Source organism: Mizuhopecten yessoensis, unplaced genomic scaffold (assembly GCF_002113885.1).
Source record: "Mizuhopecten yessoensis strain PY_sf001 unplaced genomic scaffold, ASM211388v2 scaffold10331, whole genome shotgun sequence".
Classification (NCBI taxonomy): Eukaryota; Metazoa; Mollusca; class Bivalvia; order Pectinida; family Pectinidae; genus Mizuhopecten; species Mizuhopecten yessoensis.
This window is the reverse complement of record NW_018408493.1, coordinates 894,312-1,038,490: the sequence shown is the minus strand read 5'-3', so window position 1 is coordinate 1,038,490 and position 144,179 is coordinate 894,312. Positions and strand designations below refer to the sequence as shown.

The following is a 144,179-nucleotide window of genomic DNA, read 5'->3' as shown; positions in this document are numbered from 1 at the left end:
CCAGATTTTGTCGAGACTTTCCAAATCATAACCTGAAAAAAGAGGAAACAATTTAATATACATATATACAATGAAACACTGTGAAAACCCGCGGAATCGGAATTTAGAAACGAAAAGACAGCATCAGAATCTACGAAGACACACAAACAAAGACCTTCATCAAAATACTTTTTTAAATCCTGACTAAATGTTCATATTTAGAATTTAAAATATATTCGATTTTATCGTAATCAAAATTGTTATTAAATTAAGCAGAATTTCTAACAGATGTGACGATGCAACTTAGAGAAATCCAGCTTTAACCAAAAAAGAAACAAGCATCACATGACAGATGCATCATTTATTGTGTATCATGTGACAACACATAACAACGTGACGCATCGTTTATTGTGTATCCCGGGGTCTCACCTCGTTGTCGCTCCGTCGACTGCAGTCAAACCGCACCTCTGCAGTAATTTTCGCACTGATAATTGTCACTATATAAAATACCAAAATAGAACGTTTAGTAACACAAAATAGTATAGATATTAGAAAAGTGTTGTAAACCGTTATCTATTAGCAGTAACACTTCAAAAGTAATGTTACTAAAACATTTTCCTCTATTTTTTTTCCAATCCGTCTATATGAATGGAGTTTTTTGCATATGAGACTTATAAGGGTACATGTACATCCAAATATTTGTCACGTGATGTAGATAAATATGACCAACAAATTCTGAAGAACGTTTTCTGCTCCGTGTGAGGATGGATCGCAATCTCAACTTGTTTTGTCTTTTATGCTTTATTAAACTGCAGAAATTCCTTTAAAGCACATGTTGAGAATTATGGTAAAACAGAAAACAGGCATAAAAGCATCAATGGTTTATATAAGCATACAACCATCAATGGTAGACATAAGCATCAAGCACCAATGGTAGACATCAGCATAAAATCATTAATGGTAGACAAAAGCATAAAGCATTAACGGAGGACAAAAGCATAAAGCCCCAATAGTAGACATAATCATAAAAGCATAAAGCATAAAGCATCAATGGTAGACATAAGCATAAAGCACCAATAGTAGACATAATCATAAAAACATTAATGGTATACATAAGCACAAACGCATCAATGGTAGGCAAAAGCATAAAGCATCAACGGAAGACATAAGCATACAACATCAATGGTAGACATAAGCAGAAAGCATCAATGGTAGACATAATCAGCCAGGCATCAATGGTAGACATAAGCATACATCATCAATGGTAGACATAAGCATAAACGCATCAATGGTAGACATAAGCATAAAAGCATTAATGGTAGACAAAAGCATAAAGCATTAACGGAAGACATAAGCATAAAGCACCAATAGTAGACATAATCATAAAAGCATTAATGGTAGACATAAGCATAAATGCATCAATGGTAGACAAAAGCATAAAGCATTAACGGAAAACATAAGCATAAAGCACCAATAGTAGACTTAATCATAAAAGCATTAACGGTAGACAAAAGCATAGACGCATCAATGGTCGACATAAGCATACACGCATCAATGGTAGACATAATCATAAAGTATCAATGGTAGACATAATCATAAAAGCATCAATGGTAGACATAAGCATAAACGGTAGACAAAAGCATGAAGCATAAAGCATCAATTGTAGACATAAGCATACCGGATCAATGAGAGACATAAGCATACCGCATCAATGGTAGACATAAGCGTAATGCATCAATGGTAGACATAAGCATAAAATCATTAATGGTAGACAAAATCATAAAGCATTAACGGAGGACAAAAGCATAAAGCCCCAATAGTAGACATAATCATAAAAGCATAAAGCATAAAGTATAAAGCACCAATAGTAGACATAATCATAAAAGTATTAATGGTAGACATAAGCACAAACGCATCAATGGTAGACAAAAGCATAAAGCATCAACGGAAGACATAAGCAGCCAAGCATCAATGGTAGACATAAGCATACAGCATCAATGGTAGACATAAGCATAAATGCATTAATGGTAGACATAAGCATAAAAAGCATTAATGGTAGACAAAACCATAAAGCATTAACGGAAGGCATAAGCATAAAGCACCAATAGTAGACATAATCATAACAGCATCAATGGTAGACATAAGCATAAACGTATCAATGGTAGACAAAAGCATACAAGCATCAATGGTAGACATAATCATCAATGGGAGACATAAGCATACCTCATCAATAGGAGACATAAGCATACCTCATCAATGGTAGACATAATCATACCACATCAATGGTAGACATAAGCATACCACATCAATGGTAGACATGAGCAAAAACGCATTAGTGGTAGACATAAGCATAAACAGTAGACAAAAGCATGAAGCATAAAGCATCAATGGGAGACATAAGCATACCGGATCAATGGGAGACATAAGCATACCGCATCAATGGTAGACATAAGCATACCGCATCAATGGTAGACATAAGCATACCGCATCAATGGTAGACATAAGCATAAAAGCATCAATGGTAGACATTAACATTAAAGCATCAATGGAAGACATAAGCATGAAAGCATATAAAAAAATGACTTAGTGTTCCGAATCACATGTAGAATATAGCGAAAAGGACATCGACGAACATTTCAAACCTATATATCCGTCATCAATATTGTTGTATTGATTACTCATTATTTTATATTTTCTTAATTTACAATATACGCAAGTGTTCAGTTGGCACAGTGGATAGCGCAATCGCCTTTTTACCAAAACGGCCAAGGTTATAGTTCCCGATCAGACGTGTAAAGGTATGGAGTCGCCTGTCCAACCACGTCGGTTTTCTCTGGGTACTCCGGTTTCCTCCCACATTAAAACCCACTGCGGGCTACCCTCCATACCAACACAAGTGGTTAATATAAGTTCATATAACTTGTTTCATGATCGTTATAAAAGAACTAAAGTTATTATTACAATTGTAGTGGAACTGGACTGGATCGATCGTCGGCGACCAGGTAGCTCAATTGGTAGATTGTCCGTCTAGAGTTCGGAGGGTCACGGGTTCGAACCCCGGACTGATCGTGCATATTTCCTCTCCTGTTACAGTGATGCCTATGCCAAACCCTTGTATGCTTGTTAAAGGGCTACCCGAACCTGGGTTGTAAATAGTTGTGTTTTCGGGAGCGAAGAGTTAGAAAAAGGAGGGAGGAATGTAACGGAACTAGACTGGGTCGATCGTCGGCGACCAGGTAGCTCAATTGGTAGATTGTCCGTCTAGAGTTCGGAAGGTCCAGGGTTCGAACCCCGGTCTGGTCGTGCATTTTTCTCTCCTGTTACACAATATTCTTCTAAAACCTGGACTGTATTAAAAAAAAACCTACTGAGTCATGCCTTATTTTGAGTTACAAGGTGAGATCGATGAATACATATTACATCTATAAGGAAACTTACCATCACTGTTGTCTATTGTCGCCATCGCTATCGTCCATGTCATAACCGTCACGAGGACGAAATAACTATATTAATAAAATAAACCTTCATAATATCATAATCTAAAAAACAGCAACATACACCATTTTACAGAATTGTTTGCAAAAAGATATTAGATGATGTATATCGATTAAGGGCATTAATTATATGCATATAAAGAATACCCAACCAAAAAAGTATTCAAAAAAGTTCCCCCCCCCCCCCCAACAACAACAACAACAACCAAAAATCACCAGCCCTCGAACCCGCAACCCAGTGCTGGGGGGGCTAGTGATAGCAGAATGTCAGACACAATAACCACTTGGCCACTGCGGACCCTGTTCATATTTACGCTCTACTGGTCTTCAGTGACGTTTAACAAAAGGAACAAGAACGGCTTAGGTGTTTTAGATGTATTATGAGAAGGTTTTAAAACGAAATCAGCTCACTCGCAAGAGATGTTCACAAATCCGTAAAATGGTAACGCTACATCCGCAGGAAGCAAATACCCAAGTACACGTTAGATAAAGAGATACTATTCNGGCCCCTGTTCATATATACGCTCAACTGGTCTTCAGTGACGTTTAAGAAAAGGAACAAGAACGGCTTAGATGTTTTAGATGTATTATGAGCAGGTTTTAAAACGAAATCAGCTCTCTCGCAAGAGATGTTCAGAAATCCGTAAAATGGTAACGCTACATTAGCATATAAAGTTTTCTCCTTATTCCGCAGGGAGCAAATACCCAAGTACACGTTAGATAAAGAGATACTGTTAATATATATTTACATAGTTTTGCATATGAAATATTTCAAAAACAAAAGGAGCAAACATTTTTTGAATAGGTTATATAGATACATTATGAGAAGGTTTAAAACAAAATCAGGTTACTCTCATTTTTTTTCTCTGAATCAATCGTAACGTTACATCAACATATTATGCTTTCTCCGTATTTTGCAGGGGCAAATACTCAAGTACACATAAGATAAAGAGAGAATATCAATACATACAATGACAGAGTTTAGCACATGAATTCATAATCCTTCGTTATACGAGATTATACGGTTACCTTCCCAACATGTCTGCTTGTTAAATCCGCCCTTTTCTTTGTTTGATATATTCTACATCACACAAAATGTCAACAAATTGTATGACTCACATCGTTGCAATGTAGCAATAACTTTCCTCATCTGAAATCTACACACTATATATATCTGTCTGATGTACCCTCTGTGTGACATACAAGGACTTTGTGTATAGAGACGGAAACAGGATGTAGTGAAGGGGTTGGGGAAACGACACTTAAGGCAAACACATTTTGGGTTTAAATATATACATCAGTCCATACAGAAACCATCATGTGTAGTATGTACTTCGATTAAATAGTATACTAAGAAAACACTTTGTTCAGCCCTAAAATGGTTATATCTACATTAAATGTTGGTATTCTGGTTAAAGTAGGCACACTTATTGCGAGTTGTCTCCCCTCCAACACAGGAAAAGTTAACCAGAACGTTTACCCGTCGTATGTTCGCGTGTGAAAATCTAACTTTCGGTAATATCATACATTTGTAGATGTAGATCTTAATGCATTTCAGAAAACATGAAGTTATCACCGTCTTTATAAATCAACGAGAAACGTCCCCCCACCCCCCCAACCAGTTTCTTTATATTTTTTTTTTCCATTTATTTATTTGTTTTCGGAATCGGGCATTTCATTCCTATAGCTGTAGTTCACATTTAAGTCTGGTATGGATATTAGTTCGTGTTTTTAAGCGCTTAACCCGTTATACAGTTTAACAGTGTTTAAATAAGCAGTTTCCACAAGAAAAGATCACTTATATAAGTGGATAAGGTGTTTAAGTCTGCAAACATTTTGAGTTTTAACATTATTAGGTGTCCCCCATGACTCCGAAGTAATTTTAATTTTTAAAGTCATTCATTATACATTCAAATGCATACAGTCGTTTTGGTCACATATGCACTGCAGACCTTTATTCCGTTTTTGCGGTTTGCAGAGTTATCTTCTCTTGGGAGCAGGTATTGATTGTTACGTCATTGGTTTGTGGGAGAAAATTAAGTCGTTTTCTCAAAATGACGTTACTCTCACAAACCAATGACGTAACAATAAATACCTGCTCCCAAGAGAAGATAACTCTGCAATACGCAAAGACCGAATAACGGTATACATATACAACAGAGAAAGTCCCACGCGGTCATAGTTAAATGAGTAAAATATGATTACTTTTTTTAATGGTCCTAAATGTAAAACCAGATTTGTGTTAATATACTCAATATAACGATAACTGAAAACCACTTTAACTTTATGTGAATTAATTCCATCAACTATATCGGCAGGTTTTATTCGATAACACTCGAATAAGCCATTAAAAGGATACTTTCTTAATATTGACAGTTGTAATTGATGTTACTACTGAGATTTATCTGGTTTTAATTAAAGCGAATGAGTCTCCTCGTGAAATGAAGCTTTTGCAAAAAAAAAAAAAAATTAACAGTAGACATTTTGGCAAACGTTATGACATGTTTCATTAAGAACAATTCAAAACAAAGTTTGAATCTTTTTCATAAGTAGATAAAAGCCACATACTCATGTTAAAATCTCACTTAATGTCCTCCATTCAAAGCAACCGGTAGTAAATATACGTCACAAATGCATATCAAAGTGTTTTTGTTGGGCCTTGTTCAGGAGACATAAGTAGGGACTTCACTTAAGCAGTATACTGGCTCTTAAAAATTACTGCCAGCGTACTACAAACATATCATTATTCGTCACTGACAAATCTTATAGTGCACCGGAAGTTTATCCGTATATACTGTTGTCGGATTACAAGTCACTTTGTACATATATAAGCATTTCGATCACGTGATGTAGACAACTCCTAGTCTACGAGACTGTTGACATCTGCGCACCGCTCGAAATAAATAAATGAATTAATAAAATACATTGTAAATAAACAAACTCTTTATAAACAATCAATTACCGACATCATCACTATCTCCAGATAACATTTAATTTGGAATAAATTGTGTTATAAAATAATAAAAAAAACTAGAAATATGTCAAAATGACATGAAAGTCACCCCATCTCCTGTATGATTATTATTTTCAGTATAATAAATCATTGACCAAGCTACAACTGACATATTTCCACCTGTCAATCAAAATGGTCTAACAATGACTAGTTATGCATACAAACTGTTTAGGTAACCATGCCAACCTACTAGGATATAAAAAGAAAGCATGGTGTTGATTTACTTGAAGAAAATGTTCCATGTCTTATGACCATAAAACACAAACACTACAAATATTTTTTTTATTTATTTTTTATTATTTCTGTGACATTCCCTGGCCTTCTGCATCCCAATTTCAAGGCCTTCCTCATTCAAACATGCCAAAGTGCCAGGATGAGATATTTCATCTGTTAAAATGAAAAAAAAATATATAACAAAACTGAACATGCATATTGGACCAAATCATTTTCACCAAAACTAAAGGCTGAAAATTAAGGAATTTCCAATCCCTATCACTAGTTTGTACTGGTATTGTATTGGTGGTTATTTAACTCCATAGTATCAATTGGTAATTCTCAGTAAAAATAATTTGTTGGTAAAACTGTCAATATCGTCTAGTCATTGGTTTCCGCGCGTTATATATTTCCGCGCAGCCATTTTATCAAGCTATATCTCATTAGGTTGGGTCATCGTCTGTAAACTGACACAAAAATTACCGGAAGTTCGTCCGGAAGACATAAGAATTAATCACTGATTAAAAAACACGCATAAATATGCAGTTTTGCTTAATACACTTTTTATCTTGCCCAAAATGAATCCATACCTGAAACAAGTCCACTGACATGAAGTTTAGAAATTAAACCAACTAATTGTAGTGACTTACAGTGTATTACTGCAGCTGTTAAAGTACTTCCTTCCATTTTAGTTTGTGTATTCTGGAAATGATAAAATATCAGTTTTCTTACAATGTTTAATTGGGATATTTAGTGTGATCATGGTTTATTAAAGCATGTATAGACTATAGGGGTGTAACAATGTATCGGAAAACCAGTATATCGCAATACACAGGCCATATCGTACATGTATCTATCACAATGCGAAGCCGATAATAAAATATTGCTGAATCGCAACATGTTCTAACAGTCAAATAATTATGCTAATAACCATAATCCAGGCTATTACTAGCATACAATTCAATACAAATGTATCACACAAAGGATCTCAGATTTAATGAAAGCATTTTGACACCCATTAAGCCCAATTATCAGAAAAAAACCCATTTTTCCTATGAAATTATATTGCGACACTATCGCAATATTTTCCTTCTGTATTGTAATATATTCTGGTTAGCTCAACCAACAGGGGCTTGTATAGACTTATATGATAAAATTAGCTAGAAATACCTATATATATACGTATTTCTAGCTAATATGTATCATATAAGTCTATACAAGTCCCTGTGCTCAACCCGTATTGTTACACCTACGGAACATGTACCTTCAACCTGCAGGGGGAAATGGAGAAACTAAAGAGAAATGTTTGATGTTACAGATAGAACGATCAGTGATCTTAGGAAATATTATGAAAGGAGCCATGATTTGCAGAAAGAGCTGCAAATACCGCAATACTCTCAATTTTGTTTACATCCTTAAATTAGACTGGATCTTTGTTGGTTAATTTCATAGAAAAGAAATATGAACATGCACAACAGTGCTGTTAAACACATTTGTCCTTACGTTTTGACAGGACACTGACAGGAATATTATTGGCAATAGCGATATACATAAATATGACAATGCCGTGTCCTGCCGGTACAGTATCGCCACGTGGTGACCACGAAGAACTGTACCGGCAAAACATGGTATTGTTTTGTCGGTACCTCGTGGTCACCGCTGCCACCATCGAGCGCTTTTATTATAAATTCTGAATATGGCAATGAACTACTTACCTTACATGACCATCCACTCTTCCGGTTTTCCATTTCAAGTTCTGCCGTTAAGTGTTATGTCGTAAAGTGTTCCAAAGTTGTAAACGTTATCATACGGGATATGAATGTTGATGAAATATTTGTTTGAATGGTGGCGCATTTATTTATAACATATCACCCTTTGAAATTATAATCTGACGGCTGAAAATGGTATGTAAATTAAAAAACCTTAAGCAATTTCCATAAATGTCGTTAACTTTTTACTATGGACGAACTTGATTCAGGCGTGCCGGTTACCGCTGGGAAGGCGGCACCTACCTACTGATTACGTATGTCCCTTAAGTACCGCATGTTCGGCGCCTGCCGTTCGATTAGAAGTTACGCCGGACTGCAGAGAAATGCAAAGCGATACAAAATGTTATTTTAGTCCGCCAAATTGCACGTATGCTTGAATGTAGTGTGCCGGCGGCAAGCACAAACCCGGCATGTCAAATCAAGTTTGCCCTTTTGCTAGGTGACGTTTTCTTGTGTCACTGCGTGAATAGATGATAAAAGAAAAGAGACGTTATTGAGCTTTTCTACCTGAACTTTTTATTACAAAATTTATATTGGTTTAAAAAGAAATTTTACCAATATAGTCGTTGGTCAGACATAAAAATCTCAATCAATCAATAGCAATATATAATATAACAGTCTACCCCTTCGGGAACCTCAAAGGTGACTGATTCATATTCTGAACATATTCAGTTTGAAATTCGGAGCGCGTTTTGGTTGTATGTTAGATCTATTCCTAAATCGATATCTGAGTTATCCAAAAGCTTGTAATTAGCGACAGAAGCAAACGAAAGCCGAAAACAGTGATCGGCAACAGAGGTCAAAATCTGGGACTGAAACCAAAATGAATAGTCCCCGCTGGGGATCCCCCAGGGGTGACTAAAAACCATCAGCCATAATTTTGTGGCAGACATCGATATAGGCACAGATATCCACGTTTATAAATTTATAAATCTCTCCGATTCTTTTCGATTCATCGGATCCGCGAAAACCACAAAGAACAATTATACACAAGGAAAGATCCCTGTCATTCATTAACGGTACCATAAGAAATATAACATACACATGTTGTATTACAATGCGTGGAGAAAAATGACCTGTTTATCTTGGTCAAGGCGGTACCATTTAACACTAATTTACGGAGCCTTTTTTAGAATATTACAAAAATAAACAATCTTTTATAATCCTTTGTACACGTAAGATGGAATAGAACATCGTATATGTGGAAAGCAACGACGAATTTGTATAAAATCGAAAGTACATGCCAAAAAACCCCTAACTTGTACATAAGAGACTCTAAAATAAAAACAAACAACCAAAATGAAACTCAGGAGGGGTATGGCATTTACACACAAATTCAGTTCTATCAAATCAAGAAAAAGTTGGGTTTGGTGTTTTACGTCCGATTAACCGCTAAGGTAATTTATGTATGTGCCAGGTTTTAGTGATGGAGGGAACCCGGAGTTCCCGGAGAAAAACCATCGACCTACGGCCAATACCAGGCGACTCCCCCACGTAGGCTTTGAACCCGCGACCCAGTGGTGGAGGGCTAGTGGAAGCAGAAAGTCAGACGCCTTTACCACTTGGCCATCGCTGCCCCATCAAGGAAACATGTCAGCCACCACCAACGGACTAATTCGAATCAGGGTAGGACACAAAAAAAAAACCCCGGCATCCCAAAACACCTGAGGGAGGAGGAGGAGGAGGAAGGGGAGGGGGATTCTTGACTGACTTACCCAAGGCTGCCTAAGCCGATCTGTGCCGAGGATGGAGATATCTCCTTTCCGTATACCTCCAAGAGAGGATGTTTTTATCCCCCATTTTGTCAAAACCAAACTTCATGTACACTCTCTTAAAACAATGAAACACGTGTTCGTTATGTGATTCAAAGACCATACTTTTATAGAGTTTTAAATTATTCATATGTGTAAATGTATTTAGCTATGAAGAAGAAAAATCACCTTACTTGGCATATAAACTTCAGTGCGTAACACATGTGTATAACTTCTGATTTAGTACGCACTTATGTTTCGTGGTTGTTTTTCTCAAAGTGAAGCACAGAAAACCTGGAGTGGATACCTCAGTCCAGTAGGGAAGGACATATGTGTCGTGTGAGCTAGCTTAGTAACTGTTCTGTCAGAGAATTTAAGCTACTTGCTTCGCTGTTCAGGCAAAACATTGGATTTTCAACTGCCGTGTTTTGGTATATAAAGTTATCTCCCCTTAATTTCGTTTTGTCTATAATTTACCGCAATTGTGCCATGTAGCTTAGTTTGTTAGAGTGACAGTTAAACAATCACAGTTACGGGGTTGGAACCATGGTTATACACGTACGGAAGCAAGTTTTATGAGTAAACGGACCTTGTTTTAAAGCTGATTACAAGTCGATTGACGAAGAACTATCAAGTTTGGACATGGCATGAATGGAGAAGATGAATGCGGTTGAGGCATGGAATCGTTTTGTTGAAACAATATCAAAAGTAACAGACAATCATATACCGGTGAACAAAGTGTAACCACGTCGTAACAGTAAACACCCTCTCAATCGAGAGGCGGTTCAGGCATTAAGGGGAAAACGGAGCAAGTGGAAAAACTATGTGCATTGCAAATCCAGGGGGAAATATTCATAAATATAAGCAAGCTCGTACACTGTAACAAATTTTGTCAGGAAATCTGTTTTCCTCAAGGAAAATGACAAAGCACAGAACATTAAATAAACAACCATAACCAGCTTTGGAGGTACACTCGTTCTAAGACGACGACAAAAGCGGCAGTGTCCAATGTCTATAATAGCGCGGGTGTCCTTACTATCAATGACCAATAAAAGGGTGATGCTCATACCAGGGAAAAGGAAGAAGAGTTACCTTCCTTACCTAGTGAACACTTGGAGCAGAAATTATCTGACACGCGAATTACAGATGAGGAAATCTAGTCTGCAGTTAAAGCGATGGACGGTTCTAAATCATCGGGTCCGGACAGTAAGTGCAGGAACTATGAAAACCATTGAACATCATTTACAATAAATCATTGTCAGAAGGATTTTACCCTAAGACTGGAAAAAAATGAACATCACCCCAATCTACAAAAGAGGTAGGAAGTAGGATTGTAGTAACTATAGACTGATCAGTCTGACATTAGTTTTCGCAAAAGCACTACAGAGAATCATTAGGAACAGAGTAGCAGATCACATGTTAAGAAATAAACTATTTTCGGACCACCAGTATGGCTTCAGGAGTGAAATATCATGTAATCTTCAACTGCTCGAGATCATGGTAAGTTGGTCTGAATAAAGCCAATGAGGTTGATGGCGTGTATATGGACTTTATTAAAGCGTTCGATACAGTTCCTCACAGGAGGCTCATGGAAAAGGTTGAAGGGTATGGAATTAATTGACATGTAGGAAATTGGGTACAGGACTTTCAGCACAACATGTGCATCAAAATCAATCCCAGTAACGAGTGGAGTTCCCCAGGGAAGCGTTTTGGGACCGGTTTTGTTCCGAATATAGCAATGATTTTCCGGGTGCGACTAGAAACATAGCAAAACTGTTTGCGGATGATGCAAAAATCTATGGTTAAATAACATCCCCTGAGTGTATCGATTCCATGCAGGAGGATCTCGACATCATTAGTCAGTGTATAGAGACATGGCAAATGAAACTGACCAAAGACAAATGTAAATATATGAATATCAAGCTTAGCAATACGGAATCATATCAAGGTTATACTTTAACTGACGACAACAGTACTTCATTAATTCAGAAAGTGATACGCGACAAGGACTTTGAAATAGATTTCGATAACAACTTGAAATGCACTGACCATGTCAATGCATAAGCAAAGAAGGCTAACAGAATGGTGGGTCTAATATTTAAATATTTCATATACATGGACGAGGAAATCGCATATCTCTACAAGTCTCTAGTAATACCCCACTTGGAGTACTGCACATCAGTTTGGTTTCCTATGTACAAAAAGGACCGTGAGACACTGGAAAATATGCAGCGTCGTGCTACAAGGTTGTTGCCTCATCTAAAACACGTAAGCTACGAGGAACGTTTGAGGAAATTAGAAATTCCATCATAAGAATACGAACGGGAAAGAGCGGACATGGTACATTAATTGTATAAACCTGTACAAAATTTGTAACGGTCTGGTGGATGCCAATATAGACAAATTTCGCGGCTGGACATAACATGCACAACAGTAGAGGACGCAGTAGAAGACTCTACAAAAAACCTTTTAGAACAAAACTAGGAGGAAACGGGTTTTCAAGCCGTGAGACTAAATTCTGAAAAATCTAACAACTCAATTTGTAAACGTTGTCGTTGAGATCTTTTAAATCAAGACTAAACCGTGCATGGAAGGAACACCCAGGCAAAGTCAGTATCGCATGCTTCAGAGCGGGACGTACAGACCGGGAGTGTGTACCAGTCACACCAGTAGATGCGTCAATAGTAGTCGTAGACTATTGGTATGACGTCGACAACGGTGAGTTAATGGTGAGTTAAGGAAGAAGCACATAGCTTAGAAGCCTATTACGGGAATGGTGGTTGAGTCACAAGTAACATACTGTTACAGGAGGAAACACAGGGGCATCATTAGAAAAAAAACATATCTTTGCAACAAACACAAACAGGTATAGTACGAAGCCAATGTACCTACTTCTACCACGGACTACCGTGCTTCGTCAAATTTACTTTCTGAGAAAGCGCAACACGAATAAATAGTGAAAAAGTTCGTGAGAAAGTTAACGAATGAATGGAAGAATGAGTGAATGGAATGATGTTTAAGTATGTTGAAATTGATGTTTTATGTTTTATATTTACATTCTTACAACGGGATATTATGTCAAGATACTTATTTTTTTCATCCAATCAAAGCCACCTATATATATAGCTAGGGCTATATTGGAATTTTTGATAGCGAGGAGCTGGAGTGACGGTGAGCGAAGGGAGGGTAAAAACATAGGTAGGCCTGATATAAAATAAAAAACAAACTTGTAATGAACAATATAAAAATAGAAATGATAATGTGTCACTGGGGGTTTAGTCCGTCGGGGAGGCTCCATTGAAACTGAGGGGTATTTGGGGGTGAATAAACAACCCAAGCTCGATGTCTTGATAACGAACCAGTGGTTTCATTGTAGGTAAATCTTACCATGCAACGATACAAACATACAATACTTTACTACGCATACACAAAACGCTATCGATACATATATAACAGATACGAGTACAATCTGACAATTAGCACATAGCTGTTAAATACGTACGTTTAACCGGGGATTATATAATAACAAAAAAAGAATTGGAAATAGGACACTATTTCCTTATCTATTAGTTACAATATGGATTGCAATTTACCTTTACACATATATTATATTATTAGTGTATGTCCCTTTGGCATTTACTGTTGACATTACTCATAAATGGCGAAAACTATTCACGGACGTACACTTTGACGGGACATTCAAAAGGATATATACATATTGGGATTATTATGACTTATAATGAAATAATCACCAATCCCCTGTGTGTGGCAGAACGCTTTACAATATGTCCAGCTCATGTATTAGTCTTTACACATATTCAAATCTGTAAACATAAACGATACAAATAATAAGATATGGAATATAAACAAATCGTACCAGCTGGTGTAATGGCGGTCACTCAGGTAAACCCAGCGTACGCACACATACATGTTTTATTTAAAATAATATAAAATACCGTACAAATAATATCAGATACTGCTCGCGGGAAATACCGCACGCCGGACAGGAGAAAGGACAAATAGAAAAGATCGACAGGTTAGTTTGTAAATCGAGATCTCGAGTTTATACCTCATTTATATTCTTGTCAGTCGTCTTTGTCGTCGCTCTCTCATCTACCTAAAGTCATACAAAGGTATCATATAATAGATATATACTGACGTCACACTACTGGCCTCTATACCGGACATATTATTATAAAACAATTATTATACAACATTAAAACTAAATTTGATAAAATTCACTCCTGCCACATTCTCTTCCTGACCAAAGAATATCGTCCTCGATATGAACATAGTGAGCGTGTCACTGGGGGTTTAGTCCGTCGGGGAGGTGATACAGGCTGATCAAACCCGGAAATATTACTGATCGGAAGAAGTAGGTTCCGGTGTAAAGTTCGCACTTTTCCCTCGCCATCTCCTTCTTCACTGTGTATGCTGGTATCTCGGCGTTGGGTTTTCCAGTCACAATGTAGGGTTCTTCCTCCCACTTGTTGGCCAACTTATGCCTGCCATCGAAGGCAACAACCTTCACCAGCACACGATCTCCGATAACGATAGTAGTTCCTCGATCTTTAGTGTCATAGTTCTTTTTCTGTTTTGACTGGGCTTTATATATATTGGCTGAAGCTAGTTCATACGCTTTCTTCAAACGCTGTAGTAGATCTCCGACGTAGGCAGTCAAAGATGTCTCCTTATGGCAGAAATCAAGCCCGAAAGCAAGATCTACAGGTAACCGCGGGATCCTTCCGAACATCAAAAAATTAAGGAGACTGTCCAGTTGACTTGTGTCGGGTGCAGTTATATGCATGGAGAAGCGATGAAATGTGTGCCTTCAAATCCTTCTTCTGATCCTGTTCGAGCGTCCTGAGCATGCTGATCAAGGTACGGTTAAACCGTTCACAAAGTCCATTTCCCATGGGGTGGTAGGGCGTAGTGTGAGACTTCGCGACACCAGTAACCTTGCACAACTCATTAAGCAACTGGCTCTCGAAATTGGGTCGTCTGTCGGAATGAATCCTTTTGGGTAACCCATAGTGGACGACGAAATGATTGAAGAAGGTATCTGCTGTCGTCTTAGCAGTGGTATTCCTCGTGGGAATGGCCAAAGCGTATTTCGTGAAGTGGTCTGTGATCACGAGCACATCGTTGTATCCTCCCTGGGATGTTTCAAGACACAGGAAATCCATACAGACAAGTTCCAATGGTTGGTATGAACTGATGTTTACATGCGGTGCAAAACTGTTGGTTGGAGATTTTCCTAGCACACAGCGTCGACAAACTTGCATCCAGTCCTCCGTATCACGCATCTTTCCAATCCAAAAACCTATCCTGTAGTAAGGATAATGTCTTGTCTCGTCCAAGGTGACCCATCTTGTCATGAACCAACGACAGCCATGTTGGAATCTGGGAATGAGGTAAAAACAGCGGTTTCCTTTCCTCTCCTTCTACTGATCTGCATCTGTAGAGTACATCACCTTCGAGCTTCAACTTCTCAAAATTACTTCTCCAAGCTGAATGAATCCTGGAAAATGGAATATCATCCTTCCGTGGTTCCCTTCCCTTACCCACGGTATCCAAAAGGAAATTTCTGGGTCATTCTGCTGCTCCTCAGCAACCATCTGGATGTCTGTCATGATCGGTTCATCTTCCAATGGTTGTAAAACATCGGCGGACATCGAAACACTCTCAACACATGGTGTTTGCACTCGAAAGTTGAGAGCCTTTATGACAACACTGGGAATAAATTGCTCGTCTGGCTTCTTCAATGAAGGGTGGCGTGACATCCCGTCAGCATCCTCGTTATGACTACCTGGTCGATAGATGATGTCAACGTCATACGCCGCAAGAGCCGCTACCCATCTCTGTGATGTGGCATCAAGTTTCGTCGATGATATAACGTAAGTCACAGGATTAATGTTCGTCACTGCAGTGAACCTCTGGCCAAACAGGTAATCCTTAAACTTGTCCGTCACTGTCCATTTGAGCACCAGGAACTCAAGTTTATGCGCAGGATATCGCTGTTCGGACTTTGACAATCCTCTACTGGCATAAGCAATTACTTTCTTCACACCGCTGTCGTCTTGGTAAAGCACAGCACTAAGTCCTAGTAGTGACGCATCTGTCTGAAGACTAAATGTTTGGTCGAAATCTAGATAACCGGGAACAGGAGGTTCTGTTTGACATTTCTTCAAATACTCAAATGCAGCTTCCTGCTCCTCTCCCCAAACCCATTGGCAACCTTCCGATTTCACTTTTCTTAGCTCCCTTCTTAGGTTTCCTGGTGGTAGGCATCAAAATTGTTTAAGGACGGGCAATGCGTGAGAAATCCTTAATGAATCGGCGATAATATCCCACGAATCCCAAGAACCGTCTAACGTCCTCCGGAGTCTGTGGGCGTGGCAAATTCGCTACCTTCTCAATCTTTGCTGGGTCTGGTTCTATACCGTCCTCCGAAACAACGTGCCCAACATACTTAACCTTTCTCTTGAATAAGTTGCATTTCTGAGGAGAGAGCTTCATTCCATGAACCTTCAATCTCTGGAAAACATTGTCGAAGCGTTCTAAATGCTCCTCATATGTCCGGGAGAAAACTATCATATCGTCGATATAGACGTAGCATATCCTGGTTTGTAGATCAGACAGACACTCCTCCATGAGACGCTGGTACGTGGCAGCCGCGTTGGCAAGTCCAAACGGCATCCTGGTGTATTCATAAAACCCTAGCGATCCCACGGTGAATGCTGTCCGTCCTTATGCTGATCAAATAATTCTACTTGGTGGTAACCAGACTTCATATCCACCACGGAAAAGAATCTGTTCCCAGCTAAGGAATCCGGGATCTCGTCAACTCTAGGAAGTGCATACGCATCCTTTACTGCCCGTTGATTGAGTTGGCGGTAGTCTACACTTAGTCGAAGAGACCCATTCTTCTTACGCACCAACACCACATTCGACATCCATGGAGAATGGGATCGCTGTATCACTCCAGCTGTCAAGAGCGGATGAAGATGGTTCCTCACTTATTCTAACATGGATGGTGGTATCCGTCTATGGCGCTGCTTGAAGGGAATATCTTCGATCAATTCGATGCGATGTTTCACTTAGTTGGTCCTTCCTAAATCAATGTCTATGGCGGCGAATATTGGTCTGAACTTCTCAAGAAGCTAGCGGCCACGTGACAACTCATCCGCTGTAAGTCCCTCTGTATGTATCTCAACCTTGTCTAGGATGTCTTCGTTTTCATCAGCTTTCGTCTCAAGCTGAGAGATATCCTCCACGGAAACAGGTTGAAGCTCACACAGGATAGCCCTAGGTTGAATTGTCACAGTTCTTGTCGACATGTTGCTGATATGCACCAATATCAATAATTCATTATTTGGAGGTCTGTATGGAACAATGGACGAAGTCAAATCAAGATCTGGAGGAATCGAAGACTTTTCTGTGGGCTGAATTAACGCACAAACTTGTGGATAGTTGATCTTCTTGCTGAGACTTCCTTCAAGCACAACATCAGAGTTTGGCTTTATGGTCACATGTGTCAATGGCACATCTAACAATAGCTAACTGGTTGTTTCGTCTGGACAGTTCCCTCTCTCTGACGAGTATGCATCTAAATGCAAGATAGATGGACGTTGTCAATTTGGCACACTGTGAAAATGTTGATCCAAACCGTTGCTCTGTCCTATTATCCATGAGAACACCAAGGATATTGGTTCCTAATAATATTGGTACATGGGCATTATATGGCGTTGATGGAACTATGAGAAATAAACACTTCTCTATACAGGTATCTTTCTTATCCACGCCAGTCTCTCAAAAATCAATTATCACTTCCACAATACCCTCATATGGCAAAGACGTCCCACCTGCACATTCAATGTTCAAAGTATCCTGAACATATCTAATTTCCAAATGGCTGAGATATTCATCATAGAATGCACGGCTGATAGTAGAGACTGTAGAACCACTGTCCACTAATGCTGGTGTTCGAATTCCACTGTAGAACCACTGTCCACTGATGCTGGTGTTCTAATTCCACAGGTGTTCGCTGCTTAGGGCTAGTCCTCTCGACACCTAACGTCCGCCCTTCGACGCAGGCTTGTTGGAGTTTAAAGGTTTCTTGACACCCACCTTGGCTCTGCATCCAATTTCAATGTGACCTTCTCTTCCACATCTAAAGCATACAGGTTCAGCATCATCTGCAGTATCATGATGTACCGAAACGTCATCTTGCTGAGGCTGGAAGTTCTGGTAACGCGATTCTGATTGCGATTTCCACCACGCTGTCTATTACTTCCACGGTCAAAATTCTGGTTGCCCTGCTTCCCTCTATAACTCTGGTTTCCATACTGCTGTTGATTCTTCAATGACTGCATGTCAGTGGACAGCTGCTGGATCATGTCTCTCAACTGTGTCATCTCTGATTCTGAGCTGGCGGGTACGTTAGTAGCTGACTTCACGGGCTCTGGCGTCTTCTTGCTACTGTCTGGCTGTCTACTCCGGCGGTCTCCTCGACTCTACGTATTGAGCTGGCGGGTACGTTAGTAGCTGACTTCACGGGCTCTGGCGTATTCTTGCCACTGTCTGGCTGTCTACTCTACTGCGGTCTTCCTCGACTCTACGTATTGCCACTCGAAGATGATCAAAGTCATGGATGGATTCAAATAAATGCCCAGTAGGGTCTTTCAGGCTCGGAAGCAACCCAGTCCAGGACATAGTTCTCAGCATGGAATCCACTTTTGTGCTCTGCACCTCTCCAGCTTCTCCAGCCTTGGCTAACAAGTCCTCCAGCCTACAACTCCACGTTGATGCATCATCATCAGACTCCTGCTTCGAGCTGTAGAACTTAGCCAAGATCATCTCTGACTGCTGCACATCTCCATAAACACTGTCCATCTTCTCCAGGATAACATCAACCGAAGCATCTGGTCCAAGTCTTGCCCATGCTCGAAGAGCATCACCTCTCAAGGAACTCCTGATGGCCTGTCCAACAGTCTGTGTTGATTAACCTTGCCGAGCAATAAACTTAACTTCACTTCTCCAAATATCATAGCTTACATCCTTCATGTTGTCTCCTGAAAAATTTGACAACTTTGGGAAATGATGTTTAAAATCAGCCATGGAAGGTAGTGGCGGTGTCTCCTTCCTTTCCTCCCCCTGACCAACATGTCCTCCCATGAATGCCTTGAAGTCGTCCAAGGTATCAATCTTTGGTTTCAGGTTCATTTCCTAGAAACATTCCAACAACTTCTTTGCTTCCGGTTCCGAGAGTTCTGCTATGATGACTTGTAATCAAGGACACCATATAATATTTTTCTTTTTTTTTAAAATCCGGATAAGTCCACAGTTTCCTTGGTGATATAATTCACAAAGTCCTATGTTCACGTGTGTTATTAAAGCACAAAATAAACAAAAAATATATAACGCCTGAAATAAAGTCTTAAAACTGAATATGATATATTAAAATATTATTGTATCACATAATGATCAATTTACACCCCCCTGTGTATGTATACTTACCAAATACTTACCAAAGATGAGTTCTGCCAAATATCAGGTACTATCACCTCTACACAGTACGAAATAAGTAAAGCTATATATAAGACTAGGTCAGTAAGTGTGACAATATCTAAATTCTAAATGATTCCCAAATTCTAAATTATTCCCAAATACTTAAAAAAATAAAACTAATTAACTAAGTAATTCCCTGTCTGAAAAAACAACAACACATTTGTACTTACTCACATACCTGAAATGCTAATGGTTAATCAGTAAAGAGTGAATATGACTGAAATGTGAAAAGGTGAACGCAAGAATCTCTAACAGATATACCATATACTACTAAATGAAAAAATAAAAATAAATTGAATTAAATAAATCAAGGAGAAAGTTAAAAGAAGAAAACAACCACCAAAAATATCTAAGTTATTTATGTACTAGACCAGTGAGCAGTTACCTGGGCAAAACAATACAAGTACGTGCACTTATATAAAAAATCCCAATACACAAAGCAAACAATTCAAAGGCAAATAGAGCAACACAAAAAACAAACACAAATTACAATAAGCAAATTAGAATCAACATAATGCAAAAAATCAATAATGCAACAATATTTAATCAAATGAAAATAAATAGCTATAAAGCAACACAATACACAGTTGACAGTCACTAAACACAGTCACTATACAACACAGCAAAGCTTGGCAAGACGTCTTCTGTAATGTTCCGTTGGTAATCTAATTTATATAGCTTAATGGATATCTAGATATGAGTCTCTTCTATAACGTACAATATCTAGATGAGCAAAGCACTGTCTAATAAATGTCTTTCAGGGGCTTAACGTGAAACACAGTGCTTTCCAAAAGGTAAGTTCATCGAATCATGGGCGCAGACATCTTGGAAAATAATCTTGATCATATCAGCGTTTTAGTCAAACGTATTATGGACGTAATATATCTGTGTCTTGCAGACGCTTAAAATTACACACGCATAGAACGCACCCGTTAGATGTACGTGTACCTGTCACTGTAGCTAATGTCACCTGGTCTTGGTTGGCTGACTACGATTACACACAAAGCAAAGCCTGCATAGCTTGAAACATGGCACGTACGACAAGCATTGGCATCACAGTTTAAACTGGCACAAACAAATGCTGGACTGTTCTCACGGGTTCTCACTGGAGGCTCCATTGAAACCGAGGGGTATTTGGGGGTGAATACACAACCCAAGCTCGACGTTTTGATAACGAACCAGTGGTTTTATTGTTCATCACGCTAAGTAAATTATAAGAAAAAATATCTAAGTTTGTAAGGATGTGTGTAAATTGTGTCTCGTGCTGTATCATGTATATTCAGGCCTTAATTGAAAAAAAAAAAATGAATAAAAAATGAATAAAAAATAAATAAAAAATAATAATATCAATACATATTTCAATTAAGTAAATCCTTGCAAAAAATAAAAAAAAATAATACCTTTTTGTATTGCACCATTATCCATGTGCTTGGAAACATGTAGAATAAAAACATTTAAAAAAAACCGCATGAATCAACTGTATAGTCCTGGTATATAAATAACCATATTTATTATTGTTTCAGATCGATTGATTCTCTTTATCATATATATTTAATTAAGAAATAGAAGTTTAATTTATCACGTTCTTTGACTATTCTTGCTTCAACGATATCCATACTGGACACTTGAGATTGTTTGATGTTAAGTATTAGGTACAGCTGCTGGTAGTGATGTGTTTATGTAGCACCAGAGTAGAAAACACTTCAGCGTGGCAAAGGAACCGTCTGGTACGATATGGATATAAACAGTAACTAAATAACACTATTGTTATTTTACCGACTTTGGCCTTTTAATTTGCCTGACGTAACATTCAATATCCTGTTAGCACATACTTATAGTAACGTACACAGTTAAAAGAGTAAAGGGAAATAAATAAATTATGGATTATTTTGAGGGCTGGATATTATTTACTGAGGCCTTAAAGCTATTTTCCGGCCCACAGTTGCATTGTGACAATGCATTTCTCCCATTGACCGAGAAAGAAAGGTTTGCAATATGCACTTTGTGCATTGGATGTATTCATGTTGGTAGGACTTTCGTTCTTTGAATATGTCACTGTACTCAAATCGTGACAGTACCCGAAACGAGACGGTTGTGGGGAAAACAGCCCAAGAAACTATCATGCAATGCGAAGAAGTAGATTTATGTATACAGTTTTCATTTGATAATACTTTTATGACAAGTATATAAGCTTTATTGGCTGCTGATTATCGTTACATGGACAATTTAAAGGTAAGAATAGTCACTTAAACGAAACCTTCCTGATTTACGTGCCGTGCGACGCTATTTATTTCTATATCATTTTCAAAAGTCTATTATATCGAAACTAATGCATATTTTGAGAAAATATTTAACAAGAAACCTCTTTGACTAAAAAGTTTCAACTATGCATACATTTCTGCTGATACTGATCGTTTATCACCAAATATCAGCCAAAATGCCGAAGTGTCCCTTTCAGGGTACAGTAACGCCGGTTCAAGGGACTACGTAAACCTGATAGTATTTCGCGTTCTATTTATAATTGAAATGAAAAGTGGATAGAATCTATTTATGAAAAATGATCAAAAAGTTTTGGAACTGGTGGTGGTATTAAGGTCATAGGAGTGTATTGATAAACGGAAATAGGAAGTACATCCCTAGCTGAAAATCCAATGTAGGGAGACAATATCAAAGTTTCCGCACATTCTAATGTTTGATGTTAAACTGATGAATATTGTATGTTTATTATTGACAGAACAGTGTGTTCTCTCGATATTAAAGTATCGCAAAGCAATCCAGGCATTAATTCAGTTTTTCTTTTTATCAATGAGTCACATGTGTCCATTTTTCTGTACTTCAGGAAACCGGCTACCTATTTCACTACTCTGAAGTTTTTCAAGAAAGATAACTCTTACATGCAATTACTATGTGTATATGGTTTTATTATAAAATGTCAATTTTAATCGTTTATAGATAATTAATGTTAAACAATTTCAGCATTTATTAAATTGATATACATTAATGCAATACTAATCTATGTCAGTATCGTTTTTATTGACATTATTTTTCAAAATTCACTACTTTTTACATAAATTTCCATTGAAAATCCTTAAAATTCTGACAACCAATATTTATTTTTGTGGCAGAACATTTTCTTTACTTCAAAGCAATGAAACTACAAAATTTGAAGAAATTCTACTGAGAAATGGTGATACAATCCTATTACCTTAAAAGCATTGATATATATGTAAAAAGAGTCCCTATTTGGGTACAGTGATATTATATGTTTTAATGCAACACCATACAATGAAGCAGACGACACCATAACAAAACAAACAATGAAGGTGAATATTGAATCTTCGACAGATACCATAATTCCTGTAACCTATTGAATATTTATAAAAAAAAATCGATGCAATTTTTATCAAGCCTTCTTCTATATTATAGTGCATTTAATATATGTAACACGTACACTTAATTTCGACATTGACACGAATTAGATTTTATAGCAAAAGGGTGCGTACTGTTCATTATTAAACAATTTATTTTTCTTCCATCTTCAAGTATAAGTCACTAAAACGTGATGTTTATTTATAAAATGATATCAAAAATGATAAAAAAATAGTTATAATGTTTTCATTGACAAATATTCATTTTGCATGTGTGGTTTGTTTTTCAGTGAATATTTATCAAAAGATATAAAAAAGTTCATCATACTTTCTTTATTTTTATTTGATATTTAATATTGATAACATTTTTTTTCAAGTCATGAAAATTGTAGTATGTTTTCCGGCGAAGATTTATCAAAAGCTATATTCATAACAAAGAACGGTTTCTAAAGGACAGTAACATTTTTGTCAATTATACCGCGATCCTTATAAAACAACATTCTACACTGTTGCTAGGGGTCTTTTGGAATCAATATTCTTAGTTGATGGTTCTTAACTTACCTTACTGGTTTAAAGGTTGTATTCAACAATAAGCATGAACAATAGCTTAAAGTACACTATTAATCAGGTAAGTAGTTTATCTTTTTATTTAAAGGGACACTTGTGGAGTAATTAAAAAGACATAATGCGCTGAACAACAAAACAAACGGTATCTTGTTGAGTATTGCGGGGCCAAAGAGTGTATCTTTCTTTAACTTTAAATAATGACCAGAACCAAGATTAATTTGATAGAGCAAAGGTTAACCCATCTGGAAATTGTAAACATGTACTTAACCATTATCTTATTTCTGATTTATGTCCCAAGGTAGATAGACATCTAGCATTTTGTGCAATTGTTGAATGCATAATGCCCTATCTTTTGCAAGTCATAATGCAGAGCGCGATTTGATATCATGAATCACGGTTTTGTTGTTTTAGTTTTTTTTTTAGTATTATTACAACATATATAACTAAAGATTTCGACCTACCTACTTGTTTTATATAAACGCGGTGCATTTCAAGATATAGGGAGTTGATTTACAGTTTTGGCACCTTTAAAGGCCAGTCTGGTAATTCACATTTCCAAATCACCTATTCAATTACATTAAAGAATACTTTTGTAACTGTTTTATTTATTTCAGGTAGAAAATCTGATACTGCTTTAAATATATCTGTTTCCAATTAAATGATCCGTAACGAACTTACCATACAACCATTCAGCCAATCATAAGAAACATTTATTGTATTTGTAAGTAAGACTATTTAAACGTAACGAACTGGGCGGTAGAGTTATCGAGTTCATGTGAGTTCTTAATTGTGAACTGCAGAAAAACAAATTTCATATATAAAAACTCTTTTATGTAAGGAATAATGGATCGGCGCAACTGAAAACGGGAAGGTCCACAAAAACAAGACACGTTAACTCATTTACAGCATTCAGAGGATAAAAGGTAAGTGTTATCATTTCTATAGCAATGCAATGGTTTCTTAAAGTAATATATGCACTTTTTTTCCGATGCATTAGTGGAACTTACCATTGCCTATGCAACCCCCCCCCCCCCCCCCCCCCCCACAGTTTTAAGGATTATATACAGTTTTCTTTTGGTATTGGTTAAGTTAATATTTCTTGTATATTACCAGTAGCAGGGTCGAATAAAGGGTCTGGTTTACACTAAATAACATTGCTTTAGTGAAATGAACCACACTTGTACATTTCGCTATTATTATCCGTCGTGTATGCAAAACAGCTTTAGAAAGTATGTACGAAAACCTTACCTTAGTGATTATTAAAGCGTATTTGTTTCAGTTTTTATCATATGGAACCTTTTTCTAGATCATGTTAAAATCTAAAAATCTGATGTGCAAGAGTTGAAAAGCAGAAGTCTGTATTTCATCTTTTTTAAATTATATTTCATCTTACGTTAAGTTAGTTGAGTTGTACTAGCTAGGTTAACCTCAATCTATTATATATGAACTATCTCATGATTCTTTTTTACATTAAGAATATTCGGGGATCGTTACAGAGCCTCTTTGATCAGGATATGCACATTCCAGATCACTCTCATAACGAAGTAATAATACTTATCGCAACACATTTCATCTAAACGCGAGAATTCTTGTTTCATGAAGGAATTTGTATATCATGTCTCGACTTTCGATATTTTAGTGTAGTTGACATTATCATTTTACATGTACCGTATTTACGGTAATAACACATGATTAATGGTAGTAAAATGCAAAGTAGATAGAGCACTGGCCTCTCAATGGTTGGGATCGATTTTCCGATAGGACGGGGAAAGGTATAGGTTAACTTTCCCGACCACGTAGATGTATTTAAGGTGCTATGGGTTGCTTCAATATCAGAATTCATGTGCGCTTCCATCTAGACCAACAGGAGCGATTGATATGAGATGATAAATCTTGTTTCATAATTGTTAATAAAAACAAAAGCAAAGCAAAGCTTTAACATTTGGTTAGAATTATACATGTGATTGCACTTGTACACAATCACTATGGAGCCTGCAACAGTATGTATGCTTGATCTTACTGTTTACTTAACTATAAGTTCGCAAAATTAATTCATTTTATTTTAAATGGAATTTGATACACACATGAGCGCAGTGACCGATCCTATATACGCTCAACTGGTCTTCATTGACAAAGCGATCAATTCCACAACTCATCGTTTCGAGATTAGATCTATTTCCCAGTAGATGATGAATAATCGTTAAATGGCAATAATATGCTTACTTAAATAAACGGAAAGATTGTTTTAATTGTCATTTAAGATAATTGTTGTTAAAAAAATAATTATCAACTACCTCTGGGATTTTTTTTACGTCTAACACCTGTGTGGGATTTAGTGCTGTATTTGTGTTGTTCATGCGTGTAAGATTTGATTTATGACAAATAGTGACATATCTGCCGTAATCGTATCAGGTCTCGTTCCGATTGGTGCCCGCACCAGTACACCTATTTAATTATCTGTCCCCAATTCCGGATATCTATGATAGACATTTGACGTACTGTGCGTTTGATGTCATTGTTAAAGTCAGTTTAAGTACTGGTATCGTTATGGCTTCTATATAGTGTTCTTCACGTTAGTTTATAAATTCGCCTGTCAGCACGTGACAAACATTTTTATTTATAGGTTTTGAAAGAGTTTACAAGATTAATTATACTTAGATAGGAATTTGAATTAAACGATTGGAAATATTTAATTACTTTTTTTTTTTTATTATTGTTTGTTTTTTGTTAAGTGTTTTGACACACCAAATATCTCTAATTGAGACCTAATACTAAAAAAATACTACCGCTTGCTTCTTTGAACCGAAATAATCCGTTTACAGGTTTTTTTTCAAATGCATTTAAACTATCTATCATTGAACTCCATCTCGGATGATTTGAATGAATGTATTGTGTGTAGATATATATACACATGGGGCAAAGAAGTATTTCCAACAGTGTGGACAAGTTTAGGTTGTCAAGTTTTCGGAGCGATCCGCTCCTTTTTCAAGACACAGTGAAACAGAACAGTTACATGTACATAAACATCATATTACAAGAAGATATAATTGATATACTATAATTGAAAATATAACTATTATATATATACATGTATATGTATTTACAACCAGGTAATCCCATATTAACCTATTATCATTGTTATCCTTATTTGTTGCTATGTAACCCTAGGGATCTTTCGGATTGCTTCAATATTTGTCTAGACTCTACAATATTTACACAATTCTGGTCGCTAGACATTGCTGATCTTTCGCGTTCATTTATAAGGGATGTCCAAATTTGCCGGGCATTCAGACAATTATATGAAAGGAGGTGTGCCTATCTGGGCCTTCTGGCGGCTATCACCGATAAGTTTATTTTTTATATAAACAACCCTTAGGGTTATGCCATATTTATATGACATGAAATTAAGGTCAGCTCGGAGACCATCCCGAGATATGAGGGGGTAAAGTGGGGGACCAAAATCACAAATGGTCCCTTTTTGACAAAACTACATGTTACTTTTTGAAAAATTCTTCATCATTTTGGTGAATAGCGTAACACTCAAGATGCAAATATTAAAACTGGCCGAAAAGAGTAGCACATGGTTGATAGGAAGGTCAGTAGGTATCTTAACCAAACCTCAAAATTGGAGTTCGAAAAGAATCGGGGGCAGGGGGTTCGAAGTTAGCAGATGGGGGAGGGGACGTATGTTTTTAACCCTATTATACATATGTAATAACTATGTTTATTGGTACATCCGACTTTCCGAGATAGTAGACCAGAATAAAACAATTATACATAAATGCTTACTTTATATATATCTGAAAGTTGGATGCATGTCTAAATAAAAGTGCGACTTTTGTGCTAAAAAGCTGTACTTATGATTAAAAGTGCTAAAAAGGGGGATACATTCTTAGAGGGTTGGTTAAGATACTTATTAAAACAATTTGGTAAGATTATTGTATGGTTCTGATATCTTTTAAGGCACAAAAAAGAAAGAATTGTTGACATAATTAAACCAATATATAATAAGGTCACTAGTGACCTACTTGTCAACTACGTGCTACTTTTTTCGGCCATTTTTCAATATTTGAAAGTTTAGTGTTACGCAATACACCAAAATGATGACAAACTTAAAAAAAATAACATATCAGTCCGAAATCAAACTCAATTAAGAAAATGACTTAAAAAAGAGGCAGTAGAACACCCAAAATCAAAATGGAAGATGTCACGAACCCCTTAAATAAGTAAAACAAAAAAAACCCCAGATGTTCCCGAATGGTATGCGTTTTTCTGCACCACGTGTTGCATCCATCAAAGTGTCTCCCAGCAAACCCGGAAAAATAAAGGTCACCAACGATCAAAGACATAATACACAAATATTTTCATATTGTGGAAACTGTCATTGCGTGGATGAAAATAAGATCACGATGGCAACCACGAAATTTCTTCAACGTAGATTTAATGATCCCTGTCACGGTAATGCTGTTATGCCAGCATTCCTTTGTTGGCCAGGTACATAGCTCAGTCAGTTATAACAATAAAACATTGTTTATTTTATCTCTATTATTCGCAGAAAATAATTTTACAATTTTCCTAATAAACATTTAGCGAAAAGTTCAACTTTCGAAAATAAAGGGCATATGAATGCTTCCTTGACGTAGCACATTGTACCATGCCCACAGAATCTGAAATCCGCGAAAAAAAGATTCCCCGAAATTGACAATTTTAACAAATCTGCGAAAATAAGGGACCACGCAAAAATGAGGCTTTAACGATAAATAAACCAGTGCAATCATGTGTAAGTGTTTACAACTGTGCCTTAAATATAGTCAATTTAGAAACTATTGTTATACTTCACATTACTGGCAATCACAACAGTTATGAATGTTGCACAAGTTCAACATAATGCAATTTCCACTTTTCTATTCGTTCTCAGCACTCTCCACATTTCAAATAAAACCCTTCGCAAAAGTCAATTATAAGTGATGATCTTTCAGTAAAATATTCAGGTCCGCCTGCGAGCCAAATTGATAGAGCTTATCGTGCTTACGAGACAATCTGCCTCAAAACGAATCTAAATGATGTTCAAGCACAAGGGTACTGCTAGATCTAGGTAAATTATGTACGGGACTACTAAACGACGTTATGTCTGTATCAATAAAATCGCTAGACACTACGAGTAAATATTGATAAAAAGTTCGTTTTTTTTATGTCTATCATTTTCCTACGTTAAGGATTTGTCTAATTTTATAAATGATTTTGGCATTCAGATGTTCATTTAAATTCATATCTCCGGGATTTTAGACCTTTGTTTTTGAGTGCTGTGTTTAAATGCAATAAAGCAATAAAGCTAATTTTACCGTGCGTTGTAAGTTAAACACATTTTAACCAAACAAAATGTTTCAGTAAGTTGATATATGATACAAATAAAATGTTTTTTCTATTGAAACACTATATCTGGAATGCATTATGGTTCGCCACAAAGATAATATATAAAACAAGGGCGAACACTCGTATTCAAAAATAATTCATTCTTTTTTTTGTCTATATTTTCAGTTTTATTCATGAACAGATTACAATCGCATGCTGCTTATAATACAATTGATAATAATATACAACATTTGATATAGCGCCCGATTTAGGTAGAATAAGCCAATCTGGGTGAGCGCTTTACAATACATAACGGCTATAAAATGTATACAGATAATACAATTAGTATATACATTAATCAATTCAATTTTGAGGAATGTTGACGCTTCACGCACATTTTAACTTTAAAAATAATAAAAACTAAGTTTTAGAACCAGAACGATTTAGCATTTCGCGAAATTGACATGCTCATCTGTTGTCCTCTTATGACTAAATTTACATAATGTTTTAGTGGCTTTCATTTCGTTAACTGTGTCCTAAATGTCAAGGTCGAGATCATGACGCATGTCACATGATGACCAGGTTAGCCTCTCCGGTGCATCTGTGTCATCAAGCTTTTGATGAAATTTTCAAAAAGAATTTATCGGTTTTGTGTGAAGCAGACAGATAAATCTTAGCTCTAGGGTAAGATTGTTTACGTTAAGCACGAGGTTTTCAGAAGTAATTTAATTATTTGTTTTCTTCATAATCCTAACGTAAATTATACCCTTAATAGTATTATGGAACTCAATGTACCGTGCCGTCGTAAATGGCGCACGAAATGTGTGACAAAATTTTATAATGCGACCATATTGTGATAAGATTACACTGTCTACAGAGATAACGTGTCAATATTGTGAAGTGGGACTTGGATGACCTTTTTGTCCCAAGGTATGTGAAATCACTGGTAATAACGATAATTAATTTGTGAAGTGTGAGAGAATATGACGCATTCCTTTTGTTTTTGTGTCTTTACGGTTCCTGGTGGTCTATTTTGCTATCAGCTAATAGTCAACGCTACATGTACGTTATTTGTTGTTTTCAAATAAGGCTGAATGTATCAAAACTCGTTCCAAGTCTTTCAGTTTCACTTCGATAAATATTGATAACGTGTTGTCACTGGATTATAAAAAAAATAAAAAAATGTTGAAGCGTCGACTTAATATACCATCTGTAACGTAAAATCAAGGATATTGCAAACACTTCTGAAACAGTCAAGTATCTTTTCTTTATTTACAACAAGGCAAACATGACTGCTTGCTACGAAGTTGTATTATATTAAATGTGAAAGTTTGATTTTCCATTAATAAATGTTCCCTTTCTTGATAGCTACACCTTGATAGCAAATCCGAATATCACACTATCAGTTATAGATATACAGTGCTGACGTAAAAAACTATAACAATGGTTTTCATAAATGCAGGTTGATAGAAGCGTCATATACGTCTTGACTACATGGTTTTATTTTCCTTTCTCTATGTGTATTTTGTCTCTTTGTCTACAGATTTTCCTGATTCCATTGATTTTGAATACAAATATCGGGTTTGTTTACACTTTGGTCTTCCCCGTTTTTCTTTTTGAAGGTTAATACATCCTATACCAGACAATTGTCAAGACTGCTTCAATACAAATCCCGTCCGTTATATCAAACAGTATAAACAAGCTATTGAATAGGTTAAACGTTTCGTAACGTTAACACTACTGTGTTGTAACAATAATAACGTAAGGAATTGTATCGCAACTGTTGGATCTCCATGGTGTAGTAGAGCATGCAGGGACGACTATAGGGTGCTAATACAACTCTATTTATGTACACTTTTTTGTATGCAAGTAATTATCGTGTGTTGTAAGTAATATATTGTGTCAATCACTGGTTGCGTGGGATCACAGCAAAAACACTCGAGCTGTCAGAAGTGGTCACTTACGTACATTGAAGTGAAGCTTCTGATGTAAAGGTTTTATTCGCAATGGGAATTACTGTCAAAACGTGATTACCTCTAACACATTGACAGAAGGTAAGACAATACTACGATTTCACTTCATGGTAAGGTTTCGATAAAATGTCAAATGCTCTCCATTCGAAGGAATAAATGAAATATGCTGTTACAGTCACGGTTTTGCAATGTCAATCTTATTATACCAATATTTTAACATGTTTTTATATAAAAAAAAAAAATCCTTATAAAAACAAATTTTATCGCGCATGGTAGATATTTTATTATTAAGACAAGTTTATTTCATTGTTTCTTTCATTAATTGTTGAATATTTCTTATTAAGACACCCATGTTACATTCATGGTTTAATATATATATTCTTATTAAGACACGCTTGCATCATTTATGGTTGAGGATTTCCTATTAAAGCACGCTTGCATCATTAATGGTCGAATATTTCCAATTTAGACACGCTTGTATCATTAATGGTCGAATATTTCCAATTAAGACACGCCTTCATCATTAATGGTCGAATATTTCCAATTTAGACACGCTTGTATCATTAATGGTCGAATATTTCCAATTAAGACGCGCCTGCATCATCATTAATAGTTAAATATGTTTTATTAAGACACGCTCGCATCATCAATGGTTGACTCTTTCTTATCAAGATACGTTAGTGTCACAATTGTAAAAAAAGTACTAAACAAGTCAACTTATATTTTCCCCTCTAATCCGGATATTAGCACTCTGGATGTCTTAAAGCTGCAGGAAACCCACGTGGTCGGGTAGGTGACTCGATACCTGTTCACGTCCGATCTGGGAATCGAAACTCGGCCGACCTGGCGAGAGGCGAGTGCGCTATCAATTGCGCCAGTCGATCACTCAAACGTGTCATAAAAGATAGCAGTGTTTATCAGGTGCCATTTGTATCATCAAACGTCACAATTGTGCCAATAAGAGAGTTTGATATCATGAGATGTTTGCGCTCAATATCTTTTCTGTATAATTGATGGTTTCAGTTTTCCTACGAGGACAGGTTTCCAATTTACTATTGAGATGAATTTGTATCATAAAGAATGGTTACAAAGTCGTTACGCTTTCGACTCTTACAATGTTAGCTGTGATGCAGCAGCGGTGTACCTAAATAACACGCAGGGGGGAATTGCCCGTATGTAAAATATAAGTGGTTAAGAGTAAAGTCAATCTTCATTCTGCATTGATATAGACATGCTGAGAGTGTATGCAAAACTCATGTAAATGTTTTGTTTAGGAAAATATCTAAAGCGACAGCAAATATCGACCATCGTATCAATATACCTTGTCTAGGTCTAATATCACGACATACAATGATGTATAATACGGTAAAATAACGGTATATTGGTCACCATAAAACTACCAATCTTTACGACGTTAATGAATGGCAAATATCTTGTATAGTCTGCACGTGGCTGTTTAGGTACTGTAACTCCCTTACAATCACGAACCTTGATACAACGTGACCTCCACGTCTGTTCGTTGTTGTCTCAGATAACTCTACATAACCCAGACGTCTTTAATGCTGTCCTTGGGACAGAAGATTGATATCTGAGGCAATACGGACTCTCTCAATATAACAAGGAACAGTAGGTGAGGCAAATCTGCCCAGCTTATGATTTAGTCTATTGGTCTGGAGAAGCAATCACAAGGCAAGAAGTCATTATCCGACAAACGACAATAATGAATAAACATTGGGTTTTAGTCAGGATAACACAGACAATTGGCGTTTATAATACCATATGTCTTGTCACCAATCCTTTTACTTCGTTGGTCATTATGTGACGAATATAACAGTGGTCACTCTTTTTCTACTGCGGCCGCTAGCCTAGGAGTAGAACCTGGGACTACATTCAGTCCTACGATTGAGTCAAAAGGAAATTTCTTCTGATGAAACAAGTAACAGGCGCCTAGATATAGCATAAAGCAATTCCCTTTTTGTATTTGATATCAGAAGTGGAAAAGCGTTACCAATCTGAGTAATATTGTACAAAAACGAAATCAGAAAGACATTGAAGAAATTCCAGATTCGACTAGGGTCTTCCAATGCAGTTAAATGATATTCTGATGAAGTTGGAGGTAAACTTCCTCAAGATATTTGTATGACCATTACGTCTGTGAGTTATTTTGTCTTAGATAATCTCAAAAACCTCCAAGGGGTGAACAATAAAACCATTTCACTGCAGATGAAGTGTCAAGCTTTGCATTGTTTATTTGGGAATCATGTCGCGAACGGTTTCTGTGGCAATGCCAACTGGCGTCATGTGGGTCTGAGGGATCAAATATGTCGCCTTCGTTCTTTCTATGAAAAAGACGATTATTTATTTAGACTCTTTTGCTTTTCTGTATGAAGAATTCTAACTGTGATCCATATTTTGTTTTTTTTCGGTCTCAAGATTTCAGTTTTCATTACAACAACGACCATTTGCAGATATTTATATGAAAAACTCGCTCGGGGAATCGTGCCGTTGATTAAATCCTACATCATGGCGTCGTTTCATATCTTTCTCTTGTTAAGCCAATTTTGAATGAATTAATCAATGTGTCCCTGAGAGAAGACAACTAACTGGTCTTGTCTGTGCAAGTTTAATAGAAACAAAGTATATTTCACAGCGCCAGTGACAATGCCAGCAAATAAAGCTACAATTGTAGGTAAATTTAAAAACGAAACAGTTTTCAAAGACGACACTGAGGACAGCAAAACAAATAATCATGCTGAGCAGAGAAAAAACGTAGGAGTGCTGTCCAATTGTTGAGGGTTTTTCCGTTTTGTTTTTCTTATTTCGGCGTTTTCTTTTGTTCCTCGTTACATGTGGAACATTACGTGTTGAAAATGAACATAAGCCTATGCAATTTGGTACATGAAATTGATACAGTATGCCAAAAAAGAATTACACTGCACCATACCGTCAAAGCTGTCATTTTCATACAACTTAATTATGCTCATGGTGGTTTATTCGCCTGAATAGTTCCTCGTTCTACTACGGTAAAGACTTTGGTGTTCCTTACAGTGTCACAGTATATCGTATTAACAAGTTTAGTGTTCTGACGCCTTCAAAAAATACCTTATATCAAATGTCTACTAATTATATAACCTAGAGCTTTGAGGATTACGCAGAGACTTGTCCACTAAAATCAAGGATGTTATGATTCTTAAATGTCGATGTATATGATATCTTTTAGTGTTTTGGCTAATATAGTTTCTCACGGTGTTAATGTCACACTATTCCAGTTCAAAACTATTATGGGTCCATACAATACATCCTTTCACAGGTCTACTATACAAGAGCTTTGATGATGTCTCGCGGTGTCTAAGCAGATGGGGCCACGGTGGCCAAGTCGTTTAGGCGTCGGACATTCTTCTAACATTAGGCCTCCACCACTGGGTCGAGGGTTCGAGACCAACGTGGGGCAGTCGCCATGTACTGGTTTCTTACGATATTGAATCACCTTATGTCTGCTAGTTTACAGTTCCTGTGATTTCTAACAATGTCTCAAGAGCTTTGATAATGTCTCACGATGTTAAAGCAGATAATTGTCCATTAGAATTAGGGCTGCTCTGGTTCCTTAGTGTTAAGGTACGTAATGTAAATCTTATCCATTAGTTTAAGACTTAAATAGTAGTATCTACTATAGCTTAGCGTTCATGTTGTTCTTCAAAATGATGACATTGTAGATCTTCTTTGGAAAACATGTGAACATTCACGGTTCATTCTACATGCAGGGAGCTTAGATCGTTCCAAACAATGTGTGAAAATAAATACACTTGCTAGTACAGAGCTTTGGTGGATCCCCTTGGCGTCGAGCTGCATTGGTTTACTAGGGAAGATGATTGCTTGCGGTTTAAGTACATATATACATTTATTAGGGCAGAAATCTGTTATCGTTCCCTCACAATAAAATATATTTAAAATAAGCACTGGGAATACGAAAAAATGAAGCGCCTTTTAAAAAGTCTTGTGCAGAAAGCTAAATCAAGTTAACGTATAGCTGTTTCGTCCATTCAGGACTCATCAGTTGTTTTTAAGGTTAAAAGGATGAAAAATCCATGTATAAAGTATTCCGAAACATACGAAGAAAATAGTCTCGTTCAACAAGACGCTTGGTCACTTTGTAATTCAAGACTTAAGTTTCTGTTCGGCGTAGCTTGAGCAGACAACAAGAGTCTGGTTGAACGAGACTAACGAAGAAAACAGAGAAAATCGACCCTTCAAAGTCAATGAAACGCTTTATAACGTTACACAATTTATACATAACCTCATATTTCATGTTACTCGTGCAAGAATGAATTCCAGCCACAAGCTTTCAGCGATTTTCAAGTCTACCATTGGACCGTACCCCGCAGTGTTCAGTTCTTCTGTGCCTTTTTCACATTTAAAATTTATGTGACTGGTTATTGAGTGTACGAGTGATCATAAATGGACATTTTACGGGATGTTTTTGTATATCTACACTAGTTAAGAAAATATATTCCGTTAAGTTCTGGCGCTTATTAGGTAAATATGTTGAAATAAATTAACACTGATTTCAAGTGAGTCATTAAGTAAAATAAGGGGTCAGGATGGGACGCTTTGACCAGAATAAGTGGCACATATAAAAGATCGGGCGCTTATAAGGTAAATACGGTATAAAACATAAACTGCTGTATAATGTTGGTAGCCAATTACATGCACATTGTATTTGTAAGCTTATAAGATGAAGGTTTAATCGTTTAACATGTCTTAACACTTGTTGGATGCATTTCAAATTCAAAATGATTTCAGTTGACATTTTGCTTAAAAATAGGGTTTCATTTTGAAGCATTCCATTGCAGTATCTACTTTGTATCATCGTTCTTAATTAGATTAGCAAAACTACCGGAGGTTATCTGATACATAAGTTGCACTTCTGTGTTGTATGGAATCACGAAGATTTTCTATAAAGACACAGTTAACGCACCGTGCGATACGTTACTTAAAGTCAATGCATACATAGCACCACTGCTGCGAATACACATTTTCAGTGATATAAAATAAAAAGCGCGTTCCAGCGTAATAGATTAAATGGGCACGTGCTACTCCGCCCATTACTAATCAACAGAGCACCAAAGTGCACAAGGTCATTAAATTGAGACGGTAGAACATCGTAATGATCAGGCAAGTGTTATCATGCTGTTTAATATTCGCTCATGTTCAGCTATAACGGCGCGTGCTTCATTCATGTGGTTGATAAACTTTACGGTACCTTACCTTAAACTATTTTATTTTTCTATTTTCAGTAGTTTTAAAGTAATGTCATCGTAGCTTTGTCTCTTGTAATTATGAGAAGAAATTGTAGTTATATTGGCGAGTAGAAAAGGATAATTCGAATCAGACGTTTGATACTCTTCAAAAACCATTTCGATAGGTTTGTAAGCTATACATTTGTATGTACCAGGGTCGTTGGATGTCTATGTCTGGATTCAACCGGACGAGGTCTACCTTAAAACGTAAAGTAAAAATTGAAATGTGATTCCATATGTACAAAAAAAAGACATCAGCAAATGAATTGATATAATTAATTTATGTACTCTATGTCATCGTATTAATTTACATATACAGTATGTGTTTAGACTGAAACGGTAACTGTACTGTGGACGCCTGTTGAGCCCTAAAACAAACAGAGCTGTTTGTTATTATAGCAGGTCATTAGTATTTTAAAGCAGAAAGCGCCGACAATATTCATAAAAAAATCAGTTTTGTTTTGTGTTTTATCATTTTTTAGCGTAAAGCGTACTACAGAATAAAAAGATACTCTTTCTCCTACAAAAGCAGTGATACATGTATATGTAGAAAAACATTCTTCAATGAATATGATCCTAGGAGCAATACTTTACAAGCTGTTTGTTCTACCGGGAAATAGTATTGATTATTAAGCATCATTTTCGGCTACAGGCACTATGGCCTCGTGATGTTGCTTGGAGATGAAATAGCGGTACCGGTGGAGCCATTTTATACATCGACAATATGGTAGCATAGTGCCTTAAACAGCAGTCAATTTGGTTTTTATTAGATGACAAAACGTATTCCCTTATCGGTTAGATCATAATCACGTGGATGTCGGTGATTTTTTAAATAAGCTCGGGTCCTTATATTCTCGTTATGACGTCACTTCAATTGGAACGTCACAATACTCTCTACCTATCTGGTTATATGGGTCTGAAAAGTTACATAAGCCTCAATTCTGTCTCGGTTAGTATATCCTTTACCAGGTCTATATAACAACATACATGTACTAATCTCAACAAAGGTCCATAATTGAAACATGTAATTATTACACTGCATGAATTAAAGTAATACATTGTAGCTTATAAATGACAGAAAATAAAATAAAAGCTCACTTGTATGGTAAATCACTGAACTGATAATGAAAGGTTCTCTGTTACAAACGTATATGCCAAACAATTTAAACGAGATAGTTATTTGGCACTGTTGTAAGGAGCGTGTATAAGAATTAAACTTAATTTACTTTACAATAATTATGGAACATGTTAGATCACTTACATCAATCACTCTTGTTGGCCCGGATGTAAGCGTGCAAAGGGTCTCATGTGGTAGGAAATCGGAGTGCATTGTATCTGGAATATACTAAGGTGGTCGGACAAATAGCCCCGTATTAATTGTGTCATGTCCGTCCGGGGAATCAAACCCCGATCGTCTTAGTGAAAGGCGCTACCTGACCACCCAATAGGGTTTAACCGCTTCATAATCAACCAATTACTATTATTTATCACGTGGTATGTTATTTATTAAAGATCATAGTTCCCTCAACAGAAAGAAATAACGATTTAAGACATTACATGATAAATATCAAACCGTCAAGCATTATAATAGTGTGCACGCTCACGGCGGCCATTCTGTTGCTGACAGATGACAGTGCCTCTAGCGGAGAAAAGGAGCAAAGTTATGAAAAGACTCTCTTGTCATTCCATTCATATATACCTAACGAATAAAACCTGTTTATTCCGACCAACTCTCTAATCCTTCTGAAGCAATTTAATTGTTCCCACAGGGTGTTCGGATTAGGCAGTTTGTGGATTTTGTTAATTGGACATGTATACAGACCACTCCGTATACGATTACCAAGGCACTGTCACTCTAAGGCGTCATAATTAGACAAGTTTCAATTTAGTAAGATTCTATATTGTTGTTTTGTCTTACAAAAAAAATCCACACATTCTGCAGGTTATGACCAAGCACAAGCGCATCCCCATTAGCACTGTGAGATTACCTTGTAGCTGTCACGTTGATAATAATTAACCTAGCAACCAGTGTCTTCAAGTTGTAACGAGAGGCCATTTTAACGAATGGATAGTCGCCTGGATCAAACAAAGCATGTATTGGCGTAAACGAGTAATCTCTGATACAAATTGCAAATAACACCAATCAATATTTTTTTTATAGTGTTGCTCAAAATAATTAAAAGGATAGAAATAAATTAGAAACTCGATAAAGTTGTGTAAGTTACAACGCAAACAGAACAACGGCATCTTCATTGGTGTTACTGTACTTAACCTCATCCGTGGTGATAAAAGTCTGTTTGAAATCGTATGGAATTGACACTATCATAGTGACAAAATGTCTCCTTGAAATCCCGTGTTACCGCGTAGGGATTTAAAACCGACATATAGGTGACGAAGATGCTCCATTTTACCTCTGGCCCTGACACAGACACACAAAACTCCGTGCCTGCGTCAAATACTTAACGGAAGAGAGAGACTGTGTTACTTCCTATAGCAGTGAACTGTGCTGAGTTATCAGTTAATTTTATTGCATTGGGATTTTGGGGCGATTTGTAATGTTAACTTGTCAATTTCCGGGTTAATCCAACACCATCGACCCCCAGACGGCGAATCGGTGTTGGTCTGGAGATTAGTGACGGCAGCGAGTTGTTCCCACACTTTTAAACAGCTCGCTTGGTGACTTTAACCCCCATGGCGATAAGACAAAGAAGAAGTGTATGTTTTAAACGTGCCAAACAGGATATGTGAGCATGATATGGGCGATTACTTCCGCGTTGTTTCTTTATTACACGTGTTGTTTACTCGATAGAAATCTCAAATATGACTTCATGATTTTAGCATTGAAATGTGTTGATGTGGTACATGTACTTAGAGTCTGTATGAAATCAAAATGCGACATATCAGCATCGCACTTCGTCTGGAATTGGATTTCAAATTTGCTCCTGACAGATCTAGACCTAAGGTGACCAGCAGTGATAGATGTTGGCGTATACGTAATGGAGATGATGAGTAAATTCCTTACCTTCCTCAACCGTCTATGTACACAAAGTCATGAAATTGTGTTTCAAAAACGAATCATAAGTAAAATATGTACTTTACTTATTTTACAACAATTATGAGATAAGTTATTTCGACTCATATTTATCACTCTTGTTCGTCCAGGTGTTAGCGGAGTACCCGGAGATAACCCTCGTGGTCGGCAGGTGACCCCGTACCTTGTCACGTCCGATCGGGGGTTCGAACCCCCGCTGTCTTGGTAAAAAGGGAGTGCGTTATCCACTGCGCCACCCGATCAACTCATCATCGAGATGATGTTTTATTGTTTACTTTTATGAGCCGTCTATGCATACCAAATCCCAGTATTCAGTGTTTTGAAGTCGAATTATTCATATTTTACTGATATTTTTGAACATATATCACAGGAAAGAATTTAATAACGATATCATGAGTTAGTCTTAAAGTAACTATTTTTTCTACAACGTTTCTAAGATATAATTATTTAAAAGTGCTAACAAATTACATGTACAAGATAACACCCCCGATACACCTTGTCGTCGGAAAGCGCAAGACTTCATAGAAATACTGAGAATCAAATGCCTCCAGATTGTTATCTCAGACGTACACTAAGAATAACGGTTCTTGTTTAATCGAAAGTACTGGAGATTTACTGTAAATAGACCCTTAAGTGGTTTCCTTGGGTCCTTTTGACATTTACATGTACCATAAACTGATATTATTTTCCTAAACAGCCTAGTGGGATATTTTTAAGGTTTTATTTTCTTCCCTGAAAAAAACTATTAAGATTACATACCTTGTAGTAAGTCTTAACTTATACAGACTTATTTTTCGGTTCCTCGAGAAAAACTGACACAGTACAGGAAAACCTTGTTATAATGCCACAATTTGTCTAGAAATCTTGACGTTAAAAAGAGGTTTGGCGATACAACGAGTGAGATACGTAGGTAAAAAGAAATTAAAATGAAAAAAATAAAAAAGATAAACGAAAAGGGTGTACCTTGAAAATAAAGGCGTATGTATAGTAAGCGGTTAGCGAAGTACAATAGCAAATACAACGAGAGGCGTTGCATCGAGATTGTCTTTCCTTTATAAAGTTTTTTTCCTGCCGCCACCATTGCAACAGTTTGGACCTCTTTCATTTCTAATCATTGCTCTAGCATCGCTTAAGGATCCCCGTACCACTGCCAAAAACTGCAACTAAGTGTTGGGAGGTTTTTTTCCGGCAGGACTATAGCTTTGATAAATCATTTCTGAAAATAAAATCATTCCTTGCTGGATTTTTTTACGTAATAATAAAGAAGAAATTAAGCAATATGTAACCAACAGTAGTGTTCTTAATTAAAAATAAAAAAATAAAAAATAAAAAAAAATAAAAAAATAGTGGGGCTGGACCGGGAACCCAGGATTGATATACTAGCGCTCTAACCGACTGTGATACCAAGTCAACAGAAGTGTCCGGTCCCACCTGCGCTACAGTTATACCCAAACAGAAGTTAAAGGGAGGTTACTGTATGTAGGAAAAATTACGTTACAGCGGGACAAGGATCCTTAACTCGTTTTCAGAACAGTGGGTCGGATAAGGTTCCATGCCCCATGCACCGCGTTCAGCTTGAGATTTACATATCAATGATGGTGGCACTCTAAAATGGCGTTTGAATTGCACCACCATCTCTGGACACAGTAGTTGCATGATCTTATCAAAATTCCGTCCCGCCAGGCATTTCTGCTCCTTTCTCCACGCAGGCCTGGTACCGGCGGTGGTCGAGTCGATGGACTTCGATCCCCGCGTCCTTTCTTGACTAGCTATGTGGTTATGGACCTGATGTGCCCTGTCTGGGTCTTAATGTACCGTACATAAGTAAACACCATTGTCTATGTAAGATCTATGATAAGATCACGTGATCTAGACAGCGCCGGGTCAGATCTGACCCCCATTACAGCGATGAGACACGTACTTGAAACTGTATATACGAGAGGGATGAGAGCAAGAGAAAGGTCATTTCTATCCATCTGCATGCACGTACATTTGTGTACAATGTATTCAATTTTATATCTTACGCAATCACTATCTTGTACATGACATTATGTCACAAAGCTGATGACGTCATATGTTATAACTAAAGTTATTTATTGAAGTCCGTTGTTATTTGAGCCATATACATCACATGCATTTAGTGGCCATTTTATAGTGTAACTATCAGTCACAGTTTTATTGTTGTAATCAAAGAATGATAATCTTTATTTAGAAATGAATTCACCGGAAAATTTTGTTTTACTATAGCTCCAATTAGAATGAATTGAATGAGCGATTGTTTTCGCTTGAATAAGTTGAAACTATGTAAGTCTACATGTACGTTCCCGGTGTGAACTTTTATTATTATTAATGTACATCGTCATTTAAAAGACGTGTGTGTAAAAAAAATCTGAAAGAGTTTAAGAAAGATTTTCAAGCTTTATCATGCGTTTCTTATTACAATGCAAAAGCAATGGATTTTAGAATGATATTTTAAAGCATAAAAAGACTGATTTAAAGATGTTTATGTGCGCTTCAAATACCAATGTAGATATAGCCAGTGTGTTACTTGTTAAGCAGTACATGTTTCGTTTGTGTGATATAGAACCAGTACACTTTCAAATCCAAGGGTCCATTTCTTTTACCTTGCCTCGATATGTACAGCCCACAAAGTATGGCACCAACATTTGTTTGTTTGTTTTTGTGCTACTATAGTGTACCAGAAACAGCACGTTTGCATTTTCTGGAAAGATCAGAGCTTCTTCGATACCAGCAAAAATAATCATAAGTTTTTCTTTTCTTTATTTTTACCACAGTAAAGTGCAATGGGAACAACCTTAATTGACCAGCCTATAAACTCATTGGGACAAGATGCAAATATATATACTGTAATATAAATGTAATACTGGTCAAATATATCGACCGCTTCTATGCATTCTCAAATTTTATGATGAAATGATTTATATTTTTAATCGATAATGTTTAGACCTTTGTTTTATATTCATGTAATATGCCCCTGTGTTACTTACTTCTGACAATTCTTGCCTACCATTACTAGGTTCGGACCGAACGGTAACGGCGTCAAATAATGAAGTGTATTTGAATAGCACGTGAGTTTTCAAGGTGGCTCAACTTCAAAAATATACGCTTCAGCCATAACAATTGATCATTTAAAGTTAGGTTTTACAAACAACTCAAGTATAAGTATTTAGTTGAGGACTTCCCCTGGCGGTTCTTAAGTATTCGAATCAACCAATCAGCGTCTCATTGGTCATTAAGAGTTACAGAAATTAACAGAGTGAACGAGGTCGTTACCAGTTTAGTCTAGCCCAAGCGGGTATTCGTTTATCCGTACAAATAGTTGTGAAGTTTGTTTATAAACACGTCAGAATTCACTAAATGCATATGAAATGCACATAAAACGGATACGATCGACCGATCTCCGGCGCATGGTGGTAAAAAATCAAGGTTGGTCGCTCATAGTAACACTATGCAATATGTATTCTAAGGTTTGGTTCGGTTTAATAAGATTAAACGTAATGCAATATATTCACAGCTAAGGGCATGCCTCTCATGTGTAATGCATGCGTGTACGCGTACACATGTATATAGGCCAACATGTAACGGTGGCGGTATGTTGGTGTATTTGCAATTGCCTCCTTGCGATAACGCGGATTTGATGCCGACATTTAGAGTGTTACTTCACTGAAATACCATGTTAAAGACACCTTCCCACAGTTATCCACCTGGTAACATTATACTCACAATGGGTTTAACTAGTAACTAGTTGTTCCGATTGCCTATAATGGTTAACATTTAGCAGCGAATAACATCTACCATCTTTCGGACTGGCCAAGAGATGGAACCCATCGCCTTCTGTACACAGTCGAATACCGGGTTCAATGTTTGCGCTGAAAGTTTTGACCTTGTCACATTAATTCAAGCCAGTTACAAAAACGTAAGTTTGAACAAATAATCTATGCTTTGGTATGAGAACGGTTTCATAGACAAAGGTCTTGCTCTACCAGTGACCCCTCAAGGATGACAGATGACGTACAAAAATGGCTTTGTTCAGGTGGGACATTTTGAACGATTGAAAACCGAAGACTACTGACGGAATTTAGCAGCTGTTGATAATAGCGGATTTGGATCAATAAATAATCCATTTATTGATATTTGTGAGGTATGTGTTGTGTCATAGTCGATTTTTGTATAAGTACAGGTCTCTAGGCACCCGTCCTGATATGACCCTCGCTGTTGGGTCTCCCTAGGCATCCGTCCTTATATTACCCTGGCTGTTGTGTCTCCCTAGACACCCGTCCTTATATGACCCTGGCTGTTGTGTCTCCCTAGGCACCCGGCCTTATATGACCCTGGCTGTTGTGTCTCCCTAGGCACCCGTCCTTATATGACCCTGGCGGTTGTGTCTCCCTATGCATCCTTCCTTATATGACCCCGGGTGTTGTGTCTCCCTAGACACCCGTCGTTATATGACCCTCGCTGTTGTGTTTCCCTAGGCACCCGTCCTTATATGACTCTGGCTGTTGTGTCTCCCTATGCGCCCGTCCTTATACGACATTGGCTGTTGTGTCTCCCTAGGCACCTGGCCTTATATGAACCTGGCTGTTGTGTCTCCCTAGGCACCCGACCTTATATGACCCTGGCTGTTGTGTCTACCTAGACACCCGTCCTTATATGACACTAGCTGTTGTGTCTCCCTAAGCACACGTCCTGATATGACCCTGGCTGTTGTGTCTCCCTAGGCCCCCGCCTTATATGACAATGGCTGTTGTGTCTCCGTAAACACCCGTCCTTATATGAACCCGGCTGTTGTGTCTCCCTAGGCACCCGACCTTATATGACCCTGGCTGTTGTGTCTCCCTAGACGTCCGTCCTTATATGACACTGGCTGTTGTGTCTCCCTAGACACCCGTCCTTATATGACACTGGCTGTTGTGTCTCCCTAGGCCCCCGCCTTATATGACACTGGCTGGTGTGTCTCGCTAAGCACCCGTCCTTATATGAACCTGGCTGTTGTGTCTCACTATGCAACCTTCCTTATATGACCCTGGTTGTTATGTCTCCCTAGACACCCGTCGTTATATGATTTTCGCTGTTGTGTCTCCCTATGCGCCCATCCTTATACGACATTGGCTGTTGTGTCTCCCTAAGCACCCGTCCTTATATGACACTGGTTGTTGTGTTTACCTAGACACCGGTCCTTATATGACACTGGCTGTTGTGTCTCCCTAGACACCTGTCCTTATATGAACCTGGCTGTTGTGTCTCCCTAGGCACCTGTCCTGATATGACCCTGGCTGTTGTTTCTCCCTTGGCACCCGTCCTTATATGAACCTGGCTGATGTGTCTCCCTAAGCACCCGTCCTTATATGACACTGGTTGTTGTGTCTCCCTAGGTTCCTGTCCTTATATGACCCTGGCTGTTGTGTCTCCCTAGGCACCTGTCCTTTAATGACCCTGACTGTTGTGTCTCCCTAGGCACCCGTCCTTATAAGACCCTGGCTGTTGTGTCTCCCTAGACACCCGTTCTCATATATGACCCTTGCTGTTGCGAGGATGTTAAACCCCATAAAAACAAAACATCGAATGCTTTAGCCAACCACGCTAACATGTTACTAGTAAGTGTCTTTCTCGTGTTTTAAGCTAACTTCTTTTCAAAGCGTCCCTGGCAATAGTTTTAGTAATTTCCTTTTTAAGGGGTTAACGAATTTTACACGTTTTTACACCAATTGACACACATTTTCGTTAGCGCTCATAAACATTGGGAGTTGTGCAGTAATCATCAAAGAAAACGGGAAAGATATTATATACTTATGTTAGTATACCAGAACACAAGCTGTAATTAAAAGATGACTGCCAAAGGCCATTATCTTATCAAATAAATATAAAATATGATTGCCAATATTCGTGACTTGAAAGAGTTAAACTGATGTCAATTAGTATATAACCTTTTTATACAACGTCACGTGGTGTACTTTAACAGTTTGGTAAAATAAAGGGCCATCAGGTCCAAAACTGTTTTTCGTATACAGCTGTAGCAATCATGCGTAAACGTAGTTATAACTACTGACTTTAGTCGAGGTGTACCACTGAAATATATAAAACATATTAAAAATGTGCACACGATACTACAGATACAAAAATAAAAAACAAGATTTTCACAAGTTCATTAATTTCAAATTTTCATATGCAAAAAATCTTTTTTCAGAAGTATGGTGCACGCCATACCTCTGTATTCGGCCTCTCAACAATTTTTTATCCACTATTACATCATGTATATACCAGCCAATGAAATAATGCTGCTTAATAAAAGCCGAAAAAATCTTAGGGATCTTATTGCATTTTATTTTATGAATCACACTAAACCGATTGTTTGTCTAAGATGCCTTAAGTAGCCTATACTATCGACGCTAGCATTCTGTCTGTGAAAGAGTTTTCTTCCGTAATACATTTACATAGACGTTTATATCAGTAGGAATACGCGTAAAAATGTCTGAACCCGAGACAAATGAGATAAAGATCGATTAATGAAAATGGGAAAAATTACGTCGCAAACCTTGTAGACCGACCTATGCATTACCAGAACCATATATTCCCTAAATAGTGGTTTCTGGTTAATTTCCGTTTGTTCTATACTGTAGCTAAAGCAAACGTTTGACTAACTCAGAATGATGACGCGAGATGAATGTGTCCTTGACTTACGGTTGTAGTAAGAATTATCAGTGTCTTCCTGTTCTCGACGCTATAGCTATGATTTCCCTATTTAAGTGGCTGTGTTTTTTTCAGAATTGGATTATTCACCTAAAGTGTTTTTAACTTTTGATTTTTGACGCTGCAGGGGGATTTCCATAGGAAATGATTTACCGTCCAGTTGTTCATCAACGATGCTTCCGTTATAAGGTTCCGGCTTTAGCTGCTAAATTTACAAGAGGGCTTCCATGGAAAGACTATGTATCTTCCCTCTCTGGCCGCTCATATAGGTTGCTTCAATAATACGTCGATAAACCAACGACTTCCGGTTTGTCTGCTATGCATTGATGCTTCGAAGAAATGTCTTTGTCTTCCGAATTCGAGCGCTACATGTACAAGGGTTGTATATTAAGTAATTGTGTCTTCTACAAGAATATCCAATTTGGAGTGATTGTACTTCCGGTTGTGGCTTTTACAAGGATGCGCTATTTGGAGTGTTTGTAACTTCCGGCTGTGGCAGCTATAAGGCTGTTTGACTCAAAGTGTTTGTTTCTTCTGGTTGTGACTTCTACCAAAGAGCATTTCATACAAAGAGTTTTTTTTTTTATTTATGAAAAAAATTGACCTCCGGTTTTGAATGTGAAAAGGGCGCCTCCATAGGGAGTTAATTTTACTTTTTGTTGTGTCTGCACCGTGTGTGCATTCTTAAAATTGTGTGTGAGAAAAGGGCACTTCCACAGAAAGTAAATTTACGTTTTTAATGTGAACAGGATACTTCCATAGAAGGGTATATTACTTATGTATGTGTCTGTCACGTTTGTGCAGCCATACAATTGTGAATGTGAAAAGGACATTACCATAGACAGGGGATATTACTTTGGTTTGTGTCTGTCACGTTTGTGCAGCCATACAATTGTGAATGTGAAAAAGAAATAACCATAGACAATAAATGATAATATCGTTTGTGTCTGCCACGTTTGTGCATCCATACAAAGTTGGTGAGGCTCCCAGATCAGCCAGACCTAAAACTTTCACCTGATTCTGCAAGGCCACATACACGTCACTACATGTTTTATATAGACACCATGCATCTAGAATTAAACGCCAGCATCAACGAGATAAAATCTTCCTAAGTGACATCTGCGGCTGTTAATTATGTAGTTTGAAAACAATGACTGATGAAACGAAATGTATTACATGTAATTTAAGGTGTAGCACGGGAAAACGTATCTGATATTTATACACAAGGTATTTGGAGTATACATGGTTATATATAGACAGTATATATTGCGGCATGTAACATTCAGGACTTAGTATGAAACGTGAATCAGTTCCAAACAAATTTTATATTATCTGTTCTTCACATGTTGCGTGTTGCGTTTAAAAAGGGGAATGGAAAAAAAAAGAGAAAAAACCCGATACAAAAACAGAAAAATGCATCTCAGAATTTTAACAAATTCCAACGATGATTTTTAAATCAGTGCCACCGACATGGCATGGATTAAACAGCCACGTGACAAGTGGCAGTTGAAAAGAGGAAAGGAAGATATATTTATTTTCAGGATATATATTTAAGCAGGAATTCCACACGTCAATTTTATACTCCAGGGACAGCTGTAAGCAGCAACGCCTTGTCGATAACCTTCCCTGTAGTCAATTCGATGGGTGTAGTGACAAGATAATTGAATAGCATCGCTTGATCACATGACAGCTGTTCCATCAATACCCCTTGTTTAAGACAAATATTTCCCGAAATAATACAGACTCATAATTGCTATACGCGTTGTAATAACATCGGTTATTTGACTGAGTAAAATAGACATTTATAGATGAATTTATTGGAAACAGATTTTAATATTTAGCCAACCTTAAAATAATGGATTGTAAATTAATTTACTTGCACAGTACTGTATTGCGTAACTACTTTGTGAAGCATTATTTTACATTCAATTTCATACATTCTGTGATATTTTTAACCAAAATAACTGCGATAAAACTTTATATATATTGATCATTTCGAAATGCAACTTTTATTTATAGCATGCACAATGTTACCGTTAGGACCACGTTGACGATTAGCCTCTATAAACATGTATTACACCATCAATAAATAATTATAATTATATATCTATCATGAATTTTATTCATCTTGAAATAATATGTAATAAATATTATCAACTTATATATTTACCAGTCCTGTTGGCCCGGACTGTAGCGTGCAGGGCGTTTTAATGTGGGAGGAAACTGGGGTAACAGAATACTCACGTGGTCAGGCAGGTGACCTAGTACATGTAAATTGTACCTTTTCCACGTCCGATCAGGGACTGTTAGACTAATTAAAATGTATTTTAGGCTTATAAGCTGTTGCTAGATCCAATTGGTTACGTAAGTTATTCCACTCGGATAGTGATATTGAAGACGTGTTTCGTTTGGGCTTGATCGCCCTATTTTCAACCACAGCAGAACAGAGCGTGTATATTTTAAATCATGTTTTTTTTTTTAATTACATGTAGTTACATTTATTCGTAAAGCAAATAAGATTGAATGTGCTAAGTATTTTGTTAGAGATTTGTGTCCTCTTAACAGCTAAGATCATATGGCGACGTTATCAACGGATTCTGTATCTGTATGAATACGCTGCAGTATTACCAAAACTGGTGTGTTACAGCGTGATTATCGAGTCATATATAAAAAAAAGACTCTTTTAAGTGTCATCTCAATAAAATGTCCTAACATGGTTATGACACCCACCCACTAATCTCTATTAGCCCACTTCTTGAATATGCATGTGAGGTTTGGGGCAACTGCGGTGAAACTAACTCCCTTACACTGGAGAAAATCCAACTAGAAGCTGCTAGAATTGTCACTGGATTGCCCATTTACACAATACAATAATATTTATATCAGGAAACTGGCTGGTTACCCCTCGCAAAAAGAAGAGATGCTCGGAATCTTTCTCTATTCTATTCTATCGTTAACAAAATGGCACCATATTTTCTAATTGACTTAGCTTGTTGCCAGATTATGTTGGAAATATAGTCCCATATAATTTACGAGGAGCTCACCTGCTGAGAGAACAACAGTTTCGTTTACATTTATCAAAAAAATCTTTCTTTCCTTCAGCAACGAATCTTCCCTCATCATATTCGTTCAAGTCAAATGTTAAAAAGTCCTTGTTGGTGAACAGTAATTCAAGTAAGAAAATTGGTAATTGTGAATCTAGGAAATTAAATATTCTTCACTGTCTTCTAAGAAACCGAGCAAGCCCACCTAACTATGATCTTTTTATAGCCAACCTAATAGATTCAGCAGAGTGTCGATGTGGGCATCCCTGGAAAGATTCTTATCAAAAATCCCCCCTATATCAGAACTTACGTTGAATATTATATACAGATCTAGCAAGGTATGATGGTGTTATTGATGTAAACTTACTCTGTAATGGTGACGCAAGTGTCTCTTCAGATGATAATATTTTTTTTTATCAAATCAGTACAAAATTGTCGAGGTAGGTCGGGGAAGATTTTATTTATTCTCTGTTCTCTATTTATACCCTCACCCCCATTTCTCTCTCTCACTCTCTTTCACTCCCCCCCCCCCCCCCCCCCCGAATCCTTGATTTCGCTGTGATATGTTTCATCAATTTGTTTGTTTGTTAATGTATATTATCTTTCATGCCATCACGTGACCTCAGTTGTAAATATGTTATATATGTTACATGGAGAAGTCATCTATAAGTTGGAAAAACTAAACCCCACCCCCATCCCCAGTCACAATATAATGACAAGATGTGTCTACGAAGAAACATGACGATTGTGAAAGGAAAACGTAGAAAATTATCAATACTTCTACGGTCCACACATTAGTCGCCTCATAAGATCATGCCGTTTGGGTTGAATAACTTTATTCCTTATCATGTTTCTTCGAGCCAGCAAAGTTTTACTGTACCATACAAGCAATATAAGAACACCATTACAGCTTTCTCCTCTAAAATACTTACAGGGAATGTTTTATATATATGTGGGATGTTAAGTTTCAAGTAACATGCAATTAAGAATTTGAATTTAAAAAAAAGAATTGAAGTCATATTGAATGTATAAAATGTTGCCTGCCATGTTGATTGAGATATCGAATGGGTTTTATTAATATATTAGTACAGTTTATGACAACGACATGAATAAGAACTTCCCATATGAAAATATCAACGATACGTGCACAATGTAAACTAAAACGTGTTCCTTTATTTTGTTTATGAAGCCATGACATCTTGGTCAAAGTGACGCTTGTAAATAAACATGTAATGACCATGATTTTCGAGAAGCTTTCTGTCATGATGATATGCATGTTTCGGCGTTCAAAGTCCACACACTTACTGATATCTTACCAATAAAAATGAACCAATGACATGTTTAGGTAAAGCATAAATGTAACTACACGTACATTTTACACAGGTGCACGAGAAGTCAATGAAAAGCGATTCGGTGTAAACAAATCGTGAATAATTATATTTTTGCAAACACATTTCCTCGTGATTAGTTTCAAATCACGTTTTTAGGACTTTCTGAATGTAAATAAACGGAAGCTGTGTGTCCATTATTCTCGGCTCAAGAGTAGTATTAGTTCGTTACAAAGGTACTTAAAATGATGAGAACAGGCTCGAATGACGGATTAAACTCACTTTAACATTGAACTAGCCGGATCGAGTGTTGAGAAATTAGATTGGTACGGCAATAGTGCATGTTTATATTACACACATTCATGCATATGCTACTTCGAATCGATGCGTGTTCGGAGAATGCTGTCCTGATTTCGGTATAAAACACATAGCTGTTTGACGAATTACAAATTGTACTCTCGGTCCACATGGGACGCAACCACATCCCGTACAATCCCGTAATTCCTGACATTTTCTCACCAGAAAATTTAATGAATACAGATCTACGCTTTATTTTTTGTTTTTATTTAAACTTTGGCTTAGGAAGTGCAGTCATGCTCAAAGCACTGCTCAACCCATTCCGGCTAATCCTACCTAGCGACTATCTCGACTTTTTCCGGTATCGGGCAACGTTCTCATTTGTATCCGAAACGACCGTTGCGCCTTTTTCTCTCTCACAGTATTGATATCTTGCTGAAGACGAGATACGACGGGAGTTAAACTGATTCTGACATTGTGTTTGGAATGAAAGAGAAAAGGGCTATCTTGCAGGGATTCTTTTTTTATCTTGACTGCAGGCAACTATACTACCTGTAGCTTGAAATAAATTATGCAGCAACCTAAGGGTGTCTTGACGTTGATGGGAGTTTATATTTATTTAAAGTTTGAAAACGATGTTTTGCAATACTTTACTTACAGCTTGCTTTCTATAAAATATTGTTTTGAAATGTAACTAACATCAATAATTATTAATATGGCATTGCCACTATATAACCCTACCGAATTCAGTTGGCATTCATATAGGCTATGAATGCCATTGACCAATTGTTGACGTCATCAATATTATGACATCATAATTGTTACGTTGGATATCACTGACCCTCCCTGGGCGATAGCTGTTCTATTCATTGAACAAGCATGCACGATAATACATTATTTGAACTAAATGCTGAATAATAGTAAGTGCAATTGAGTTTTCTATGAGATTAACAGATTCCCAACATAGTAAATTTAGGTATTGAACTGCTTTCAGTTGGCATTCATAGGCAAAATGAATTCCAACTGTACAAAGGCAAATCCAACATAGAATTTGCCTTTCACCAGTTGGCATTCAAATTGCCTATGAATGCCAACTGAAAGCAGTTCAATGCTTAAATGTATAATTGAATTCTAGAACTTACAATTGAAAATTTTTTATGACTAAAAAATAACGAACAGCGCGACACTTATTTTTATTTTGTTATTCTCAAATAGATCTAGTATAGCTGTACATTATCCACAGCAATTGTGCTATGTGTGACCTTTACCCTTTGTATTACACTTTACCATTAATCCTATGACGTCACGGATTAGGCCTTGTCCCCCGTGACGTTGTTTGTCCGGTAATTACATTGCTTTGAAAGGTACAAAAAACTATCACCAAGTAATCAGATTTGGAATGCCACTAAACCTACACGTTTTGCACATCATTGGGCTATATAGACGACCTGTCCCGATGAGTGGCGGCGACCTCTAGCGGAATTATGGCGATTTGGGTCTCTTAACTTTGGGCATGTTCTTCTGATCTTTTCCTGTAGTAGCTTTTATGATTGGATCGTGGATGTTTCACGTAAGATTTTCCGTCTATGTAAGCATTACACTGCTTTAACACACGGCTCATAGGTAATTTGAATGCCCAACTACATCACGTGACAATGACATGATGAACACTGACCTATAGCACGATCGAGGAGCAGAATAATTATAAATGCACTTTTTTTAATTGTTATTTCATTTCCATCTAAATACGTTTAGTAGTTATAAAGTATGGTGGTTTTAACAAAAAAAAACACCCATATTTTCAGCATCGACAACATCTCGCCTATGGCGAGAAGCAAACGTGACATCCGAATTGTTTGCGCGAAATTAAAACCTCAATAGCTTGGTTGATATAGTGAAACTTCAGTGTGAATATCAATTTACTGTTACATTACTTTCACTGTAGGATGTATATGAATATTACGTAAAATCCTGAGAAGAAAAAATCGCGACTTCAAACGTCTCGTGTGTAACAGGAAAGAGAGTAGTGTTCTTTCACCGGGGATCGAACCTGCGATCCCAGACTTCCTAATCGGACGCTCTACACCACTGAGCAAGCTAAAAGGCGACACTGATCTTATTTACAATTAAAACCTGCCACACGTGAATATCTATTAGGCTAATTAAAACCATTGACATTTCGCTACTGTCCTTCGCTTCGGGAAAATCATTAAAATTAATATCATTTTAAAGAAAATAACCAAACCGGTTATTCGCGGCAATTAAAACATGTATGGTATAAACACTGCAATACTAGTTTTTGTTTTGTTTTGATATGTACATTGTATGCATATAGCTTAGATAAAATACATGTATTTCTCATTTTTTGTTGGTCCATTTATATTGGTTTCATTAACTCCTGGACGATACGTATACATGGTCAGATATATTTCGCATTCTCATCACTTAGTTCTGTGTTCTTTTGGGTACCAAGACCAGGGTCAAGAGTTAAGACTATTGCAGTTACATGGGTCATTAATGATTGAGATCGGTCTAATTGAAAATACCCTATTGACATAACGGATTTTCTTTTTAGTATTTATACTTTAAAACTGAATATTTTATGTAATTGGCCAGTGTATGATATCCCATGCACTCATTTACGACGTGATAGATATTAAGGGGACGTAACCGGAATTGGCGATCGGATAGCTACATATGATATATATTTATAAATAGGACATTTTGTCGCCTGGATACTTTTTTTGTCTTATTGCTATATACATGTAAATAATGTGTCATGCGGACATCGATGTATATTTTCCATCTTTTATGCATATAGACATTTTGTATACATAATTTAATTCGTTTAGATATCAATATACATGAACAATATATGTGTGTACCTTTACATGCTTGATTGAAAATTATATCAAGTACGAATCCATGGCAACGTAAAAGTACATGCATTAACCCGCAATGTTAATAGCATTAAACTTCCGGAAAGCAACAAAGCATCAATGCGCATGCGTTCAATGATAAGCACTGAAGAACATATACATTTACCAGTATGATTTAGAATCTACGGGTGACAGAAAGCATTATACAAATATTGCGTAGAAACGTATAACCAGTTTAATTCGTATATAATGACGCTTTTTATCAGGTACATACCGATACCGTTGTAAATAATAGCGCCCCCCAGCGGGGACCTCAGCCATGCACAGCAGCTAAGATCACGATTCGGTGGGCGATACATACACGCTGCTTGCTTGCTCTTCATTTAAGGTCTACTACGTGCATGTAGACGCACGCTGCAAAGCCATGTACCTACACAGCATAACAGACCTGAACTCATTTACCCCCTAAAGGTTCATAATAAAGTATTTAAACCTTTGAATTGGAAGAGTTCAAATGTGTCTTCAGTGGTGAAAGAGTCAAGTGTCATGTGCAAGAATTCCAATTAAAACGGCTACCGGGCTTTCGCATCTGTTTGTGTGACGTACAAATTAAAAAAAAAATGAACGGATTTAAAAAACATAACATACGATATCATAAATTTAAAACTTTCACAGAAAACAGGAAAGTTGGTACACTTGTATGTATATTGGAAAATAGTCAAGAATGCATGTATTTCATCACAGATGTAGGCAAAACAAACGAAGAAAATTTAGGTGCGTTTGACAGCTTGAGTAATTAAAAACATTAAACACGACCACGTGTGCGAATCAATTTCAATTGATTCATTTTAACATTCGACAAGTAAATGTACACACACGTACTGTATATAGCAGAAAATGTGTTCCTTACTTATTTCTGACTTCTATACATTTTATTTAAGCGCACCTTTTTTTTTATTTTCTCGTTCACGATTATATTTCAGTTTCTTTACTTACATTTGTGTATAAAGATCTCAATGACATGATTTCACATGTTGAATACATACACAACGCTTTGATGATACATGTATCAGTGAAGAAAAAATTGGCAATATTCAGATTTCAATTGTGTTAATTGACATTTATTGATTAAGCAGTCATATATAACCTAATTATATATATAAAGTTTTTTAAGTGTAGGAAAGGTGACCTTTCGTTGCTTCTGAAATCCTGACCTTAAGGTTTTCACGACAAATGTTTTGATTACATCTAAAACATTGAAAACATATGTATCCCTATACACTACTTTAAAAGTCAGGACTTTTTGATAGAAAGTTCAAGTCCGACTCTGTCGAGGAAAAATGCCTGTTCTGATTTCACCCTGAATTCTATTAATACGACATTGATCCCCAACTTCTTCATTAAAAGGTCGTCTGATAGTGTCACGAATTAATCAGATTTATTGTGAATTACGGTCACTCGGCCGTACATTTTGCATGAATGTTTTTAGATTTTGGAAATGAATTATGATTTCAGCCTTCCTTGTCATTAAAATAAGTAATCTGGATTTCCTAGATATGAAATTAGATACTGTATCCAGAATTAAACTTCCATCAGTTATGTGAAAACTACGTGTACAGTGCCCCTTGCAGATATTTTTTTTTACAGTTGTGTATTATCGTTCGCACGAGCGCATAAGTTACATGAACTACATCGAGCTCGTGCGCACGATAAATTTACTTGTACGCACGACATAGTTAATTCATGCTAACACGAAATATTTACGTCGTGTAAATATTTTGTGTACATTACATAATTGGGCCGGAGCACGAGATACAAGTAGTTAACTATCGGGCGCGAAATTATTACTTTTTGCACAGGAGATAATATAATAAGTTCGACCGTAGGAGTACATGGTAGACACAAGCATATCCTTAAATAGCCCCCATAAGAAATAGGACATATTATATAGAATATTTCAGGAATTGACGTTAGGTGGTTGTGAACGACATAGAAAGATGTCTAATAAAAAAGGCTTCGTCAAATTCTCGCCCCTTCCTGGTTACTTCAGCCTTTAGTACTGACCGTATAAATGTACCTTAATGACGGCGCTTGCACAATTTGCTACATTATAAGACAAATGTAGTCGATAAACACAGCAAACCCGACTATAAATGTGTTCATCACTAAAAAATTGGCACAATTGCTAGACTGTCCTTTTGATGTCTGCAAGTTTGGGGTCATCGTAGGTCGTTCCATCAGTCGTATGTTGATCATACGAAATGTACTACGATGTTAAGTATGATGAACATCAGACTGTTTACTTCAAACTCAATGGTAAGCCTGAACTGATGTATGATTCATTAACACGAAATGATATTTATGATAATATAATAAAAATTGTTTGTAAAAAAACACCGGGACAACATGGCAATGAAATTATGGATCTAGGATGTGGAACTCGACTGCCAATCGGCTCTTAATCTTGTGACGTGCATTAGGCACAACGGGTATTCAAATAATGACAAAACGTACTCGAATTCTGTAACATAGAAAAAGAAGGACCATTTTATTGCCTTTTCAGTGAAATTAAATTCGCATATTAAACATCGCCTATACACTGTAGCATGTAACTGTTAAAATCATCCTGATAGCCCGGCCGTAAACAGGGGTGGGTCTAAGGGGTAGAAGGATATTGGGGTTGGAGACGCTTGGCTTCATGACATCTCTCCCCAATTACCGTATAACGCGTTATTCGCTTGGGCTTATATTTTCACGATTTTTAAAGAAAATTAGAAAATTGAATTTACACGGATTATAATTTTGCAATCTAGACATGTTAAAGAACTTCATTTTCGCGGTGTTGTAGTACAGAGACAGGACACTTGGCATATACAATGTCTTATATTCAAATGAATACGCTTTATAACAAAATATTTACATTTGTACTTCTAATGTATATATATATATCGTAACAACCACATGCTCGTTATTTCATGTCGACATTACTGGTTACACATTTTACGATCGCGGCTCAATTTTACGCTTGTCATATTATTCTGCGGATCATCTTTTCGTGGTCAAGTAATTAATTGACCAGCGAAATCGTGAAAATATGTATCATCCTGCAATACGGCCCTCTCTGGAAACGTCACTGTTACAGTTTTTACGCTGGGAACATTAGCTCTTAATCAGAACGTTACGAAATAGATAATTGGGGGAATAACAAAATGCCACCGTCTTATACGTTAAGAACATCACCTAGAATAAAAGCGTATAGGAATAGTTCTTTGAGGGAAAAACAAAGGTCAACGCACTTTTATCCAATTTAGCACACTCTGACATATTAACCACACGACAATGTCCTTTTTGACCACATTCCTACTAATTTGTGTTTAAATAGCCTTGAGGCCATTATGTTAATTCAATTGTACGTTTTAAGCGACAAAACACGTTCGTCTATTTCTCTTTTCTTCCATTGACATCATTAGAAACATATGGTTCCGACACCACGTAGACAGCGGTCATATCTGTAAAGTTAGCCTGAGAATTAACCAATTACAACTAATTGGAGGGACACAGTGAAACCATAGGTTTCTGTACAGCGCGGTAAGATGGCATTTGGCAAACCTTTCTGTGTCGCTGTGGGGAGTACAAACTCCCGTCACTTCCACGAGAACAAATTTGTCGGCAATATCCCTCCCGGACATAGAAAATAACGTTGACAGTGTCTCTGTATTACTTCCAACTAGAACGAATATTACGAAAACAACATCGCCTGTGTTTGCTTCTTCACCAAGATGTCTGGCGTTGGTGCATCGCTTTAGGCCAAGCGGGACCTTTGACTCTTTGAGTGCCGCACAGATGCATCTTCACTTCGTAAAATTAATTTTACGTATCGTTCCTGCATTGGAAAATCAAATGTAATTTTCGTATGCCCCGAGATACATTGTAGTATATAGTGACTTTGAAGTTAAGTGCAGACTTGATGAGGCCGTTGCGTCCAACGCATTTAAACGTCTACTGCATATTACCACACAACAACACCATAACCAGGCAATTGTTTAAATAATAACGTCACGAAGTTCTTTAAATAGAATATTGAAATTTAATAATCATGAATTTAGCGTTAATTTGTGTACTTGGGGGTTATTCATATCTAAATTCGTTCAGATTAAAGACGCAGAAAGTCAAATTTAGATTTATGATTTTCACATATTTTGATGAAATTTGAATTGTAAACAAGAGCAGGTATTTGATTCAAACTATTCATTGTTACACAAAAACGACCATACTTAAAATAATTTAAATTCCACGGAAATTTATTTTGCAGTTTTACTTAATTTCAACTCATCGCAAGAATTTCATTTACTTTAATAAATTGAAAAGCGATCTATTGAATTCAGTCGGGAACTTGTTTGTGGTCAGCATTGGGTATTCACTATCATTTTAAGTGGCTTAATAATGTATGGCTCCCTGCCAATCACCTTCATGCCAGTACAAACTTCTCGCTATGATTGGTTCACTGAAACATTCTGTTGTTCAAAGGAAGTTTGGCCACACATGTGGAAAAACAAAAGGTTTATAACCGGACGCTACTCATTGTAGATGGCGGCCACGAAAGGTCAAAACCTGGCTCGCTCAGCTGGTACAATATTCATACAATTAAAATTATCAAGACCGCGGCAGACCGGAATCTACTGTCCGTCTACGTGTACGTTCATAGTTATGCTGCCTAGGAATCAGCACAACATCGAATTCTAATAATAACAACGGACATCGCCATCATCTCGAAGAAACAAACATTCGTGTCCCTACAAGGACAATGCATGGTCATGTATATCATTGTACAATTGGATTACTTTGTGTACATTTGTTTTGTATATTGATCTCGTGGCAGGAAAATAAACATCATGCTCCCCTCACGCTCTCGAGATTCCCCTGTCTAATTATAATTATAATTCAGTTAGTATTAATATTGTCTATACTCAACCTCTCGCTCTATTCACTTTTTTTTTTGTGATAATCTTGTGTTTCGAGCAAATTATTATATTTAATGCATATGCATACATTCTAATTTTTCTAAAATCTTAATTAGCCTTTTAAAATTTTAAATATTTCAGATAAAGACTTTCGTTGATCAACTGTTTCAAGCTTTTTATATAATCTTGTTTTGAAAAATCAGGATCCTGACGCTGCAATCGGTTCCGTCTCGTTATGCTGTTGTTCGATTAGTACACCGGCTGACTCCATTAGAACCCCCTGAGTATATAAATATGAGATTCCCTTTGTAGGCAAAAGCGGAGTAATCTGCACCATTCGTCATGATATTGTGAGGTCTCCGTCGCTCGCGGTATGCCGCCGGGGTTTGTTTTGTGTCTCATAATAGTCGTTCGGGTCGGTATAATAGTATATTCTTTGACCCTATTGCATTAAAAAGCAGTTATATGTCGGTAATGAAGTAAAACCGTCGACATGGCCATAATGGCAAACACGGCGATTTCCGGACATGATACGGGGACTGTAGTCTGTCAATGTCTACGTGGGATGCCAAGCTTTTATTTGGCCTTGATTCTTGGCACAGAGCATGCGCAGGAAGTAAAAGTCAAAGGATATGAACTATGATGTTTGTAAACATCTGAATATATTGACGATATAAAATCACATCTGTACTGCTTCAGCTTGCCATTTGCTGTTGTATTCTTTCTGAACTGTATTTACGATTGTACATGTAGCTATTCTGGGATTGATGAAGAAACCCCTTCTCTAACATAACCCTTCTGCCACTGCATGGCGTTTATATTTCAAAAATGTCCAAATGTGATTGTAGAAAAATATAAGTAATTCCATAAGTCCAGATAAATAACGAACCAGAGTTTTTACATGTAATCGGGAATTAAACCTACGTTCTTCAGCTATTTTTTTTTGTCTTTTCTCCATCGGTAACATTTGTTGACTTGACGGGATTCAATATATATATTTTATTTGTTTGACAACAGTTATAAACCGGGAGGAAACCCGTGACTCAATCCCTTTTCACGTTTAGTTTGGAGTCGAACCCTGGCGTAAGGCTATAATCATAGGTTCGATGACTTTCGGAATCATATCACGAGGTTTTATGGCGAAGTTGGCACCATTTTGTAAGACAATGGCCTAACCTTGCTCTAAACCCGTGCAGGTTCGGGAAAAGAGGCGACTTACGTGGTGTCACCTACCGAATCGGGGGTTGTTTCGTCCTTGTCTTCTTTTCAGGGGCCTTCATTGGAGAAACCAAGATAAGACCTACGGAATCTCACCGAACCTTTAGAGTAACAGGCGACTAATGCGGAGTCCTAACAGATCATCTTCTCTATCTACGTTTTCTATTAAAAGGACGTCAAAGAGAATGCAACTGGTGTTCTGCCCTTATTGCAACAATTGTGATCTTTTTTCGCTTCCTGAATTTTCCATTCTCTCTATCGTTATTATCTAAACCCTGTCCGATGGTATCTCATCAAGCACCTGTCTTTCTGCGACACTGGATGTTGCGAGGACTTTAAACCCAAATTAGATTCAAAAAAAAAATTAAAAAAAAAAAGCTCTCATAGACAACGCAGTAAGCCGCAATACTGCAAGGAGTACATAAATCATGTGTTGCCGATTCGGTTTGAGTGAATTTCAAGGACATTTCTTGTCAACACGTCTTCCGAAATAAGAATAGGGATATTGATAGCATTATATTAAAGTTCCTGATTTCCTATAACGGTCAAAAATTGGATTTCAAATTCCCCACTATTGTTTTATAGAAATAAACCTTAAAATAAATAAATATACAACATTTGATTTAGCGCTCTGTCTAGCTAGAATAAGCCACTTAAACGCGCTATACGGTACAAAGATATACAATTTATACAATCAAGACAACTAGCATGTACATTAGTCAATACAATTTGAGGAATTCGCATGAGCTGTCTTATCAGGCACTTAACTTATTGCCCTATGCCACCTGGCTAATATCTCCCTTTGTGTGTATGCCTGCGTGTGCTGGGGATGTATTTTGTTCTGTTTGTAGTGGGACCGTGCTGCCAACGATATAATTTAAAGTGCCACCTCACTTGAATGCTACAGCACAGATATCGCAACATCCACCCCAGACCATTTTATACTCCTGGGTTATTGGAGTTGTGTGGGCAGGAGAAAAAACACTTTCTCTGAATTTCGACTTCAGGGATCGAACCCCGGCCACCTGCGTGAAGGCCGGAGTGTTAACCACTCAACCAATCGGTCCATGAAATACTGGATTTCAAGTCTGTAGCTCTACAGATGAAAGTAGAGTGACCAGGTGTTTTATAAAGGTTGTTAGCAATAACAAACTACAGGATTATCGAACTAATATATGTACATCTGGGACATGAACTATTTTCAGAGATCCATTCCATATTTACATATACATTAACATTATGGCCCATATCTGACCGTTTGTAACCTTAAATATATGCACATGCCTGTCTGATGGACGAGAGGGTCAAAAATGTCAAGCGGCATTAGCAACATTTGTGTATGTTATAATTTCAGAACGTTTGTAAACACAGAGTTGGTATGTATTATATGTAAGTAGCAGGTGGTTCCTCTATACAACGTTGGTGATATAAAATGGATTTATCCGGGTAAGAATGAGATAAAACAACTTCAGACCACGTGATGTGTACACTGCTAATTCCATACAGTCTTATTACACGTATTTCAGAAAACAGTCGACCGCGAAATCAAATTATTCAGCAAATATTTAATTAAACACAACTACTTCTGCAAGGGACTCCACTTCAGTCGCCTCACCTCCCACATGCGCAGCATGTAATCGGATACATGTACAGCAAGCGTATTCTTTCCCAAAACCTTAAAGGGGTCAATGGTAAAACGGAAATTTTCGTCGCCAAAACACATAAAGCGTATGTCGCGTAGTGTCAAGTGCCTCTGCAAACATTCATATAAATGTAGCAACACTAGCAAAACACATCCAACAAGTATTGGAGGCAGCAGACTAAGTCAATCTCCTCGCTGTCAGCCTCAGAACGCAGAGCCACACGCACGCGCACATCACTCGCCCAGTAAGATATATACACTAGACCAACTACTTTCCAACAAAAAAGCTTGCATCGGCTCTAGTGTTGTTTTGATATCTTAACAAGACACCACACAAGCCCGTCATATGATAATGGTGCAGCACGTTGCAATCAATTGGAATCCATGCATTTGTTCTATATTCATAAAACTAATGTGTTTGCAACCAGGGCGACCTCACTAACATCCAGACATGATTATCACATATATACACTTCTATCTGTACTTAACAGTCTTTTACTAAAAATGTTTTCGTAATTAGTAATAACCTCCTGACATGTATGCAGGATTTACGAAGTACCTGCTGTTAATCAAATTGAGAAATCCGTTTATGCGGATGAATTATTTTACACTGAAATATATTATAGCGTGGTTATGGTGCCTGATGGAAATACCTTTAAATTAAGTGCACTCCATACTAGGGTATATAAAAATATCATATATCATAATTGCCTGTCTCTAATTCTTACAAACCGATTTATCATGTAGTTGTTAAAATCGTATTATTTGGATTTAATTGGGTTTCGTTTGAAAATACCGACACCCCGTTGTGTAAACCGATACGTCATTACCGACCTTGGTATCGTAATCATATAAACGTATAGGATTAACGACTCTCACAACGATTAATGTATTCACCCGATTTTAATACGCATTCTTAGGGTTTCTTTAATTGGCTGCCACAGAGAGGAGAGGGATAAATCTCTTTAAGGTACAACAAATAAATCTAATGAAAACTGACTGCAACAAATATCAACTAATGAAAAAACTACTGAAAAATTTCCCCATTTCACACTGTCTGGAATTATTATCAAACAAAATGATAGTTATTTTAAAAAAGATCCCCCTAATAAACATGCTACACATGTACGTTTACATAATGTTTCCGGCAGCCACGGCAGTCCCGTTTGCCCGAAACGTAGTGGGCCGTTGGATTTCGGCCATTTTTTCTCTGAATTCAAGTCTTGGTAAGTTTTCCCACGGTCTGTCATGGTATCCGTGACAGGCCGTTGGGGAAAGGGGCTGCTGTGTCCCGGAGGCTCCAAGGCGCACTACGGTTCGGCCCGCGGTCTATCACGGGTGCCAGTACGTTCCCTCTAGGCCCGTTCCGTTCTGATGGGGTCCCTCACGTTTCTCACGTTCTGATGAAGGTCCGACACGTTTTTCACGTTCTGTCAAGGCTTTCCACGGATGAAACGTGGACACCGGGCAGCTTTGAAGCACGTTTGTGCCCAAGAAGGCCTCCCAAGCAAAAAGCAATCATTATATCCTGAGACGAATCGACGAGATAACATCATGAATTCCCAAGATGAAGAAGATTTTGTGTACGAAACGTAGAGCGCCGTGGGATTTTGGCTTTTATATACCCCCCGCCCCCCCCGCCCAGACCGCGCGCGCGCGCCGTGTCAGACCTTAGTAGAACGCAACGCGCCGGGCCCANCTACGGACCGCCTCCAAGTTATATTACGGCCTATTACGTACTGTCACGTTTTGTTCCGTTTACCCGGTTTTACTACGGCCTACTGGGTTTCTCATCCGCACCGTGACTGCCATGGCAAATGTTTTGACAGTTTAAAAATCTGCCCGGCAACCACGGCAATCACGGCCTATCACGGTGGCCCATCCCGTCCCCCCCGCGTTATCTCACGTCCATCCCGTTTTGTCCACGTTGGCCTGAAACGTGATTGCCGTGGCCACCGGGAACATAATGTAAAAGTAGCATGTAAACAGCCTTATCGCACACCATTACCTCTAATGAAATTCCTTGAATGTTGAACACATCATTTACCCTTATCTACCTGGGTGGTCTACAATAAATTCTCATTTAATATAATGCCTTTCATTTTACTTACCGCCACGATCTATCGTGCTGTCTAATTCTTAACTGTTCATTTGACTGCCTCACTCGATATAACGCCAAACCCGTCGCTTGGAAAATTGTGACTGTTTAAGGAGTGTTACGGTTACTTTAGAAGTTTTATGTGAATAATTGTATTTTTCAAATTCCAATTTAAACTTGAGAGTTAACTTCGTTTTATATATATATTTATATATATAATACATACCTGTATATATACCACATATCATTGTATGTACGCACTCAGAATACCTTCCTCACGCAAATAAATGCAACAACTAATAATTTAATCTTCTTCAATGCCTACACTTATAACAAGTAATATATGTACACTGTAGATTCGTTTCATATTGGGCAATTTTGAAGGGATATTATATTCTAAGTCTCGAAATGTCATCCATCAGAAGTGTACTAGCAGCAAACAAAACGCGTGGCATAGAACGTGAAACACTCCTTCCTAATTCTACAATGTATATGAAAGATTACTGCTCGAAGATTTCCATCATCCAAACATTTGTCACACTCTACGTTTCAACTCTCCAGAGACATAATATTACACCAGTTCTAGTTTTAGAAACGTATAAGAACGAAATAACCCTTTAATTTTCGTGAATACTCATTTTTCTCTATTCAGCTTCAAAAACACCAGGGTTTCGAATCGAGAAATGTATATTTTATGAAAGAGATGTGTGATCTTTGGTTATGATTACAGTTGCAGGTTATGCGAGATGTCTGAATTAGCATTGGAAATTAAAGTGAACATATGCACATGTTCCTCGAAAATGGAAATAATAAGCAACTGTTTGCAAATCTAACTCTAGCGTTTCAGGGCGAGTAACCTGACATACCTGTATAACCCAGCTGTATCCCCACTTACATCTGGAGGCACGGACGTCCAGTGGTAGGACGCCGGGCTTGTGACCGAAGGGTTGCGGGTTCGAGTCACGGCACGGCACTGTGTTGTATCTTTGAGCAAGATACTTTACTCCGCTTGTTCCAGTCTACTCAGCTGTACATGAGTACGTGGTTAAGCAGTGCTAGAATTGTAGAATGCTAGCCGTGAGCGCCGAAATGGCAGCACCGGCTGTATGCTCCCCAGGTAGTTGAGAAAGATATTGGCTGGTTGCAAGGCCCCATAAACCGGATAATAATTTGAGAACCGCTTTGAGACGACCTACGCACTAGGTTGTGATAAAGCGGTATGTAAGAACCTCGAATTATTATTATTATTATTATTATTATTATTATTTAATGTGCAACAATTAGCAGACTTCTGTCTCTACCATATTTTGGGGACACGGAAGAGATGCCAGTCAAATTGCTACCCCAACCCATCACATAGCCGCAAACTCCTGCTGCCATATGCAATACTTTTGCATGTTGTTTAGTTATTCTTTGTTCTCATGCTAGCTTTTACTGACAGTCAATGTCATATCACTATTTTCTGATAATGTTAACCTTCAAGCAAGAGAACAAACTCACGAGCAAAAGAGACAACAAGCACACTATCTGACAAACAAACAAATAAACAGTCTAATTACTCAACAACTAAACACTTATAAGAACTTACAAACCAGCAAGGAAAAAACCCCGAAATGAAATAAACAAACAATTAAAAATACAAGTTAACTTATTTACAGGCATACACAAAAGCTTACACCAACCAGCAAACAAGAATTAAGGATGATACTATTGCTGTGGTATGGAAACTGGATTGTGATTAATCTCGACTTTTGATACGTGCTCAACGTCAGGCGTTTAAATTGACTTGGTTTCAACGATTCACTTTTAAACGATTTTAGATGTTTCAAAACTGGAAAAACAACGAATTGTTTTACAGTAGCAATCACAAGTTGAAAAAAGTAACTATGGACAAATCTGAAATTCGAATGCCAAAGGTTGGTATTTGCATTTAAAAAAAAAAGTCGAATTGAAAAGAGACATCTTTGTCAGTTTCAACAGTTACGAGATAAGTACTATTCTATTGTTCCTAGCAATTTGCATAAATAGGATGTATACGTACTCTATAAACCCGGAACGATATTCATAGTAACGTTAGATAAAAGCACTTATGTCAGAACTTGGAACGTATCGATTAACTATTTAACTGTACGAGTAAACATTCCTAACTAGCTCGGATCACCTATGGTGTGTCGTTTTAGTCTAACCCTATATTTATTCGTACCGCCTATCAAACAGGATGGTTCCCTCAGCACGTTCGTCGCGTGATGAAATGGACTCCTTTGTACCAATTTAACCAATCAGCGACGGTTTAACTCGTATGAAATTATTCGGCAGTGCGGAAGAATACCTGCCGAATTCACAGACATCTTTACCCATTTATTCAAAGCGTAGTCAGCTTAAGATTGACTTAGCCTTTTGTTTTTGTGTGTGTGCCATATTTGTTATATTTCTTTATTTAACCAATCAGTGACGATTTAACGAGAATGAAACTATTGGGCTGTACAGAAGAATACCTGCCTAATTCACAGACATTACTCAAAGCATAATAAGCTTAAGACAGGCTAAGCTTATTTTAAGCATGCGAGTTTTGCAATTTTTAAACAAATTCCAACTCAAACTTGATATTTTTGGTTCTTTAAATGTTATCATATGGAGGCAAGAGCGCAAACAGTTCTTTTTTGTAAGAAATAAAAAAAACACAACATTTTGAAAATCTGAACTACCGACAGGGGAGAAAATTAAAAACGCGTTGAAACAGAAGTACAAAGTCATTCCAACACAAAGTAGATAAGAAAAATAACAGGAACTGCTCAGAAACCAAACCGAAAGGAATAACAACATATTAACTCGTCTGGTTACGACATTTCCTGCCCCACATGTGGCACCCGTCGCAATTACTTCGTCAAAACCTTGGGATCTAAAATACATTTCAAATCAAGAGTTGTTATTTACGTTTAGGTTACAATCATGTGTTTTTAACAAGGAAAGAACGAAGGGAATCTTGACTCGGGAACCCTTAATAAGGTACTAGGAGAATAAGGCAATGCGTTCCTGGAGGGTAAGCGTCTTCTGCTTCATAGACACACTATTTTAGAAAAACAAATCACGATGTAGTACAGCTCTCCAATATAAAATAACATCATGTATTGGTCGGATGGCGCAGTGGATAGTGTATTTTCATTTCCCAAAGGCCGCCGGGGTTCTATTCCCCGATCGGACGTGAAAAGGTAGGGGGTCACGTGCCTGATCACATTGGATTTCTTTGCGTGTTCCGGTTTCCCCCCATTTAAAAAAAAAAGAAAAGAATAGCGTTAGTGATAATAGTATTATACGCATGTATCGAGCCAAATGCGTGGCTTTCATCCCGTCCGCTTTCTCATAGCTGTAACGCTTTCAACGGTTCCCGTGTTCGTCAAAACACCAATTAGGCACAATCAGTTGTGCCGTCGACTTCTAAAGGGAAGGGTGCCTATTTAATGCACCTCTGGATGGACTATCCGAAATCTGTTTAGTTTAAATCAACTGTTACTTTAGACGGGCAGAGGATAGTGTGTTTGTATGCTTTACGATTAAATGGGAAAATAAATGCGGACTGATAATGTTTTTATGTTGGAGTGTTAATATCGGTATACGATTGTGCTGATTGTAAGAAATCTCACGGATTCATTTACTCGACTTTATCAGATTGACATTTTCGAAAGATTTACTTTCTTCTGTGACAGGAACAAATACGAACAAGACAGACTGGAAACGTGTGTTGTGTTGAGATATCGTTCCACATGGCTATCCCATAGAATGGATTATACGTGCGTCTGTAGCGACGAAACATTTCGGCACGCAGAGATTTCCAAGGTAAGTCGCCATTTCTTGCTAGTACACAGCATATTCCCTATATGTATCTATTTCATTTATATCGCACGCACTGTGTCCAGGGACGATCGCATAACATTCTATTCTGATAAACGACTTTTTAATTTTGGGTTCAACATTTTTGCCAATTCTCTTTGGACTGGCTTTCTTACACTTCAAAGGGTAGGTAACTGATTTAACATATGGTATGATTCTTGTGTTTTAAGAAATGGTGTTCGAACACTTGTTTTGAATGTCTAAAGATATATATCTCAGAATCATCAAAATATTTCTCTTGATCGCATGTTGGGAAAAAAGGTATTCCTTCGTCGTTAAATTGATTTGACCTGTATATACATTGAAAATCAGATCAGACCACAATAGAAACCATCTGGTAAGCCTAAATTCAACTTTAGTTCAGATTTTACAGATTAAGCCAGAATTTTGTTGAAATGATCAGTACAGGGTCCTGATACATTCTTGTTATTAGAAACCAATTTGAAATCCAATATGACCACCACATGCATACACTCTCAAATGGTACATGAGAAATACTTTTCTATATTAATTTAAAATTATCGGTGTTCACATTAACCTTCCGTTGCATATTGAGCATCAAGGCCGGTAAACATATTTTACAATATCATTCCTTCGTCGTTGATTTAGAGTTAAATTGATTTTTTACCTGTATATACATGCATACACTTTTGAACATGAATACACTTTTCTATATTTCGCAATGAGCAAAATTCAAATAACTAAATTACAGATGTATATCTTTTTGAAATATTTAGATCACGTATAAAGATAAAACGTAATTAGGATATGTATGAAATTCAAAAGACGCACCGGGCTGTATCAAAGCAGATATTTTCATTATCTCCATTACAGAAAGTGCATTTGATAGAACGGGGGACACTCGATAGCACACGTTCCGGTACATCTGCTTGACTGAAAAACCTAATTGTTATCAGAGACTCATATTAAAAATGATTGATCATAAATTAAAAAAAGGTCTTAAAAAAGACGTAAATTCCTTTGCTTTTAACCTTGATTTTTTCATGTAATACAATTCCATTTTTTGTTTGCGCTGGATAACTATCGTGTTTTATTGAACATTCGTTATGGTTAATCATGCATGCATATGCAATACAGTTAAGGTTTAAATATATGACCAGGAGTTCTGCCTTGCCTCATTTTCTTTTGTCAATCTAATTCAATTAAACATTTTACTTTTTGACAAGTAAATAAGACAGTCAAACCGGAGTTATACACAAGGGTTATGGGTTAACATGAGTATTTGGGCATAAAAGACGAACTTAATCTAGCATTAATACAACTTTTGACATTTAAAGAGGCATTTTGCCATTCTTCAAACAAAAAAGTACAATCGAATTCAAATTAAGTTCGATGAAAAAGAAATAGATTATTTCTATGCAGACGGATAAGCATACATCTATCTGAAACTATAATAAGACAATGTAAGTTATATATTCTCCCTTCAGCTTAATATTCTAGAATTTGTTTGCATGAAATACATGTATAAAATCCACATCGCGTTTAAACTGTCGAATCTCTACATAAAACGACAACCCGTACAAACCAGAAACGTAGTCAATACTAAAAAAAGATATCCATCATAATTCTTATGACGACTTTTAAATATAGGTTTTACTTTCTTCCTTTTTTTACTTTTTCTTTTCTTTCTTTAGTTCTTCTTCTTCTTCTTCTTCTTCTTCTTCTTCTTCTTCTTCTTCTTCTTCTTCTTCTTCTTTTCTTCTTCTTCTTTTATTCTTTCTTTAATTCTTTCTGAGAAAATTTCTTCTTACAACTACATGTAACTGAATTTTCCACAGCAAGGAGTACTGTGTTTCATGAATAGATGACGTTCACAAATAAAGCTAATGACATGTAATGAAAGATTCTGTTCGATCACAGTAGGTCTCTCTAAGCCGCAAGACTTGGATCTAGTGATTGTAATTATCTGTAAGACATTTCTCACGCCATGCAGTGCTTGGAGATGAGGTTTAACCTGTAAGTGCCAAATTAAGTGTTAATTAGGTGAGATTGCTAGCAGATTCAGATAGCGCTGGTAGAAACCCATGTCGATTTCCTTTGTATCAATTAAAAAACGCTGATTTTCCAAAACCCCCACAAACTTGTCTTTGTGGATAACTATGAATGCCGTGATTTATCAAAATGGAATGGGATTTGTTTTCTGTTTATTGGAACGAAAATTATATCAAAAGTTGATTAAAAATATTTTTTTCTACAAGTTACATAATAATATATTCTACAACAAACACGTACGGATAAGTGTTACATGGTTCTGTAAGTTATATCTTAATTATACTTTTAATTTAAATTAATGTTTTCAAAACAGCAAGCTTTTAAGTCAGCTAATTAAGTTGAATAACGCTGGTATGTTACATAAGAGAATCGATTTGGTTGAAAAGGATGTTTTTTTTTCTTTGAAAGAAAGTTAGATCGACACTCATTAGTAACGAAAGGGAAAATCGATATCTTGGAAAACATACTTTACACAGCTTTTTGCATATACAACGTTTTGGGAAAATATGCGCTGTGGTTAAATTCAAGTCTGGCATTGTAAATTATTTAGTTCTTCTTAAATGTTAGTACTTTTTGCGATCGAGTTAAAATTTGTCAATTTCGATTTCAGATGAATTCGAGAAAAAATTAATTGGCCGCTAAAAATAAGTAAGGGATACATAACTTGGAAGATAGTTTTACCTACTGTTTCTCATCCAACTTATAATAAGGTTGCACTCAATAGATATAGTTAATAATAGATGATTCATAAGGTCTTAACCGATGCTGGGATTTATTCTTGGAGTATATAAAGGAATTCCAACATTGCCTTGAGGGTTAATACTAACACCACGACCGACCTTCTAATCAAAGGAGGGAATTTAGTCTTATGAATTACTTTGCTGTTTTTTTTTGTGTATCAAAAATAGGAAAACGAAGTGAAACAGCTTCCTGTTGACTTGAGGAAATGAGATTTACACCAGCGTGCTGTGACGGAAGGTTAATGTGAGCACCGATAATTTTGAATTAAATACATGAGTTATGGTTGATACATTACCATGAATCATGAACTGATTTTGTTAATACTTAGAGCATTAGCAGGCAAGGAGTCGTAATGGCCATTATATCTTTAAGCAATACTGTGGGGGTATTATGATATTTAGATTCGAAATTAAACGATCAAAGACCACAGCAAGTGGCAGTGTATCAAAACGAAAATCATGTCTTAGCTATTGGTGTACATTTATAAGTTAAGTGTCTGGGACTACTCTTAGATTAGTATGTGTTACAAGTGTATAACGTAGACTGAACTGCTGTATCAAAGATATCGTGTTTAGCAGTTATGTACAGCTAATTGGCTTAATGATTCAGTAAGGCATCTGCAAGCAATGTGTAACCCTCAATGAGATTCACGGTTCTTGTATGTAAAATACACAAATAATAAGAGGATCTTTTAGCTATAAAGGTGTCTCAGGTGTCAAAAGAAATAAAAGAAGTAATTTTACTCTTCACTTGATAAAAAACAAAATCAAATCAACGACTGAAATTTAGTGCTGTTGTTATTCATAGTATAATGCGGGAGAGATGATCTTTGATGTAAGCTAACTATGCGGTTGGTCACTAACCAGTCTCAGTAAATAAACATGCACTTTTTTGCTAAGTTGTGGGAAGCATGATACGCTTAACGTCATCAAAGTAAAGCTCATTTATCTTATATATTTACCAAATTTTTGTTGGAAATTATCACCAATTATGGATACGTGGATGATCTGACAGCTTCAAACATTTAAACATGTGTATCATTAACGTTTAAACGTTTAAGGAAAATGTCGGATTTGAATTTTGAATGTTTGATTTTATAAGCTAACAATGCTTGGACATACTTAGTCCAGGTAAGTGCCTGGTACTACTAATGATGTGATCGTTGTACTTGTCGGATACAGACAAACATCTCATGTTTCTTTGTATTAGCGGTCGGACCCGTGCATCGGCAGGAAATACTAATAGTCATTACACAATTGCCTTTAATGCTCTTCTCATATATCATGTATTGAACAGATGCACTGATAAAAATTAACAGAACCAATGAGTTGTGCAAGAACTGTTAGTAGGATTACGGGAGGCCAGGCGTGACCTTTTCCTGACCTATCAAGCACTAATAACGCTGACTGAAGTTATTGACTGGTATTCTCAGAGGATTGTCATTGTACCTTTTTTCGATCTCTTCAAACCTGTCAGCGTGACACCTCAAAGCACATGGTTTTATAAATGAGTAAATTGCATTGATACACAAAGATGATTGCATAATGAATATAAAGTATATCGCTTTTATTTGTCAATGTCAAAATTTAAGATATAGAGTCACATTACCTTTATCATGTAAATAGGCATTGACAAGTTTATGGACAATTGTATAACGTCCTAAACAAGAGATAAATGAGTGGTGACTGCTGTGGTGAATATTAAGATGCTAATTTGATATGTATAAGCAGAGATGAATTTGCAAATGTAGAAAAAAGATTGGCATGAGACAAGGTGCACATTTCAAACCTTAACTGTTAACTTTGATAGCCACATTTATATCTTCTGTTCAGAATGTACACCCTTCACTCATTACTTCATACAATACTGTATCATATTAAGGTGTTTTATGTTTCTCCCCTCTGTTTCGACAGCGAGTCGTAGAAGGATGAACACACTTTTATTATGCTGTCTGATATTGTATCCTATTGCATCACATGTGTGAATCTCACGTTCATCTGTATCTATCTATATACAACTGGTATTGGTCACTGCAAATAATTCCGTCATTATAATCAATAATCAAGTCATTATAAGTTTATTTTCAAAAGATGACAGATTAAAACATGATGTTTCTTTTATATCGTAAACGAAAATGTAAGGATCTTAGAATTTGTGGTCGACCTTACTTAGTTTATCGTTTGTGTAGACACGACCCCCAAACATATAAACGGACGATAAACGTTTGTTATTTAATGGATCGAAACAATTTTAGTCGTGGTTTAAGGAGCCCTGTCCCACTGCACTTTGTATTTTGCGTAACTACCCTTAATTTTGTTGAAGATAAAACTGTAATACACTGTACATTTGGGGAAGGAGACATAAGTTAACCAAGTATAGCTCGACAATGATGCAATTATAATTAGAATAGAGTACGGACAAGAATATCCGGAAGTTTATTTTTATATCAAAAATGTGAATTTATACTTATTTGTTAATATGTATGTATGACGAATACTGATACTTGATCTAATAAAGGCGATTCTGGACGCCCATGTACATTGTATGTATAAATATATGTTTATGTCATAAACAAAAAATTGAAAATAATAATAATAAAAAAAAGACACCTTAAAAAAAAAAAGTAGAGCTCGATCGGTTCAATAGGTTGGGGCGATATTATAGGAATATTAAGTCCGGAGCTCGAATCCCAGTCTATACCCGCTGGATCTGTACACCCATAACACTGTTGTTGATTCTATTTTGTTTATTTCTTCTTTTATAACTTATCATCAGAGTCCCGAAAAGTATCTTTTTTTTCCTTTCAGAAATGAATTATCATAGCTATAATCATGCCTGAAGAACAGCCTTTGCTACTTATGTATTAGTATTTGGTAGTGGTACGGGGATTCTTAGGTCAATCACCCGGAACGAGTTATGCTACTGTAGGTCAACAACTACGAAACTATGTTTTCTTCATAATAATGTTGTTTTTACCTTAGCTTCTGATTAAAATAAGATGAAGGACCGTGTTGCACCTTTGCGAATCAGAAGATCGATTGAAAGACTTTATGGTGCCACTTCCGCCTCATGAATGCACAACTGATCGAGGTATTGAAAAAGTTTAAATAATTATAAAGTTATCTATTTCGAGATAATGCGACTTGTTTTAGTTAATATATGTGTAGATGTCGATTGCTCCCTAAGTTTGTATACTGAAGTTCCCAAATTTCATGTTTAGTTAAAAAACATTTGAAATTCTGTGTCAGCAGCTTTTCACAAAATTGTCAATCTCAACCCTTATAATTCGGCATAAACCCTTTTCATAAATTACTAGGTGGGTGTAAATTGACAAATCCTATTGCATCAATCTACAGACTGCAGGGCATTTTATGGACAAACCTGTCCTCACAAACGACACCTCACTAGTCAGGTTATGTAATAGAGGCAGATTAGAAGCAGACCAGTCGCGAGAATCAGTGTCCATGTTGCCTGCATTGAACCGATGACCATATATACAAAACCAGCGTTACAGTTGATAGATTGGATTGCCCAGCAAAAGACCGTACAGTTGCTGACTCCATGTGTATGAGTTTCCATTGTCTGGATATCTACATTAATGCGTTCTTATAATGCTTCCAAACATGCCATTTTTGCATGTTTTTGTGGAGGTGTCGATGTTGTTTATTAGAATGAAGCCAGACACCATCCCTTATACTCCATTATATTGTTTGCATCTAGATGATGTTTGAAATGTTAGTTAAAAGATGGTTGTTATCGGTCCAAGGATTTGCTCATTTTCTGTTAACACTCTAGATCTAAAACCGATTGATATGCATGTTCTCCTATAATGTTAATGGCCTCGTTTACGCGAATACTTACACAAGATTTTCCAATTGGGCCTTTGACGACTTAATCAAGATGATTTGTATAGATGGGAGTAACAAAAACAAAAATGTAGATGAGCCATGATATCATTTACAATTTATTTGAGTTCGACTATTTCAACATTGAACCTCTTTCAGTTGGCCTTCCTAGGCAATTTGCATGCAAAATGAAAAAGACAGATTTAACGGAAACTCAATGAATTTGCAGAAGGGGGCGCTGTTAACTCTACTATTATTTCTTATCTGTCGTCTTCCGTGACATAAATCATCTTTTTTCGGAACGGAAAAACAAAATTCGCTTCGTTTGCAGAGGAAAGCCCCCACACAAAACAAGCAAAACATTTACATATTTACCGTTATTTTACAAGAGAGTTCATGCTGAAAGGAAAGTAGAAAGTGGCAAGCTGGTCATGATATGAATCACTGAATTAAACTTTTCATTGGCCAATTTTTAACGTAATTCAACTGGTGGAAACACAGGAGAGATACTTTCTAACAGATCACTGAAAAAGGTTTGCACGATATACAATCACGGGATGTAGTAAAACTATTTTTGTATATTCACTCTGGAACATTTCTGTAATAGTGTTGTCTGGGGAAATACGTACAATCGACGTAGGAGATGATAGTGTAATTTATCACGCTTGTTCCAGTCTACTCAGCTGTAAATGAGTAAGTGGTTTGGCATAGCTAGATTTGTTGAATGTTATCTGTGAGAGCCAAAATGGCAGCACCGACTGTATGCTCCCCATGGCGTGAGAAAGATATTGACTGGTTGCAAAGGCCCTATAACAACGGATAATAGTTGTGAATGACTTTGAGAGAAACTACGACTAGGTTGTAATAAAGCGGTTTATAAGACCATCGAATTATTATTCAACGATGTTTAAAAAATGAACGTGGAAAAGTTTTTTGAATATATTAAGGTCAACAGTTGTGTGAATGTCGTCAGCATACAATATAAAACTGTTTATACTATTTTAAAAAGAATGTCGGGAAATATCGTCAAATCAGTTTTTTTTGTCTTTGTGTGTAATCTATACATGCAAGGTGATAGCTCGGTTCTTGAATTGCAAATTCAACCCGTCCGGTGGGAACCCTAGATTTTGCATTCCTTATGTAATTGTGATACACAACGCCATGTTATTGATTGCCCCGACCATGAGTGTGAATGTCATGCCCTCTAGAGGAAAGCGGTTTAGGCGATGCACATAAATCACACACTGTTTGGTGTTTTTGTGATGCATTCTGCAAGGCTTATGAAAGGCCTGTTCACGAATATACATGTACAAGACATTGTTATTAATACTGTTCAAACCGTCAGAAGTAAAATATTTCAGACGAAAGAATTGACGAAAATCTACTTAGTATTTATTCTGAATTTTCACTTCACTCGTTATTTGGATGGAAATATGTATACAAAAGGACCGCACATGAAGACCAAAATCATGTACTGTCTCTAAAAATCACTATATACATGTATACTTGGACCACATTTGGACCCTTATTCATGAAACCATTCTCATGCTCACGTACGGATTCTGTTCTCAAACTCGTTCACATCATGTGACAATAAATAAAGGTATTTAAAACGGCATACGATTAGGAAGGTGATTTTTTTCCGGACGAAGAAAAAGGGCTCAATAACAAAATCTGAATTTTAGAAATTCCATGAATAGAAACTCTTAGGGCTTATATTATATATAACACGTCTACAAACTTATATTAACGCATATTATAGTAATGCAATTGCTGGAATAACAAAAGAAACTCCACCGTTGAATTAAATTCTCCATCGTCCTACGTCAGAGAATACGTATTTTACATTTTGTATATATACGAACTGCCGAAAATTTACTATTTCGTCTTTTATGGTCGTAGTAAAATATAGCCTTGGACGACAAACAATAGTTAAAAGGTAATGGATCCCTTTTGGGCTTTCTATCAAATTACATGACCAGGAAGTAATGCTTGGTGTTTTAGAGACGGCGTCCAGTCGTTGTAGATGTCTGGGAAGGTAATTACTGTCCGCATTGTGACCGTCCTTTAACATCGGACATCCGATTAACATCGGACATCCGATATAGTTGAAGTATAACAGTGTATACGACTAAAGACTGGTACTTTACACACCAGTGTATGTCTGGAGGTATGTCTGAATCTTAGTTTTATAACAAAGGCTTAATGAATATAATATTGCATTTTAGTTTGGTGTATATAAACCTTGATGGCTGCTATAAACCAGTTAGTATAAGCTCTCCACACGTCAAGAGTATAATTGTAATGTCTCATTAGTTTTAATGAACATGAGACATTAAAAAAAGGGGGGGGGGAGGGGGGAACGCCATACTACAGCCTTAATCGGAATCAATGCAGGATAGAAAAATAAAATCTTTATATTCCGCTTCATTATTTTTTCGAAATTTTATCAAAGGTGTAGATATCTCCATAGGATTGCTATATCTTATGTTTGTGCTATTTCCAAAGGTTTTTTTTATACTGTATACCAAGAGAGTTTTGCACGGCTTGGACTAAAGCTTGATTCAAGTTTATGTAATTAAATATTGCTGGAGATGAGGTCAGCATGTTTATCAATTTGTTTTCAAACTTTCGACGTCATTTGTAAGCAGATTGTTATGAAACTGCGGTCAAGTTTAAAACTCTCTGAAGGACAGAGGCAAAACTGCAATACGACCCGTCGAAGACGACTTTGTAAAATCTATTCAAACTTTATCATTTCTTCAGGGCCACGGTGTAGAGTGCTAAGCTCCCGCGTAGGAATTTGTACCGGTTGCGATAATGCATATGACCTCTCTCATTGAGATGAGCACAAACATGGAAAATATTTCTGAATTATGACCTTGACGTGAAAGCTTATTTCTGAATTGTCAAAAAAAATCTCTTTGTACAGGATACGGCTAAGACATAAACAAGGGCAGTCTTTTATACTCTATCACACTTCATTAACTGAGCAGCAATTTAAATTAATAAATGAAAGCAACATACGGTAATTCACGGATCAAAATCAAATAAACCAATAACAAAATATAGACTAATTAAACTTAAAGAATATACTTAAGAACAGGGAATTGATAATTTGACTACAGATCTAACGAAACTTCATTAACTTTTAACTTTAACAATACAAAAAATATGCTAACGCTGAAACCTAGAAGTGTCAACGAGTTTAAATTCGTCGAGAACGCAAACAAGGGGATAAATGTCTGATTTCGTTCAAATGTTGCAGAGATTGATAAGATCACAGTTCATTGGAAAGGTTGTGATTTCAAATCCAATATAAAACTGTCTGTATCAACGTTGAAAGCTGGATCATGACATTCTGTTTCATATAAAGTAGCTTTAGTTTTTTTGGGTTTTTTTCTGCAATAACAGACCGCGTTCAGTTAACAAATTAACCCCATATGTTTTCTTTCTATATCTTTTTAGTCTTATCGTCCTCTCGAGTTAGAGTATACATGTCAACAAGAAGTGATGTATGTTTGAAAATATACCTGAAGGTTTACATCATGTCGTAATCACAAAGTGACTACACACCGAAAGAAAATAACTGTTGTGTTGTTTATAATGGTTGTTCATGAACAAAATTGTTTTCGAACTGTGCTGACAGACACAAGCCGCTGACTGATTTACCACACCTGTGCTGATAGCGTAAGAGAGATTTCTGTAAAAACTCTCAAGTTTAATCGAAGTTCTTTCATCACTAGAGTTACGATTTTACCAAATACGAGATTAGCGTACAGGTACATGTAATACAGCCAAAGCAAGATAACCAATGACACATACTCACATATATGTTGTGTACATCACCATGCAGAGAAGAATATGTTATCCGCAAAATACATGCGTTCAACAACTTCAGAAATTCCCGTCAGAAACATTTATTTAACGGTTCTGACATATCTGTTAAAACTTTTTTTTAAAACAAACGTACAATTCCAGATATCGTACATAACTCTCTGGCATACGTGTTTTTTTCTTCCGAAATATGACTACATGTACTTGGAATACTACAACTCACTAAGGTAAGAATATATCACTTATTCTGTATTATACAGATCAACATTATACATATGTCTGTTATATAATATACCATACGGACTTTTTTTTTTATAAATATTGATCTTGTTTTCCTCTGACACATCAAATAATTTCTAATTCAAGACGACAAGATATTTACCTGGCAAGTGATCAGACCAGATAAAGTATTGTTGATGTAAGATACAGTCATTTCGTTAAGTAATCTGATTGGATAAGATTGTACGGGAATCGTGTTTGTAGTGATAGTTGTATACAAGTTTACGTTTGAGATAACTGATTTGTAATAAATAAACGACAGTTTGTTTTGTGTTGATTAAATTGATAAATACATTGTTTTATCTATAGTAAATCAGTAATGTAAACATTTATCTGTTTACCTGCAAAATCAACAACAAAATTGATGACATAATACACATATGGAGAATTCAAGTTATTGTTATGACGTAAATACCTTAATAAATTGTGTGCCCATTTTTGCTTTTACGAAAATTGTACGCTGCTATTTTAGTTATGTAGGTTATGCTTATACAATGTAACTTATGTTGCAAATAGAATAAAAAAGTATGCTTAACGGTGGCAAAAACAAATCCAAACGAAAAAACAACGTCTGTGTCGACGCTAATGTGTAAATACATTCTACTATGGCTTTCAGCATTTCTAAATTATTTAATTACTGTCACTTTTTTAAACATGACTTATTGCTGATCCTCGTTTGTAATCATACCTCATAGCAGCTAAACTTATATCACTACATCATATACTTTCGACCTAGTGTTCCCTAGTTATAACGTTACACGAAAAACTCTAGAATATAAAAGCTAACCCCATCATGTAGGCTAGGCCGAGGTGGCCAAGTGGTAAAGGCGTCTGCCATTCTGCTATCACTAGCCTTCCACCACTGGGTCGCGGGTTCGAGGGCAAAGTCGAGCAGACGCCAGGTACTGACCGTAGGTCGGTGTTTTCTCTCAGGGAACTCCGGTTTTCCTCCACCACCAAACATGGCACGTCTTTAAATGAGCATAGCTGTAAATAGGACGTACACCACAACAAATCAAACCAAGCCTGGTCATGTTGATCTCATGTGAGAACAAATGCGACAGTGCAGTAGATCAGTTAAAGTCTGCTCTGTGTTCGCGATATGAGAGTACAGTTAAAAGAATTTGATTATGGAGGAAACTGCATTAGTCGCCCTAAGCGATTACGCATTGACATAAAATAGACAAAATATTAACAAAATACGGTTTCAACTGACCACAGCAGTAAATAAACTAATATAATTGTGTATCCTTCAGTACATGACTTCGGTTATATAACATTTATTTAAACGATTTGATTCGTTTGAATTATTGGTTTTTGCTGTTGTAGCTGATATTAAAGGAAAGACTTTCTGTGTCTGAATGTTTACCACTAACTGACCACAAAAATAAATACCTCCCGACCGTTTTATTTCTACCGGTACTGTACGTCAATTTAATAAAGTTTATTTAAGCAAATAATAAATAAGGAGGACAAATACTGGAAATTATTAATTATTGTGATTTGTTCCGGTGACTGACACATGATAAAGGAAGATAGGAATCTCTGTGAGTCTGAACGATGTTTACCACTAACTTACTACAAAACTAAATAAACCATTGTCGTTTTATAACCTCCAGTACATTACATCAGTATAATATAATTCATTTATATTTTAGTTGTTCCTTTTTTTTGAGCTATGGTAAAGCAAAAAGATAGAAATCCCTGTGTCTGAATTTTGTTCTTTTACCACAAATATGCCTTATGTTAACCAGGTGATTGCAGCATATTATCACCCAATAGAGATACACCAAGCAAACGTTTAAAGGATTTTATTTATTGCAGCGGGCCATCAAGAGAAAGTTTAGGATCAATGATGATACTGTTTGTACATGCGAGGAGTTGAGGGAAAGAAAATTAACAAAAAAAAAAATGCAATGTTCTTATCACCAAGTTTATTTACATTTTACATGAAATATGGTACAGTATTTTTGTTCTGTTAAATGTATTTCTCCGCAGGGTTTGTCGATTATTCGATGATCTGCATCATCGCAACAGCTGAGTTCTTATGAAGCCAGTGTCTGCAGATGTCCGAGATTACATAAGACCACGGCATACATGTGATTCATCATACTAAATGTATTAAATTAGACATAAGTATCACACTTGACGAGGGCACATCATTCAACAGGTGGGAAATTAATACACGTATAAGAATGGAAATCATTTACAATATACTAATGCATGTACGTGATAACAAACAAAATAATCAATGTTATATTGTTATCAGATTATACGAACATGTGTCCCGGGGTCTGAATATTTTAAGTTTGACATTAATAACATTTATATTTCTCAATGAATATTTTATAATATTCCCTGATATATAGAGAGCAACTTGAACAGTTTCGACAATATAATTTTAAAAACAAAGTTTACAAGCATGTGTGTAATCCTATAGCGCATTAAATACAACTATCGACCAAAAAATATGTATATATGAGAGTCCACCTGTTAAATACGTGATTTTTTTATCGTGATATGGAAAGTGTATAAAGTTAAGACAGTCGTTAAGTAGATACATTTCGTTTTGTTATCCAACAATCTGAGCATGCTTGCCTTGGTATGTAAAATGCAACTGTTTTGTATCAGTGGTTGTCTACATCAGATGTCTGTTGAAGACAAATGACCAATTTGTATGACACGTGGTTCAAATGTTCATGTAAACGTCTAATTTTAGGAAAAACGAAACATCTGTGCACCGTAAAAAACACACACAGTAAGGAAATAATGAAGCGTGCATATTCTGTTTTTACCATTGCACATCTTGCATTTTCGATCTTCACCAGACGTACATGCATGCTTGGTTTTAGAAATGAGTTGTATTCAAACCACGGAATGGATTGACTTTTGTACATTGCAGACACACAAAAACATGCGCATGGCTACGGAACATGCATGTAACTTAGATGTTAATCTTATTTAACTGTGGACCCCTGATAGTTTTGGGTCATTAGAACGATGCATGATAGTTTAGAGGCAATACATATAGAATGCCACGGAAAATAGTTTTGTTTTCTTCTATGCGCTTTCGGGAACACGGATTAAACCCAAAGTGATCTGTTTGTGCCATTTTATCACTGTTTTTCCTTTCCTTGCTTACCTGCTCTCCCTTGTCCAATATATAAATCAGTTGCTGTATTATAATGTATATTCTTATTCTCTTGAATTGTAGTTAATGATTTTTCTTTACCAATGAAAGTAGTTCACATTCAAAATGTTATTTAGAAATTTACTAGAAATCACATTTTTTTTAACTGACGCCTCGGTCAAAGTTTTTGTGCTTATTTTTTGTTTCGTTTTCGTGTTTTTTTCTTCTTTGAGAATTTGTGCCAGGTGATCGTCTTGTCCATTTATCAATACTTATTAGTTCCAATGACCTGCTACCTTGGTACTCCCCCAGTTCCTGCTATGCGGACGTAACATTACTTGGACTTGACCGATATTTATATGGTCGGTGTCATCGATGTAACAGAAAACGCCTACCCTTTTAGAACACCTGGTCACGTATTCTCCTTGTACTTTTGAAAGGGGTTTCCATGTTGATTGTTCTTTTATTTATTGTTTGTCGTAGTTTTCCTGAGGTTAATTTGCATAACGCTTTGTTGAATTGCGGTATTTTCTTGTGGTTATAGCCATAAAAATGGTCGAAGTTAGGACGTTTCGACGTTTCATACGCTCAATTAATTATGGCTTTATTACTGTATTATTTAAATTTGCTTTTATGTGAATGGCTGCGTAACAACAATTGACAATAATACATTTCATTTTTATTTACTTACGTATGTTAATCGACTTAATGTAATATGTGACAAAGGCTGTCAATTTCATTTTGCTCATGCAATATTCATAACGACAGGACATGTTTATATCCGATCACAAAAAGTTAATTCTAATTCATACGAAACGAAACTTACTCCTAGTAGACTGGCCGACATGTTGGACATGTATCACCTTGTGCTGGCAATGATGTTGCCTTCAAATAATGCATATATTCAACGATATAATGATCTTTTAATATTTACTTCACTTTAGCTCGCCTTTTCAAAGAGCACGGGGTTATGTTGTCACCCCGTCGTTCGCATTGGCTTTGGTTCAATTCTAAAATGTTGAAATTCACTTTTAACATTTAGCATGTTTACTCCATGTAGGATGCATGTATTTGGTACAGTGCTCCCCTTGCTATATACCAAAGGGACAAACATTAATGCAGCTCATTAAGAAGAAAAAATGTTTGTATATAGAGTAATTAGATCTTGTAGAAATTTTATGACTTATAACGTCAACGCGTACGTAGACAAAAAGGTGATGCTACAAGATGTCCTTTTTACTTATCAGTATACATGTATTGTAAAATTATGTTTTACGATAAAAAAAAAGAATGAAATCGACACATAGTTGACAATAAATTAAATTGTATTGGTTGTGTTAAAAAGAAATATTCTTTTCCTAATTGTCAATACAATACCAGTTGTTTTGATATGCCTCTTTTATTGATCAATATATATTTTGAATTGTGTAACTATCAAAATAGAATAAAATAGACACACAGGTGAAAAACAGGAGTTGTTACAAAAAGGAGTTGTAAGTAAACATTTAACAGAATATAGGTAGAACAAAATATATGTCTTGGTAAAACCAATACCTGGCAAAAGTGTTGCTCATCATAGAAAACATTTGGAGAATATTCTCAATGAGGCGTGGCGACCCAAACTTACCACACAGTCTCTGTTTCCTCCAACATCACACACACAGAGTCACTTTATCCATTTTAAGGTGTATCTGGCAGTGATCGTCAAAGACAAACATGTAAACAAGGGCAGAGGAGAACATCTGGTTAGCAGTTTGTGTATGCTAATTGCTCATTATGACTCCCTCCATTATGTGTGAAGCATATACTTTCATATATATCATACATTTGTTATAATTAGCATCACATGCTTCCTAGCTATAGCGTATTCACATTGCCTGAAAGCCAAGAGGATTGAATGTTCTGTTATAACATCCTTTCGCTCCCTTTGATACAAGGTATTTATTCTTTGATGTCCTGAAATTTGTCCAATATCTTATATAACATGCATTAATGATTTGTTTCGAATTAACAGGTTTCGTATACATTGCATTAATAGAATATTTGGACATGGATAATTAGTTATATAACGATGTCCCGACACCAGCATATCAGAATATAAAAGTAAGGAATCTGTACGTTTCTATACGTTAATTAACATCGATGATACCCTAACGAAAAATATGGTTGGAGTTTTGTATCGTGTCAAGTGTTGAATTGTAACGTGTTTCATTCTGTATGGAGAATCAGGTCTCGTTATTCAATCCACATTTGTAGAAATGCACAAGGATTTTCAAGTAACAAAACAATTTAAAAAAATGAAAAATTACTAGGTCACTTTTTAAAGGGAAAATGGAAATCTACATGGAAGTGGGATGTCCTGACTAGAGGTGATTATACAACGAAACTTTGTCCCTATAAGATCCTTCTGGATTGTTATTCAATCAGCTATTGGTGGTCGGATTAAAGAGACTGTTTCCTGATAGACACTGGCTCGATTATACGCAACCGGATTATTAGGTGGCGGATTATGGGGATTCTCTCCCTTTAAAAGCACTAGTTGGATATTTAGACATCCGAATCAGTGGTGGCTGGATAAACGGGAGTCTCTACAATCACTGACTGGTCACTAGGGAATCCAGCTTATTAATAATTTGATAATTAACGAGTTTATTTCTATAAACAATGGATAGATTGTGGGACATCCGTATAAATGGTCACTGGATTATCAAGACTCCTTAAAAGCACGTTCTGATTATTGGTCCGCTGTAGCAGTGCCTGGACATCCGGATTATTGGTAGCCAAATTAACAGTAACGTACAAAATTTATTTTTTCTGTATGTGTTACGATATTGGTTTATTTGAAACCTTTGCTATTAGAGGTCACACAGGGCAATGCAGCTATATGCTTGAGTGCGTGTCAGATTTCATTTAACTTTTAAGTACACGTTTCGGTCCCGTTATAATGGAGATAGTGTCTATCGGGGAAAGTGTTCCCGTTACTTTGTATATCAAACCTATTTAGATTATCTCCTGGTTATAACGTGCGTTTAAAGATTTCCAAGTTAAGACAGAGACATGTTAATTGTATATCTGTCTATTCGACTCATGAGGGAGTTTCCTAAGGCTGCGTTTTTCAATGTTATGAAAAAATTGATATATCTACTGTGCTGTGATCCCTATAAATGCCTTTATATTGAGATTTGAAGGACTTTTGCTACGTTCTCTTCACTGGGTAGTAGCATCATTTTAGACACCTTACTCTTACTTCAAACGTGAAATTATAATTTTACACAATATATTTACAGCACACATGCAGGCATACACTCATAGGGAGATATTAGCCAGGGGCATATGACTAGTAGTAAGCGCCTGATAAGGCAGCTCCTACGAATTTCTCAAAATTGTATTGCTTGATGTACAGTATATGGTAATTGCATTAATTGTATATCTATGTACTGTAACGCGCTTTAGAATGGCTTATGTTAGCTACATGTAGATAGGGCGCTATATCAAATGTTGTATATACATTTACCTCGATCTACCACCAGAAATTAATATTGTAGAAGTAATTGTGTTCTATATGATTTGAACTATGGTCTGTAATACGACATTTGATTTATTCAAATATGTGTGCTAGTAAGCCGTGTTCAGATCTTACTTCGTTTATGCAAAAACAAGTTGTTAATTATGCCTTTCCACAAATATTTACTGAACATATTAATATAATTTTAGTCACAAATTTGTCATCTGATAGCATATTAAAAATGGAAGGTCAAAGTCAACAATGTCTCTGAAGATGGGGGCAAATTTTAAATCCCAGTACAGTGAATCGGAATAACTTTGACAAGGCAATATGATATCTCTCTCTGTCACATCAGTCTGACAACCAAGGCTTACCAAAGAGTTATATTGGCGGCACAATCGACAGGGGTTGCACGGGGCACCAATCATGTACACATTAAAGTACTAGCATGCAGTTCGTTTCAATAGGATACATAATTCTTCGTCCATGTAGTTGTGTGTTAATCCCGTGTAGCTGATATTTCCCACTTTATCTTTTCCTGGTCAGCGGCTCCACTTACGAAGAAATGGTTCAAACAAACATACTTTGTAAACCTACGATAAAATCAAAGTAACTCGCGTATAATAGGTAACGGAATACTTTCCAATCGTCTACATGACTGCCTGCAGGTAGGTTGTTTACAAAGATTCGAAAATACTTCAACCACTTGTGGAAGACTTTGGTAGCTTTGAAACACATTTATAAACATACAAAGTATCTCTTGCTTAAATATGTATCCATTACTAGTGCAGCCTCTTATCAACTTGCACTTCTTGTTAAAATGTTGTGTTAGCTTTGAAACGTATATTTGTAAACATACATTCGCATTCCTTCTTGATATGTGTTATGATACCATAGCCTTAAGTTGTAAGTATACAGGCATTCTCCAGATAATGTTTCTCTATATGCTCACATTAGTGGTTAAGGTGATTTACATGTTCCGTTAAGGTGAACGAATTGGATAGGTACATTGTACATGCACATACGATATTCGCAGTTAATTGGTATTTTAAGATACTTTCCTCGTGTCGGTAAGTATAGATTACATTAAGGTTCATATAGTACAATCAGTGAAATGTTTATGGGTGACGTATCTATGACAGGTAATAAATGTAGACTGAAACATTCATTAAACCAATAATCTTAGTGTACATACTCTTTACCGGTCATTTGTCTGAGGAAGATGACGTAATACATACAGGTTCCCCGACGAATGATGTTTGGTTATCATGTTTATCAAACTCGAGTTAATCTTCAAATTGTATAAAGACACGAGCTTTACCGAATACATTTTACAATTTGAAAATCAACTAACAGGAGTTAGATAAACGTGATAACTAATCATCACGAGTTATGGGACCTGTTTCTCCCTTAACGTTCGTATTTTTTCTGAAAAAACATATTTTCCCCTTGGAAAATACATCATGTGTGTTTCCGAAAGGGGAAACAATGTAAAATGACGTCGAAAAGCATTGTTACCTGATGTTCTAAATCAAAGATGACTAATGAAATCACGTCAAGGGTGTTACCGACTAGTGAGTAACCAAAAATGTTTACCAACTCATAGAAGATTTATGAATTGAGTGGGGAGAGAGGAAACTTACAGCAGATGTGGGAGAAATATCGTACTTGTCATAAAAAAGTCACACATAAATACTTCACCGGTTGTGCTGTGCGATCTTATCTACAATCAACATTTGTAGTGATCAGCGTGTTCATCCGTGTATCCTTCCGTATGGGGACTTTTGTTTGTCTGACGCAACAATTCTAATATTTTCGATTGGTTTAAAAACAAAAATATAAGGAATACTTAAGTGGGTTTGCGGTTTGTTTGGGGTTATGTTTCATTTAAGATTAATTTCAATTCAAAGAATTGCCGCCTATACCTTCTTGACGAATATATTTTAAAAATTGGATGACAAGACTTAAATAGTTATGAATTTGCTATTTAATTATGATTTCGACAATTTTTGTTTATTGTCTGACGTACTTCTACTTACATTTGTGACGGATATATCACGAAATGTGACACACATTATCAGTAAATAGGGGAAGTACGTTTGTAATACATTTTTATCCCTCTTGTATATATTTTTCATCTGGGAGCGGGGCTATTTGTTATGATGTTACATTTCTTTTTTAATGGTTTCCATGGAAATACACACAATTCGTTTACATATCGTCTGGAGTAACTGAGTTTATATCCTTTAAATTTCGAAAATTTTACAAAGCAAATGTCGAATTGTGAAGAAATTCTACTGAACGCCAAGTTTTTTTATTTTAAAAAACACGTTATAATTTACTCTTATATCTAAAAGCCCGTGGTATTTATTAGCTGAAATACGGTATGCGGACTTTATTTAAGTTAACGTTATTCTTCTAATGATGAAAATACAGACACATTTACTCTTTTCACTAGAGTTCATTTCACAAAAGAAAAATGAGATACATATTAAGATTTGATAAAAATCCTGATGACATATTTGAAATATCATTAAACCGAATGCTTTCATTGATTACACTCATGCACATTTCAATTATTTAATGCTCTAAATCGAAATATGCTACGGATGATGTCATGTGCAATAAGTGCTATTTACTCTAAAGCCTTTAATATTAATAGTTCCTAGGTTGTGTGGCTTTATCAGCTGTCGGTTAGGAAGTATTTCTAACAATACTAGAGGATTGTATGCAAAATCGCTCAACCTACTTTTAAGCGTGTACAAAGTTTACAGGCGTCTTTATGAGAATGCCAGCTCTGTAATGAAACTGTCGATACCACTATCGCCTATGATTGTACTCACGGAGCGCTGTGTAGCGCTCTTCTGTCAATGTCAGGATCAGTCAAACATACTTTTTGTGTCTAACCCCCACGTGCCACCTCAGCTATCCTCGTGTTTATATCCCTTGATAAAATACGCATTGCGACTCTTCCTGCCGAAATGCTTCAATCATACGACGCTTATTTACAATCTTCCGTCACGATTTTGATGACTTTGTTTTCTTTATTGTCTGGCATTATGACAACCCGCCGAATGAAGCCGGAGAATTAACAAAATACCTGTTCTTAACCACAGCATGGTGTATGGGGCAACTAATGTGGGTACTCCTGTACAATGTTAGGGATTCGTCTCTGTACCCTCTACTTTGGGACGCAAAAATGAACATAATAAATATTCCTTACAACCGTTTTTTGTTTCCTAGTGCTTTCCTTGGCAATGTTTCACATTTGGTTTTATTGTTGACCGTCAGCCCTGGTGGGGGGAGCCAATGGGTTCTGTCCCAAGGCTGGTACACACCAACGTCCCTAAAAATGGTAGTTGTTAATACCTGCATTTAAGCTAATTGCACCAAGTGGTTAACCCGTTGTCAGTATAATGTGGATGGAGTGCTGTGCTGGGTGCCGTCGGCATGGTATTTTAAGGTGGTTCAGTATCACTCAAAAGTTGACATCTTATCGGCGCTATTGCAAGAAAGCAAATACACCAACATACCGCCTCCGGAAGACATACACACAAGCACTTCACATGGAGGCACGTCTTTATATGACCGTAGCTGTGAAAAGGAGGCTTAACCAAACGAAACGACGTGCCAATATTTTCTTCACAAGGCTCGACCGGGTAGAAAATCTCCTTCGGCAGGGATTAACCATTGACGATATGACAAAGACTGACCACTACATTAATGTTTATCTACAATTTATAACTATTATTAGTCCATACTTTCAAATATCAAATATAAACAGCGAATAGGTTTTCATGATTTCCAACACCCCCACCCCCCTCCCCCTCTTCGCAGTTCCACTCTAACTTACTTTACTTCATTGTTCACTATCTCATAATAACGATTGCTAGTGTTGTTTTTTCGATTTTCTGTTTTTATTCAAGTAATATATCATTTTGAGATATAGGACAAGCTTTTTAAACTCTTTTTATTTATCATGTTGAAAATTAATGCACAACAAACGGGCGTTCTTGCTACATTGATGAGTTTATGTGCATTGCAAGATAGCTTGTTTCGTGTTTTTTGCATGATTTTGATATTACGTTGGCGTACTCTGGCATTTTTTATCGTGGTCTAAAGGCCGTTCCCTGATATTTATGATAAACTGTCTACGCATTGTCACGTAATATAAATGTTTATCATAAAGGAAGCACAAGGTTAACCTCAACGTATCTCCATGTAACGTATTGCAATGAAAACCATCGGGCTTGTCTTAGACACCCAAGGAAAGATTTTCATCACGGACCCGGATTACATAACAAATACATCATGCTTATTTGACACATTCAGTGCAATCAGAATACCCTCATGCAATTTGCACCTGTTTCTGTTATTGTTACAAAATGGCATGTGTAATCTGATTAATTCTTGCTGATAAGTGTATTGTTCTGCGGCTTCACGGCTTAACACTTTATAAATCTTTCATTTAAACCCTTTTTATAGCATTTCGTCATCAGACATTAAATGTACAAGGTGTGTGTACATGTCTTATAATGAGGTTATATGGTATACACGTGTTATTTTAGGGAGCATAGCGTGGAACGCCTATACAGACTTCTGCCTGGATCTACGATACTTAATATTTCCTGTTTATTGTGATAACCTCTCATCGATATGAATACTGTTAGGATGCCCTTCGTGCACATTAATGGTGGTAAGTACACTTTTAATTCTCCGTCATAACTAAGCCTTCCAAAACTGACATGAGTTGATATTACCACACATCAAATGTTGTAAATGTCCTTGATATTATGCTTAGTATGTTTTAAAAGAATTTTTGATATCAAAATTTCATGCATGGCTAACTGATGATGTTTGCTGTTATAAAAGCATTTTTTAACGTCATATATTATCAAAACATTAAAAATTCGTACCGAATAATGAAGTTCCTATTTCGTTTGTCCAATTATGATCACTTAAAAAGAAATGGAGCTTGCAATATAGAAAAAAAAATACCTTAATGGTTAGTACATTATCGCTGTGGAGTACGAGTATGAAAAATGTATCAGTTGAATTTCTTAAAGTTGATACTCTGTTAAACATATTGTTTTAAGAAGTCGTAAAGATATACAGTACATATGTTTAATATAACACATCAATATGGGTATATCATAAAATGTTCAATAATTAACGACCTTAAAACGGACAGTTTTAAAATGATATTTGAAATGTTTAAATTGATTTATTTTATATATAATTCTTAATGATAGTTCATATCTTACGACCACGCAATGTACCTTTGATTTAATCAAATAATTTGCAAAATTGGTCAATTTTCTTATATTTCCTTCAATAAATATTCTAATAGACGTTCCCAGCGTCTAGGGAGTTTAAGAAGAGCAAGAAAAATGTTTCCTCGTGTTTCGCTAATGGGTGAAACTTAGTTAAATTTGATTATGGCACTTCAAACACGTACCTATATCATCCTGTCTGGTTTTGATATGTAATACCATGGCATTTTATTCTGAATGCTTAATTAGCCGATTCTATCTTGAAACACAAACAACCTGTGCTCACGTTTCTTCTTCTTCTTTTTTGTAAACAACTGATATCAGGAAAACCACGATCAATAACGATGTATTTTGTATTCAAAAAGGAAAACAATCATATAATTGCTGTTTGTTTTAATTTAAAGTATTAATTGTTTACAATTTTACAACAAAATGTGCCAGGTTTGTCTTTTCATGGAATGGTTTCATGCGATGGATTTATATAATTTGCTTGTTTTCCGTTAGGGTTTTGTTATTGATATGCATGTTGTTCATATTATAAAGATATAGCAAACAATATAGTGGTAAAGGTAAATAAAATAAATATTTAATTTAATTTTAAGACATCGTTTTAATGATCAATTGTTAACCTATTGGCTCTATGTGTCCTCTTTTCGTTGACGTGGCGTTAAGCATTAACTATACAATAACATATTACATTATCTCACAAAATGAGTGGTTCAAGAAGTGTAATATGTACGGTTTATAGAATATATTTGCGTTATTAAAATTCATTGCAGAAACGTGTGTGCGTAATAATTTGTCACTATGGTCAGTTTATATAGTCGGAATGCGTAAAAAAAAACCAGCTACGAAAGTGTGGTTTTCTTCTAAAAGGGAGACCAGCAAACCTTATTTATATTTATTCTTGTCCTTAACAAACCTGACCTTGAGGAATTTACATCTTGGCCATGTACATAGAACATGAAGGCATCTTGATTTTGTTTGACATAGAGGAACATAACATTTCAAAGGAAAATTCTTGTCTGAAGAGAGAAGTTACTTTCATAGTAGATAGATATGTTATTTCAACACGAAATGCAGTCTCAATAGTCAATGCTGTACGTATACCAAATAGAACCAATTTAAGAAGACTGCCAGTTAGATGGTGTGTACGTCGTTTGTAGGTATTCGGAGTAAGCTAACGAAAGCATCTGGCTTTCAGAAGCTAGACAATTATTCATGGGTTCCTTTCGCTGATTTCCAAAACACACACTAATGATATTTCGTCATCTTTAACAACAGATTGCGCATCCCATTTTTTGAATCCAGTTTTTTATAGTGTAAAATGCCAAATATAATTGTAACAGAGCGCATGATTAATTAAATATGAATCACTACCTCCGCATGGGATCGAACCCGGGACCTCTGGCTTACTAGTCTAACGCTCAACCGATCAAGCTAAAGAGAAGATCTCTATAGCCGAGCGGTATATTGCACCTAGTATTTACCAGGGTTACATAATAAGCAATATATTTACTTTCCTGATAATGTATTCCTCGAAACATGTTTGTATTGCGGAATGATAATTACAAATTTGGAAAGATTTTGTCGAAAGTTCACTAAACAAAACCCGGCCACGGGATCATGAAACAATATTATACCTAAATGTTTACTTAGCCAATCACGTATGACGTCAATTTTCATGACGTTATTTGTGATTGGCTAAATCCAAACTGAAGTCAACTGAAGACTTAAGATCGTTTCATGATCATGGGGCCTGAAGCTAATACTTTTCTAGAAACATAGAGTTTCCTCTATCACGGAAAAAGGACAAAATTAAAATGCTGCGAACATTTACCAGTGTATTGTATAAGAGGCAAACCCAACTCTACATGAAACCTTAGCTGTATTCTTACATCATACACTTACCAAACCATTTCCTTAGTTCTAGGCACTGTAGTTACTTTATTGGCGAATGACGAGTAAGCTTAGTATGTTGTTCCTAAAATTTACCATCATAAAAATAGCAAAACAGATTATTTCTAAGCAGCTGTGACGTAACGATAACATATCACATAAATACTGTGTTACAGGACTGTCTGGAGACGCTCGGAAGTTACAATCAATACTTGAATATGGGCTTAAAACCGGTAATGTACATACATATATGGAAATATAAATAATGAATGTAGAACGTCGACAATACGTTGAAGCAGCAGGCTACGGACATTGTCCCTGAAGGCTCTGAGTCATGGAAATTATGTAAAAGCCAACGTCCCCCCGCCCCCTTGTGATTAGAGCTTGCAAAATATTTACCACAAATAGTGTTTTTATTGCACATAATACTTGTATTTAAGCATTGTTCTTAACAGTAAAACTTTCGTGAGTAAAAAAAACGACACTTTTAGCATTTTGAGTGATGTTTCCGCTTCATATGCAATTTATCAAGCGAGTTGGAATTCTTATTTGAGCGACATTTCGGAAACTAAAAGGAAATTGTCAAATTGATTTCATTTCATCACACATGGAATACTTTATTAATTTTAATGCAAATACTTGCATTCAATAATTTCCTAGCGTTTGCATTTTGAAAATAAGTATGGAACCTTGTCAATTTTTACTTATCACAACGTCACAATTAAAAGTGAAACTAAAAAAGAGCTTTCCATTTACCATCATGACATGTCTGAAACGAAATCGACTTGAAATTCAAATGACAAATTACAATCAAAAGAGACAATACACAAGGTCTTAACATCTCTATTACTGTACTTGGTCAGGACCAATTACATGTACCTTGCTCAACAAACCGTAATTTTAGAATGTGGTCCGAAAATTAAATGAATTGTTTTACGATACCTTTGCTACTGGATGAATCATAAGTGTTTTTTAGGATGATTTTTTTTTTTATTTCAATTCCGTTTTTATCTCATTTCATTTCAACAAACTTGATTAAAGATGGTAAATGAATAGGATTGAACGAAAGGCTACGCCTATATCAGACCTCTCCTGAGTGCAACTCTGTTCAATTTTGTCTCCTGCATTTCTGTAGAAAACCCTGTATACGATTTCTACATCACAATTACATGTAAAAATATGACAAGTTAGACACCTTGTTTGACCATGTAAATATCTAGTACACAACAGTCCCAGGCCTGTTTAAAAGTTTCGTGCACCTTTCAGATTTGGGCTTAGTGGAATAAAACTTTAACAAGGATGGGGCAAATTGAAATGTTTAAAAAACAATAATTATGCGAGTCTGAAATATGCAATAACCAATTTCCTTTCCTTTCAAACAATAACAAAAAAGGAGGGAAACAGCTTTAGGAATAAATATTCTATTTGAAGGTGATTTAATCGTGTATGTGACTGATCATGTTGCACCTGACAATCCTCATTTCAGATAAAATAAATATGCTCGTTCATTTAATTGCTCTAACGACGTCGCGGGGACATTTTTGCGACATCAGCTCAATTATCGCAAGACCACTTTATGACACAGGTCACGTTTTACCGCTTAATCGAAACAAATGTTACACTGGTACTTATTTATCCTTGAAACTCATCAGACATACATAATGATACAATTATTTCTTTAACAGTTCCCTAAAAATACACCCCGAGACGTTCGTGTTGTGATCACTGACAAAAGACGAGGTGTTTCGACTGATAAAGGGTTTTTGAGTTTAAATACATACACGAAACAATTAAACTTATTCATTAAGCCGCCGTCATTTTATTGCATATATATTTAAAGAGATATTATTTGTGATTAATTTGAATTATGTTGTGCCAAGTAATTTAACTCAGCTTGACTCAATCTAAAGGTATGACATAACATACCTGTGCATGCAAGCAAGTTGATCTTAAATTGCAGTGGCTGCATCATTTTTTTTTTATACAAATAAATGTTTTTACATGTATTTATTTTTAGAATCTCAAAATATCATTACTGAACTCAATATCTATCTAAGATTTGTTTGTTACTTGACAATCATTCAGTACATTAAACTTTAATCGATTTATAATGTAATTAAATATCAAATTCAATTTGATTTCTGCATAATATGGGCTCATCATCAGCTTATCATCGGGTGTGTAATGAAACCAGAAAAATGACCAATATTTTTTGGGATTATAAAACTCAATATGTTTTGGGTGGTCCGGTGGTGCGGTGGATAGCGCACTTGCCTTTTACCAAGGCGGTCCGGGTTCGATTCCCCGGTCGGACGTGAAAAGGTATTGGGTCACCTGCCCGGCCACATGGGTTTTCTCCTGATCCTCCGGTTTCTTCCCAAAGTACAATGTAAGAACCCCCGCGCGATAACATCCGGGCCAACAAGAGTGATCAATAGAAGTTGAAATAACTTATTTCATAATTGTTGGTTTATACATGTAGTTTAGAATCACATACATTGCCGAAATTTTATGAAAAATCATGGGGTGAAAATGAAAATACAGACATCACCGACAGTCTTCTAAGAGTTGGGTATTCGAACCCTAGAATTCTGATCACAATAAAGTCTCTCTAATCAGTTGAATTACATTATCAGCTTTAATTCTCTAGCCTGATTCAGCTACAGTTATATCCAAAACGAGATTAAGGGGAGGTTACTCCATGTCTGAAAAACTATTGTTGAATTTTCTAGCGTTTTGACTGCATTGGAACAGGTGTCCTTAAAAACGAGTTTCATTGAGCATGGACAGGACTTATGTGTATATAAATGTATATATCTGAACGATTTATATTGACTTAAGTAATGTACATGATCGTGGTATCGGCTTAATACTTGGGGTCATACAGGATGTCACCGCGTAACACGCAACCTCTCATCATACACATGCTAGCAGAATTATAATTAATTGCGTTCACCACGATTCACAGACCATTAGATAAATAAACATATGTACTTTAACCGAACTGTGCAGGCATTCAAAGTAATTTTGTGGCTATCAAAAACTTTGGGACATGTAACTTATATGGTTTTCTTTTCGGGTTGTAAACGTAACACACACACACGCACTGGTAAGAATGTAACTCGCATACAGGTAATTGTACCTTTAACTCTTTCATAAAACCTGTAGTAACAGTTAGCCAAAAATGAATCACATTGCATCATAAAGCTGACTCGTCCTTCGAGAAGTCGTCGGTGATACTAGGGGCCAACATGAATGATAGCTGGCATTCCATATCAACATTAGGTAAAATGTTGTTCCATTGTCTTGTGTGTTTAATTTGTTTCTTTGGCTTTTGTTCATTTTCCGTAAGTTCGATTATCATATGGCTTGATGCAATTTTTATGAAGAAAACAATCTGTCTATAATTATATAATAGACGATGCAATTAGCATTTGCCCTGATACGACATTAGATCGAGACATCAAAGGGCACTTATCACCGACCGTGAACAGACACACAGGTGCATTATAGACCGCCCAGACACGTACACTTGTCTACAAGTCGGTTCAACGTTAACGCCATTGACCCGTTACTGGAGCACCAAGTCTGTTAAAGTGTGCTCCCATCTTGATATCACTAGAACAATAAACATTTTAACATGTTTTGACTGAAATATTTATATATCACCTGGACGCTTTACCTTGTCCCGCTAAACATGAAGATTTAAAATTCTGTAAGGCAAGGTTTTGTGTCAGATATCTTTTTTTTTTCTACATTAAAACTGTTCTCTTAATGTAAGAAGAAGGGGACACACATAGGATGTCTTTATGTACATTAAACACAATATGTCATTAAAAAATACATATCTTATGTGCTAGTTAAACACGAGGTGTTCATTTTAGAAAGATATTCTTCTGATAGATTTTATTGTAGGAAGACGTAGATTTATTGAATTTATCATAATATGCTGTTAGAACATTTATTATATAAAATTATTTAAAAAGTCGCCATGTACAGTGTGTGAATATCACTAATACTGAAACGTATTTACACCATATACATTTTAGTCCTATTTATGTAAGTAAATTAGACATGTTTTGGTTGATCCACATTTACAAGAATATTATGTGTCGCCGACAATTTGTCTATTAAGAACTGACATTTGAGTCTACATAGCGTCCGGTTCCACGTCGGTAATAACCGTCTGCTATACTGTGCTACTAAAACAAGTATTTTTTCCTGAATTGGTTTTCAAGCGGGAGGTCTGTCATTTTTCCTTTAATTTCCTGATTTTTCAATATAATCCCGATAAAGGAATAACACTAGACGATCAATTTTGTGACGTCATATTTCTGTCCCTGTGTGCTTCGGGGAAAAAAGGAGCTGAAGATGCATGTTATTGCAAGTCTTACATTATGTAGGGAATGCCGTAGGGTAGCTCACATCTGTCATTTCTATTTTCTTCTTCTTGTTGTATTGATTGTTATCCCGCATAAGGGCCTTCAGCTAAATAACGTTTGGCCACACAAGGCAATTTTTTTAATGAAAGCCATTCGGAGCATAGCAAGTCAGCATTACATTTCACCATAGTGCTATCAGGCGTTTTATACGAAACTGGATGTTATAGCAATTCTGTTCATTGCACACTCAATTGTTAAAATTCTGAAGCAATGTAGGCTGTATCTTCGTTTCCTATATATCCTTTTTGAGCTGTTACCATAGTTATTGATAATGTAGATGTAAGTTGTTTTCAGTTTTGCTTAGAAAAAACTTCGAAGAATAAAATTGTAGGATATGTATTTGAAAAAATTAAAGATACAAATCCCTGAATTTGTTTGGATTTTGTTAATGTTTCATTAGTAGATCCTTGAAGTGTCGTAAAAATATCACGCATGTAATAAAATCTTACAAAATCTCTTATTTTTAAAGCCCATCATATTATCTATTAATAATGTTACTCAAAGGAGTCATCGTTTTGTAAAGCTATTAAAACAGAAGTCGAGGGGGAAGCAAATGAAATAAAATATGACTCTGTGAAAAACCATTAGAAACCCTTGAAACAAATAGAAAAAAATAATTGGCATAAAACATCACCAGTTTTCTTGTATACCACTAACTATGGAATTCGAGATAGACAAGATGCGATGACATTTGAAATACCCTTTAAATGTCATTGTCTAATGCTGGTATAAGCTTTACTGAGAATGGCTACTAAGGACCAGAGAAAAAATGAAAAGAGATATTGGACTAAGAATTAGGATGTGAAGACTGCTTTGGGGAAATGTGAAGACGCATTGTATGCTGATTTGCTGTGGCAGATTATTCAATAAAAACACGTACGAACCCACGAGAGGCTCCACAAACGTACATGTATCTGGTGAAATGTCATTTCTGGTCGAAAGTCGTGGAAACATTGCTACAATTTAACCATAATAGACAACCCCTTTCAAACTATGTGGCGCATTTGACATACCTGTTGCACTATCATTTACAAGGTGTTCGCTGTATAATTTGGACAGTTGTATTGGTGCTTGATGTGTCCGGTTTACAAAGGGTTCGCTGTATACTTCGAGCAGTCATACATGTCCTTAATGTGTCTGTTTTACAAAGGATTTGGTAAAAACTTTGAGTAGTCGTATAGATTCTTGATATATTCTGTTTACTACATTCACATTGGACCTTTGTGTGTTCGGTTTACAAAGAATTCCCTGTGTGCACTATCATATTGACCTTTTAATACTCGCTTTTCAAAGGTTTCACTGTATATTTTGGAAAGTCATATTGGCCTTTTGCGTGTTCGGTTAATACAGGGTCCGCTGTGTACTTTGAGAGAAAAAACCGTTGACCCTTTGTTTGTTCGATTTACAAATCGGTCGCTGTCTGTTTTGTACAATCACAATGACCTTTTCTGTGTTCGGTTTTCACAGGGTCCGCTGTATACTTTAGACAGTGGAATTGGTATTTAGTTTGTCTGGTTTTTCTGTATACTTTGCACATTCATATATATATCCTTGTGTTCAGTTTACAGAGGGTTCGCTGTATCCTTTAAACAGTCGTTTTGGTTTTTGATGTGTCCAGTTTACACAGTGTTCGCTCATTTCGGTTTTGCTGTAAAAACAGGAAACAGTGTGCACGTGTCCTAATGAGATATTTCTTTAAAAAATCAAATGACACTCACCACCGACTGTGAGCAAGCATGCAGGTGAGATATCATTCTAGACACATTGCTACACGATGGCTCAAAGTCATCGAGTCGAGTCTGGAATACAATGCACCAAGCTTATCAAATAAATTACATTATTTGTGATACCACTAAGACCGATAACAGTGTAGCGTGTGCTAATTACTTAACTGTAGCTATCTGAACTGACGCACTTTAAATTTTGTGTAAGGTTCTATAAAGGTAGAGAGCGAAGTCGTCTATATAGACAGGTGGTCTATTATCAGAAAACATTATTTTGGTGTTCTTTACAATGTATTGGTAGGCAGTTGGTCTTTGGACACTGGCTATTATCATATCATATCTTTTATGTCATATTGCATTATTGATAAGACATGTGTATATACTTGATTTGTTAATTTACACGTTATTGTGTTTGTTATAATTGATTTATATTAATGTCGTAGATTATTTTGTTACGATATCTACATACAGGATTTTTTATTAATTGTTTTTTTTTTATAGAAAATGCTTTGTATTTCTAATTTTTTATCGTACGAAAGTGTTTCATATTTACCGTGTTTCCTAACAATATTTTATCATCCATTTAACGAAAATACACCCAAGGACATCACTGTTAATGATGTCACTTTACTGTCCGTGTGTGTTTCGGGGACATATGTTGTCTGATCATGCCTCCGACTGCTATTCACGTAAACAACACTGTTTGGAACATCTCATATTTCCTAACCACTTTTTGCCTCTCGTAACAATTTCATTTTCTAAAATAAATCACATTTTTCTCATTACATCCACCATATTTATTATCAGACATTTTATACGAAACTAACGATCATTGCACGATAGTTCATCCCAAACACTATTATAATGAAACATATTTTCATAAACGACTTCGAAATTGTTTTGGTGTCACATGTATCCAAATATTGTCGCCTTTGTAAATGGAATATAGATATTTTTTTTGTATTCTCTCGTTGCAAATTATAACAGCAGGTTTTGTTTTATAGTATGTAGGTTAAAGATAAAAGATGCCATTTAAACCTAGCTGAAAGAATGCCGTAAAACATGTAATATCTTGTCAATCTCAAAAGCGTTATTTTCAAGGTCCATCGTTTTTCTGGATCTTATTTTTTAGGAAAATGCTTCAGCTAAAAACGTTTTAAAGTTATTAAAAAGTAGGGAACGGTGTTTTGGGAGAGGGACTTCAAATACCACTTTGTGAAAACGAGCACAAATCCTCGAACAAGCACACTTTTTGAAGGGCTATCAGTGAATCGTTGTCAAGATGACACCTCGGTACAATAACCAGTGCCATAAAGTGCCTCCATTATATCCTTTCATCTTACATGTATCCTGTATGGAATGGGAGATTCATAAGATATGGGATTATTTTTATGAAACCGTTCTCATGCTAAAACACAGATTCTCTACTCAAACCTGAAACCACATTATTGTGATAAATTATTCAAACTCTCGCTTCTTTTTTGAAAGAGTTTAAAAGAGTTATATTGTATAGCTGAGTTCTGCATCAGTGTCAAGTCCCTACTTTTTTTACTGTAAGGTCTAAGGCATGATTTTAGCAAGCATTTTGAAAGAAAGTTGTTTTGATCAAAGTATTCTTATTTTGAGGATGGGAATGGTTTCCTGAATGCGGGCCCGCTGGCGTGTGAAATATTATTTAAATGTCATATTCCGACATTTGTAAAGCTTTACCGTGAATGGCAACGAAGCACCATAACAAAAACTATTTGTTATCATACTGTTTGAGAAATCTGAATTTTCTAGCCCATATTTTATCTTAATGTTAAAGGATGTTGAGCTGAAGAATCGAATTAGAAGTTATTTTTTGGAAATGTGGAGACGCATTGTATACAGATTAGCTATTGTAGATTATTCAGTCAAAAATACAATTATGGAATCGCAAGGAGCTTTGTTGAGACTGACAGAAACGTATGCATGTGGTGGAATGCATGTCATTTCGGCGAGAGAATAGAGGAAAATTGCGTACAATAGGACAATAATGGATACCTTAATTCCAAACTCCGTGACGATTCTTTTCGCGATCTTTATTATCATTTCAATCAACTTAATCCAGATTCATAAAAGCTCCCTTCAAAATTAAACATTGTACTTAATATCTACTACAGTACACTTTTAGTAGCGCCTATATGGAGTTGTATGCACCTGTGTCTGTAATGTTTTTGTATGATAACAATTGTTTTACGATGCCTCTACATGATTTGTATATGACTGTGACGTCACAAATGAAACTGCGTTATTCATGTACTACCGCCTTAAACCTGCATTTATTTATCAAGGAACAATCTACGTGGAAGCTCATAAAAAACCGATTCTGTGCGATGCTAATTAAAACCTCATAAACTGTAGGAAAAAGATTCGTGATTGGCAAGGGTAATACAGTGCATGCACTTTGATAAAGTTGTAAACATTTTTTTTCCGATTCCGGTTAAGACAAAATAACATTAATGTCACAGAAGATGATTTGTGTGCTTCCAATTGCAAATAAAGTCTCGTTTAACTTTGGCATGAATCGATATTTCTATTGCAATATAGACCCCTGCAGGTCGGGGATCCAGAAAAGAATACTCCTGCAGTTACCCACTGCTTATATTGTAAGAGGCTACTTATGTGAAAACCCTCTGCAAAATTGGGGATTTGCTTTTGTGCCCTCTAAGCGACCAAAATAAATCTTCTGCACTCATTGCAAAATTTCGGATCTTTATATTACTTTCTAATTCTTATTACCCCTATTCCTAGCGCCTCGCTTGGCGATGCCTCGCTTCTGTCTTTAACGTTGAACGTTCGCCCAGGTGAGTAAGGAAATGGGTTCTGTCCACAGGCCGGGACATACCAAATACCTTAACAATGTTAGTTGTTATTCACTGCTTAACGTTCAGCTTTAAGGGGATTGGCAACAACTGGTTCACCCGTTGTCAGTATAATGTGACCTGGTAGAATGCTGTGCCGGCTTGGTATTTCAGTGAGGTAGCACTATAATGACGGCGCTATCACAAGGAGGCAATTACGCCTACACACCCCGTCTCCGGCACACACGCAGGCACGCATACACAACAAATATAGAGGCACGTCCTTAAATGACATTAGCTGTTAAATAGGACGTTAAACAATATAAAACCAGCCCAAACCAAATCAAACCATTACAATGTTGACAAGTTTAGTGTTTTTCTTTAGAAAGACACGTACATTGTAAATGAACTATAAATAACTAAGAAAACATCGAAATGTCAAAAAATACACCTAAAACTAGCAATCGACTTAACAACGGCAAAATATAATTAAAAGAAAGAAAAGGCATAAAGTTAAATACCACCAGGTGTTTCAGAAGTGTAAGAGTTTTCCGTTTCACCGACGCCACCTTGCATGTAGATTCATATCAAATCAAAATAATGTCAGGTGTACAAAGCAAGAACAGGGATAGAGACAATGAAACATGAAGAGATACTAAGTAGCGTTATGCATAACATAAACCTTCATATCACTTAAACAAAAAACATATGTCCGATTCAGATGAAGATGGCGACTATCTAATTCATTCCATTGTCTTCATTAATCTGCATCTTTGGAAATCCTTCACTGTAAGTTTGTCTAGAAGAAGTCGACATCTTTTACGGAAGTCCTATTATTCGGAGCAATCCATCGAATACCGAATCAACTGTAACATGTTAGCAGCTCATGTTGGGGAAGCAGGTGTGTTACTATAAATAACATATTTACCAATCAGAGAAAGATTGTGACCATAGAACTAGTCAATAGTCTTCATCAATTTGCATCTCTACAATGACAGTCGGTGTGGGTAAGTTAATATTCAGTGATCGCTTTCGCGACATATTCGGAAACATAGGGGACCATCACAAACAGAACCAGATGGACGCATCAAGTTCAATTCAAGATCATGTTTCTGTTACAAGAGGTATAGCATATATTCAGCGTTCAAGAGTTGCATTTATATCATCCCTACACCACAAGCTAATGTAATTTAACATTGAAAACAGTTTCTGCTAGCATTACCATAGCTTTGATAATTTATTTCTGAAAACAAAACATAATTCTAGCGGGACTTTAATGAAAAAAGGAAAATTAAAATAATCAAATATAATCAACAATAGTGTTTTGTGAAAAGTCAGTTGAGCTGGACCAGGATTTGAAACTTTCGACCTTAGATAGTTATACTGTCGCTCTAGACGACTGAGGTACCTGGTCAACAGAAGTGTCCTAGCCCAACTGTGCTACAGTTATATCGAAACGAAATTAGGGAGAGGTTTCTGAATATACCACAAAGTAGAGTGTAGTGAAACAGAGATCCTTAAGAGAAAGCAATTCCTCATTTGCTCAAATAGTTTATTATGTTTTAACACTCAATTAAGACACCACATCAACTCTTTGACTCGTTCATTGTGTGGTTCTTAATGAAAATTAGATTTAACGTCAAGATAGTTTTAAAAGGAACGTACTTTTTAGTTGAAGAGTGATTAATTGAATTCATTCATATAAATTGCATAAAACGCATGTTTTTTTAATCGAATGCTTCACTGCACTCAGTTGATGTATATCAATATGACAAATGAACCACCAAAATAACTATAATTTTATACAATATACACAATCATATGTCATTTTAAATATACTATTCGCCTGCGATATTTATTGTTTTATATTATAAGCATACCTCCGTCTCTCATTTTGGTGATAGACAATGAGGTCCTCCTTTTCTACCACTGGTAATATTGACTTATCATAAATGCAGTGATTGTTCATTTGTTGTATCAACTTATAAGCAAAACAATTACAGAATTAAAAGTGGGTCCGAATGTTTATCAGTAGAATATGTTTATTCTTTCGAACACTTGGTCTTGTTGTCCTTGGACTTTTTCAATGGTCTCCATTTACATCTTTCTTTGTTTATATCTTACCATAGTTTTGTTGCTGACATTTCAGTATTCTTGTTTTTCTCTCTCTTGCTCTTTTTGCCAAGTATTGGTATTAAAACAGCCCAGGTTTGACTGTACATTTGTATATAGAAGCAAACTGCTCGCATGATCATTCCATCTTTTACATACCAGTCGGACACAGTTTGCATGTAACATAACTATAACAATAAACAGCTCATGTAGTTGTATACAATTCAGTTATAATCATATCCGGAAGTTCTAAGTAATAAATGAGATTGCAGACATGTCATGCACTTTTATTTATATCATTTTATTACTTTAACTTTTGGTTTTATATATTATGTCACGTCAGCAATGTTATCTGGCAGCATCTCCTCTCTAGCTCTCTAGCAACACTTCCAATAAATAGCTAGGTAGTTTATCGTGCAGCTCTTGGCACAATATGAAAATTGGCAATAACGTTCTATGCTACGTTCCCGCTGGTCGCTCGTTGAGATCTGAACCATGCTTTTTATTGTCGATTGGGGGTTTGTGACAAATACAACATCTCCAACTGCTGTGCGTCGTGTTTTTTCACTCTGCAACAAATGATTGATTGCATTTCAGCATTAAGAATATCCGATTCAGGTGCTGAACATCAATTGCTTAATTGAGGTCGCACGCTGTTCTGTAACAGTTGTGATGTATAGGGTGTTATTACAGATATTCTGATGAAATGTGCAGGCGTATATTGCATCGTATAATGCAAAGTTTGTTTTATTTAATGTAAGCAATGCGATAGATCTTAATAGAATTTATGTACGAAGGTTTTTACTTTCTTGAACATAATATTTGACAGTGTTTTCAATTTGTTACTATTTTTTAATATATATACTATATTATATGTATATAGTGTACATGTACATGACCACATCTCCATGTTTTCCATGGATGTAAACTTAAATGTTGGCACGTGACTTCCACTTATTTTGTTAAATGGTTAAAGCATTTTCCAGCATTGTCTTTTTTTTAAAGAAATGGCTTGCAATGATAAAAGAAAAATTACATTACAAAAGGAATATTGCAAAAAAGGAGACGTATTACAAAAGAGGGAAAGTGAGATGGTGATGGTAATGCCTATTTATGAAAAAACAAGTTTTGCACACTTGTACATGTGGAGGCTGATTTATGAGATTGCATTCACTTCAAGAGATTTTTGTAAGGAAGACAAGATAGCGTGTTGCCAAACACTGACACAAGAAATTGAAGTTCCTTTTTCATCTAAATTTGTTTTAAAATTTCCTAACTGTGAGACCGTCGTTTGAATTATCTTGCATGTTGTTTTCCGAAAAAGCTTCAGAATCATTTTTACGCACTTATATTAATCAAATATCGAAGTCAATGCACTTTTAAAGGTTTCATCGTCCATTACTATTGTATAGCATATCTTTACATAATAGATCTCAAAATATTGAGGAATATTTTTCTTTTCTTCATCTTTATGTATCATATTCTTTGGACTCCGCTGAATCTTAACCTGATTTTAAAAAACCGCACCCTGTTAATTTTAGTAACAGTATATATGAAACATGAATATAAATAATAAAATGTGCAAGACGATAGTTCTCAACATTATTTAGCGAGATTTTGTCCAGATATCTAACAAGTTTTATCTGAAATTAAATGCATGTCATTGAAAGCATATTACACGAATGGAAAACCGACGCAAATGAATTAACCGTACAATGCTCTACTTTACAAACGATATAATCTTTTATATGTTTGATAGGTGATATCAGTTTTCCGTCCTGCCAATTAAAGAACCGGATGTTTACCAGCAAGCCGGATGACGTAGAACGTGAAACCTGATTATATCTACACCTTTCCATTCACATATACAGAAATTAGCATTTAATATACATATCTTGATATTTTTAATAGATGCAATTTTATTCATTCATAAAAATGTCACCAACACATTCATTAACGTCAGGCCGATGATATATTACTATTGAAAAGAACAAAGATTAAAAGTAAAAATAAATAAATGAATAAGTTAATAACTGCAAAAAAATTGTGAGATAAAATAAAAAACTAATTTCGAAATGATAGAAAAACATGCATGCATTAAAATTTAATTAAATCTAATTCTCAAATTACGCAAACAAAATAATGCAATGCTAAGTAATCTTTCAATAGGTATAGAATGAATTTTAATGTTACTGTCGGTATGAACGCATATGAATTACAAATTTTACCTACAGTACATATTTATGGAAGTTCGATGATTAAAAGTTACCTAAATATGGGTATTCTATAATAATTGTCGTGTCGAGGTGTTTGTATCGTCAGTACAAACGGTAATATTGGAACAGCCTAATATCACCTGAATGTTTGTTTCCTATGATGGTCTCAAGTGATGCGTGAAGAGACAAGAGGCGTCAAATGACGCTACTGTAATCATATTGTGCTGGTTTTATGAAATGCTTTCCTCGGGTAAATAGTATGTGTAGGCAGGATCACAAATATAGATGAACAGCAAAATAGTCCTCATCAGTAGTTACACATCATCAAACTTACTAACATGTAAGATGCAGTGACTCGTCGCCTATAAATAAATATTAGCCATGTGCACTAATTGTGCATCGTAAAATGCCATATGTCTTCGCCCCATAAGTTTTTTCTGCTTAATGCGCATCTTGATAAAAACCGATATCGTTTTTACCGTAGAGCATTGAATGTTTTGTTTTATTTCCGTGCGCCGTTAAATGCCATCCAATCCAGACAGATGTTTTCAATGATGCCATAACTTTATATAGTCTCCAGGGAAATCCCTTTTCCCATTTTCTGGAGAAATTCGAAAGAGAAGGAAACATTTTGGTGACTACTTCAATGGTTTTCTATCCGGATGAGTACATTTTATTGCAGTCCAATATGTTTAGCCGTGTCAGTATTGTGATATCGTTTGTACAAACATTGTGGAGAATTGAAATCAAGCGTTACAACTTTACTGAAATGCAAATCAAAGTCACTGTCATCTCTATCATCAAATTAACATGTTCAATCGCTCTTCATTAATTAACCGAGACAATTATATTAATTGAATTACGGGAATTCAACCGACTCCTACAGTTTTCAAATCATACGGTGTCGAATTCAGACCTGTACGCTAAATTTAAATCAGAAAATAATGGATACAGCAAACAATCTACTACTTCAGTTGAATAAAGCCATCATTCACTTATTAGTTATACGTTTAGAATGTCACCAAATACAAAAAGTACACATTTCCTGCCGTTGAACAACTCCAATTCTGTTGTTAAAGTAGCTAGGATAATTGAATAATTAATTTGTAAAAGATCTCACTTAGCAAACAAAAAATTCCGTTTCGATATTCTCAATTACGGTTATTCTCAAATACTTGAAAAAAATAGCATTTTAGGTACCGCTTTGCGATATATTGAAGCATACCTATAAAGAAATTGTGAAGAACAAAGAATTACAATTTTGCAAATTAAACGAGAGCTTTGAATCGAAGTTTTAACATATAGTGATAGTTAAATATTCAGTGAATAATCTTAATCCAACACCTTTGATTCGAATGTTCTCCTAAATCCAAAGCTGTGTATTTTTGCTTATCTATATATATTTTTTATCTTAATAATTTCACCTTAAAATGAAGCGATATTCTATAGAATTGACAAAGTGTGCATTGTTCGAATTTTGTAGCAAAATACGTCTAATGTTATGAAAATTATGTTCAGCTACTGATATTTTACAGTTTGTACCTTCTAATTTACGCAAAACCTTAATGCACATGTCAAGTACAACGCGACCGCTGATATTGAACGTCTGTGTGCACTGTAGCGTCGATAATTCTGACATGCGTGTTTTATATTTTGCCAACCAGCACAATTTGCATCTACTGACGTGAATTTGTTGTTGTGGATGATGTAATATTACATGAACAACACCAAGCATTCCAATAGGTTAAAGTGAAGATGTAGCGTGCACGAAATATATTGAATAATCTAAATAAAAGGAATTATTCTCTATCTTTTGTCTTTTGTGAATGTGAAAATATCACGATTGCAACTTTGTACAGATATTTGAATCCGATTTGCATTTTTTTTTTTTTTTTTGCAGGGCAATGCTTATTGAGAGAGCGATAATGTCCTCTTATGGAAAACGAAGATGAAACACGATGTAGAGTTATGGTTGGTTTCTGTGTGTGCCGTCCTTTGCATGGTATACAGTATTGCGGGTAAGTGTACATGTAAATCGACCTACTTCCTCTATCACAATTTTATTCCAGAGTCGTGTACAAAACCTCGCTCATCCTTTGGGATTATGTATATTTGTCTCCAACCTCATTCCTCTACTAAGGGGTCGTGTAAACCAACATCAAGTCTCAATGAACCCTTCATGGACCTGTACAAAAACCACAAAAACCACCATCATCACTCAATCCTTGAGGATCGTGTATAATTATTAACATCCGACCACACTCAACCCTTAAGGGTTGTGTACATCAACCCAAATATCACTCAACCCTTAAGGGTTATGTGAATCTATCCAAATATCACTCAACCCTTTAGGGTTATATACATCAACCCCAATATCACTTAACCCTTAAGGGTTATGTGAATCTTCTCAAAGATCACTCAACACTTACGGCTTATATACATCAACCCCATTATCACTTAATCCTTAAGGGTTATGTGAATCTACCCAAATATCACTTAACCCTTTAGGGTTATATACATCAACCCCATTATCACTCAACCCTTAAGGGTTATGTGAATCTATCCAAATATCAATCAACCCTTTAGGGTTATATACATCAACCCCAATATCACTTAACCCTTTAGGGTTATATACATCAACCCCATTATCACCTTATCCTTAAGGGTTATGTGAATCTACTCAAAGATCACTCAACACTTACGGCTTATATACATCAAACCCATTATCACCTTATCCTTAAGGGGTATGTGAATCTACCCAAATATCACTTAATCCTGTAGGGTTATATACATCAACCCCAATATCACTTAACCCTTTAGGGTTATATACATCAACCCCATTATCACTCAACCCTTACGGGTTATGTACATCAAATCCAATATCAGTCAACCCTTAAGGGTCACGCACATCAACCTCCAACTTGACTTATCCCTCAGGCGTTGTGTACATCAACAATCAACCTCACTTGTTTCTTTAAGATCTTGAAAATCAATACCCACATAACGTAGAGTCACCTCACTGTAATAATGTCAAAAACGCTTTGATTTCGAGGCGTCAAGATCCGGTGGTTTTTACCTGGAACGAGACTGGGATTTTTTTTATTTTTTTTTGCAACAAGACAATTCATTTTTCATGACAACAATGTAAATCTTACTAGTTTACTATAAAGACTTCTTAAAATAAGTATTTTATAGTTTATAAAGCAATAGAATACGCTCATTTATAAAGAATGTACCACGCGCCTAGAGAGGAGGATTTTTTCTTTAGTTCCATTTTGTGTTCTTAGCTTTACGCAACATTTTGTTGATGTATTCAATCTTCAACCACGAATAATACGTTTGCTGAAATGCAAAACAATGAAATATGTGTTTCGAAGACTTATGTATTCTATAATTCCGAAAACTATGCATTTTAAAAGCGCCTGTGTCCGGCAACCTTTGTTCATCCCGATAACCTCTCTATATGACTTCTTTGTTTATGTAGCGGGAGCAGGCAATGAGACGATTGAGGAGTGCCTTAGGTCGACTAACTTTAACTTGACGGATGAGCAGAGGCTTCTCACCAAGCTCATGGCGTCTTACAACAAACAGACACGCCCAGTGTTTAATGCGTCACATCCGGTCAAGGTGAAAGTCGGACTGACGGTCACACAGATATTTGACGTGGTAAGTAATAAATGAGGACCATGTGGTAGATTAGCCTTTGGCTAATCATGTCATACTCGTAGATTAGCCTTTGGCTAATCATGTCATACTCGTTAAGTAAAGTGTATTAGTATTATTGTAATAAATGTTGTGGTATCCGTGTGCGTATCTTAAGCATCCTTTCATGTGGTTTGCATACCAGTTATCTGTATTTCAATGAAAATGACGCTGATGGTATCAAAACGGCTTTAACAATGACNAAATAAATAAATAAGAGCAAACATATGTTAAGAACTCGGTAGAATTTGGTTTTAGATAAACTAGATTTGACAATATCTGTGTATGTAGGAGAAGAAACTGCTAACTCAGATTTATTACATACCACGAATTGTATATATCAAAACAATCATTTAATATATCAAAAATGTATATCTAGTTTTGCCCTGATGGAAACCCGCAGACTGGAAATGGACTAGGATGTATGATAACATCAGATTGCTTAACTCTGTGAGGTTTATCACAATAGCGCTGTACATATACGTAACATTCTCTTATATGCCCTTGGCTCTGGTTTGTGAGTATCGACAGAAAAGATCACAATAAATCATGCATGCAAAGACCATAAATACAGGGATATTTGGAAGACGCCAAGATAATTTTATTTCTGTAAATGTCATATTCTCTATCTTCCTTTATAACTTACCTGGCTAATATCTTATTATACTGATGTGCACTGTAGAACATGTACATCTGTGTTGAAGCAGGGGTCCTCCATCTGAATTTATCTGTCTGTTTGCTAATGGTCCGCAACGGTGGCAACAGTAACGGAAAATGTATAGACAATAAACTACTATACACATCGTCTGCGTACAGGTTGGAATGCTCTCTGACCTTTATGTGTTCTTTCAGTTCACCTTTTGTGCATGAAGTGTTATCAGTTGGATTTGGTGTTGTAAGAAAGAACCCATAGTCTAATAGACGGGGATGTGGACAGTGTAGCACCATTAGACCACAGACGCTGTATCATTAACGAGCATCTTCCTCTGTTGTGTACACACACATGCATACATAAAGTAAATGTTTATAACATAAACTCACCACTTTCGTTCCCCAGTACAAGACATAAGTCTTGCTCTCTCCTTATACATTCCATAATTATTCTATCCTGAAGCGAAAGGAAAGTTTTGAACACTGAAAGAACAACAATCTATTAACCACTTGCATATAACTAATATCATAATGATAATGAAATAAGTTTTCTACATTATTAAACTACATTGTATATCACTTTACATTAAAAAGGGAAATATTACACACACAATACTCAGTACTAGAATTTTCTCTTTTGATGTATGTTCGCTTGCCTTCGCGAAGGACAGTATAACTCCATCGACCTTTCATGTAAATATATATTTGTAAAATCCTACATAAGTTAATATTTTATATTAAATATTTTTAAAATGACTCGAAGAATATTTCATTAAGTGAAGCTCTGGCATGTAAAAAAGAATCAATTTAGCAAGTGTGTTCTGCTTGGCCAAAGTCAAAATAATTTCTGTTTGAGATGATTTCTTTGTTCATGAGCTGATAATGTGGTTTTTGGCAAAAGTATAAACAAACAAATGTTTCACTGAATAGTGAATTCATTTATATCAATTTGTTATAACACTTCGGCTTTCCACGCAGGCGGCCGGGGTTCGATCCCCGCAGTCGTCGCACGCATGGAATATCAGACAAAGGGTTTTTCTCCTGCCCACACAACTCCAACAACCCAGGTGGAGTATAAAATGGTCTGGGGTGGATGTTGCGGTATCTGTGATGTAGCATTCAAGTGAGGTGGCACTATAAAAGATGCCGTTGGAAGCACGGTCCCACTACAAACAGAACACAATACATATCCAGTACACACGCAGGCATACACACATAGGGAGATATTAGCCAGGTGGCATAGGACTAGTAGTTAGCGCCTGATAAGGCAGCTCCTGCGAATTCCTCAAAAATTATATATCCTAATTGTATTAATTGTATATCTATGTGCTTTAAAAGCGCTTAAGAGTGTCTTATGTAAGCGAGATATCAAATGTTGTATATTATATTATTATTATTATTATTAATGCGGACCATAGTTTAATATTTCAATACTGATATCGAATGATTTAAAAAAAAGTATTGTAGGCAATATGATAAAACTTTTAAAAGCACATGTGAACAATCTAAGTTTTAAAATTGGACGACGTTTAAAAAATAATTCATCATCCTATGAAGAATTTTATTACTTTGCTCATCGGTTTTTAATTATCTTTTACGAGGATATTTAAACATAACTTCCGTTTGATAATTCAAAGACTTCTCATAATGTACCAAGCTGACTTACATTTCAAACGTTCTGCATCCTTCTTTAATTACAAATTACGTTACTAATTAGTCTAGTAAAAATAATTCACCTCAACTATTAAGTATATGATGAATAAATATTGGTAAATAGATTGTTCTATGTAGTTAAAATGTTAAAGATAATTATTTTCCAGTATATATAAAAAACAAACTATTACTTGTCGATGAAATGTATGCAAATTAACCTGTATGTACTAGACAAATGTTCTGTGTACGTTCCTTTTCCGATCCATTTACCGTACCATACTAGACAGATAAGCATAGTCATATTTACCGTTGTTCTCGCATGATGTAAATTTTGCGAACCTGCTCAGAATCAAACTTTCGCGTTTTAATTATCGCGTTTAAACCTCCATTTTATAGTATATACAATACTATGTCATACAGTAAGAACGTTTTGGTCAGGTGATCAAAACTTTGCGTAGAACTCTTTTGCAATTTCATTATCTCATGATGGAATGGGATGCTAAATACTCACGCAAAATACCGAAATGTAGTGTTTCATTCTAGCAACTTTTAAATCCCATGGAAGCAGATTCATAAATACATTTTGTTAAAATGTTTTCATTAGTGCTCGACTTAATTGTCCTAAACGTTCGACGTTCGACAACGTAAAAGCAGTTGTACTTGTGGAGTATCCAGATTGTTGTTCACATAGTAAGTGTGGAAGCGAATGTGTTATTAAAGTTAAGGGATACACACTTTTCGTAATTGCTATACAAATAAATCAGCCATCGCATGCAAACGATATAGATAGTGTAATACAGCGTGTCAGTAGCGCTTGTGATGCTTGGTAAACAAAACACCAATAAAAATAAGTGAAAACAATCACGATAATCAAATGAAGCAATCGATATTATCAAACCTAGAGGTCACGATAAATGTAATAAAATGTTGGACCAAGAACTATAGTATATGATCGTAATGATAGTGTTTCTCTTGTAGATACAGCTATACATTAGATCTATTATAAAACAATTATAAAATGTCTATTAAACATTGGTATATGTATACATATATTGATCGATAGCACGTTGATATTATCACTTCTTTCTTTCTGCTCTTCTTTTATTCTTTGCTATTGTTATTACCTACATAATTCTATTTTTTTCTGAACAGAGACAGATAACAATGCATGTCCTAGCAAATGAAATGTATTTGGTACATGTAGTTACATTACAATGCAAAGAAGTGAATCGTTGTGTAATTGTCTTTTGTCATCAGTCAATTCTGCATCACAAACTCACTTAATGAGAGCTGACCCTGATTGAGGTTTTTGTTTCATACACATTTTGTATTCAGAGTACCCTGAGGCCCATATATTAATTTGTCATGGCTAATTTAACTGTAGGGGAAAATAGCTATCCATTTTTTACCTCTAATAATCATGTTTCAGTCAACGCTTAAAATAATGAACATTGTTTTCTTTAACTTTAATAGTTCCTGAAAATATATAACGTTTTACAGATATCAATTAATAACGTATATTAATCAATACAGATATTTAATCTGATTGTTTACCATTTTGTTTACAGGACGAGAAAAATCAGGTGGTCACAGTGAATGTTTGGCTCGACCAGGTGAGTGTCTCTGTGTCAGAGAGTGAATTTAGAAAAGTTTGATAAGATTAAAGATAAAAATATCGTTCATAACTTATAACGAAGTAATTTTTAAATGACAATACCCAACGTCAATTCTGGACTTCTTACTATTTAGAAATCAGACTCCGTCTATCCGTTTATGTAAATCCTCCAAATGTAGCTTGTATTCAGGAATTCTTTACTGGAAAAGCTTTAGCAGTTTTAAAATATATTGTAAGTTTCACTCGTTTGTACGTTATTTCTTCACCGAACTTTAACAAATAGGATGTATTGTTTATGGGAAACAGCTTAAACAATGTCTTAAAGCAATAAAGGTAAAGTTTACTACAAGCAATTCCAATATGATGATGTCATAATGCGTTTCCGACTCGAAGTCCTAGCTTTTCATCAAATGATGATGAACTGATCCTGAACTTAGTACTTATGTAACTGACACAAGATGGATGTCTTTAAAAGTAAGATAAGTGATAAAATCCCATGACACAATCGTTCTAAGCCTTTTAGAACAAAAACTTGCGATACCACACAAATGGGAAATGAATATATACTCCAAACTTTTTGAATAATAAACGCAGACCAATACAGCTTTATTATTGTCATAGCAACACTCGGAAACATTCACGGGTCATACCATCAACCTCTACCTACTTTATAAATAACCCCAGTAAACAAGGATCAAGTGCCACAGCGTTGTTTACACAGGCCAGACATCGTGTCAAGAACAAATTAATGGGAGATGGTGAACTTTGATATGACTCTAGGAAAAAACTTCATCACATGAACGTTACTATATGCATGTCTACAAGTTCACGGAGGAACATCTGCTGTCGGGGTAATTAGGCGTAACGATGCTTGTTTAATATAAAATCTTGTTCACATAGTGTTCATCTGTTTTTTTCTCGTCATTATCAGTTTTAATTGGAAAAATGCTGAGGCGCTACGTCACCATGATGCAACATTTCTTCTTGTACTTTTTCTGGCACATGTTATTGTACTTTGTATGTGAGTTTGTTTTCGGATTGTATACAGTAGATTGATAGGCGCGGTACACTGTTTACAAAGATGAGTGAGCTCGGTCAGTTTATATTTCTTTAGTCTGTCTTCATTCCTTAAGAAAACATTGAAAACATAGTGTCCTCCTAAAGTGAAACGGAACATCGTATCACAACATTATCTTTACACGCGGAGAAAATAGTATCTGAAAGTCGAAAGTGAATAAATAAATAAATAAATGAATAGATCTATTAATATCAAATTATATCAACAAAAGTAATCTAGGAGACATCAACTAATAGAATATGCGTCTTTTCGTAAATTCAAGCACGCAGGGATACAAAGGGATAAAGAAATTGGAGAATAACTACGTTATAACTTGTTTAAGTAATGAAGGTCTTAAATGTATTTGGTTATATATCTTATCATATGCTATGTAAGTTTCCGACCCAACTGAATGCTACAGAATGACATATTATCTGAAGCAAATTTATATCCCTTGGTCGTGCGGAACTGCTTCATTTCACTTTTACTAGCTGTGGTCTTATGAAGTTATGAAGTTGAAGAGTTATGAAGGGGTTGGACTTTTGAGTGATAATAGCATCATTGATGGGGCATTTTGAACTTTATGAAATCTTTTGATCCTTACTTTATCAATGAAGAAAAATATGATGTCGTTTAAAGAGATTATCATCCAATTCACCTGTAAAACTCCTATTTTCTCAAAGTCATTTTCGCTTTTCGTTCGCAATTACTGTTCTACAATGTGTATGGTTTATTGTTATCCCTATATCATTTTAATAACATAAACAACTCACTAACCGTACAGGAAGCCAACTGTCTCAAAAGTAGGATAATGAAGTAAAATAACTATAAAAAGAAATATCAGAGCAAGGCAAAGATAAATGCTAGCCTTTATCATGCATTCATTTATTTAAATAGTAGATTTACTACGAGTCGAATTGAATTCCTACGAAACATTCCGATTAATTTATTACTTTGTTTATTGGTGCTTTGCTTATTGTCGCACTTTGTGCTCCATGGACAAATACAGCGACAACGATTTGGTGGTAGCACATGTAATAAAATACAGTAATGCTTATTTCAGGAATGGCATGATGAAAAGTTATCGTGGAATCCCGACGATTACAACGGTCTGTCGGTGATGCGGATTCCGTGTAACAATCTATGGCTGCCAGACATGGTCCTGTACAACAGGTAATTATATAGGCCTAACCTGGAACCTGTCACGCTAAGCCAAGTAACCTTATTGATAAAACCATTTGCATTTGGCCCTAAGCGTGTATCATCAGCGTAAGGTTGGAACTGGAAACAAATTCGGCATGCTTAGTAATGGTAACTCTCTCATAAATTAAAACATATATATATATAAGTCACACAGACAATTGTTATTGTAAAGATATTCATGAACGAAATGAAAGTGATAATTAAATATTAAAATGGGAATAAGTGTAACAATTATAGGTAATAATTAATATTTGTTTAATCCGCAATTATCAGACAACTTAAGTGAAACATTTTACATGGAATTTGATAAATCTTTAAAAGTATCTTCGTTTTCGCAAATTTCATGGGTTTTTTTGTGTTGTTTAATGAATGAATGGCAGTTTTCAAAAGAAAGATGTGACGTAAAAATTTCCTTTTATGAAATTTCTTTATTGACTTTTTCAGTGCATCAGATTACAACGAAAAGTATATGGAAGCATTAGCCATGGTGTCACATGACGGTAACGTGTTCTGGCCACCTATCGTCAAACTCCGGAGCTCGTGCCAAATGGATATAACCTACTTTCCATTTGATGATCAGATTTGTAAGATGAAAATGGGATCATGGGCGTACGACGGCTTTCAGGTTGATGTCCTTAATAGGTCTTCCAACATCGACCTTACAAATTATGTAGAGAACGGAGAGTGGGAACTTATCAATACCAGCTCCGTTCGAAACGTTGTGACGTATCCATGTTGCCCCGAACCTTTTCCAGATGTGACGTTTTCAATCCACATCCGGCGTCGAACAACCTACTATTTGTATAACGTCATTATTCCGTCGGTGATGCTTTCGTCGCTCGCTCTGCTTGGATTTTGGCTTCACCCGGACGGCGGGGAGAAAGTGACCCTAGGACTAACGGTTCTCCTTGCTTTGTCCGTCTTCATGTTGCTTATAGCAGAAAATACCCCTGCTACCTCGTTCTATGTTCCTCTTTTAGGTAAAATATGTCAATGTTTTCTACATTTGCTTTTAAAAGTATTTCTAGTTTATACCATTTCTTTACTCTTTTATAATATTTCAATTATTTCTTCCTTTTTTTTATTCAAATTTATGTTACAATTTGTACTTCATCTTTATCCGGAAGCAAACACATTTTATATTTTTGTCTCTTTAAGTTTTTTAACAAAGTAAAGACTGCGATGTAATTGATAATTTTGAAAGGTCTGTATGCGCTGCTGAGGAGGTTGTACGAAATACATTTAGTTTTATTTGTACTTTAAACAATAATCAGAAAAAATACTTAGTATTACCGGGTTTTTGTAGATAAATAATTTAATATTGTAAGTTAACTTCATTTCCCAACATCAATTTCTTGACCGTATCGTCAAGTTTGACGATATATCATTTGTCTCCTTACTTAAAACTGTAAGGTCCGGATGAAACAGGGTGCAGACTAACTAGATTCCAATGTAGTTATTGTAATTTATAAGCGAACATCGTTATTCTAGCCACATAATTGGTTGTCCCCCTGCCAATCAAGTGTTTTGAAGAGCTAATTTGCTTACATCTGTTCAAACATATCTCAGTAATTAAATTGTTTCACAATTCAGTCACTTAAGCTTTGACCTATGGTATTATAATAAATGAGGATCAATACACAACACGGGAAGGCGCATGGTATATTAATATGTTTGCTTATATTTACAGGTGTATACCTGATCACAACTATGTCATTCACATCATGTTCCGTCATCGTTGCCGTTACAGTATCGAATATCCATGCCCGAGGAGCACGTGATTTGAAAGTCCCGAAAGGCGTTAAGGCGTTCGTCATTTGTATGTCAAAAATGTTGTGCATGAAATTAAGATACATCGAAACTGGAGAATACCTTGGAGAAGTGATTTCCGGAGGATTACAGAAAACAAGCAATGGAGACGTTGGTGGTACCAATAGAGTCCATTGTAGTGAGAATTTGACATCACTTCCTGGGTTCGAGGAACAGTCGAATATACAGATTTCCACCATGAACAGCCCGGATGTTTACAGTGCGTCCATTCTACAAGCTCTGCAGTGCCTTATCGAGCAAAGCCACTCTCACGACGGAGAGGAGCTGAACAGACGACAATGGGAAGAGGTCGCGTTCATAGTCGATCGATTTTTCTTTTGGGCGTTCCTTCTGGGAATGATTTTGTCGTCTGTTTATTTACTTGCTTTTTCACCGATGTTGTTGAAGCAAATAACTCTATGATATAAATTTGGAAAAACTTACAAGTTGATTCGTGCGTGTCTTTCGACACTTGAACGCTCGTATGAAACCAGTTGACTGTTTTGAAGCAAGATTACTAGTTTAGACATCTACACCATCGATTTTTGTGTCAAACAAAACAAGTGTAGTTGTGTTTTAAACCTGTAGGATACAATATTGTTTGAACAGGATTTGTTCTTTGTCATCAGCACTGATGGTCAGGACAATCACGGAAAAGGAAAATCTTGTAAGTTTATTTTTAAATACAAGGTTGATTTTGTATATCCTATGACAAAGATGGATATTGAATATGAATGCAAGTTCAGAATTGGCTGGTGTGGTCGCTTTGATTTACTCCGTGTAGCTGAATCTTATGTGTTTTTCTGCTGTATTCGTTTTGTCGGAGACAGAAGCTATATTTTACAGTGTTAGTTTTAGTGGAAGATTGGATTAGTCCGAAAGCATTTTATGATATTTGATTGTTGATAAATCTGTATTCCAGCTGATGAGAGCATACTGCTGAGATAGAAATTAAACAGGAAATTGAAACACTGTTAAAGCAGAAGTGTTTGGATTTGAAAAAAGTGAAGTTTGGCTTTAAATGTTTTTGGATTTTGACATTTTTGCGTTGTAAATGCTTTTGCGTTATTTTATACATGTAAATGTTTCAGAGCGTGTCCATATGCTCACGGATGCATATTGGCGATGATATTGTAAACGTTAACTTTCGAATATTTTCACCAGCCAAAAAGCATTAAATTATACAGTACATAGATCAAAATAATATATTTAATCATTATATTTCATAATTTTGTATTGGTTGCAAATTTGTAACATAAGTGAGTGTTACATGTATGATTTTCATAAATCCTATAAGTTCAAAACAGATTTCAAAATTCGAAATTATTTCAAATTGTTGAAGGTATATCAAGGTTTAGTTAGAAATATCTATAAGTAAAGTTTTTGTAAGTAATATTAGTCATGTTAAAACCGTGATTATCAAATGACAAATATTTTGTAGTTAAAAATATTTTGAGAATATGAGATGGAAGTTATTTCATCTACTTTCAAAATGTTTTGTTAAAAATAAGTTTATTATGCATATTTATTTTGACGAAAATATTGGTTAAATTAAAAGTAAATAAGATGTGACTTTGGTTACATTCATTTTTCACTGTCGATGACACTTGGTATCTTCAAACAGTGATTTTTCAATTGAAGTTGTCTTTTAATTCACATCCAACTCACAATGAAATCAATGTAATTGCACACAGTGATAAGTGTTGCCCTTTACACATGTGGTCTCTCAATGGAGGTGGTCGTATTAGCAGGTTTGATTGTACAATGAAATATTATTAGAATCTTTGTAAATATATGTAACACTTAAATACCGGTAAGTATACTAAACAAGATTTGAAAGACCGTCTATATCATCGTCTAGTTTTTACTGGACAAAGAAATATCTTGAGAAATTTACTGTTTTAGGTAAATCATTTTTTATTTTTTTGTTGTATTAAATCCATGAATGAAAACATCAAAAGGTGTGAAAGTAACCCTCACGGTTTTATAGTTAAATATGTACCTTTCTATAAAATTGTACAGTTATTGAAATGAAATTTATTCTTATAGATTGTTCTGGACAGCGCCAAGCATGAATGAGTGTATATATATAATGTATATAGCTAAAATGTAACCAACACGTTATCTGTGATAGTTATATATCTATGGTAGTACCAAAAAGTGTGTCCAAACTATTTGGGCGAAATCAGAGTGAAATTTCGTTTTGTTAGTTAACTAATAATCCGGACATATATCAGCATTTTTAATTATCCTCTAAACTTTTCGATATTCAGATTTTGTAACGGAGAGACAGTGTTTCGATCAGCTGAATCAATCAATAATGTCATTAGTTCTTCAAAAGATGATTATTTTAAACATTTTTTTTTTTTATTTTCAAAATGATAAACCAAACACATTCATCAACACCAATTATTTTCAACTTTTATTATTCAAAGTTCTTTAAATGTTTTTCCTGATGTTCAATAATACTTTACAACAAATTGATTTTATCACGAGGAAGGCATGTGATTTCAGCTTTGTAATAAAGCATGGCAAAAATAATTTACTACTCTTACTTACAATTGAAACTCACATTTATCTGAACTCTAAACACCGGTGATACGCGCTCAAGGTAAGAAATATAAAGCTTTATCAATATAAAATCGACCAAATAATTAAAACAAATTGTCGCAGTCTGATCATATATATTTTTGTGATTTTAGGACAAAAGAAAGACAAAATTCTTTTTCAATAATACAAGACAATATTATTGATCAAATTTGATAAATGAGTTTCCATTGTATCTCAATCCTTTGAATTGAAGACCGATTAAAAGTTGTAACTTTTACCAGTTTTTTGTGTGTGTTTGAAACTGAAACAATATTGTGATTATTTTTTCACATTTATAGTTTTGGTAAAGTGTGCCCGTTTTATATTTTATATATGAATGTGTATCATATCAATATGTCATGTAAAAAGAACCAATTAAATTTCGTCATGATATGGCTGTGATATGATTTTTAATTGGAATAAAGGTAGGTTATTAGTTTTTATGTGTGCTATTTTAAAATTTTCATTTGTATTCATAACATTTTTTTATCATTATTTTAAATATCCATAGCAAAGGGACTTTAAGACGAACATGCATTTTAGTATGCGGTTTTATAATAGAAATGTACACAATATTAATAAAATTTAAAAAGAAATTGGTGGTCGGTAAAACACAAGTCAACTTTTTTGCGTAATTTGCAAAACGTCAACAGCGCTCAACATTACCTCTTAAATCAGCGATTTTTTTAAAGGATACATGAAGTCAAGCCTCATTTTCGCATAATATTATTTCGTCATAAAGTCAATTGAACTGGAAGAAGTTTATTCGCATATACCATTTAACGTCGCTTCTATGTATCATCCATTAGCTTAACTTAATATTCAAATTACATATATATCATTTGAAAGACAGATAGTTTGTTTATCAATCATGATTCCCTTTTTTTCAATCAAGTTTTCTTAAAATGGTGGCTTATAGACATTGCATTCTTAGTAATCATAAATTTTCGTTGGGCTTGAATATAGTAGAGTTGACAATATATGCTGATTTTTTCTTCGTCGTAGCATGATTTGAAGCCTTGCCAAAAGTGTCGACACTAATATACATATGTACCAACATCTTAATTTGTAGTTGTTTACATACAAACATTTTGATGTACGCATCAAATTGCTGTAAAAAGTGTCAGGAAATCAACGAAAATAAATAACCACGAATATTTATGATTCACCAATACTCATTTTAATCACAATAGTAAATTTGTTATCACAATGTAAAATACAAAACGAATCAAAATATATAACAAAAATGAGTTATGTTTTGGCGTATACAATGTACTTCCGTATCCTTAGTTGCTTGATGGTTGTATTAAATGAAATAATGATTAATAATACATTGTGTGATGTGTTGTTATTTTTAATGCAAATATCTAAAATACAACTGTTGTCTTGACCCCTCAAAAACCGCCATTCTATCCAATCCCCACCTAACGATGTAGATGGACACCATCTTATGATGGCTTTGCTTAATATAATCTTCCCCTACCTTAATGGTGTGACAGAGAAATATCCTACCCGAGGGGTGATTTTTTTGGTTGTCTAACCCGAGGCTCTGACGAGGGTTTGACAACCAACCAAAATCACCCCGAGGGTTGAAGATTTCTCTGTTACGCCCTCACGGTAGGGGTTGATTATTTTTCTCCCATCATACTTTTTCAGTCACAACTCCACCAACAATAATCTTTGAAGTTTGTTTATCGTCATTCACTTTTGATAACGTCACAATTACCGGTGACGCATCTTAGTGACGTCACAATTGAACACGTTCTAATCGACACGATGCTATCTCCCCCTAGGGGGTGACAAGCTGATCATTCCCGGCTAAAACGGGAGACACGCCTGTGAAGGGTGGGAGAATAATTCCATCTTTTCTTCGAGTTTGATGTAAACTAAACATTATAGTACATATCGCAGATAACAAAAAAAATCTGATGTATTTTATGTAGATATGTAAGAAAATCGTCGAACTGTGAAAATATGACACATATTTTTTTTATTAAGCTCTGGACCTTTACAATTACCTAAATTATGATAATAATTGTCACATTAATATCAAGCTATCGGATAACCGTGACGCATTCAAATTTCATGATTGTTACATTTCCCATATTCTTAATAATGATATACCAGCCTCCCTTGCTAACTGAGTTTAATGTGTCATAATTCATTTCCCAATCTAGAACTAGTTTAAAGTATCAGACTACAATTTTTTTTTGGATAGCTGCGTCCAACAAATATATACAATCAATGATATACAGCAATATATAAACTATGATCGAACGCTAGTTGGTTAAGGATTCCCGTTCTGCTGCCAACAAAAGATATGATCCTGAAATGGTGTAACGAGCATGAAAATAGCTTTCATATGCCACTTCTGAAAAAGATGAAATATATACCATGCGGAAAAAAGGTAATAAAGATGAAATCAAAACAATTTAACAGTGTTTTGAGAATAAAAATGAAATGCAGCAAGACCAGGATAAAAAAAATACTTGACATCCGATTACAATACGGCTGATATAGCTTACTATAACAAGGTGCTTTACATAACATGAATAATAGTATACCTACAGTGACAGTTATACAAATATAGTAGATAAAAAGGCATACAAATCAGCCTCACGTAAAGGACCAGTGGAAGGTCTCTGATTGAATCCCAACGCAGTTATATCCAAAAATATAATCAATGGAAGGTCATTGTATGTATGGAAATAGCATTGACATTTTCTAGTGTTTTCGTTTAGTCGGTCATGAACCCTTAACATATTTAATAAAACAATGGACATGCTTTACAAAACGTAAGCATTATTTTACCTGACAGACGATATTGCTGGCATTCCGTAATAGATTTAACGCCAAATTCCTACCCGTCAAAACCTATGATATAAACTCAAGTCAGCAGTTCCCTATTACTAGCACCGACCAATTTTAATGTTTCTGAAGTAATGTTGTACTTCCAGCATCAACTCATAAGATGATGACGTGCTGACGAGTTAAAATGTATAGGTTTAGAACAGGTGCCTATCTGCAATTTACGAAAATAAAATGGCAGGATACCATATTATTTTTTTAGCGTGACTTACGAACTTTCTCTTGATATTTCGAGCAGTAAGAAATATCAATTTCGTTTGAAATATTGGTATGAAATTGCGAGAGCTGATCATGTTAAGCTCTGCATTAAACAGATGATCTAAAATATGTTTATGATACATATCAGTCGTGCAGCTGCAGATCCAGTAAGGCTGTAAAATTCTATTTCAACAAATTGGCATGCTGATTTTAAGCTTATCAGTAACCGACAACTGTTATTTCATTTGTAAACTTAAATACCACTTGTTCATTAGTGATATGAGAGATTCGTCTGTTTCTCCCGGTAAGCGAGGGAAGCAGAGAGGTAGGGTCGTGCCACCAGCTCTCTGGGGTCTGGTGGTACTGTCTCTGTTCCTGATTCGGGGGGTCTCGCTTCGGCGAGTCCCTCTCGTGAGCATGGGGTCGCCTTTCCTGTCCTGTCCTGGAGAAGTGGAGGGGCAGCCCGACCCAGGCTTGGCACAGCCCAGGGTCGAATTGGCCGGGAACACCCGTAAGCTTTCGCGCTTGCCTTCGGGTAGGGACTACCGGCCGCCGGTCACTGACTCTGTCAGTGATCCCAGGTGCTGCTGTCGTCGGGGACAGTCTTGGTGACGGGCCTGTTCTTTCGGGTTCAGGTCCTGGTGTGACTAGAGACTTTCTTTCGGGATTATCTGTGTCTACCGGAATTAGTGACGCGCAGGGAACCCTTGGAAACCCGGACGTACATGTCCGGGTTTCCACCTGGAGGGAGTGGAGGTCAAGGTTCGCCCTTTGGGCAAGGTGGCCAGCCCCAGTCTCAGGCAGGCCAGTTTGGCCAGTTCTAGGGTCACTCCCAGCCCGCGGGAACTTTCCCATTATCTTCCGGGATATGGGTTTAACAAGCACGTAGATTCTCCTCACTTCAAGATGGAGACTCCTCGGGGTATTATCGCATCCGTGAGAGAGGGAATGTGGGCGACTTCAGTAGATCTGAAGGACGACTACTTCCACATCCCCATCAAGAAGTCGGCACGGAAGTACCTCCGTTTTACTTGCAACGGAAAGGTCTTCCCGTTCCGGGCCATGCCGTTCGGGCTCACGACTGCATCTTTGGTTTTCACCAAGCCGCTGCAGGTGGTCGTGGGATTCCTGCACTCTCGAGGAATAGATGGTCAGATCTATTTCGACGATTCTCTCATGCTTCACCTAGTGAGAGAGTCTCTGGTGCAGGTCACCCGGTTGGTTCTGAAAGTCTTAATCAAGGTCGGCTTCATTACTTCCAGAGAAAAGTCGGAGGTTTCCCATCTCAGGATTTTGTTTTTCTGGGGAACCGTTTCAATACGGTTCAGGGCATCGCCCTTCCATCGATGGAGAAGTTCGAGAAGGCCAGGGCTTTTGCTTTGACCTTCATCGGCCGGTCTCAAGTCAAGGTACGTTGGTTTCTCAGTTTTCTGGGATATCTCAACGCACTGGCCGATGTGGTCCCCTTAGGGAGACTTCACATCAGGCCTCTCCAGATGTTTCTCCTTGCCAACTGGGTCCCTTCTTCAAGGGATGTGCTTCCTCTGAACCAGTCGGTCAAGGAGTTCGCACGCTGGTGGACTCGCCAGGACAATGTTCTCCAAGGGGTTTCTTTTTCAAAGCCGGTTCCCACTATGACCCTCTACTCGGATGCATCCATGACAGGGTGGGGAGCTTACCTCGACGGGCATTGCCGGTCGGGGGAGTGGTCTTGGGAACAGCTCTCGGACCACATCAATGTACTCGAGATGAGGGCTGTCCTGTTGGCTCTACAGTCTCTTCGGGAGATTACGCATTCCAAGGTGATTTGTGGTGTGGCTACGGATAATACTACAGTTGTCGCGTATCTGGAGAGACAGGGGGAACCAGGTCTCACACCCTGTGTGCCCTAGCTATCCGCATTCTTCTTCTTTGTGAGGAAATGCAGTTGACAATTTGTGTCAAGCATCTACCAGGCAGGCTCTTTCCAGGCGCCGCCAGCTGGTTTTGACAGAGTGGCAACTGGATCCCTCGATTTTCGAGGGAAGTTGTCAGGTGTGGAACAGGCCTCACAATCAGTTGCCAACGTGGACGCTCTGTCTCTGGATTGGGAGGAAATGCATGCATACCTGGTGGGCAGGGTGCTGCAAAAGTTTCGGGAGCATCAGTATTCCCTCCTTCTGATTGCGCGCCTTTGGCCGAGCAGCCTTGGTTTCCGGAGTTTTTGTCGCTTCTGGTGAAAGAGCCCTTGGCTCTTCCTCTCAGAGCGAATCTCCTTCGCCAGACTCGGTCCAGGACGATGCACTCTTGTCCGGAGATCCTACACCTTCACGCGTGGAAGCTATCTCAGGAGGCCTCGCTCATGCGGCCTTTTCTAGGGACGTGTCAGATCGCATCGCTCGATCACTTAGGGCTTCCTCATCTGCCGTCTACCAGTCACGATGGAAGATTTACTGTGATTGGTGTGTCGGCAGGAAGGTTGATCCGATCAAGGCTACTGTCAAGGTGATTGCGGACTTCCTTCTTTGGCTGATTAGGGCACTATCACTGGTTATCGCACGGCCATTGCTAGTGTTCTCTCTATTCATGGTAGGCCGGAGGTAGGCTCGTCCTCCCCTCTTTCTGTCTTGATTAGGGGGTTTGGGTTGGACAGGCCTAGAGTCTGGCAGTTGACTCCGCAATGGAATTTGCCACTGGTGCTCGAATCGCTGTTGCGGGCAACTTATGAGCCTTTAGGTGTGTTACCTGCAAGGTGGTTTTCCTTATTGCCCTGGCCTCAGGTCGAAGGATGAGTGAGATTCATGCCTTGTCTGCTCATCCCTCTTGCCTCCGGTGGTCAAGGAATCACTCTGCCGTTGCCCTTCTCATTGATCCTGCCTTCATGGCTAAGAATCAGGTTCCTGGCTTCTCGCCCTGGATTCGAAGCCTCCACTACGGTAAGACGAATTCGCATACTAAAGTTATGATAATTATTACTGAAATGAAATTGAGGTTTTTGAAGTAAAAACAATTTTCATGACGTGATAATTACCATAACTTTATGGAGTCCCACCCTGTATCCCCCACCCCCTTGCCTCCTCATCCCGGCTGCATTAAGGCTCCATAAAAGGGGTTTGAGGAAGGGAGATCACTCCGTGGCTCTGTCGTCGAGATATGGGTAACGTCAAGGTAGGGAGGTAGGGATATTTGAATATTGTTTTTGGTCTTCAATGGGTGTAGGTATTGTTTATGCATACTAAAGTTATGGTAAGTATTACATCATGAAAATTGGTTTTACTTCAAAAACCTCAAGTTCCCTATTCCTAGCACCGACCAATTTTAATGTTTCTGAAGTAATGTTGTACGTTCAGCATCAACTCATAAGATGATGACGTGCTGACGAGTTTCAGGACAATTTCAGGATACCATATTATTTTCAGCATGACTTACAAACTTTCTCTTGATATTTCGAGCTGTAAGAAATATTAATTTCGTTTGAAGTATTGGTATAAAATTGTGAGAGATGATCATGTTAGGCTCTGTATTGGTCCATGAACAGATGATCTAAAATGTGTTTATGATACATATCAGTCGTGCAGCTGAAGATCCAGTGAGGCTGTAAAATTGGCATGCTGATTGTAAGGTTACCAGTAACCGACAACTGTTATCTCACTTGTCAACTTTAATACCACTTTCACATTAGTGATATGTTGCTCCATGATGATGTATCATGTTTAACCAGATGTTTTTGGGCTTCAAAGATGGGTGTAGGTATTGTTTATGCATACTAAAGTTATGGTAAGTATTACATCATGAAAATTGGTTTTACTTCAAAAACCTCCCTATTACTAGCACCGACCAATTTAATGTTTCTGAAGTAATGTTGTACGTTCAGCATCAACTCATAAGATGATGACGTGCTGACGAGTTTCAGGAAAATTTCAGGATACCATATTATTTTCAGCATGACTTACGAACTTTCTTTTGATATTTCGAGCTTTAAGAAATATTAATTTCGTTTGAAGTATTGGTATAAAATCGTGAGAGATGATCATGTTAAGCTCTGTATTGGTCCATGAACAGATGATCTATCATGTATTTATGATACATATCAGTCGTGCAGCTGCAGATCCAGTGAGGCTGTAAAATTGGCATGCTGATTGTAAGGTTACCAGTAACCGACAACTGTTATCTCACTTGTCAACTTAAATACCACTTGCACATTAGTGATATGTTGCTTCATGATGATGTGTCATGTTTAACCAGACCTTCTATCTGTCATTCTGCAGTCGGTAAACAACTTCCACGTCCAAGATATTCAATTTAATGACAGAAAAATGCCATAACTAATGCTGACTAATTTCAGCAGCTAGAAGTAGAATGATAGGGATTGCAGTAACACACGTGGTGATATCGGAATCTGTATATGCATAAACACCAGACATTTTATCAAGATTTAGAAGATAAAAAACGAAAAGAGAGAATGCTAATGTGCTATCATGATAACGTTCAATCATTTTTAACAGATGTATCTTCAAATGTGCAAACACAATAAAATAACCAGTTATAAATCATTGTCAGGTTTTAAAAACAACAACATAAAATCTGTTGATCTCTTTTTAATTATAATATATCTCGCATAAACTGTTGCATATGAGTTTAGAAAAAAATCCTACTTTTGAAAAGATAGGAATAAGTTATATTTTTATGCTTCGTCTTCCTTATACACTATCTTCCAGTATGATAGTAGTCAGAGCTAGTCATAAATACTACTGGTGTGACAAGATTCAACATACGCCTGTTTAAATCGGCATAAAGCTATAGGTTCATGACATCAAGTTTAAAATTCAATACTGTTTGTGTTATGGTCGATTGAAGTGAACTGAAATTATTGTCTGTATACATATTATTGATTGTATGGAGTTATCATGGCAAGTGTCAAATTCCGGAGAGCCTGGTGTCGTCTCATTTGTTTAGTGGTTGCTCTTTATATCTCCTTCCCTTTGTTTGCTGTCTTATCGGTACTTGTCGATGTATGTTCGAGTCAGCTTCGTTCCGAATGTGACTTTATGTGTTGACTTGGTGGTGTTTTATTATGTTTGTTTATTTTCATCAAAATAACTATTTGTCAGTAGTATCTCTGATATACAATGTATTAACACGTTTTTCAATTATCTCGATCGTATCATTACATTATCATTCAGAGTTTTTCCTTCAATATTTTCAAATTAACCAGTGCACAATATAAAAGGCATATTTGGCAAATATTTTTTTATGTAAAATTACAACTCTTTTGAAAATGGAAAAGAAACGGTTAAGACATATTCTAACGTAAAAACTGAACCGATAGATGCCATCATCTTTGACATATTTATCTGTGTTTTGGGCATGATAAAACTAAATAAACTGTGTTGATTGATTTTTTTTGGAAACATTGGTCGGATGCAGAATGATTTTACTTTGTAAAATACACATTGTATGAGTCTTAGAATTTATTTCTTACATGCGTTTTGAATAGTTCATTGTTAATGAAAACACAAGTCATATCACACATTTCATTACCATCGTCGTTTATCGATATTTAATGTTAACGTTGATCTCTCTTTTTATTAATGACGCGTTTATGTTAGTCACGTACTAATTAATGAAATATGCTTTTTGTTCTACTTCAGAAAACAACCGAGGTTTAAGTTTATCTTTATAATAACCTTTTATTATTACCTTAAATCTATTTAGTTCCTACGAAATCCGGCACGAATTAAGTTAATTGCCGTAATTACATTAAATGATGTTTTAATTATATTAAACATTATTTTCGGTCATACGTCAAAGCATCAACATGTTAAGATGTTAAATCCTTTTTGACTTATATGCTTGCAATCTGAACAAAATTGATTAAAAGATAATTACATTTTAAAAGTGTTTGATATTGCCTTTAATCTTTTAGATGAAACAAAACAAATTGAAAACAAGTCTCCCAATCAAGGCAAGCTATCTTAACTCTTTCTTTATCAATTATCGTCCACTTATTCCGACATTCTCGAGGTTCATCGCAAATATAATTTTTGATTAAGTTACTTTCGTTTTGTTTGTTAACAAAATTGGGATCACTTGAAGTTCAAATAATGTGAAGATGGACAATTTACCAGCTGGTTATATTTTCATTAAAAGGGCATCTCTTACATAGATCAAGATGAAATAGACACTAAGAAGGTACTTGTACAGATTAAAGGGAATGTTTACAAACCTCAATGGGTTAAATGGAGAATAACGAGATAATGGCTAGTACCGGCTCGTACACTTCAACGATTGTAAACAGTAATTAAGGCTTTGAGTGTTTGTTTGGTATTAAGGCTGATTAGCGTTGAGTAGAGCTTTGCGGTTGCAGGAAATACATGGCCAAGTCATCCGATGGCCGAATTTATAGCTCGGTAGCAGTTTACAAAGGAACAGTACTTTTACAATCAAGCCTGTTGACCTTACAATCCGTTATGTACTGTTTTAAGTCACGTGTTATGTCTCTCTGCTAACAGTGCAGTTTTGTAACATCTAATGCACCAACAAAATACAGATACCAAATGCATGTATCAAAGAACGTTTGTAATGTGGTAGTAGGCTTGAGAGAAAGTCTTCAATTCAGTAACACGCATCATCCATGGTAGGGAATGTAACATGAGAATAAATAAATTGCATTGTTCATGGGTTATTAAAAACTAGTCGACATAAAAGTAGAAACATATTTCAAAAACGTTTAGCAAAGTACAACTAAAAATAAAAAAGTTGTAAGCGAAACAAATTTAATGTGTAATCACCCTCCTACGATATAAAAAGTGTCTTTTTTTTGTATTTCATTATTTCTGATTTTTCAATGTTATATGAAACAACAATCTGATGGCATTGTTTGAATCCTTAAGGATCTCCGTACCTCTGAATAAAACTGTATCTACCCATTGGAAAGTGGGGCTTTTTTCGGCACGATTATTCCTCCGATAAACCATTGATGAAAAGCAAATCATACCTAACGGTACTTAAACAACATTAAATTAACAGAAGTATTCTGAGGACAACACAACCATGGGTGCTAGACCGGGTCTCGAACCATTGACTTTAGATTGGTACACTATCGCTTGTTACCAATTGATGAACTACTTGGTCAACGGAAATCTTCTGTCCAACCGGTGCTGCAGTTATATCGAACCGGAAGTGAAGGGGAGGTTACTGTTTATGCGAATAACACACAGTGCAGTGGGATAACTCATTTGATAATATGTACTAATGTAATTGACTCCTTCACACATGTATCTATTACAAAAGATAAGCGGACAATTAGTACTTTCATTAAGGGCTGCCATAATATAAACAATATCAATATATTTATGATTAAGACTGTTTTTAAATGTACATATTATATCATATGGGTTTACTGTAGCTACATGTAGTCGAACCTGAACAAACCAGTGAACAGGAGTGTTAATGTTGCCAGACGATGAGGACATCACAACTGACCATGGACTTTGTGTTTTGTATTTTACTTAAGTTCATTAAACATTCTGAAAAATACATCCCTGCTTTCCAAACCTAACGTTTTAACATGTCACAATTTATTCAAGATTTAAGAGCTTACTTCGAGTAAACGATGTCCGTGATAAATGTGGACTGCTGACGGACAATGTAGGGTTTTCTCAGATGCAGGTAGATGAAGACTTACGACACGTTTTATGATCGCAGTACATTATCTAATAAGGGAATGTGCTATTCTTTTGTGTGATCTGAGATTCGATGTTTTTGATAATAAGTGTGCTTTGCTGTTTTGATTTCACTACCTTAATTCCTGCTTTGGAAACGTTATATTATTTGGATTTGACCTAGATTTCCATTGCGCATGTTGTCGATAACGCTGAAGACACTTACTCTTTCGGAACTTCCTGGTACTTTTTCACGTGTCTCCGTATAAAATATTTCTTTGTTGGTATTTTGCTGAAGATTTAACTATTTTGTTAAATACAAGTGTTACTTCACGTTCACAAGAGCCAATTAGCCATGACCCAAGGCAACAAACATTTTCTCACGACCTAAAGTGTCAGGTAAAATTTACTGCTGCCCTAACTTGAAAACTCTCAACTTGATACTCGTTGTTGAAAGCAGCCACGGAATGTTATGTTGTAAGCAAAACGATTATCAGTGAAACGCATGCATTTTTTAAATCCAAGATATCGCTAGCAGAAGATGAAAACAAATGAAAGCAATTGCTGATATTTCAAACTACTTGAGAAGGTGATTGAAAAGAAAAAATCATTTTCAACTTTTGGCTGTATTTTAATCTTACTCTTGATTGGAAACGGTTTCTTTTTCTTGTCATAATCACACCCCATCGAAACAATACTTCTGTTTGTAGATATTTTCAGAGAACGAAAATGATTTGTTTAATTTTAATGACTTAACAAATTATTATAATGCGTTTTCTTTTGCATGTTAACTTTCAGTGTAACATAAACCTTCAAGGATTATGGCCAGGAAAACCACTTTTGACCTTGATTTGTTTTCGAGCAAATTAAATAAATAATCTTATTTAAAATTAAACGAAAAATAGAATGCTTACCGCAGAAAAGAGTTTAAGTTATTTTAAAACCAAAATCGTAGAAAGAATCCGGTATTCCGTGAAGAGACAACACAAATTAGAAGCTACAAAACCGACGAAATATCTGGTATCCCTGGTGCACCAGAGAACCGTTAGCTAATCATGTGAAATTCGATGTGAGGATGTACCTATTATTAATAATAATAATATACAATATTTGCATAATTGCTTTAGGACGCTTTACAATACATGCATAATAGTATTCTTCCAGTGACAGTTGTAATTATAGTAGTTAAAAAGGCATATAAATCAGCATTTTACATCAGGTAACAAGACAGTTATCTGCATATGCATATAATAAGTATATATACATATTAAAGATATAAATAAAATGATACACCGAACACTAAATCTCGCTAGTACTTTCGCCCATCTTGGGACTCTTCGGAATTTATTTATGACGTTATAAATAGAATACACATACATATGTCGATAAGTATAACTTAATATATATGGTGAATTGTCTATGACGTCTGCGCAAAAGCAAAAGAGTCTAAAATATACAGGTAAAAAAGCTGGGTCTTTATATATTTCTTGAGTTTTTGACTTCCTGAAGTCAGATGATAAGCTATTCCACAGCGTCTTCGAAACCCTTTCAAAGCACTATAGTTTCCATATGTCATATTACGAGATTTTGGGACACACACCAAGGATTCTGTTTCTGACTGCAGTGATTGTGACGGCTGATACAAAATTACAAGCTCGTGTAGGTATCGTCGAGCTGTTCCATTCAGTGCCTTGTATTTGTACACCAAAATTTGAAATGCGACCTGTTTCTTGTAAGTTACCAGTGTGATAAATATAGCGCAGGTGTGATGTGCTCTCTCTTTCCAGTACGACTATCAAGACGTGCTGCAGTGTTCAGGACCCTCTGCAAACGACTAGTTCGTTTGTCAGATATACCCCCAGAGCAGAACATTACCATAGTCTAACCAAGAGATAACAAGTAAATGCACCAAAGCTTTGCGTGCATCTGCAGATATAAACTGCGGGTTAATTCGATGTTCCTGATCTGGTAGTAAGAGGATTTGGCAATAGCGTTCACTTGTTTCTCAATGTTCAGTGAACTATCAAAGTATAGCCATGGGTTTTTAATAGCAGGGACAGCCGCAATAGATCTGGCACCGACCTTGAGCGCGAAAACCATTGTTTCTTGACACTTGGGGGAAAGGACGATTAGTTCCGGCTCTTCCTGATTAAGCTTTAGCATGATGGCGTTTATCTAGGTACTGGTGTCTGTCAGACAAGCTTTCAGATGTTTACTGATATTGTATCACAACTGTCCTTTATGTGTCGTCAGCATAACAATGAGAGTGAAGGCTATAGCGACGAAAACTATCTCTGATCGGTTTTGAATAGTATTTTATCATATGACATGGTAGAACATATGGCAACACACTGTCGTCGCTCACAGTACACTTGACTAGAACTGTATCTAGCTTATTACGTCACCAGTCACTCCACTAGAGTCATTCAGACGTCTAAATTCAAAAAGTCCATAAAGAAAGCTGAAGTACACAGTTTTGCTGTACCATATGGCCATTTCGTCCATTATGTACTCAGGAATGGTCTAAAGGTCAAAAGAATGCAAATCTGCATTATGTCTTTGTCTTTTTAAAGATATATAGAAATACAGCAAAGCAAAACAATAATAGGGCCTATCTTAACCTTTATAAGGTTACATGTATACAAAACATGTTTTTTTTTGATACAACAAATTATTTTCTCTTAAATGAGCCTTTCTGATGGTACCGGAATGTTCATGTTGATTTAGGTATGCAATTGTTCTATGTTTTGTTTTCATGACATCTACATACCCAGACTATTCATGCGTAATGCAAATTTCCATTACTTTTTAAGTCTTATATACGCGTTTTAATGTCTGCGTTTGTATCCCTATGTTGATGCTTTAACGACAGGACGTGTTTTTTTTAGGTGATATCAAAATTCTGAGTTCTTTTTTTGTTTTTGGCGAATTAATTTTTCGTAAATTTAGTGACAATTGGACGCTCGCCAAAAGACCTGACATAAATGAACCATACAACCCAGTGTCAACACACGAGACAAAAGAAACACTCGAAGTCACGTTATGGAATGAAATATTTTCCATTTTCGAGGAGGTAAAGTATGAAGTGCGTTGGGAACTTATTTATTCTATGACGGTATCGAGCGCTTAAATTTAGATACGCTGTAAATGGAAAACATTATTAACATATTTATGATTGTTACCACGTATTATGAAACAAAACTATTAGGCACCTATTTTAATAGCCCCTCGGTATGTGGGAAATCTTGTTACTCCCTATCAGCTATCACCATAATTGAGGTCGAAATCAAATTTCCTCCTGTGTTGCCTTAAATTATGGTACAGAGACATTTGCGAACATGTGTTTTGGGAAGATAGCTGTTAATTTGTGAAATATCCTCCCACCTGCTACCAGATAGTCCTGAAGGTTAAATGTAGGCTACTCTCACAAAGGGCGTTGATTTCACCTGTTTAAATCAGCGTTTTTTCTGTGTTCTAGCTTTTATCGCCCAGGGTCAGGCTTTTTAAAAACTATTACATCAATCAACATAGGAGGGTGTCGTTGTAAATTGTATTTAGAATCACAATTAAGATATATGTATTAATACTGAATATCCATTACCATCCATTTGGAATATCATTGTATGAATGCATCAACTACGGCTAGAAAAGCTAAGCCTAGTCAAAGACAAACCTAACATGTATGTGCTGTATTGAATAAACTTATCTTACAGTATAGCTACCGTTGAAGTAATAAAACTAAAATCAAAATAGCACCGTTAGATAAAAAAAAAACAAGACTCATTTTTACTTTGTAAATGGGTAAGAACAAACATGACACCAAGTATCTCTTATGACTCTTACATTAGTGAAGATATTGATGATTCCTCAGAGATAAAACTACCGCTCAGAACATATGTACTACAGAAATATGTCAGGAACATACTGAGAGAGAGAGGAAGCATACGATATTTGTAATTAATGACAGTGGTTTGACAAGGTTATTCACAGACACACATACTGATAATTAACATACATGTTTTTTGCTTTAACACACATTAAACTATACGATTATCAACAGCTGATGTCTTTTTATTCTTACCTGTAAGCAAGATGGACGGGCCAGCTGAAGTCGATGAAATATGGATATCTTTGGGAACTTTAGGAAAGTTTCAGCGAATACAATTTGCATTAATACCGTTTGGCATAATGTCTTTGGCGTGTCAACTTCTCTAGTCGGTTTTTATTGGTATGCAATTTCTAATATTTTTATGTTCCTACAAAAAAATGTACGTTCACGTTGACAAATCAAAGATAAGATTATTATAATTATGATGCAATTACACAAATAAATATTCATATAGAGATAAATATTTATGATTTTATGAGAGTACTACCTCCAAAATAGTTTGAATGATTTTAAGGTTTTTCAACTTGTTTTCATTGAGATGATTTTGGAAATAACCCGACAGTGAATTCATCATTGACATGATTCATGTGAGTTGCTTGCTAATTTATTTTTTTGTTTGCTTGCTTGCTTGTTTGGGTTTATATCGAAAATGAATTATGTATTCAAGCTTGAATAAAGCTAATTTGCCTATACATTATTTATTGAAACATGAATGAAAATACAACCATCGCACTGGTGTTCGGATCTGGAACTTTCTATTTCCCGAAAGACTCTCAATAAAATGAGCTCTAAGGTCGATCGACACATCAATATAAGAAAGATCATAACATATATTCAGACCGATTCGCCGATAATTCTTTAATGTATATTAAATTAAAATGATTGATAGGTAAGGTACAGCAATATTAAATTTAGTGGAAAAGGTTAAAGCGTCATCAAGTATAATATTTCAGGGACCGTATTTTTTATTGAAGGACTGCTCTATACACAAATGTTAATTCTTCGAATACTGATATCGGCAATTCTAGCGGATATCGTCAATGATGATGTGCAAAAAACATCAGGAATATGTTCTGTTATACATGTAGGTCGGTCTCGCACCATTTAAATATTAACATATTATAAAAATAAAAGTCAAATTTGTATTAAGATAATCAGCATTTCTTGCATCGTAGGTTCGGCAGAATGCATGAAGTCACTTTTAAAGTGAATTTCAGACAAACTAAGGAAACGCTATTTTCATTTTTCCTTCTACTTCTTCCTTTTCTATCCTTCAGTATTTTCGTAAAATCAAAAAAAGGTAAATATGCAGAAAAAACACCTTACATTACATCAGAGGGTTTCGAGAGATACAGGATGACGAGGAATAAGTCTTATGATCTATAGGGAGGTTGACGTCGATGAAACAGAACACGCTTTCCCTTACGGAAGAACTAGTCTCATATTTGTTGTGTTTTCAATACTCTCCGTTTGTTCATGTTTTGCTTTAGTGTGTAGGTTTTGCTTTCGAATAACATTTTTTTTAAACTCTGGTAGTGTTATGTAAATGATGCAAGATACTGAGTTACATTTGTAGTGATTGTCGTTTAAATTTCCCTAAGACAGATTTTCGTTGATTTTAGTTTTTATAGTCAATAGTTCACAAAAAAATATTTATCAAATTAGCTATGAATTCGCGATGTATGTGTCTCCCGCATATACCAGGCCACATATAACGGGACGAAAATAAACCGGCGCGAAATATAAACGCTTTACACTAAAACAGTATATATGAGCTATGCATACAAACGATGCTGTACATTTCCAAACGCGGCGTTTTTATTGTTTCATTCATTTATTTATCGTTTTTGCTATCATGTATTTCTATCTTAAAATCCTTGAAATTTTTCGTAAAGATCTTCAGTTTTCTGAAACTTAAAAGGAGACGGTATGGAAGTGATGCAATTTATGGTTACCCTCCAGGCTTTTAATCTAGTTCATTTGTATGTACGATGGAGCTTGGGATGGGAGGTATCATAATGCAGTTCTTTTTTAGATATCGGTGTTTGGCCTTTGTATTCTAATATTCAGCCTATCGGTCACCTTTCAACTGCAACGATACCACTGTTGGTGTGATCTTTGGAGATGACAACGCTTCCTACACGTTTGTCAACAACAAATGTTCCATCGACGTGTATACCAACTCCACAAATTCAACACTTATACAGTCTACTATTTATTTCCGCCTTTTTAGGGCAGTTCATTGTGTCTGTTCCTACCTGTCGACTCAAATTGTGTTTTCCATTAAGCTTAAAGTTCCATTTTTTACTTGGATTTGGTACATGTACATTTAAATAACAATCGGCATGTTCCAAATGATGTGCCCCAACGTACAAATATATATTAATGAAATATGAAAAGGATACGACGTCGATAAATCTGAAAAATAATGTGGATTGTCGCATTAATTCATATTTCTGGTACTTTGTGTTTTTAGACCTCTATTCGAAATCCTGTAATTTGATTGGTTGAGAGAAATTGTTCATTGAATCAATGGAAAGTTGCTGCCCAAAGCCCTAGCAACGGGTGACTGTGTGTGACAGTGCAAAATAGTCCATGTTTGTGCAATGCGATTCATCTCGCATGGAGGTCCAAAGGCAGTCCATGTCGCTACCGTTTATTACTCGCCGGTGATTATGACAACTATGTAACGCTGAGACGAGTGAAATTTCCAAGAGCTTCATTCACGTGGTAGTCACGATAAACAATCGGCCGTCTGCTACGTGAAGGAAAAAGATGGCAAGATTTGCATAAGTCCTGGATGATTTGGATAAACTTTTGACGGATAAGAACTCTTAAAGCACGCAGCCGGTACAGTAAAACGAACATGTACAACGCAGTCGTGATTAAAATGGAAAAAAATAGGTTTCCGGGCAGTGAAATACAAGCACACAATACTTATGATGATATGGAGAAACTGTTCGGTAACCCGGTCGTCAATTTCAACAATTCATATGTTATAACGGCCATGATATTTCGCAGTTTAAGAAAAATAAACTTCATTGCTAAAGCTTGAATACATTTGTAGTTTCCCGTTGAATTTGTTGATGAAAATATAGTTAGCGTGTATTTGTTACTTTGAAAACTTTGTTAATTAAAGAATTTTGGTATGATAAAAAAAAGACTACACTCCTTAGAGTGTGATATTGCCTAGGGTCACACTCTAATGCGTGTAGTACTTATATAATGTTGCCTGTAGTCGGTAATGGTATATTTGTCTGAGTAATTATGTTTCACCTGTTATTAAAAGATAACATGGAATGTTATTGAACATCTTAAACAAAAACTTTTCACTGGCCATATTGAATTTTACTTGGAACCTTAAAATGATTGGTCCTCAACGAACCGGTTCGTTTCCACAAAACGTCACATTCCTTTTAGCAGATTAAGTTGAACGTTCCATTAAATAGAATACGATACAAGTGTCGGAGTCCAATGTTGTCGTGTGTGACGATGTTTCGGTAAAGCCTTTGAAAACAACCATAAGCAGAAAATGTAAGAAGAAGGTCGAAAGAACGAATCATGGAAGACATTGAAATCTAACAGAAGAAATATCAGGACCAGTATCTAGGGGCATTTCTCATGCTTAATCATGGATTCTGTGATAAAACACATTTCATTATAACTAACTCAATTTATGGTCACAAGATCAAAAAGCCTCTAACAGAAGAAATATCAGGACCAGTATTTAGGGGCATTTCTCATGCTTAATCATGGATTCTGTGATAAAACACATTTCATTGTAACTAGCTCACTTTTTGGTCACAAGATCGAAAAGTCTCTAACAGAAGAAATATCAGGACCAGTACTTAGGGGCATTTCTCATGCTTAATCATGGATTCTGTGATAAAACACATTTCATTGTAACTAGCTCAATTTATGGTCACAAGATCAAAAAGTCTCTCCAAAAGTCATTGGTAAATTAAATGACATTTTACTATATTTTTTTTAAAAATATTTTACAGCATTTGAATTTGAGCATGGGATCAATTTCATGAATACAGGTCCTGGTCAAGCGGACGTACGTAAACGTATTCATTGTGGATCAAAGCTACTTGGGAGGAGGCTAAGTCGGAAGCATTTATGCAGAAAAGCCTGATAGTTAGAACAGGCGTTCATACAGCTTAAACAAAAGTGATATGTTGTGGCAAGATCATTACACTGTTACCAGATGTTTGACAATATTGTGTATGCTTGTTCTAGTTGACCTCACTTGTTCTCTTGACTTGAGATAAGGCAGTCGATTTTGGAGACTGGTTATCGTTTGGAGGTCAGAATGAACTCATTTTAATAAATTTGCCATCCCAAATGTATGAAACAGATAATAAGATTACAAGAAATATCAATTTTGTATTTGCAGGGCGCTCGACTAACTATTTAGATTCTTGCTTGGCGATTTTACCCGTGAAGGCACGGTTTATAGGCGGGTATCTTAAAATGCTCCATCGGACCTGCGGTATCAATCTTTTAGTTTCATTAGGATATTTCTTCCGGAATGCGATACCTTCAACTGGTTTTGGTTATATTGTCATGCTATAGTGTGGCAGAATATTGGTACGTGGGATATGTTATCATAACTGTGTTTTAATTTTTAATATATTTGCATGACATTTATTTAATTTGTCGCATCAACGATGATTCAGTTATGATTGGTCTTGACCATGGTTCACGTATTCCACAACGGTGATATACGTGCATATCTAACACCTATCAAAAAGAGAAAAAAATCGAAAACTTTTTTTAAAGTCCTTTCAAACCCCTCTGTTTATACTCTTTTATCAGTACATAGGTAATATTTTACATTTCGGGCGATAAACTAATTACGTATGTTCATAACCATAACGTGTCCTAAAATGGTCCTTTTGGTTGATTTTTTTTTTTATTAATTGTACCTCTTAAATTCAATCCCTCAAATCAAAGGGTTTCGCTCTCGAAACACATATCTTCTATGCACACCTTGAATATGTCACGCTTAAATCACAGGATCGCAGTAAGCTTTTTTATTGGTTTCAAGTATGAAAATCTTACCAATCGCTACGCTGATACCTTCCTTTCAAGATGACAAGAGAAGCAACACCGAATTCAAAGCAAGTTGATCTATTGTCACGCTGTCTCACGACTCCATGATCTTGGTTAAAGATATCAAAATAGACCACTTGTATTCTCTGCAAGGTGTCGCGTCTGGAGCCTCGATTTTATCATGATACATTCCAGGGGTGCAAAAACGATAGCTTTATCGAGAGCTGAACCCTTGGATGTGGAGGGTGACTTATGGATTTCGGCGTTTTACATTCATCTTTCGTCAGCACGCTAAATATGTTAGAAAGGTATGCTTCATTCCTGAATATTAACAGCTAACACTGTTTTTTGTCTTGGATAATACTAATTCAATTGTCTTGAAATGACATTTTCCGTGAAGGTGTCAGCAACGTTTTTAGAGTGCGTTTCGTTACTAGCGCTGGTATTGTAGACGTCGGTACAACTTACATGTATGCATGATTGGTTACGCAGACATTTTTTGACATTGCCCATGAATGATAAGTTAGCAAACTTAATTTCAAATTCCAGACTTTTCTTTTCATGGTAACATCAGACTATTGCGGTTTTAACGATTACATTTAAACCAAAGTCCAAGTATTATCGCAAATACATGTTTGTGGGATTCTAGTTTCCTTTTGTTGAGAAGCAATGTCATCGTTGCACTATTGCAATTTCTAGATGTTTTTTTGGTAGATAACAATTCACAACTTAACAAAAGAAAAAACAAGTTCTTTCTGATACGTTATTTTTCAAGACGTAAGACTGATATCTAGAGATATTTTTACTGCTATATACATTCTTTTGTTTTGTGTGTTGTTTGTGCTTTTTCTTCGCTCCCCAATTGATATGTCGTATTGGTTTAAAGACAGACATTGTGTAAATGGCTGTTTCCACATACACACTTATTTTACATGAGAAATAACGTTGCGTAAATTTGCGAGAAAAGTCCATGATGAATTAATTGATGTCTGAAGTATATTTTCAGACACATTTTAGCAATGAGCTACGTGCTGACGGCTCCTGTGACAAAATGAAACAATTGGAATTTTTGTATGCGACCCATACAGAAAATGAATTGAATTCCGCTCGCATAGTAATTGCTGAGAACCCCTGCGTCTATTTAATTTTCATTTTAATTACGCCATTATCTATTATAATGATATCATTCACGCATATATATATAAAGCTTACACATTCGAGGATAACGTTATTACTATAAGCACATTTTGTTTAATTTAATAAAAGTGTCCAAGGAACTAAAATACGTTTAAACATATCTAAAACTGTTCATTCTTATTTAAATTCTGGAAACGTGAAAACGTGACACTATTAGTACTTATGTAAATGTTTTCTTATTGTCCTTTATAAGTAGGAACATTAAATACATGGAAACTTAACTAATGCTATTCTTTTTCTATTTCACATGATAATTGAAGAATATGTTAGGTGGTTACTAGCAAATGAGAAAAAAGAAGGAAGCAGAACGAATGATTAGAAAAGCAGCCAAAATGAACGGAAAGGATTTCGATGAAGTCATCAAAGCAGCGACAATTGAAGATTCGGAGAAAAGGTGAATTCTAGTTCTAGTAAAGGGCAATCGTCCATCAAAGACAAAGAAGGCATTTCCACTTACGATAATGGTCCTGAGCCCATGGGAACCAATGATTCATCAAGGAAAGAAAACCACCACGGATGGCGTAGAACTATACCACGGAAAAAAACCCGGGCGTATCTGCATCTGTAAAGCGTTATGATATTACCACGATATTTTGTCCTAAAGTCATCTTGTTTTGTTCCTTGATTGTGTGGTACACGTGGTAAGTACAGTAATATATATATATATAAAACACAGCATTAATAACGGTCATAGCCTTGAGTAAAGGGAAATCGAAAATTCGTTAATCCAGACTACGATCATTCGAAATCCTCCCTATCTGGATAGTTACATGAAGAAACCTCTTAAGCTAGGATCTTTCTATCGGAAACCTATAGTTGTTGTTGGAGAAACATTATCAATACTTGTTCATTTATATAGAGTTTATAACGAAATAAATACTCTTTGTTTCTTTATAATATTAATATACATATACCAGTGCTTTGCTGCTACATTGGTCAACAGTTTGATGTATAACGCTAACGTCATCGCATTTTCCGGCAACCGTCATAGTGGAGTACCCGACTGCCTTAGTGGAATATCTGCTTGTCAACATGTCATTCCTTCATGTTTAAAATCTGCTCTCTGTCAAACACCATTACCTTTCGTGTCAATAGGTTATTCCTTAATGTAAAAATATCTACTTTCTGACGAAACCCATTATTATCAATGACAATTGGATTGACAATTTTCCATTATTTCGAAAGAATTAGACGTCTGAATTACACCACGTTGTTGACATCGATGCTCTTTTATGATATCTTTAATAACAAAAAGCATGTCACATTTCACATTTGAAAATAAAATGAAACGCACATCATTGTCTGATTTATTTTTTCTTTTAACGTCAAATATGAACACAATTCCTATCAAAGAAATATGGACACACTTTCACCTGTGTAGGTGTAACAGTTTGTATTTTGTAATTTTCAGCTAACTTGATACAACATGTACAACGTGTACATATGTATCAAATGAGCATTACAATCGACATTTTTCTAAACATAACATTTTACTTTTAATAATCATAAGCATATCTACAGCATCATATCAAAAGTATCAGCGATTTGCTAAGATTTCCTCTGTCACATGAGTTTACATGCAGCGTTCCTGTTTCTCTATCTTTGTTTTTGGAACACTGTTATTGATTTTAAACAAATATATTATATATATACGAACAGCCGTACCTAAAACATTGTTACATTGTTTTGTGTTGATGTTTTTATAATTTGCAGACGAAAACTCAGTATATTTTTTCACGTAATAGCTGGGATGGCCCTTACTGTTTCCACAGTATTCAAGTCACGTTCAGGTAAAATATTCTTTGATTCATAACTTAAATTTATCTTTAATTCTGGATACTGCAAGAGCATTGATTTAAGCGAAGACATTTTAGCGTATTGTCGAATTTTAACAGATTAGAGCATTGATGAATTCGCGCGCCTACATGTAGGATATATGCAATAGAATCTTATATACCAAACCTTCAATCAGTGCAATCATAAATGTACATGAACTTTACGTAATGTATATTAATCACTCTTGTTGGCCTAAATGTTAGCACGCAGTGGGTGTCAATGTGGGAGGTTGTAACCAGATTATCCGGAGAAAACCACGTAGTCAGGAAGGTGACCCCGCACCTTTTCACATCCAATAGGGGAATAAAACCCAAACTATCTCGTGAAAGGCGAGTGCGCTATACACTGCTCAACCCAATGATCACATTCTAGACTGAAAAAAAGAAATCATGACATACACACATGTAATCTAGGAAACGCTGAATGTTATCTCTTTGTTATTGTTTTATCGTTTAACTATCATTTCCTGATTTGTATCAATTTTAAGTTCTGATTTCCTAAGTGTGTTTTCGTTCTGGTATTAAATGTTTCATATAGTTTAAGCACGGTAATTGTCAAAGTAGAAACAAATCTTGACTGACGATTTGTTTTTAAGCAATCTTTAGTAATATATATGTATCTTAGTACTTTTGCCAGTTAATAATTTTACATATTAAGTAGTTGAGACATGATCGATTTGATTGGTCAGTTGGTAGAGTGCTTTCTTGAATACAAAAATTCCTGGTTCGAATCCTTGTCGGGTCGGTTGTGATGATTCACAATTATATTCAGCAGTATTTAAATAGATTAGTTTGTTATATATAACATTATGTTGATTGGATCTTGTTTCCTAAGGAATGCCAGAAAGGAAGCTCCCAAAACTGAATATATGAAAATATTCTCCTGTTTATAATGACATTGAAATCTGATTTGTATTTTACACAATGTTTTGTTTGAAATCAGACGGTGCAGGTACCCTCGATACAATATCACTGGTATTAAATCTCGTCGGGAAGTTTGGATTCACAGGCTCCTTTGCTCTACTTTATCTATATACACCAGAACGGTATCCTACGAATATGCGGTAAGTCTTAAAGTATTAAAAACAATAATTCTAAAGACGTGCTTATTTAGCGATCAAAGCCCTAAATTTTGACAAGCTTCAAATATTACATCCACATCTTTCTGGATAACCTAGTTGAAAAACTAAAACAAAATGAGAACGAGTTATAAAACTTCCACCACTACGAAGAAATACGTGAACCCTTATGGTGAAAATAAACAGGTCCTTTTAAGGATACATGTTCACACATTCAATGCACACAACAATGTGATATATATTAATATATATTCAAAACTATTGTTTCATGCAAATAACTGTGACGTCTGAAATTTTAATATTTTGTATATCTCCTTAATTAAGTTGAACATACAATATGTAATTAGTTTTACCTTGCAAAGACAATAACGTTTTCTGGAAACAGTTCGGAGCCAAACTAAATGCCATGGCACACAGTTTCTACAGTTTGGAAATTAGTTCATTCAAATGATAACATAATTTATTAGAATACATCCTTACTTCGCTATTCATGTCACAGTTAACTTTTAAAATATTAGAGCAATTTGTGGAGCCCAATTATTTTTTCGAGCCAGACTGATGCATTTAATGGATCAATCAACATTGTTCAAAGTGCTTAGAGCCATGCTGATGTCTTTAATGGATCAATCAACATTGTTCAAAGTGCTTAGAGCCATACTGATGCCTTTAATGGATCAATCAACATTATTCAAAGTGCTTCTAATTCATTTTACATCAGATAGCCCACAGAGGACATTTTTCGATGCCAATAAACGTAACCACAATGAAGCATGCAGGTCGTTTGTAAAACCTTTTATTAAATTAAATATTACAAAAACAACTTTCGCT

The 144,179-nt window shown here is 36.0% G+C and overlaps 2 protein-coding genes across 12 annotated transcripts in view; one reads left to right on the top strand and one right to left on the bottom strand.

Annotated features, from left to right (window-relative positions):
- The window catches only part of LOC110460189 (neural cell adhesion molecule 1-like), a 9,208-nt gene extending 4,533 nt beyond the window's left edge, over positions 1-4,675 (bottom strand). Inside the window, exons 1-4 of the mRNA XM_021512963.1 lie at positions 4,503-4,675; positions 3,418-3,482; positions 409-476; positions 1-32 (exon numbers count right to left, since the gene is read on the bottom strand). The exon at positions 1-32 is cut by the window's left edge and continues 197 nt beyond it. Of these exons, the coding sequence (XP_021368638.1) occupies positions 1-32; positions 409-476; positions 3,418-3,482; positions 4,503-4,513 (176 nt within the window). The 5' untranslated portion in view covers positions 4,514-4,675. The remainder of the gene's footprint in view (positions 33-408; positions 477-3,417; positions 3,483-4,502) is intronic.
- Positions 4,676-24,481: 19,806 nt separating this feature from the next.
- LOC110460202 (neuronal acetylcholine receptor subunit alpha-10-like) lies at positions 24,482-120,915 on the top strand. Of its 11 annotated transcripts, XM_021512986.1 has the most exons (9): positions 24,482-24,647; positions 67,281-67,410; positions 89,383-89,510; positions 107,206-107,323; positions 108,790-108,971; positions 112,880-112,924; positions 115,047-115,156; positions 115,631-116,166; positions 116,877-120,915. In XM_021512986.1, exons 4-9 carry the CDS (start codon positions 107,254-107,256, stop codon positions 117,416-117,418), a joined length of 1,485 nt encoding a protein of 494 aa, XP_021368661.1. In that variant the 5' UTR covers positions 24,482-24,647; positions 67,281-67,410; positions 89,383-89,510; positions 107,206-107,253; the 3' UTR covers positions 117,419-120,915. The 11 variants fall into 11 exon arrangements, with proteins under 11 accessions (XP_021368661.1, XP_021368667.1, XP_021368660.1 ...); XM_021512985.1 differs by lacking the exon at positions 24,482-24,647 and having other exon boundaries at positions 66,948-67,410; XM_021512990.1 differs by lacking the exons at positions 24,482-24,647; positions 67,281-67,410 and adding an exon at positions 73,290-73,308.
- Positions 120,916-144,179: the final 23,264 nt, after the last annotated feature.

Bases quoted from the DNA above. Each gene is read 5' to 3' on its own strand.
- LOC110460202 (XM_021512992.1), top strand. From the start codon at position 107,254: ATGAAACACGATGTAGAGTTATGGTTGGTTTCTGTGTGTGCCGTCCTT. The intron at 107,324-108,789 runs GTAAGTGTACAT...TTGTTTATGTAG, and splicing joins CATGGTATACAGTATTGCGG to CGGGAGCAGGCAATGAGACG. The intron at 108,972-112,879 runs GTAAGTAATAAA...TTTTGTTTACAG, and splicing joins TCACACAGATATTTGACGTG to GACGAGAAAAATCAGGTGGT.